This window comes from Hibiscus syriacus, unplaced genomic scaffold (assembly GCF_006381635.1).
Source record: "Hibiscus syriacus cultivar Baekdansim isolate YM2019G1 unplaced genomic scaffold, ASM638163v2 tig00110597_pilon, whole genome shotgun sequence".
Lineage (NCBI taxonomy): Eukaryota > Viridiplantae > Streptophyta > Magnoliopsida > Malvales > Malvaceae > Hibiscus > Hibiscus syriacus.
Genome location: NW_024062795.1, coordinates 2,498,851 through 2,641,473, shown reverse-complemented (window position 1 = coordinate 2,641,473; position 142,623 = coordinate 2,498,851). Strand labels below are relative to the sequence as shown.

Sequence of the window (142,623 nt, the reverse complement as noted above, 5' to 3'; positions counted from 1 at the left end):
AAGATTGCTATTTGTAGACACTCATTTTCGTTCGGAGTTTTTTTATAATGTATAGTTTTGAAAACGGTTTTCGAAAATATATATATTATATAGTTTTGAAAATTTTTGAAAACGTATATATAATATATAGTTTTTGAAAACATTTTTGAAAATATATATAATATATAGTTTTTGAAAACATTTTGAAAATATATATATAATATATAGCTTTTGAAAATATTTTTGAAAATAAATATATAATATTTTGAAAATGTTTTTAAAAACATTTTGAAAACGTTTTCAAAAATTTGTATATGAGTTTTGAAATAAGTAAATTTTTAGTATATGGTTTTTATTTATATCATATTTACTTATTTATTTCATTTAATTTTTATTTATTATTATTTTTTAATTTGGTCTAGGTCCAAAAACAGGATCCAACCGGGTAGTTTGACCCAGCAGACTCGATTCAGTCAAAAGGAAATTAGGGTTTTATAATGAGGAAGGGCGACGCATAGGAGAGCGCGTGGAGGTCACTCGCCAACATATTTCATAAATTGGTCAGGATTTTCGCAAGGTCGGTGTAACAATCTGCACAAACAGCACTCAGCCGAACGTCCAACGAAAGAATCGGGTGAAAACCCCACCCATCTCGAAGCAACAGCAGTCGGATTCAGGCTATAAAAGCCTCTGACCAAGCTATGGACAGGGGGAACCAAACACGAAACAACACAACAGAATCGGAGGCAACCAGAGATTAATATCGCACAGCCAACACGACAAAAACAACAAAAATCACACATCACAACATCAAGCAAACGAAGCATAAAAAAGACAACCAACGCAACAAAAAACGAAGCAAAAATAATATTCAGAATAGCAAGGAAAAACACAAAAAATATTTCGCTTTGGGACTGCACGGAGGGGAGCATGGTCGTGGAACGCCAAAGGTCGCCGGAAATCGTAGAGGCTCATCGGAAAAAGGTAAAACCCGATTTGTTTTGCTTAGATCTACACCGTTTAGGAGCGATTTTGTGTGATCGGAGTTCGACTTCGGCTTCGAGGTGTTAAAGGGAACATTTTGGGAGATTTTGTTTTTTTTCGACGATCGAAGCGGTGGTCGGCCCTTGGCCGGATGGGGAGAGTTGAGAGATTTTTTGAATGTTTGAGAATTTTTTCAAAATGAATGGGTAAAAATAATATTTTTTTGGTTTTTTTGGCAATTTATAGATGAGGGACCTTTTTGCAAATAGAAGATAGTTAAATTATTTCCTCAGTCCCTCAAGTTTAATGTGTAATTCATTTTGGTCACCTATTTCAGTTTTACCTCTAAATTTTCAATTATTTCAATTTGATCCTTCGTTATATTTGTTATATTTTACGATTTAATCCCCTAACTTTTAGTTTTCTTTGGAAGATCACTTTCTAATATTAATTCAAGCCATAAAGATATAATAAATTCAATTCGGTCCTTTTTTTATTTGTTTTATAGCAGTTTTTTAAAACATTTTTCTTCCTTTTAATATTTTTTCTCTTTTTTTCTCTCTTTTAAAATTTGACATTTTTTTAGTTTATTCGTTTTTTTGTTTTAATATTTTCTTAATTTAATTTTATCTTATTTTATTGTTTTTCACTTTTAATATTGGTGTGTTTTTTCATTTATTTTAACCTTTTTTATTTTACCATTTAATATTTATTTTGACTTTTTAGGGACAACTTTAACCAATCAAAGGTGAGTAATTTGAATCGAAATTTTAAAATTTAATTTTTTGCAATTAAGACAACCAACAAATTAAATGGTACCAAAAGGACAGTTCAAGGGTGCTAATCCTTCCTTGACTGTAACCGACTCCCGAAACCGACATATTTTGGTAAAACGCAGATCAGGTAAGATGGTGTCCGATCAACCTAAATATTGTTTTTAAATTATCGGTGGCGGCTCTAACATTATGTAAGTCGAAGCTCAATTCTGGACCCACCCGAAAGACGGCTGCGACACTATTAAAAAGTGATTCTGGAAAAATGAAATATATATTTTAGATAATATATTATAATTTAAAAATATAATACTTGAGGATTAAAATATAATGTCATCCAAAAATAATTTTTCCCGACAAATAAATTATGAGATTATATTAAAAAATCATTTTTTTCAAATTTAAATTAATTTTTAAATGTTTAACATTGCAGGTAAAAAAAATCAAATTTTCATAGCTACAAGCATTCTCAACTGACCCGCTTGTTGAACGAGAACGTTGGTGCTACTTGCCACAGGGGGGCGTTTCACGATTCATGCATCAGTCAGTAAGCTTTGTAATTTGGTCGGTTACCAAATTTGCTTTTTTTTTTGGTAAACTAAAGTAATTAAACTCCTCTAATCATTATTCTTGATTATCTTATTACGCTCGAGCTGGATTAGTTGTTTAACCTCTATCGGAGGGTTCAGGTATACGAAACAGTCCATTAAATCAAACTTTGCGCTTTTCGCCAGGCGGTCTGCGATCAAGTTTCCTATCCCTGAAATGTGGTTGATTTCCACCGTCCAATCCATCTCCAAAAGTTCCTTGATTGCATGCATTAGAGTAAAAGATTGACTTTGAATTTCTCTAGCCTGTAATATCTGGAGTACTTCTAAGTTCTGTTTGATATGTGATTTTTCTTTCACCTAAACGCCATGTTTGTTGTGATCCTATAAGGACCCCCATAATTCAGCTTCCACAATAGTGCATATACCTATATATTTTGAAAAACCTACTATCCAATCACCTGAGCTTCCTCGGAGTACTCCTCCACATGACGTCAATCCTTCATTCAAGGTTCTTGCACCATCGGTATTCAACTTGACCCACCCTGACGGTGGTGGCGTCCATTTTACTTGCTCTCCGTTCACGTTCTTCTTCCCACGTATACCACTCCAGATTATCTTATTTGCTTTTTGAAACAGAACGTATTTGTTTTTTTTTTCAGTTACGGAATCGCTATCAGCCACCTACTTACACTTTACTACCAACAAATTTCCATCAGTTAATATAAAATATTGACCAAATTAGTATAATGTAAAAATTAAAACCACATTTAAACCCCATGAATACATCTGTAATATGCCCTCTTCTCGAAATTGAATTGGAAATTTAAGCCTCGAAGATTTTCAACTGTAACCAGGTCCACAAGCTGCTTCCGAAAAGCAAAAACAAAACATCTCCACTTTCTCCTTTCCATTTCGATTTTCCACTTGCATATTTGTTCAGTCAATTTTATAAACCAAAAACAGGAGAAAACACACACGCTTCTCTTTTATATATTATGTAACATATATCCACCGCTGTCTTTATATCTCTGTCTCAGGAGTTACCTTTCCCAGATTCTCTGTTTTTTCTACTTTTTTACCCCGTTTGATTTTTCAAAATGGGCTGTCAAAATCTCTTTGCCACCACTGCTTCACATTATACATTGTTTCCCATTGCCGGCGACCAGAAATCGGCGCCGTTGCTATTCGCCACATGCAAAGTGCAGGCGACAGGGACCAAGCATAACCCTCTGCTCTTCAGCTCCTTCCCTGCTTCTTCACCTTCGTTCTAATAACACAATGACAATAAAAATACACCGTTTTAACTCCCTTTTTTTCCACTATTAATTTATCAACAACTTAATAACAATAATAATAAAAAACTGGGTTTTTCTTCTTCTTTTGGTTGCTTACAGTTACAGGTGGGTGTTGCAGATAAGGAGAACAAAGGACTTGAACCTGGTCATTCAGGAACCGGATATAACCCATCGCTTCATGGAGCACGGATGCCGTATCTGTCTGCAAGATTGCCAAATTCCCATAATTGTCCCATAGCATTAATCATTTTCGGGTAAATGGTGAGTTAAATCATGATCGTAAATATCTCGAACCTTGCCAAAAGGTGAAACCAGCTGCTGCAATGCTGTGATTCTATCCCCTATCTTTTCTTTCCTCAACTGTAATCGTTAACAAAGGGAAATCATCTGTTAAAATTTATCTTTTTTAAGCTGGAAGTTTCAAAAATAGACCCATTTTGTATAAAATTACCTTTGCATGCCCAGTGGTGGGGTTCTCAGCCTTGTTCTTCTTATTGGTTCTTCGGCTTGCCGGTTGAGTTTCAACAATGACATTCCTCTTTCTCTACCATACAAAAAAAATGGACTTGAAAAAGTAATCTTTCTTTCTACGGATTTAAATAAAAAAAGGCAAAGATTAACACTTTTGAAACTCACATTCGATTTCGAGGGATCCTGGAAAGATATGTTGTTGTTACCAGAAGAAGCCGAATAAGAATCACTGCATGCAGCCGTTTTTTTAGCAGCAACAATGGCAGATTCTTCACGAAACACAATCTCACCATCAGTTTGGTGACCCCCAAAGCAAAGCATTTTGGGGGACTTGTCATGATCACGAACAGCAAACGAAGAACAACTGTAGTTAAAACCCTGGCCAAGATCAAGACCCACAACATCATCATCACCACCACCACCACCAAACAATAACTGAGAAAAACGAGTAGTTGCTGCAGTCGACTGGTCCCCCTCAAAACCCTGATCACTCTTAGCCATCATAAAAAGAAAAGAAAACCCAAAAATCAAACAACCCCACAAGCTTGAATTATGTAACTTTTATAAACTTTCGTTCTCTTTTTGTCTGGCTGTGCGTGTGTTCGTTGTAGTTGGAAAGCAACTAGCAGCAGCCGTACCAATTGGGAAAAAATGGGTGGTTTAAGGTGGGGAGGTTTCCCAAGGTTGGCTTTGGTTTTCGACTAGTGACAGTCAAACCCGTATAGCCCGAGAAAACCGTGGTTTATTTATCCAAAGCGTTGGTTTACAAATTTTGATTTGGCTGATACCCTTGTGTATGACTGGTTTTCTATTCGGCATTGAAACTCAAAAAAATAGAAAGACCTGATCAGCGTTCAGTCACCAGCACCGACTAACTGAGATGACTTAACGTACAAAAACTTTTAAGAAAAATACCTAACTAGTGCGTAAATGAACAAATATTTATATAAGACTATTCGTGAATCATTTATAACCTTTTATTTGGGCGTTTTTCTCGAAATATCTATCCTATAATATTTTTTATCATGTACCATTTAGACTATTTTTTTTATCTAACACCTTATGCAGTAAAGTACGCCCCTGCAGTATATTTTACGTTGATCTAGCGTCACGTGGGTATAGTACGGGATAGATGCCGCGTTTTAACTTTAATGCTGACAGGCGTCAGAAATGAGCGCCCCTGCGGCGCACCTTATGTTTAATTACCGCCTACCTCGGCTATTCACACCCCACTCCCTCCCTATAAATACCCCAATTCTCAATCATTTTCATCACACCAAATCCTCTTAACTTCTCTCAAATACTCTTATATTATATTTTAACTGTTTAAGGTATATTTTATTATATTTAATATTTTGTTTTTAATTTATTTAAGTATTTAAATTTTTTAATATTTTATTTAATTAATTTTTTTGCATATATAAAATGGAAGGATGTCTACTTCGCTTGGATGGAAATCATATATCGCGTCATTTTGCTGATACGATAACATTTTAACGTTTTAATATAATTTAAATTATTAGCAATAATTTATTTATTTATTTAATGCATGATTATTAGTTTAAAAAATAATTTTTGTAATTATTTAATTTTAGGAGAGGAACCGTGTATTAGATCATTTTATTATGAACCTTAAGTTAGTGATACATAGTTGTGTCTTGTCGTATTTAATAAAGGTTGGATTCGCTCACATAGGTAGGTATGAGGGTCACTGTAAGATAGAACCAGACCTTATTTCTGCCTTAGTGGAGCGATGGAGGTCGGAGACCCACACATTCCATCTTCCGTGAGGAGAGTGCACGATTACACTCGAGGATGTTTCTATGCACCTGGGGCTTCCGGAGGATATAGATGTGATATCGGGGATGGTGCACAGTTCATGGACTACTTTGTGCCGGGACTATCTAGGACGTGTCTCGGAAAGTTTTAACGGTGGTCGGATACCGTTAAATTGGTTAGATGCTAATTTTCGGGAGTTGAGCGATGACGCCTCTGATGATGAAGTTAAAATGTATGCACGGGCATGCATATTGCAGCTGATAAGAGGGTTGTTGATGTCAGACAAATCGCGCAACCAAGTTCACTGTTTGTGGTTGCGATATCTTGGCGACTTTCGTTTGGCCGGATCACTCAGTTGGGGCTCGGTAGTTTTGGCATTCCCGTACAGGGAGATGTGTCGAGCCACTGACTACAAGAAAAATGCTATCGGCGGATGTCTCCTGCTGCTGCAATGTTGGACATGGTATCGATTACCCCTTTTATGGCTCGTTGTCAAGAACTCATTCGTATTTCCGCTACTATTGAGGTAATTATAATACTGATTTCGTATATTAATAATTTTATACAGTGTATAATAAATTTTATTTTCCTTGAATAGATGGTCTACTGATAGGAAAAATCATCAGGAGCTACCTGATGATTTAGAAAAAATTATGGTATTAATCGACCAAAAGGTTGGCACACAGGTATGCATTTTAATGTTTAAAAATCGATTTTAGATTATAATTGTATAATTAGATTATTATTTTTATAAAAATTATATATATTTGTTTTAGTTTGAATGGGTGTCATATTCTAATGATGATGTGAGGATGGTGATCCCACCTGAGTTGAGGGGCTCATGAGATGTTTGGATGTCAATAGTCCCTTTGATCTGTTATGCGATCGTCGAGTGGTACTCCACTGATCGTGTGGTCCGGCAATTTGGTTGTTTTCAACCAATTTCGAAAGCACCTCGCAATATAGACGAGTTGTGTAACACCCCAACCCGTACCCGACCTGGATACAAGTCCGAGATGTCACATTGACATTTTCAAAACCTTTATTATTGTAAAATAACTGAGCATTTGAATATATATTAAGAAAATACACTCATGTATTATTCAATTATGCTTGGTAGAAAGTTTTGAGATAAAAACGTGTTTATGAACGGTGAAATACGATATAATCAGTAGTACAGTAACCTGCTACAGTGATTTTCCGTAAATTGTACATAACACTCGTAAACATTTAACAGTTTATTTCTTTGCATTTGTACTTGTATGTATATATGTTTAAAAGATTACAAAACTCGATCAGAGCATAATACTTAATTTACCTACTTTACTTACATGCCAACCTATTTATCATAATTATACATACTGTGTAATTTACTTCTGATCTGGTCTTTGGGCAGAGATATGTGGTTACTTTGAACTTAGCTTTGATCCTTCTACTTCTCAGTACTTACGTGTAAATCACTTACACGCTAAGTCATAGACTTAGTGAAGCAAAAACATAATAACAATAATGCATTTCTCATAAATATAAACATTCAATCTATGAATTCAATCGAGTCGCATATAATTCAGTATACATGATAACCTGAGATAATATAAATACTTTTAGTACCTTTTTATCGTATAAATACATATACTACTTCACAACAAATCATACATAGTAGCAAATCAATTTATTTATTTACTCTCTGTAAAGACCATGTATTAGCCCATGTATACTTTCGAGAACTCAAGGTATGTGAGTACATTGAGGTTGTGCACCACTATGCTGTCACAACAGCTCGATCAATGTCCCGAAGGACCAGTCTATAGATTCCGAAGAACCTAGGTAATCAGTCCATATGTTCCGAAGAACATAGGTAAACAGTCCATATGTCCCGAAGAACATAGGTAAACAGTCCATATGTCCCGAAGAACATAGGTAAACAGTCCATATGTCCCGAAGAACATAGGTAAACAGTCCATATGTCCCGAAGAACATAGGTAACCCTCGACCCTTGGCATGCCAACTATACCCCTAGCTCTCATATCACATAACATGGGCATTATCATTTATGACCGTTCACATTACTTATTCATATTCTTACTCTTATAAACACATACCGTTTCTTTTCAGTCACGTATCACATATACGTGTAATCCTTGATCTCATAATCACATGTTCCTTCTCTTCTATCACATACCAAATGTATGTGTAAACACATATCCAATATCATATGTTGCATTTTCATGTAAGCATGTAAATCATGTAACATATAAACATACATCCATTTCTATGTACTAATGCATACAGAGTAATCACATAACATTATATAAGTTACTTCTTACCATAGTAACTCTATCATTGACTCATCGCAAGCCAATGCTTGATCAATCACATAAGTACAATTTAAATTGCACTCACCTTAGCCTTGCTTTGATTCGATTATTCCGGAACTTGTTTAGGCTCAATATCTACATAAATATATCATTTCAAAACAACTATCAGAAGCCTAAACTTTAAACTTGATGTTAATAACTTAAACCGGTTTAATAAATTGAATTCTGAATTTTCATTTAGGGGGGAATCGATACCCCCCCCCAGGGGAATCGATACCCCCTGAACAAACTGGAATTTTTCGTTCAAGAGGGGGAATCGATTCCCACTCATAGGGTATCGGTTCCCTCTGCCCAGAAATTATATTCTAAGCCCGAAAATCATCAATTTTCAACTCAAACCTTCCTATTTCACTTCCTTTAATACTCCTAACTTTAATACACATGCTTAAACTTATTTCTATTCCATAATCACTTCTTTAACTTTAAATCTAGTCATTCCTATGTAATTACAAAAATTATACTAATTTTGCAACATGTTCAAATTCCTATTCTAACACTTCCTATCCCTTAATTAACTTGATTACAAGTCAAATTCAACTTTCAATTCTCAATATACACTTTATTTCAATATTTCATTCCAAAACTCCTAATCTTTAAATCCTCATAAACTCTTCATTTTGTTGTTTTAAAGCAAATTAATCCTTCCTTAATCTTACTTAGCATCTAATAATCAAAACTAAACTTAAATTTCAGCACATAATCAACTCAAGAGACAACTTACCTTTTGCTTGGCTTCACACGTGAAGAGAAAATGAAGAAGGAAAAGAGAGAAGAGATTTTTCTGGAAAACCTCCATCCTTATCCATATATATATCATTTAATTATATTTTCAAGTCTAATGACCAATTTGCCCTATAACTCTTTAGATAATTACTAGAAACTTTTAGGAAATATTTCTGAACAAATCATTAAACTATTAAACTATTACACTTTAATCACCATATTCTAAAATTTTATAATTTTGGTCACTAACCCGTATTTTGGGATGTTACAAGTTGCATAGCACAGATAGACGCGGCAAGACTGATATAGATTGGTTGGTGAGGCATCATGAGTGGGTCGTGCTGTAGGAGGATCGACATCGGCGCCTTCCCCGTAGAGATCCCATTTTTACTGACCTTTTAATGTTTGCTGAGGGTTATTATGAGTGGTTCAACAGTAACGGGGAATTGCTTCTGCTTTACGAGGATGCACGAGGGCAGACCTTTCAGCGACGTCGAAAGAGACGTTCACCGTCTACAGTACTATCGTCCCCGCCACATCAGTCACCGTCTACAGCGACGTCGAAAGAGACGTTCACCGACACAACACTATCGTCGAAAGAGACCTTTCAGCGACTCGTGAACGAAGAGCATGTACTTTTGGTTTATCCTCAGCTGCACCAACAGGACCTTCGCAACAGCCACCGTCTACAGCGACTTACATACCGCAACCATATATGATGTCTCCACCGCCGTTCCCTTACCCGCTGCTACTGTCACATGATTTTATGACCCCGTCACCGCCACCGTTACAGAGTTTTATGATCCCTCCTGGAGGATATTATGGGCCTATATTTGTAGATTCAACTTTGGGGTTCATATGCCCACATTTTGGCAGGTTCAACCTCATCACCCATGGTCGCAGCACAGACACCTCATGTACTGTTTTCACACTCATCGATGTCTGAGTTTTATGAGTTTTCCCAGTTTTCGCAGGCCAATGGGATAGTAAGTCATACACCTCTAGGGTCCTTATTCTATGGAGGTGTTTCATCGTCATCAACTCCTCATCAAACTAATGTAACTGCTCAGGACGACGACAACGAGGAGTCACAACCACTGATACGAAGAAATCCTCATCGAGACCGACAGCCACCGCCCTGCGGAACACATTCGCGTCACAAGCATCGATATATATATATTTTTTATTATATTTGTTTTTAGTTGTTTATTGGACTTTTTTATTGTAATTGTTTTTTATTTATCATTTAATACTTACTTTATTTCAATAATTTTGTTGGATTTATTTTAATTTATCTTGTTAAATTTGTTGGACTTTTTGTTAATATATTTTGGTTAATTTTGTTTATTATCATTTAATATCAGTTATTGTAATTTGTTTATCATTTACCATTTAATACTTATTGTAAGTTTGTTGTATTTAAAATTATATTCAAATACCAAATTGTTATTGTTTTGATAAAATTTAATAATTTTGTTCGATAACTTTCTTCAGTTTGTCACTTATTGTAAGATCGAATGACATTAACTTGAAGTAACTGCAAATTAAAGTACATGAATTCTTATTTGATAAACAACTGCATCAGTTCCTCATCAATTGTTACTTGATGACAGCAGAAGTGGACATGTTTTCCTAGTGTATCATGGGTTTCTACAATGCCCACATCTTCTGTCTTGTCTAGATCTTTCTCGAATATCCACATCACAATGAATTCGATTGGATTTTGGACGATCACGCTCCCTCAATAAAGTTGGATTTGATACAATCGGAAGCCAATCCTGAACCTCATCAGGGTCTTTATCATTACTTATAGGGGGAACTCAAATTCGTATACCTTAAAAACTTCAGATAGTAGGTATACGGGATCCACAAAACAGTTATAGTCTTAACGTGTATGCGAGCAAGCTTCTATCACATGAGATCATGGATACTTCAGAGCTTGAAAAAACCCGCAGTTGCACGTTCTGTCCCGTAGATTTACTCTTAACGACACAACTTCAATCCCTTGAAGAGGTCGCGGTAACTCTGTGACATGAAATGTAACATCCCCCATACCGGGTTAGTGATTAAATTATGAAATTTTAAATTTTAGTGATCAAAGTTAATAAATTGAAAGTTGAAGGAATTGATTGAAATATTTGGTGTATGATCAATTAGCAAAGCATGGGGAACTAAAGGGGCAAATAAGTCTTTTGACAAAGAAATAATTAAATGTTTCTTAAGGATATTTAATAAACCACGTGGAAAGCTAATGAGGAAAACAAGGTTCTGGATATTAAGTGCTACGTAAGCAAAAATTAACGGGAGGTAACGACTTTACTGAAAATGAACTAAAAGTTCAATGATTTTATTGCAAGTTTCAAAAGTTGAGTGACAAAAATGCAAGTGCCCCAAAATTTTAAGGACTATTTACATACTTTACCCTAAATATAAATATATTAAAACTATTAGAAGATATTGTGAAAATTAGAGTAGATTCACATCAATTAATATTTTTAAAAAGATATTAAAGTGTACAACCTAATCACTAAAAAAATAAAATAAGAACATATAAAAAATATTGAAAATCTTAACTAAATAATTCAAAAAAAGTTAATAGATATAATAAATATTATCCTTAGCAAATAAGGATAACTCGACAAACACAATGAACATAAATATATATATATATATATATATATATAACAAAGACGATATATTGATAATATGTTTTTATCACAATTTAAATGTAATTTTCTTTAGTAATTTGTTGAATAAATATAGAGTGATTTTATAGTTGTGTTTATTCATAATTTTTTTTAATATATTAATAACACACATACACCCTACAGATCTAATGTCTCGAACTTACTAAAAAATAACATTTTTTACCAATGAATTCCACCCAATAAATTCAATTTACCTTAAATAATTTTACTGTTAAAAGTTATGAATTTGAATATATTTTATCAAATAAATTTTGAGTTCCTTTCGGGCAGCCCTAGAAGATATTTAACAATGAGCCACTGAACCGGGTCAAAGGAACAATGGCCTTGAAACAGTTTGAAGGCCCATAAAAGTCCAATTGATCTCTCACTAACGATTCGTTGGGTAAATAGCTTGGCGCCGAATTGAATGATCACTCTCTCGCTTCGTCATGTCTACCGCCAGTCCCCATCACTCCGCTCCTCTCCTCTCTGGCGCCAGTCCCGACGCTTCTCCTTTGATCCTTCCAGGTCATTACTTTAAGCACCTCTTTGGATCCTTATTGGATAAAGAAAAAAGAATGCAAATTGCTAGTTTTTCAGTCAAACAACTGATTGCTTTTATTATTATTATTATTTGATTTAGTAAAGACGCGGGATCAATTCAACGTCCAAGACCTGTAAAATAAATGTTTTAGTAAAGATTTAGATTCATGTTATTTTATATTACTTAACTGTTTTTTCCAAGTCGGGGAAGGTAACCATTTCTAAAAAGTTCCGAAGATGATAATTCTTTCATATATATTCGAATATCTATTATTAATAAATTAAATAATTTTTATTGAAAATATGTAATCATGTATGAGCTTGATTCGAGCTTTCTCACAGTACCTTTTGCTCCATTTCTCTGGATTCTTAGCAGCCTCTTTGTGCGTCTTGCTATTTCTCCTGGGTTACATAGGAAACCAAAGTTCTTCTGAAGTGAAAATGTGTTATTCACAACTCTTGAGACTTGAATAACTTCAAATTTACATGGTTGATATTTGATTTATATTTTGTGTGTGATAAATTTGCCTAAGCAGAAATGCATTAGGTGAACTTGTTAGTTCATTAAACCAGTTAGCGAGAAGGAATTGATATTTGGATTCACAGGGATCGGAAAAGTTGCGTGATGAATGTTAATACATCATATAACTATAACTGGAATCAATCATCACACGTTCAATCATACCTAAATCGAAATATATTCGATCTAAAACAAAATAAATTTGAATAAGAGACTCCAACTTAAGACTTTAAGGATCATAACACATCAACCATAATAACTTCACCACAACTTGATTGGCAACGGATAACTTCCTTTTAAACGGCTAAAAGAGAGGTAATGATACTGCGATTTAGGTTGTCTTTATTATTCTTTTATGTTTTATTGTGAAAGTGCATTGTAGTGGTTTGTTACATATTGCCATTGGCATTTGTTTCCACTCTCGTAGTGGTTAGCCACAGATATTATTATATACCCAAAGTGCATTGAAATATTACATGCACATTATTTCACTATGATCCAAACAGAAATGTTATCATAAAAAAATACATGAATAAATTATCATTCTGTCACTTTGCTTGCAGTCATATTTCTCAAACTTGAGTTTCTGAGGTTTTGTGCTCTGTTGTTCTCGGTAAAGATTTCTTTCCTCGACCGGCAAAGCTTTGCACGTGAGTAGGAATCAATTTAGATTATGATTTGTCGATTGAATAAATTTATTAGACAACAAGAAAAGTTGATACCATTAAAATCCAAAGTGATTGAAAACCTTCTGTGGATAAAATGATTAGCTCCAATATTTGCATGGTGTTGATGTTTTACCAGATCTTTTCTTTTCATAGTTCTATACTTCTATATGGTATGATTATTATTATTTTTAGTAGTGTGTGATGATTATAAGGTAGTATATGTTAATCTTTTTTAACCATTGATAAACATACCCTGCAGACGTAAATGTTCGAACTCAGGACCTTTAGGAGAACAATACTCTCTTTAACCACTGAGGTCGCTCAATGGTTCTATATATGGTATGATTTTGAATATATCTGATTTGCATGACAGATTTCACTGTGAATCCATGAATTAGTGCGCACATTTTTTTGGAGTATATTGTGCCCATTGGGTTCTTGACTATTGACATTTTGATCAGCATAATTGAGCACATGGGGTGCCTCTAATGAACAAAAGCAGTCACTGGCCATCAGTTCATGCAGCATCGACCCACTTGGCCGACATGTAATAGCGGAACAACTGAAGCTCCAACTTTTTAGATTTGGGGGATTGGATTGTCCCCAACATTTGGTATGACCTTATTTCCTCTAACTTGTGCCTCCTCCATTACTGATTTGTCAGTCAATAGCATTTAACTGTGCTTTTACTTAAACAAAATAAACCCAAAAATTTAAAACCTAAATTAATTCAATTTACATTAAATTGATTTGAAACCAACTAGAGACTTATATTAAGATAATCCCCTTCCATTTGCCTTTGTTTTCTCCCCCTAACAATACCTGTCTCCATTCCAATCCTTTATCACACACAAGTAATGCCTACTAATCCACAATGTGCATCCCACTGCTGCAAGTCTCTTTTAAATTTTTCCTTCCAAAATTGTAGCTAAAGAATTCTTTCTTATCTATAGACATGGCAAGCCAATGGAAATCGATAGCCCCAAATACACTTACTATGCGAGTAGGAATTGTTCTTTGGATCCTTTTTCATTACAACTTGCAAATAACCATTTCCCCCCCTTGTTAAATAAATTATACCAAACCAAACTTGGGGAAGAAGTTTAAGCAGCTATATTACATGTGTCCCGCACCTGGGCCATAATGACGTGAATGGTTAAAATATGTTTCAAGCCTCTACTTTTTGTACATTTAAAATTTAGTTTATCTATTTTTAATTTTAGGATTTTAATTCTCTATATTGTTGTGAAGTTAGTATTTTTTTTATTTCAAAATTTCACATCTTTGTCTACGAAAAACTATTATATTTTAGGTCCAAATCTTGGTTCTAGTTAAGCACTTTTTTAAATCTTTTGCTAAACGCCGAGTGCAAGATGCAAAAATGGTTGTCCATTTCTGCTTGAAAGAGCTTTTATTATGTCCAAACTGAAAAAGGAATGCGAGGACCTAATAATCTAGGTAACCACATCTACATCTAACAATTTTAGACAAAATAACATCATAGCATACCATAGGGGAAAAAAAAGGCATACCAACACAACATAGATATATGAATTTCCCATTATCTACATAATATATTTTATTAAAATATCAAAATTTCATGCTATATATAAAGTATCAATTCTATCCTTAATCTTTAGTTTTAAATTTCTATACCTTTTAAAATTTTAAAATATCAACATTAACTCAAATATAAACAGTTAGATTTTATAACTAATTAAAAGATATAAACTAAATCCACATTTAATACATAATATAAGAACCAATTGTAAAATTTAACTTAGTAGATTTAATAGGTACGATTTCGGTTAAAATTAAGATTTTAAAATTGAAAAGGGATAAAGATTGAAATGATTAAATTATAATATAATAACTAAACAAATAACTTAAGCATCATATATAAAAGGTTAAGAGGTATTTAGCCTTTGAACTAGTACTAGATAATCAATTTAATCCTTCAATAAAAATACATCAATCATACCTTTAGGTGGTGTTTGGTTCAAGGAATGTGGAATTCCCCATCCCACATTCTCATGTTTGGTTGGCCGAGAATCTCATTCACGGTAATGTTTTATTACCAATAGTAGATTTTTTTGGATATATTACCGGGAATATCATTATCTCTCTTCCCTTAGGTATTATAACATTACCGGCGTTTTGGACTAAAATGCCCTTAAATTTTTATTTTGTTTCAAAAATATCCTTCTTCTATCATTGAATAATAAAAATTCTACGAAGGTTAAATTACAAATTTATCCTTAAATTATTTTAGATTTACAAAAAAATTATATAATTAAAATTTTATATGAAGTTCAAGGATTAAAAAAATTACCCTTTCATTAAACATTTTTTATATTTTTAATTTTTAAAAAAAAATTATATAAATATTATGAATTTAATTTTTTTAAAGAAAATATATAAATATTTTACAATTTGTAATATTATACAAATATATAATAAGGACAATTTGGTCAAATATACATTTCAATAATCTTTTATTCCTTTAACCAAACACGGTAATCTTACATTCCTGCTAAACCAACCAAACACAAAATACAACATTCCCAGTAATCATATTCCCTGGTAATCTTTTATTCCAACTGGTAATCTTTTATTCCAACTGGTAATCTTTTATTCCCACTGGTAATCTTACATTCCGTGAACCAAACGCACCCTTAAGATTATGAATTGTATCAATTGAGCCCTTTTGCTTACAAAAATGATCATTGATCGTTATTGTACCGATGCAATAGTCCACCGTGCTAAAATGAAAGTCTATTATGGTGAAGTGGCAGTCTACTGTGCTAATGTGATAGAGGAACTTAATTATTTTTTGACAGTTCTAAGATTTAATTGTTTTTTTAGAAAGTTCAATAGTTTATTTAGTCTTTAAATAAAAAAATAAAAATTATGAAATTTAACCAACTAGTTTGTCTAGCGGGATGAGGTGTTAGATCCTTTAAACAAGGTCAAAAGTTTAAATCTTGGTGTTGTTAATGAAGAAAAATAGGTTGGGATACAATTCTTGATCCAAATTAATCGGTCAATGAATTAAATATTAGTGGTTATACAAAAAAATATGAATTTTTTTTAAAAGAATTAAAAGATTTAAAAATATTAAAATATTAAAAAAATACTTTAAGTTATAGAAAAAAAGACATATTCAGAAAATTAGAAAAAAAAAATCAAATGTCTTCATTGAACAAATCTTCGATCATTTCTCGACAAAATTTTCCATCTTTTCACAAATAAATTTTAGTTGGATTTTGCATTGTGTTAGAACAATAATGGCCTACGTGATCCTCTCCTCTTATTTAAAACTAATGGAGCTTTGTCTATACTAAATTGATGCTATTAATATTGTTTTGGACTTTAATTTTTATTTTTTTAGAAGCAATGAATATAAGAAGATGACACCCTTTGGAATTTCTGCATGACTATTTAGTTTATTATGATTTATTTTTTATTTTTTATGTGAATATATTAATAAGAATATGAATTTTATTATAACAAATTCGAATAGCGTTAACTCGTTATACCGGTTATATCTGAAAAATTAAAATTTGAAATTCAAAATAAGACTTACGAATAGCTCTTTGGTGCAAACTCTATCTCATGAATTTTAAATTATGGAAAATAACCTCAAAAGCTAACTTATTTTATGCTAAATTTGATTCCACTGAAAATATATTTAAAGAAAAACAACAGGCTCAAAGTGACAAAAGATATTTGAATTTTTTGTCGATAAGAGTGTTATATTTTTAATTTTATTTTTATTAATTTATAATTTTATAGATTATTGACGTCTTTTGAATTTTATTTTATTTTATTTTATTTAAGTTTTTGAATTTTTTATAGGAGTTTTATTTTTTACTATTTAATTCTTAAATGTTTTTAATTATTTCTTAACATTTAAACTTTTTATTCAAAGAGTAAAGTCTTTAATTTTTTAAAATCAATTAAACTTTTGAACTGTTAGAAATCAATTAAGTTCATAGACCTCGTCATTATTCACATGTGAGCTATTATCTTAGTACAATGAACCAATCGTAAATGATTATGTTAGTACAATAATAGTCGATGACAGTTTTTATTGATCAAAGGACTGAATTAATACAATTCCCTAGTTTAATGGTCTAATTAGATGCAATTTTTGTTTGATACGAGTTTAATGATAAAATTACCATTAAATCTAATATAAAATAATAATAAAATTTAACGTATCAAAATTTATATAAATATTAAACAATTTAAATATGTTATAACACAATAAAATATACAAACAAAATCTCCAAATCCAAAGAAGTTAATGTGTGCATTACTATCTTCTTCTTTTGGGTAGGATGAGAAACATAGGTACATAATTATTATTTCATTCAATAGAGTAAATTAGGCATATGCCTTGGTGGAACACTTGCATCCCCCAAAAAAGTTAAAAACATGAAAATTTAAGTGGATAAGGATAACGGGTTGATATATGAATATGTGCACATTGTTTGAATCCTCCGGCAATGGAGTAGATAAGTTTCTTAAAGTGGTGTTAGGTTTGATTTCAGAATAACTACAAGATCTGAAAAAGGTTTAATACATAAATTGGCTTCTACATTATACCTAAATTTTTGTTTTAGTTCTTAAGGATTCTTCTTTTTTTTAATCAGAAGTGAACTTTTAATTTTTTTCCGTTATTAATTTTGATTATTTTAACTGGCGCCGGTAAAAAATATTTTGGTTATTTCAATGGTCAAATGAATAATATCACAATCAATTTAGAAATAAACTAAATAGTTTACATGTTATTTTTTTTAATATTTGGGACAAATATAAAGTAATGTTTGTTCAAAACTCTCAATCATTGATAATGTATTCGTGTACTCTTGTCAGTGCTTTAACCCGTGCCTTTTAGAAAGAATAACGAGTCATTTAACCTGAGGTTAATTAATCCCATACTGTTGTTGATTTTTTGCAGGTTGCTAAGTTTGTTGTGCAGACTCGTCTAAAGGGCAGGAGCATAAATAGAGTTGATAGGGTAAATGCTAGGCTATGTAGCAATTGGGGTATTTTATAGTTGTGTGTGGTTTGTAGTGAGAGTGTTAAAATTAATCTATTACCGTTAATCGTAACTATTAATCGATGTAATTGTTATATTTTATAAGTTAATTAATTGAACTGTTAAAGTTTAATGGTCGTTAATCATCGGTTAACAGTTAATAAATTATAATTAATTAATTATATTTTTTAGAAAATATAATTAGAAATAAAATCAAAATGATCACTTTTATCTCATATAGGAGCACATTAAATCAAGCATATATGAAAAAAATATATATGATTTTAAATAATAAAATATAAATATACAAGTAAGATTTTAAATTGTAAAAAAAATGTATACATCTCATAATATATATATATTTCTATAAAATACATTTACAAATAAATAAGATTTTTACAAATATATATGTTTCTATCATCGTAAATTTTATGAAATTTTAAAAATTTTAAGTTGTGTTATGTTTGAAGAATATTGTAATAGTTTAACCACTGGTTATCCTATAACCGAATGCTAACTGTTAACCGTTTTTTATTGATTAGGTTATGGTTAACAAAATTTAATAACTGTTATAACGGTTACTGATCGTTTAGACTTAATGATACGATTAACCGACCATCAACACCTCTAGTTTATAGTTTTTTTTGGTTTGTTGTTGCTTGTTCTATGTAGCAGACGACTGTTTTCTTTGGGTAATACATGAAATTTATTTTTTTTTAAAATACAATAAAGTTGTTGATCTGAATGAGAGTCAAATTTGGAAATAAAATTTTGATATTTTAAGAACCTCATTTTAATGTGAAAATCGAATAAAAAAAAGTCAAAGCATGATGGTTGATGTATTCTAAAACTCATTAGAATATGAGCTTTTAATGCATATATGTATTTTATATTTCCTTAGTTGGAATTAGGGTTGAAGGTAGGATATTATATTAAGAGGTAAACTTTTTAAAATTTAAGGAGGAGACAAATTTATAAAATTGTAAGAATGAAAAAAATAAATTATCAACTGAAAATACAAAAAAAATATTTAAAAAATATTTTAATTTAACATTTTAGGAAGCGACCAACCATCTTCCTTTGATCTATCAATATGAATTTTTTCTTTAGTACCGAAACATAGTGGTATTAATGTGTTTTAATAGAATGTTTGGAGTTTATTATTATTATAATTTAAATATATATCTATACTATATAAACATAAATATAGTTATATCAGAATATAGATCTCAAAATTATTATAATTAATAATTTATCTAAATGATCATATTTTATTTAGGAATTTCATGTCATCGGCGGAGACAGCGGAACTACTAGCCCAAGAGGATGGAGCTGCAGGCGAAAGGGTTCATGCGGACCTATGTTGAGATTATAGGTTTGATCATAATTCTTCTTTACATTAAAAAAAATTTACACGATTTTATGCAAGCCAATATTAACCAAAAAATTTTAAAATACATTGAAATTTTGATCGAAACAATACTTAAATTATTTAGTATCGGTTTAAGACCGATATGATTGATAATTTTACGGTACTAACTATTATGATTTTTTAAAGTAATTATTAATCAATTAATCTAGATCAAATTTTGTATATGTCTATTATAAAGACTATCCTTTCAAACCAGTTTATTACATTCGTAAACATCAAGATTCAGACTTTTGATTGTACTTAAGAAATTTAATATCTCATTCCACTAGAATTTGTAAAAACAAAAGATAGAATTTAATTCATCTAATTTCAAATAAGTATAAATTTAAATTTGATCATATTCGACTTGTTCCATTTATATATATAGTACTTATAAATTAAATTGTCTGCCGTGAAACTTTTTCCGGCAAACCCAAGACGGTCATAGAAATGTCCAAGTGGGTCTTGATTGTACTTGTCCCTGTTGTACATATAAAATTGCCCACCCCACTACTACCTGCTGTAAATGAAAAGCCAACAAGTCCCAACATGAAGACACCCTCTCAGATTTTCTTGTCCAACAATAACAGCATACTAAATTGGCCCTAAAGATACCGTTCTATCTTATTATCTCCATTATTGCCCATTCTCTGGGCCCCCACGCCAACCAATAAACGTCTAAAGCCTAACCAAATCCAAACTAAACCTACAATCACTTCTATTCCATAAACATACATATCTTTCATTTTAACATTCAACAAATCAATCACTTCCAACAGAATACTACAATCTTTTCTTAGTAGCTGCCCCCCCCCCTCCTTTTCATATGTCTTTGGCTTGACATGAAAAGCATTAAAAACACCAATTATGGTGAGGAAATATCATTCAACTACTACTTGCAATTTTTTTAAGAAGAGAAAGCAAACTCTGTAAATCAGCTTGTCAAAGCTTATGATTATGGGTTAGTATTTGATATGATGACAATCTCATTAAAAAAAACTTGAAAATATGCATAGAATTAAACTTTTTAATAGTTAAATAAAGGCATAATGATAAAAAAAATCAACGTTCGATTAAATAATCACTTTGATCCTTATTTTTTTTAGAAGCATTTCATTTTGGGACAATAAGGTCTCTTAGTGGATGAAAATTGTAAATCAATAAGGATTAAAGTGACAATTTAATCAAATTTTATGGGCCTTTTTGCCCTAAAATAAAACATTGGAGCTAAAATGTTCAGAAAAATATGGACTAAAATGATTATTTAATTAAAAATCAGGGATATTTTTTGACATTATGCCCTAAATAAATGCATTTATGTTTAACGCACTAACATAGTATAAATAAGTGAAGTATGTGATAACAAATGAAATTAAACCTTAAAAGATTTAGTTTATCAAATTTGTTTTAAAGGGTTTTTAAAGAAATGTAAGCGTGTGGCTTACTGTAAATTTATAAATCTATATAGTTCCATTATATCTTATACAAACCATAATTGATATTTTTAACATCTAGAATCATATTTTTTTATTAGAATCGCATTTGCATAATTCACAATATGTGTATAGAGTATGCACTAACCTGGCTTCTGGGAAGCAGTACGTTGAAAGATTATATGATGAATTTGACCATGAATGCTAGCACTTGTTGGATATGCCAAACCCTGACTTTCTTACCTGACTCCAGGAATCCAGTAAGTGCATTCTCATTGCAGAAAGATGACAGTAGCGAATCCTATAACTTTGATCAATGGCAACGATGAAGACGACGAGCATTGTCCCCCTGGAAAAGCACCAAGAATTGCAGGCAATGTGGGGTCTTTGTCATTAATTGAAATGGGAAAATAAAATCCTCAAATTATGGTCCTTCCACTATGCTCAAATTGGGGATAACCCATGTATGTGATCCTCCACTTTTATAATGTTATTTGTTAGTTCAAATAGTTGACTCCTAAAACAAAAATAAATAAATAAATAAAAACATAGACACTGAATGTAAGTAAATTTGAGCATATTAAAGGGACCAAGACTATAATTGACCATATAAAGTGAAAAAGCCAACCATCAAATAGCAAACCTCATTCTCTCCTATCTCCATTTAATATATTTCACCTCCCAGTTTAAACTAACTCTTGAAAACTATATCAAGTTTTGTAAATCCCTTTGTATTCTTGAACTTCAGAGAAAAAAATGGTTTTCCAAAGAGAAGCAGCAGCTGAAACCGAAAGTAGATCAACAACACAACAAGGCGAGCTAAGGGTTAATGAAGATAGCAATAATGAAGCAATTGAAGAAGAGAATCCAGGAGAGTGGTTGAACCTAACACTCGGTGGGAACTTAATACCAGCACCTGGAGACTCTGAGTCTGCCTTGGACCCGCCGTTAAGACGAGTTCCTTCCAAGGTTTTCTCTTGCAACTTTTGCAAGAGGAAGTTTTACAGTTCACAAGCTTTGGGTGGCCACCAAAACGCCCACAAGCGGGAGCGAGGTGCAGCCAGAAGATATCATTCCCAGAGAATGATGGCGATGATGAGCTTGCCGACGAGCAGTCAAATGGTTCGATCACTTGACGTTCAACCGCATTCGCTTGTGCACAAATCAACCAGAGATGCAGCTACTGCAAGTGTAGCGAGATTTATTGATACTTACTCAGTGCAGTTCACAGTTGATGATGGAACGGACTTCATGTGGCCAGGCAGTTTCCGTTTGGATCCTCGACCACCCGAACCGCTGTCAGAACCATCCAAGCTTGACTTGAATCTTCGGCTCTAATCCATCTATCTACTCTTGTCCAAGTTTAAAAATCTCTTAAAACTTCAGATGATTGTTAGGCAAAACTTTTGAGACTAATTGTATTTTACTGTAAGTATATGTATATATTCCAATTTGAAAACTAACAAACTGATTGGAATCAACGTAATTCGATCAAATCACCTTAGGCTCTTTTTGGATCACACTTTCCCGCGGTGAGATGGAATCTTAGGAGCCTTTTGCTCTTCATCTCACCACAGCCTCATTAGTGAAGTTGTTTGGCACTCTCCCATCATGGAGTAAACTTGCCTCGCTACAATTTTTAACCAGAGTTGAAGGCCTCCAGTGAACACATACTGCATACCCAGAGAATTGGTAATTTCTATTTCACTCTCTTCTACGTTTAAGAAAATATATATTATTTAGTAATATAAATAGACTTTTAATTATTATTCAATATAAAATAATTTTAATATATTTTATTAATCAACGTGAATATCATTTAAATAATTAATTATTCAAGTTTAATCACCTATGAATTTGTATCTACAATACTTATGCTTTATCTAAAAAATTAAAAAGTTGAATTTTTAGAGAAACAGTTTCTGTCTAAATAATTATGATTACGATTTATCTAAAAATTTATAGATTATACTTCTGAGAAAAGAAAAAGATAACCAAAAGCCAATCCAGTTAACCCTTCTCATCCTGAGTCTGTTAAATAAAATAACCAACTGAAGTACTGAACTACATCGATTTGGCTATTTCAGTTTTCATACTATGAAAAACTGCTTATGAAACAGAGCAAGCGATGTCAGAGTCATAATTCCTATGCTGCAGCATTGAAGTACCATCCACATCTAAATTTGTCATCGAAAGCGTGCTGAGGAAACAGTACCACTACAGTAAAACATAAATCAATCTCATTTTCCCAAAATCCATCTGTTTCTTCCATTATATCATATCCTCCTTATCCATAATTTATAAGCCAAAATTAATAAATATATAAAAAATACGACAAAAAAAAATTGGGTGTACTAACATTGACCCTATTTGATTGTAAGTCGCCAAAAAGGACAAGACATGATAAAGAACGTTGACAGTAAGTTAGCCAAAGAAACCACAGTTCCTAATCATCAGCAGAAATAATTATTTCACCTATCAGTCTCTTATATCTTATTGGTAATTTTCCTCTTATACTACACATCTGGCAGCATTTGATTTGAGATCTTTGCATGAGTTCCAGGTCTATCAGAGTCCAAGTATAAATTTCGAAGAGTTTGCTGAATACAATTTTTTTGCAGAGGCAGTGGAAGATTTCCTCATCACTTAAAAGGAGCTCGGCAGTATAGCTCTTACACCAACAAAATGAATATTAAGGTGATCGTCATCCAATGTGGGCTAGTTTATATCTATTCCACCTAAGTTTAGCAACAAACCAAAGCTCTTCCCTGAATTCCTATTCTAGTTCATTATATTTACTCTAAAACCACTACTTTGTTCTACTTTAAACATACCCCATTGCTTATCGACCAACTTTTTCGCTTTTAGCATTCCCCAGTTAGTATATACAAAGCCAATTTATCCATGAAGTAAAGAAATGACCATCCAGCTCAGTTGGTAGAGCACAAGGTTCTAAACCTTGAGGTCGTGGGATCAAGTCCCACGGAGGGCATTTCATAATTTGGAGGTCTCCTACGGAAGCTGCTCTCAACCTGGTGTTGGGGGCAGTCTACTATCTTACCTCCCCCTTACCCCATACATATGGGAAAAAAGGGACAGCCATTTTTTTAAATTCCAATGGTACAAGTTGAGGTATGTTTAGCATCGCACCTGAAGTGATGAGCTACTGAACTAATGTTCCAATCTGATCACCATTTCTGAAAGCTCCTTTGTGTAATTTCTATTCTGTCTTTGCATTTATCATGGTTAATGTTGGGAAAGATGAAACTGCGGCACCTTAAATCAACATTAGACATAGAATTCTTACATTTGTTTATATCCAAAGTCGCATAAAAAATTAGCTAAAGGTACATGAAATGCTTGTAACATTGATTTTTTGCTTAAAGAATCAACCAGCAATGACCAAATCATACAAATAAATTGAATTTGTTGAGCAAGGCAATTTACAGTCTACAAGTTACTGGATAATATATGCCTTTGGATCCGATGCATGATGACGGGAAGCCTCTGGCTGATGATCTTGGATCACAATATGAAGAAGAATCAGTAGGATAACCTTTCTGCACCATAGCTAGAATAGCATCAAGAAGCAAAACATCAATGTCACATTATCAAACAAGAAAACCTACTTTTGTTCATTATGCTTCTAAATAAGGTTCCATGTGCCGAATTCAGAGGAATTCCTTTAAAGAAAAATGGCAAGCTGAAATCATGTATCTAATAACTTATCAATTCCATGAGTTGTAGCTATCAAGGCTATACTGAAATTTGAAAAACAAGACATGATTTTTTTTAAAATGCATTCACACTGCTTCTCCTGGATTTCAAGTTCAACAGAATATAACATAGTGTTCTGCATTGAAATAAAGTTCAACTTGAGCTTAATTTTTTTGGCGTACCTTTTTATCCCCAATCACACCAAAAAAAGGGAAGAGCTACTTGAAATAGTACATTTTAAAGTTTTCTAACCTCCCATGGCATAAAGCCCATTAAACGAATTCTCATTTGGCAAGGGTCTCAAGAAATGAAGAAAAACTACTTAAAGTTGCAGCAACAAGGAAATAAGTTTATAACTTGAAACTTAGAAGGAAATTAACAACTATCACGGATAACGATCCCAAGTAAATATATTGAAATAAAAATATGTGAATAAGGCATAGGCACAAGCAAAGAACCAGACAGAAAGCAATCGTATACTTACAGAAGACAAAAACTTGAAATGTGTCTTCATTCCAACATCTTTCTCGAAGACTGACAGGATTTGCACTCTCATCAGAAACACAAAGCATGCGCGGGCCCCTTAATCTCATTAGCACTCCATCAACCCAAAACTATTAGAAAAACTAAGTGGCTGAAAGGGAAATCAATTCAGGAAAACAGAAAGTGCAGCGGCTTATGTATTAAGAGTTTATCAAGCAGCCAGATGAACCAAAGTTTAGTATTTCTTCCAGGATAAGGAAGAAAAAAAATAGAAGAGATGGTTAAGAATGTCAACCACATAGATTTTCTTAATCAAAAGCATTTTGATCATCACCCACTTACCCAAAATCATAAGAGAAGAACCAAGAACTTGGAATGACTCTGTAGATGAAAGAAATAATGAAATCAGTTGTCTTCCATTCTAATATTTTTAAGATTACAAGCCAATGTGAAAAACAAAACTTGTCTAAGTTCAACATTTAACACTTTAACAGTAAGAAGTGAGTTAGTGACACCCCATTATCAGACAATTCATCTTCATATAAAACTACCTGCATAGCAAACATCGATACTTTCTCTAACGGCAAACTTAAGAGTTGAGAATGTTGATTGTGGAGAAAAGAAAAACAAATACAATGTGTCACCTTCCATGCCATGTTTATAGTTTAAGACGCTGATCTCATCATAGAAAAGAATAGGTTCTTTTCGTATGAGCACAGTGACATCAAGCCGTTCTTCGCGATTCTCCAAATGGAGGCTAAATTACATAACTGACACCGTTTGCTTTAAATTTTCCCTTTCTGACACCGTTTTATCAATATTTCCAGAAGTAGCACCATTTCTGCTGAGTTGGCAAAGGCGCGTCCCCGGGGACACGCTTTACCCGTGTTTTCGCTGAGTTGGATGCCACGTGTGGAAGGCGCGTCCCCGGGGACGCGCCTTTGCCAACTCAACAGACACGTATTTTGTTTTATAATAAATAGTTTATTTTTATTATTATTATAAATTAATAATATATTATGTAAAATGTTTCGATTATAATGTAAGAATTATCAAATGTATTTTGTTAATATGTGTTAAAGGTGGAGTGAATTATCTACATTAATATGATATAACAATATATGAAAACCAGTTTTGACTTTATTGTAGTTATAGGAAAAATGTATGAAATTATAATATTACACATATGGTTATATTATTATTTTTGATTTTGATTATCGATCTATTAATTTTATCAGTTAATTATTTAAATGTTATCAATCTAGTCATCTCATATCAATACTATAATTTATATTTTAAATTTAAATTTGAATAATATTATTTTTATTTTTATTTTAAATTTCGAATAATATAATTTGTATTTTAAAAACATTTATCAAACATTTAATGTTAAATGTGAATAAAAAATAACATTAAAAAATATGTATGTAACAACCATGAAACATTTAAATAACATAACCAAATTACATAAAATTCTGAAATATAATTATTTAAATAACATTAAATATAACTGGATCACCGATGTCGTCTTCTCGAATGAGTTCCACATGGCGGTGGTTGTCTATTTCGTGGAGGATTTCTTCGTGGAACTTGTTCTTCAGTCTCCTCATCTTCACTATCATCATCAGCAGCATTTTCTTCATTTGGTGTAGATGACGCTGAAGGGGCTGAAGGGCCTGTATAAAATAACGACCCTGGAGGAGTGCTAGTAACAATCCCACCGCTCCCCGGGAACTGTGAGAACTGTGGAAACATTGGCATCGATGTATGTGATCCAGATGGAGATTGAGGTGTCTGCGGAGAAGCACCACCAGCCAAATAAGATGCATATGAACCATATGCTGGATCATTAAACATATTCGTATATGCACCTCCATATGGTATAAAACCCTGCGGGCTAGGCATGTAACCTGGCGGGCTAGGCATGTAACCTGGCGGGCTAGGAATGTAACCCTGCGGGCTCGAAATATAACCCTGCGGAGATGGCATATAAACTGGTGGGCTTGGCATATGAAGTGGAGGGCTGGGCATGTACCCCTGCGGCATCGACGAATAAGGATGTTGTGGTGGGACTGATGCAGAACCGGTAGCGCCTTCTCTCCGTCCACGCGTCGGGGGACGATGATATTGAGACGGTTGACGTCTTTCTTGGCGCCTAGGAATGTTAACCCCTCGTGCTTCTGCCGAAAGTAGAAACGACTTCCCATTTTCATTAAACCAGTCCATATAGTTATCCGTAACCATATGACCAGTTTCAGCGTAATATTGTCGAGGGGCCAACAATGTATATCGGTTCTCCCAAAGCGCAATCCAATCTCTGTGTCTCACCACCCAGTTAACATCTTTCTTTCCTCGTCTATCTATGTTATGCACGTCGTCTAAATTCCTAGGAGCTCCAGGAATATATTGCGTACAACCATACTGACGGAGCACGCGATCAACTGGATGCCACTCAATAATAGCATAACATATAAGAGGTATAACCGATATCCATACCTCTAATGACCCACTAAGGTGGGGTGGGATGCAAGCTTTCACTTCATCGCTCGCATAAGGTATCCACTGAAACTGAAATATAAATATACAATTCAAATAAATAAAATATTCTAATTATATCTATATCTAACATTTTAAATTAAAATATTAATAATTAAACAAATTTAAAAACATACCTCAGACCCAGCTTTCGTATCAATAAGTAAACGAATTTCCTCTAACCCAGTAGTTATACTTTTATGGTCCTTTCTTTTCATCGACCACCTATGAAATATAATATAAACTAAATATCACCCTATTTAATTGAAAATATTTAAATCAAAATTTAGTTCGAAAATTACCTCAACAATAAGGGGAATACGTATGGTTCATTCACGATCGGGCATAAGAAAGGCATGCTGAACCACGCCCATGATTGTAGAAGCAGAAGACATCCACCGATAGCAGTTTTCTTATAATTGGTCGCCCGACACATTTCTCTAAAGAGAAATGCCAAAACTGCAGCACCCCAACTATATCTTCCAGCTTCATCAAAATCGATCAGATGCCGCAACCACATACAATGCACCTGGTTGCGAGATTTGTCGGGTATCAATATTCCTCCAATTATTCGTAGAATATATGCCCGAGCACATGCCTTTGCTTGATCCTCTGAAGCATTTTCATTTAAAACCTCAAAATTAGCTTTCAACCAAAATAAAGCTATTCTACCTCCATTAAACTCTGGCGGAGCAGCTCCAAGATAATCAATGCACATTGATTGCCAATCACCACCATCCGCCATACCACACATCATATTTCCGTCGACGGGAAGCCCCAGATGCATAGAGACATCCTCCAATGTAATTGTCGCCTCTCCACATGGAAGGTGAAAAGTGTGTGTCTCGGGCCTCCACCTCTCAATCAGTGCAGAAATTAGGACAGGTTCGAGTTTGCAACCGCCTATAATTGTTGCAATATACCCGAACCCAGCAGAAGCCAAATATGGCAAAATACGTTCCGGTGTCGGTATACGTGGATTTTTAATAAAAGTCTCTAAAATACGATCAGCATCCTAAATAATATACATTATAAAAAATAAAAAATAATATAAATTCATAATAACTTTAAAATAAAAATAAATTTAAATATTAACATTAATTATAAAAAATATTACCATATCGCTAAAATGTCTAGAGATATGATCAATATCCAATCGCAACAGCATTTCGTTTTCCATTATAACTGTAGACAAAACAATATAATTAGCAAAAAAAAAATTAATAATTCTAAATAAATAATAATTATATAAATATTATTTTAATAAAAAAAATAATATTTACATAAATATATTAATATAAAAAATAATAACTATTTAAAAAAATACTAACATAAAAATAAATTTCTTACCACTAATAACAAATTTAAAACTCAAATAGTTGGAGAATTTGAGTTATATAAGAGAGGAGAATATGATTTTGGTGTGAAGAATGAGGGAGGGTTGAGGGGGTTTATATAGGGGAGGAGGAGGGGTAGTTAGAAAAAACGGATGGGGGCATTTATGACATTTAATGGAAGGCGCGTCCCCGGGGATGCGCTTTCCACACGTGTCTGCTGATATGGCAAAGGCGCGTCCCCGGGGACGCACCTTCCACACGTGGCATCCAACTCAGCGAAAACACGGGTAAAGCGCATCCCCGGGGACGCGCCTTTGCCAACTCAACAGAAAGGGTGCTACTTCTAGAAATATTGGTCAAACGGTGTCAGAAATGTAAAATTAAAAAAAAAACGGTGTGAGTTATGTAATTTAGCCCCAAATGGAGGCCTGAGCTCCTATCTGAAATTTCCTCGCTCCCATGTTGGTCCCAGTTAACATTAAGAACAAAACCATCATCGATCATAATTCTAAAACTCTTAGGAAACAAAGATGGACCTTACCAAAATTTCCTAAGTTCTCAATTAAAAAAAAAAAAAAGATGCTAATGCATGACAAGGAACAAAAGCCTAATTCATGTCTCAAAAAAGCTTTTTAAGAGTTACATTTAAAAACAAAACAAGAACAACCCTCCTACGAATCAAGCACGACGATTGATTTCCACAAGGAGTAGTAAACGTGTAGTCATAGTCAAATGACCATCTGGAACGGTTTACTTAAACATCCAAACAATCAATTTCGCTTCACTTTTAGCTTAATTAAAAGAAGAAGAAAAAAGCATATGAATGATTGTAAAATTGAATGTAAATTACTTAAAAAACTTAAAGAACAAAAGAAATCAACGAACTTTTACCTTCAGCTTCCATTGAGCAGCAGCGGGAACTTCAACAGGAGGCAAACCTTCGTGTTTCCAATCGACCAAAGAACCAAATGCATTAAAATGCATTTTGGTGCCGCTTTGGATGTGTTAAAACCAAACAACTTTAAGTGAGAAGGTTGGAGCTTTCTGCTTCCGTTGCAGGAGAGCCAATGAGTTGAGAATCGAGTTTTACGAGACTCGATTCCCCCCCCCCCCCGATAACCAAACCTCGTCGCATTTCGCATATCTTTCAAAAACTCGGCTCCCGCCGATTTTAGGTCTTTCTCTTCTTCTTCCAGTTCCATAGTACACCGATTTTACAAACTTAACGCGCCTTTTCTCCATTCGGCGTAGAAAAACAAGTACAACGTACTCTTCGGATTATTCTCCGCGATGATACGCAAACAGAGTCGGATCCGTTCGGGTACCGAAACCCAATATAAATTTGTAAAGCCCAGTTGGTCCCGTCACCAAAGCCCATAGGCAAATCTTAAAGAAAAAGGAAATCAAATTCGTCATTGGAATATTAAGATTCTACATATACGTCGTGAACGGAACAAAGATGCGGACTACCTAGCTGCCATGAGTCGAGGTGCTCCTATTGGCTTTGTCAATTTTTCAGAACCTCATATGGAAATGGCTACTATATTGCAGGAAGATTGCTCTATTACAAGCTAGGCTCTAGTTTAATCTATTTTACCAAAAAAAAAGTTGAATAATGTTTTTAGTTCCTCTATTATACTGAAATTTATAATTTATTTATTGTATTTATAATTTTCGTTATTTTTATAATTTTATTAATTAATTCAAATAATTAATATCATTTATTATTTTAATTAAAAATACTGATGTGGATTTTTTTTATCTTAAAGATTTTAAAATACAAATTGTTAATATAAGTCTAAAAACGACAAAATTTCGTTGCAACAAAATTTTTTGTTAAGAGTGTAATTTTTAGGTTGAAAATAATAACATTTTGGGTTGAAATCTAAAATGTTATATTTTTCATAACATTTTCGATAATAAACCCTAAGAAGAGTCGTTTCAAATATTTTCGAGACATAGAGCGAAAACTAAAAAATATACCCTTATAAAATGAAAGTATATTTCATTATTTTGAAGAATTAATTTAATATTACACAAATAAACTATAGAAAAATGATTAAATTTTGACAAAAACACATTATTTTTATTATTTTATTAAAAAATACTTTAAATACAACGGAGAGAGAATAAATATAAAAAATGAATGTGGGTATGATATATAGCTTGATTTCGAATAATAAATAAATAAAAAGAATAAGATTTGAAAAGAGAGAAAAATGTTAAATTTAATTCAAAATTGAATGAATTAATAAAAAAGATTGAAAAAGAGATTAAAAACTAAAAAAATATGAAATTATAAAAAATTGAGAGCTTGAATTAAAAATGTAAAAGATTGAGAATCCTAATTAAAAAAAAAAAGAACCATGAGCAGTTGTTCAGGATGCCCCTAAGAGCAGGCCTGACCCTAAACCCTCCTAATATAATTTTTTTTTTTTTGCAACTAAAGATATTTTAAAATTATATAAATTTATAATCAAGTATGATAACATTTTAGGTTAAAAATCATCTTGTTAGCCTGCAGCACAGTCATTATCCGTAACAAATGACGTTGGTCGTGAGATTGAAGCTTTGACATCACGTTAAAGCCGCAAAGAGTAAGCATCCGGAGGCTGCCGCCATTGCTTCGGAGGCTGCCGCCATTGCTCCGTCTGTTACATTTTACGTGCATGCCAAATCATCGGTGAAATAAAAAGGCATATTTAGACTTTTGACTTTCAAAAATATGTAAACCGCCCGTCACTTTCCTCCTCTTCCTTTCCCCCACGTTTGCATCACTTCCTATTCACTACTATTGTTTTCTTTTGGTTAATTTATAGTAACTCCCCATATTATGTAATTTTATGGATTTAATCCTTATATTTAAATTTATTAAGATTTCAACCTTTATAGTTTTCAAGTTTAATTTCAATTTCAGAATGAAGTTTCTAGTTATGAAGTTTCAGATTTAATTAGTTAGGTTGTACTTTGCTTAAAATAACTCCATAAAGTAATTAACCGATAGCAAGTAATAACAACTTGGTGCATTTGTAACTGTTGGCAATAGTTGAGTTTGATTCATTAATTACAAACAATACAATTCATATGATCATAATTAAAATTAATCAGTATGATGTAAATATAGAATAACAATCGAATTATATGTATAATTATAATTAGAGTGAATCAATATAATACATAACATTATAACTACAATTAAAATTAATTGTCCTAATTTATAGATAAATGAGCTAGTTATTGTAATATATTTAAATTTAAATCGAATAATTATGAATAAGACCAACGTGAATGAAAATAATTTAAGATAAAAATAGGGATGAAAATAAATAAAAAATTAAGTGCCAAACAAACTGCATATAATACAAATATTATAATCATAAAATGAGATCAGGATTTGATGAATGATAGTATCATGTGCATGTGCATGTGTATATATCTATTAAGAAAAACATTGAAAGTCGGTTGGAATTTTGGTTTTGTTTGGTTTCTACGATTATAATGCGGCCCTTTTGACTGCAAAATCAAGTATCGACCGACCTCCTGAATTTTTTAAAATTCAACATGATTAAGAGCTATATCTTTATATATTTTAAAACTGATTTTTTAAATTATTTCAATATAAAAGAAATTTAAAATTTATGAAATTTAAAATTTCATTAAAAATATTAATGAGATTTTAGTTTGATGAAAATTTGACTTTTTTATTTAGATTTTGTTCAAATTTTAAAGTTTATATAAACTTTTTAAGATATATTATAATTATTAGTATTTTTTTAATATAAATATCATGTAAACTAAGTTTTATACAGTATTATCGATTTGAATTTTAAACTTTAAATCTTAATAATCTTAAAATCATAAATTATAATATTAAAACCATAAACCCCAAATAAGACACAACATTAAAATAGATGGACTTGTATAAACCGTAAATTAAAATTATACAATTCGTATATCGGATCATTTCTCTTATAATTATTACTTTAATTGTTTGAATAATTATTAAGATGTATATTATTTATATTACACTTGTAACTTTAATTTTTGCCTTAATGTAAAAATAAGTGTACAAATTTAACTTTTAGTATCTAAAAAAATTTCGTTAAAAATAAGTACCTAACGTTTACAACGTTACACTTTTAGATGTATATTATTTATTAACTGACACGTGTCATTACTATATCTTTTAAATTTTTTAAAAAATAAAAGAAATATTTTAATGAAAAAAATCATATTTTTTCTAAAAAATTTCTTCTCCCCAACCGTCTCCCTTCGTCCTCGCCCTCCCCCAACCTCCATCTCAATTCCCTCCCCCTTCAAATTTCCGCTCCTCCCCCGATTGTTCCCCTCCCTCCCAGCATCTGGGACTATTTCTACTCATTAAATTTAAACTTAAAGATTTAGGAATTTGGAGTTATAGCAAGAACAATAATCGATTAATAGGTCAACAACGACGGGTAGGTGACCTTTCAACGACGGAGATGGTCGACAACAGCTGCAAATGATTTTGAAGTTCAGGTTTTTTTTTGTAACTCTAAATTTTTTTAAATTTTTTTTTATAATTCAGTCACTTATCAGATAACAATATTTTTTAACGACAGTTATAACTCGACACCTAAAAGTGTAACGAATAAAATATTAAATATCTATTTTTAATGAAAAATTCTTTAAACACTTAAAGTTAACTTTAAATATAATTTAAATATTTAAATACTTATTTTTACATTAAGCATCAATTGTTTTTAGATAATTTATAATTATATATGTACTCGTCAATCTGTTACCACTGCATATTGCCTACCTCGAATCTAACCTATACAATTATTAGTTAGGGTATATAAATTAATGGACGGTGAAGTTCTAAATTTATGGGTCAAAATAAAACCGTATTATAAAAATTATCAAATAAATAAAAATGAACGGCCTCAGCCTTGCCTGTCCCCGACCCGACATTCAACTATAATATAAAAATTAACCACCTTAATCTAATTCATATTGTGATCTTTAGACTTATTTGATTAATAAAGAAGGAAAAGAATCTTATAATCAAATTAATTAATTAAGATATGCTTAATTAGCATGATTAATTTGATGGTCCTCCACCGTACCAAATAAGGTTCAAGAAATAAAAGCCCGTATACAATTTCAAACCGTCCCCGTGCAAGTTGCACCTTTTGGTCAACTGATAACAAGTCATTTTCGATTAAGCTAAATTTTCCATCAAAAAACCTAACAATGAATGAATACAAAAGAGGCCAATTTTTTTTTCTCCAAATAGAAAATATTACACATGCATCTATACCTAATTAAAAGTACCATTGACTTTTTTTCCCTTATCAAATTCCATTTGCATATTGTCGATGATCTATTTTACTTGTTATTATTATTGCTAATTATCTCGTTATGGAAAAAATTAAAAATTTAACACCAACTAGGAATGGACTAAGAAGGGTGTTGCACATATTGAAAAATTTTAAATTCACATGTGATTTAAGTATTTTCTTTATATTTTCTAGAGTTAATTGTATCACATGTCCTTAAACTATAATTCTCATTCTAAATTGATATTTAAAGTTTTGAATATTCTAATTTTATCCCTAAACTGTGACTATCTTTCTAAATTAATCTTCAAATGTACATTACAATTTCATCTCCAAACTATGATCCTCATTCTAAATTGGCCCCCAAACTTTTGAACATTTCAATTTCATTTCAAATTAATGGTCTATGCTATTCACACCCCTTGTTGATACAACCGTAGGCCAAGCTATATTGTTATATGTTTGAAAAAAAAAACAAAATTTAGGTTAAACTATGGTTAAAACTAATTACACATTTGAATGAATTTGAGAATGAAATTGGGAGAATCAAAAGTTTGGAGACCAAATTATAATGAAAGTCATAGTTTGGGATGAAATTAGAATGTATAAAAGTTTGAGAACTAATTTAGAAAGAGAGCCTTAATTTATGAATAAAACTATAACATTTAAAAGTTTAAGTATCGATGGAATAAGAATTATAATTCAAAGACATTTCATGCAATTAACTTTATTTTTATTGATGGTTTAATTTTGCATTCACTAAAATTTTATATTTTTATAGTAAACAGTCTCAACTAGATTAGCTTGCTCTAAGGTAACCCTAAAATTCCTCAAAACAACAAAAATTTTATAATTTTGTACCTCTTAAATATTTTTTAAATAATCCAGGGTGATTACAAAGTAACATATATTTAGAATTTTCTTAACCTATTGATAATACACACACTCTGCAAATGACACTGCTCGAACCCATGACCTTCAAGAAGACCGACATTCTTTTTTTATCAATAAATTCACTTGGTAAATCATACATCTTTTAAACCTTTACTATAACTTCTTAAAAATTCATTCTCTTGCCCATGGCCATCATCGCCACCAACCAACCACAAGTCTTTAAAACCGGCAAGAAAAACATAGGGGTTACCGTTGGTACACGCTAGCTATCACCAATTATGGTCTTCTTTGTTTTGTGTTGCGTTTGTGTTACAAGTTTTCAATAATCAGTTACATTTAGGTGACAGATTTTGGAATTGTATTGGCAACTTTGTTCATCCTCTTCGTATTTTAATAATATATGTGTACTTGTTACGAGACATTGTTCCACAATTTCGTGTCGTATTGTTCACTAAGATTTTTTCCTTTCAAATTCGTCACGAATAAGTTATCTCGATAATAAATAATAATAATAATAATAATAACGCATTTCGCGAGGGAAATAATCAAATAATAAAGAAATGCATAGACAAGTGTCACACTGGCACTGGCCTTCTTACAAAACATCTACCATCTATTTCTTTGTCTTATTCTATTATTATTTTATTTATTTTGAACGAGAAAAATTCCTTATTTTTTGAACGGTAGACTTAAGGATAATGTTAAGCCATGTTATTATATTCAAGATTATTTTAAAATTCCTTGCTTTTGAATGGAAAAACTAAGGATAATGTAATGACAATTAAGCCATGTTATTATATTAAAGATTCTTTCTTAATTCAATTTGAATATGATATTGTGACGGTTATTAACGGTCTTCCTGACCAAAGCAGCCCTGTTTTGTTATTAGGGTAAATTACACATGATACTTAAATTTTTATTTGTATTATGTTTTGATACCTAAATTTTATTCTTTTTCAAAATCATATTTAACATTTAATTTAGGTTTTAATTTGGTATATGCCGTTAAAAATTAATAGTATCGCTGGTGTGGTATTGTTTTTATTTTATTTTTCAATAATGATGTGACATTATCTTATGGACACATCAATATCACCTTTAAGTTTTTAATGGAGGGTACCAAATTAAAATTTAACATATGTTTGAGATTTAACGATATAGTGAACTGATTGTTAAAATCGATTAATTATGTGACTTGATTATGATGTTTTGAAATATGATGATCTAACTGTAAAATTACTAACAATGGAGTGACATGTGGTATAGTTTACCATTAGCTTTATTTTGTATTGGTAATTTTTTTCTTGAATCATTAAGTATTATTTTTTGGAAACAAATCACTAATTTTATTTAAAATGAGAAATATTTTAAATTGATAAAAATTTATAATTATAATCGTAAATTAAGCACATAATTAAGACAATTTCCTATAATAATTGGAACAAAACTACCAACTTAAGATCACTTAAGGAACGTACAGAGAAAGATTAAAATCTAACCAAGAAAACTCGAACAAATATATATATATATACAAACATATCTTATCGCATCGGTAAACGAACCATAAAAAAAGATCAAGCTACTGAAAGACCACCGACAAATCGTAAAAATTTATAATTATAATTGTAAATTAACCACATAATTAGGACAATTTCCTATAATAATTGAAACAAAACTACCAACTTAAGATCACTTAAGGACCGTACAAGGAAAGTTTAAAATCTAACCAAGAAAATTCGAACAAAGATATATGTTCAAACATATCTGATCGTATCGGCAAATGAACCATAAAATGGGATCAAGCTACTAAAATACCACCGACAAATCGCAAATCATACTCGAGCGATGTGAAAAGCTATCCACGAACGCATAACAGGTATCCAAATCCAATCTGAGGATCCAAAGCAGGGAAGATAAACAATATATCAGATAAGCATCATCTTGATCAGTCGTGGCGATGTCTAATAAACCCTAAGAAAAAAGATAAATGAAAACAACAACCAAACGACCGAAAAACGTGCCATAAAGGAAAAAGAAAACATAGAAGAATAATATACATTTGGGGACCATAGGGGGCGACGATGAACTCTCTCTGGGCGCATGTTAGCTAGACTAATGGGTTTTCAGGCTAGCTTCGCCGTTGCTGATTTCTCTTCTTTATTTGTTGATTCTGAGTATCGAGAGTCGGTTGGAGTCGTTGGGTTATCAAATGGCTTCGAAATTGGATTGGAAGTAGTTATTTGGGGGAGTTGAAGAACAATCCCTAAATTTCTTTTCGCCTTAGGTCAATGAGGGGATTTCCATTGTTAAGCCTCATTCTGCTGTGGTTGACGAGGGAATTGCTGAATGGAGACATGCAATTGTCGGATAATTCATAGGGACAACTCCAAATTTTGGCTCGATGCAAAGAATTACAGAAATCATGTGGGGGGAAACCTCGTCTGTAAAGGTCAATCTCGATGGTTCAAATCTCTACATTTTCTCTTTTTCGAATAAAGATATTAGAGATTGGATACTCGAGAACGGTCAATGGCATATACAAAACAAGCCACTTGTATTGAGAAAGTGGGAGCCAAACTTACAGAGGCTTGATTTTGATTTTAAGCATATCCTGATATGGATCCAGCTGTATAATGTACCCCTGGAACTATACACTAGGCTGGGCCTTAGCTACATTGCTAGTGTTGTAGGGCACCCCTTGTATATGAATTCTATCACCGTATCTAAAGAGAGGCTGGAGTACGCTAAGGTATTTGTGGAAATTAGAGTAAGTGCTGAGATCCCTGAGCTGATCCAAGTTGTGCTGAGTAATGGAACTGTAGTAAGAGTCAAGGTTTATATTTCATGGTTGCCTAAGTCCTGCACGAGATGTAAGGTCTTTGGACATCATTTTAATGCATGTGCAGAGGTATCATCAACCGCTCCTTTGAAGAATAAAGAAACTCTGATATGGAGGAAAAAGGCTAAAAGGCTAATCCTATTGAGGTAAAGGGAAAAGAGGTTGGCTCTTATATTTTTCCTAGTTTTTCCAGTTCTGATGCTAGGATTGAGTGCCCTGGTAGTACTGAGCTGCAGGTTGGTGTTACTGAAGAAATACATGTGGAGGCCCTTCAAGAGAGGAATGATTTTGCTCCTTTGGCTGTTGTAGATCATGCTAAGCTGGATCAGGCTGTTGGAGGGATCCAGAAATTTGCTACTGGGGTAGTTGTTGAGGAATTGAATGGGAATAAGGTGGCATCTAAAAATGATGATGAAGTTAGTCATGCCACTTTGGATTAGGCTGATGGTATGGGTATTGCTATTGATGATACTGCTGGGCAATTAGCTGAGAATAGCCTTGTATCTAGGGGAAATCACCACAATGCTCTTATTGATGGTGACTTTCCCTCCCTGCAAGATTCCATAGTACAAAAAAAGAGAGCTAAGGGAAGGAAAAAGAAGAATGTTGGCTCCTCTAGTAAAATGGAATTATTGGCAGGTGGTGAAGGTTGTGATGGTGTCAGGAAGCCCCGAGCAGCTGCTTTGGGGGTCAGTATGCTGCTCAATGAGATTAAAGCTAAGAAAAAAGACATGGGTGAGAAGGCTAAGGTTAGTGTGACTGGTGTTGGGGTTGGTAGTGGTGGACCACCTATTCTTCCTTGAATGATAATCTGTTTCTGGAATGTGAGGGGTATAAATAGTACCCTCAAGCAAAGTAAGGTGCTTAGAAGACTTGATAATTTAGGGGTGGACTTGGTTTACTTAATGGAGACTAGAATTTGAAGTATAAATGCTCCCAAGTTGTCTGCTGTTATTTTAGATGACTGGAATTATGAGACAAACTACCAGTTCATTGATGGCGGTAGACTTTGGATTTTTTGGAAGAAGGGTCTGTCCTTCACTGTGATTGGGGGCTGTGACCAGGCCCTGACCATCATGGATGATATTGCTGGTCACAGTGTGGTTGTTACTGCAGTATACGGAAGCAACACTAGTCAAGCAATGAGAGGCCTTTGGGATTACTTAAGGACTTTGGAGGAAGATATATGCTCTAAGTCTTGGGTGATTGGGGGTGACTTCAATGTAATTGCTAAAGGCAAAGAGAGTTCTGGTACTACTTCCTTGGATTCATTTTCTTCACCTGATATGGAGAAATTTAAAGATTTTATTTAAGATCTGGAGATGCTGGACCACCCTTTTACTGTACCACTTTTCACTTGGTCCAACAAGCAAGAGCAAACTTATTTAACTAAGAAATTAGACAGAATTCTCATCAATTCTTAATGGTTGTTTGACTTCCCAGACTCCTATACAGAATTCAAAGCTCCTGGAGTTTCAGATCACTGCCTTGGGATTCTTTGGACACAGAAAGCAGCTTAAGTTCATAAACCAAAGCCATTTAAGTTCTTTAATTGCTGGACTACAAATGATAATTTTCTGAGATGTGTAAAGGACTCTTGGCTTGTACACAACAATGGTAATGCCATGCAGGTGTTGTTTAACAAGATGAAAAGATTGAAGCCAATCTTGAAATATTTAAACAGAAATTACTTTTCTGATATTTCTGCTAGGGTTGTTGCTAAGAGGGCTGAATTAGAATCTATTCAACTCTCTAACCTAGCTGGTATTAATCAAATTGGGGTGGAGGTTGGAAAAAAGACCTAGGCATATTTAGTGGACCTTGAAATGGTAGAACTAGAATTTTACAGATAAAAAGCAAAGATACACTGATTGCAAGAAGGTGACTTAAGTACAAAATTCTTTCATCAAAAGGTTGAGTCAAAAAAGAAGAAAAACACTATAAGAGTTATTAAGAGTGAAAATGGGCAGTCCTTTGAGACATTTGATGGCATGGCTGCTGAACTGCTTGATTTCTACAGTAAGCTGATTGGTGCTGCTGACCCTAAAGTTATGAGTTATTCTTCTGAATGGCTTAAGGACCTCCTAGGCCATTCATTGTCTGCTGGTGCTGTGAGGGTCCTTGATGGAGAGATCTCAGATAGAGAAGTCAAGGAAGCCTTGTTTAGGTAAGGGAAAGATAAAAGTCCAGGGCCAGATGGTTATACCTCCTGGTTCTTCAAGGTTGCTTAGGAAATTGTGCACAAAGACTTCCTCAATGTCGTGAGGTATTTTTTCTAGTCCTCCTACCTTCTTCCTGCATTCAATACCACCACCTTAGTCTTAGTGCCTAAGTCTTTAAATGCTTGTATGGCCAAAGAATTTTGACATATTTCATGTTGTTCTGTTGTTTATAAAACTATAACTAGGATATTGGTCACTAGGCTTGCCCAATTCTTTCCCAATATAATTTCTGCTAGCCAATCTGCTTTTGTTAAGGGCAGAAGCATCACAAATAACACTTTACTGGCACATGAAATTGTTAGGGGTTACTCTAGAAAGAACCTCTCACCTAGGTGCGCAATTAAAGTGGACTTGCAGAAAGCTTTTGATTCAGTTAGCTGGGATTTTTTACTTAATATTATGGGAGCTATGGGGCTGCCTGCTAGATTTTGTAACTGGATCAAAATCGGTTTTACTACCCCCAGGTATTCAATTGCTCTAAATGGAAGCCTTGTTGGGTTTTTTTAGAGGTGCTAGGGGTGTTAGACAATGGGACCCTTTGTCTCCTTATCTGTTTGTGATAGTCATGAATGTGTTATCCAATTTGCTTGATGTTGCAGCCAAAAATGGAATTTTTCAGATTTCATCATAGATATAAGAGGATTTCTCTTAGACATCTCTGTTTTGCTGATGATTTGATGTTGTTTTGCCATGGCTCATTGGACTCGGTGCTGGGAGTGACAAGTATTTTAGATGTGTTTTATGAATTATCAGGGCTCAAACTTAATGTTATGAAGATTGAGCTTTTTACTTGCGGCGTTAATGGGGATGCCATAGCACGTATTCAAAGGATAACTGGTTTTAGGGTTGGCTAGCTCCCTGCCAGGTACTTGGGGTGCCCCTAGTGACCCGAAAACTCTCAAAGAAAGACTGTGCAACTTTTCTTGGAATGATAAAGGACAAATTGAGGCATTGGTCTAGTAGGAAGCTAAGCTTTGGTGGTAGATTGCAGCTTATAAAAGCAGCTTTGTTCAGCATTTTTAATTACTGGAGCAGACAACTTATTTTGCCTAAGGGAATCATCCAGGAAATAGAAAAGACTTGTATGAGATTCTTTTGAAAGCGAAACGATTCCTCTGCTCGAGGTGCAAGGGCTAGTTGGAACCATATATGCACTACTAAGTCTGAGGGTGGCTTGGGACTGAAAAGTCTGGTTGAGTAGAATAAAATCTGTTGTCTAATGCTGATTAAAAACATTTTAGCAGACGCTGGATCTCTGTGGATTTCCTGGATTAAGGCATACTGTCTTAAGGTTGAGGACTACTGGAACATTATTAACAAACCTCACTTTAGCTGGATACTCAGGAAACTGATTAAGATGCGCGAGGATGCAAGAGGGTTATTTATTGCTTCTGTCTATTGGTTACAAGTAAATGGGAGCTGGATTTGGGATAAGATTCGGGAAAAGAGAAACAAAGTGGTCTGGCACCGTATCATCTGGTTCCCTGCCCATATTCCCAAGTTCTCGTTGAATACGTGGATGGATATCCTTGATTGGTTGCCTACAAATGAGAGGTTGAGCAGATTTGACATGGTGACTAATGCAAATTGTGTGTTTTGTGATGCTGAGCAGGAATCCAGAACTCATATTTTCTTGGACTGCTCTTTCTCGAAGGAGGACTAGAACTCTGTTTTGTAGCTCTGTGGGCTGCAAAAGCGTTGGCTGAACTGGGATGATTTGCTCTGCTGGTTAGAAATTTAAAAGGTAGATCCCTGCTTGTTCAGATCATCAAACTTGCTTGGACTGGTTTCATTTACTACATATGGGAGGAGCGCAATCGCAGATTTTTTAGAAGTGTGATGCGTTCGACCGATTCTATTATCAATATTATTAAAAAGCTTTTTAGAATATGGATAATGTGAATAGGCAGTTGTATAATGACTGGGGCCTGATTTAACTGTTCAATTGTACTCTGTAACAGCGTGCTGCTTCTTTGGATGAATATAAAATTGATTATCCAAAAAAAATGTAGAATGCAACCAATATATAATTATTAAGTATTTAGGTTCAAGTCTCATCGTATATAATTATCATATTTGTGTTTTACTATGTATGAGCCATATTCATATTTATTCACATTTATGTTATGATATATTTTAATTTTTTGTTCACATATTTTTTATTATAATGATTAATTATAATTATAATTATAATTTTAATAATATATTTATAATAATTATAATTCCAATTGTACATTATTCTAATTATATGATTGTGTTTATCATAATTATAAATTCATTTTTATATTATTTATTGATTATGAGTATAGAGTACGAATATATCAATCCTAAAAGCCGTCTTAATTCTAAAAAATATTCAAATATTAAAATTATTTTATATTTTATAAATAAATTTAAGTGATAACTTGTTATTTGTTAAGGTATTGAACATTAGTTAATTGGCCCATATGAGGGGGAGATAGTGCAATAAGATTGGCATCTGTCTCACGTGGCGGCAGCCAATTGTTACCAAGTGCCAACCATTTTACTCGAAATCAGCCGCGTGGTTACGTGACGCGTAGCAGTAGACTTCCTTTTTCATCCTTATGCTCCGCCGATATGGCGGTCACCAAACCCCACATGCCTGCCTCATTTCCTGCCATGTCTACCTGTTGTGACCCTACCTTGTCTCCTCCGTCCACTACATTCAAATTAAAATATTTTTCTTACGTAATAAAATAAATTTCATTTCATTTATATAAAACTTATTACTGCCTTCCTCTTATAATTTTTGACTATTGATGAAGCATATAATTTTAGAAGATAAATTTAATCATATACTAAGTTATATAAAATAAACACTAAATTATCCAATCTCACAAATTTACTAGTTTTTTTTTAATTTTCTCTCATTGCTAAGTCTTTATCTCTTTTTCTTTTTGTCTTTTATGATTAACAACGGTATCAATTTTAATATTAGTTGCTGATTGTCGGTATTTTTTATTGTCATTTTGTTTTCTCTTATTTTTTATTTTCAATAAGTTTGCTTATATGATATGTTTTCCTCTGCTTGTATGACATGTTTTCTTCTGCCTTTTGGTACGTGTTTCGGTTGTTTAGTCGTTGTTTTCTTTTATCTTTTTTTAAGCGTTGATTATACATCGTTACGACTGATCAAGATGGCGTTCATCTGTTATATTTTTTTTATCTTCCTTGCTCTAGACCATTGGATTGGATTTGATACCCGTTATGCGTTCGTTGATAGCTTTTCACGTCGCTCGAGTCTAATTTACGAATTGTCGGCGATCTTATAGTAGCTTGACCCCTTTTTGTGGTTCATTGGCGACACAATAAAATTTGTTTGTATCTATCTTTGTTCGAGTTTCTTGTTTAGATTTTAATATTTCTTTGTATGGTCTTTATGTGATCTTAAGTTTTAATTTTGTTTCAATATTATATAAAATTGTCATAATTATGTGTTTAATTTATTATTATAATTGTAAATATTTATTGTAATTTAAGTTAATTCCTATTTTAAATGAAATTAGTGATTTTTTTCAACAAAAAAAAGTATCTTTAAAAATAAGATAAATAATGATAAAAGTTATAAGTGTTATTATTTATGAATTTTTGTAATATAACATTTTGAATGAATAATTTTAAAAATCAAAATAAATAATTTAATGAGACGAAGATAATATATTTTATTATAGTCAAATTAAGTTGATCAACTTTCTAAATGAAATTGAGACTAAAAGCCATACAAATTAGGGAACAACTAATCGACTATAGGGAGGGCCATGAAGGTCATAAGGGGATCAAGGTAAATTTTTAAAGGAGCCTGATCTACGGATGGATTAAGGAAACTAGTGGGAGGATCACTCTTAAAATGTTTTAATTTTTTATATAATTTAATTTTTTTTGTGTTTTTATTAATAATGTACTTTTGTCCTTAAATTTTTATAATTTTATTTCTTTAAAATTATTAATTTGTTTATCTTAATTTAAAATTATGTATCTGTTCCTAGTTTCAACGGAACATAAAATTCAACTATTCTACCAAGCTTTGTCATTTGATCAGCTGTCATGTTAATCTCTCTTGAAATAAACTTCGATCGCAAATACTTACAATTGCTCTAATTAATGCAAGGGACTTGACAGGGACAACATCAGAACATGATATTAGAGAGCAAGGGTTAAATTAATTAATCTTAAAATAAAATGGTAAGGATTACATTGATTAATTTACAAGGGTCTAAAGAATTATTATACCTCAAGAATTTGGGCCAAAATCTTTCACAATTTATACATAGCTCCGGCGGGTTATTGAGCAGGTTCCCCGTGCCTGTATTAAACAATTCAACAATCGAAGTGAAATTAAAAACTGTAAAAAACATTAAAAAATCAATGTGAAAATTTAAATTTAAATTAATTTTTATTTTTGTATTTGTATTACTTTTTTAAAAATATTTTAAATCAATAATTTTTAGTAGAGTAAAATGACTAAAAGCAAATGAGACATTTTTCCATAAAAGAGTTTATATTTTTATACAGCTTATCCGTATAAGTGCGTGAGCCATCAGCCTCCTTACAAGCTCCCACATGGACGGGGAATATGACGTGGCACTTTCAATTCCGAAGTCGCTGCCTTCCCTATTTAAACCCCATGTAAAGCTTGATTCTTACCAAGCTCTCAACTCAGCTCACAGTCTCTCCCTCTTCCTTCAAATCACTTTTTCCTCTATAAATCCAGCGCTTTAATCCTTGTCTTCCAATTGTTCGATAAAACTCCCCTTTCGAATATGGCTGTTGATTCCGCTCATTCGTCTCCGCTTGGTCCGCCGGCAGGCGAGAAAGACGCAAAGGCTTTGCAGTTCATCGAGGAAATGACTCGAAACGCGGAATCCGTTCAAGAAAGAGTCCTTGCGGAAATCTTGACTCGAAACTCACAGACCGAGTATCTAACCAGGTTCAAACTCAATGATGCAACGGACCGTGAAACTTTCAAGTCCAAAGTTCCAGTCATTACTTACGAAGACCTTCAGCCTGTAATCCAGCGTATAGCTAATGGTGACCGCTCTCCGATTTTATCTGCCCACCCCATCTCTGAATTTCTCACCAGGTTCGTATAAAAATAAAGAAGTCAAAATTTTGGATTTGGCCCCTCTACCATGTTTAACTTTAATTTAGTATAATTTAGCACTTTTGTTTATCTTGATTGAACTTTTTCATCAAATCATATTTCTTCATTGGAATTAAAAAACAATTTCAAACTATTTTTTAGAAAAAAATCTCATTACTAATTTAATGTTGTAGAAAAAAATAGTACTATATTACATCAAAATAGTATAAAAAAAATAAAGTATATCAAATTAAATAATACTCCCTAAACTCCAAATTTGAATATAGTATAAAAGTCAACGATTAAAGAAGAGCCGGTGATGTTTGAGTTTCCTGGAAAAATAATTGATGCTGATGTTTGAGTTTCCTGGAAAATTGTGCAGCTCCGGGACATCAGCCGGTGAAAGGAAACTTATGCCAACGATTAAAGAAGAGCTAGATCGCCGTCAGTTGCTCTACAGCTTGCTCATGCCAGTGATGAATATGTAAGTATTTTGAAAAAATGTTAAATTTTAATTTTGGTCCCTCTATCATACTAAAATTCGAGAAATCTTTATACTTCGAAGTGGTATAATCTAGTTATTTACTGGTCAGTTTAAATTGTTAATATGGTTAATTATTTTAAGCTCTTCACTTTCAGGAACATAGTTAATTTAAGTATATGGAGTAATCTCAAATTTGAGTATAGTGTAGGGAGCAAATCAATAATTTGATAAAAAGATTGATGACCTATAAACATTGGAATTGGCCTGTGTTCATTGATTAATGAAACTCGGTTTCCATGAAACAGTTATGTGCCGGGCTTGGACAAAGGCAAGGGACTCTATTTCTTGTTTGTGAAATCAGAAACAAGGACCTCAGGTGGTCTCTTGGCTCGCCCTGTCCTCACCAGCTACTACAAGAGCGATCATTTCAAGACTCGGCCGTTCGATCCTTACAACGTTTACACCAGCCCCAACGAAGCCATCCTCTGCCCGGACTCGTTCCAGAGCATGTACACCCAGATGCTCTGTGGTCTACTCGAGCGCCATCAAGTTCTCCGTCTCGGTGCGGTGTTTGCTTCCGGACTCCTCCGTGCGATTAGGTTCCTTCAACTCAACTGGCGACAACTCGCACAGGATATCGAAACTGGTTCCTTGAATCCGAACATCACCGACTCTTCATTAAGTGGATGCATTGCTAAGATCCTTAAACCCAACCCCGAACTCGCTGAGTTCGTTCGACATGAATGTTTGAAGGATAGCTGGGAGGGGATTGTTACAAGAATTTGGCCCAACACGAAATATCTTGATGTTATTGTGACTGGTGCTATGGCGCAGTATATTCCAACCCTTGATTATTACAGTGGTGGGTTACCTTTAGCTTGCACCATGTATGCTTCATCGGAATGTTACTTTGGTTTGAACCTTAACCCGATGTGTAAACCATCGGAAGTTTCATACACCATAATGCCAAACATGGCGTACTTCGAGTTCTTACCCCATGAGCCTGACTCAGCCGGTGTCAGTCTCACTCGTGACTCACCTCCTAAACTTGTTGATCTTGTGGGTGTTGAAATCGGGAAAGAATACGAGCTCGTGATCACGACCTATGCAGGGTTATGCAGGTACCGGGTGGGAGATATTCTCCGCGTCACCGGGTTCCACAACTCCGCCCCGCAGTTCCATTTCGTGAGGAGAAAAAATGTGTTGCTCAGCATTGACGCAGACAAAACCGACGAGGCCGAGTTACAAACGGCGGTCGAAAATGCCTCTCGACTCCTCCGTGAGTTCAACACCAGCGTTGTCGAATACACGAGTTATGCCTACACGAAAACGATCCCCGGTCACTATGTGGTGTACTGGGAGTTGTTGGTGAAAGACTCGGCTAACACGCCCAATAACGAGGTCCTGCAACAATGTTGTTTAGCAATGGAGGTGTCACTCAACTCGGTGTACCGACAATGCCGTGTCGCGGATAACTCAATCGGCCCACTTGAAATCCGTATGGTGAAAAATGGCACATTTGAAGAGTTAATGGATTATGCAATATCAAGAGGGGCATCCATTAATCAGTACAAGGTTCCAAGGTGTGTTAGTTTCACTCCAATCATGGAGTTGCTCGATTCTAGGGTGATATCGGCGCATTTCAGCCCAGCTTTGCCGCATTGGACCCCAGAAAGGAGAAGATGATCTCTTATATTTGTAGATTCTCTTTGGTTCCATTTTTTTAAAAGATTTAATGATTAAATCTAAAATTTAAGCATATTAAAAGGATTAGATCATAATTTGAGCTAATTATATCTAGCATGAAAGTGGCTGGAGAAAAGTGAATACTGATGTGATGCAGACATTTCCAATGTTCAATCTAAGTATTGATCCCCAGATAAATAAAAAGCGTGGTTTAGCAGTTAAAACATCAGATCCCAAAAGGGAAAAAAAGGTCATAACAAATTGATCAATCCATCTAATATTCAGCTTGGCAAAGAATTTTGAGGGTCTACTGCTTCAAATCTGATTGACAGTTTCGATGCTTGTTGTTTCCACTGTTCAGGGAGCTGCTTTAGGGACGCATTAACTGAGCTTGCTGGGTATGTAGCTTTCAATCCATGGCAGACCACAAATTGTATGTTCCAACACCTAAGCATTGCTAGCAATTGGGACCAACCTCGCTCCTTTTGGTAGCCTATCTTGAAATAGGCCAACCAAGCTTCACGCAGAGTAGACTATTTGATTAGCTGTCCAAACCCGAAGATATTTAAGATGGTTTAAACAAAACCATTAATTCATAAGATTATATTTGATTAAGAAAAAGTTAACTCCTTTTACCACATGGGTCAAGTTTAAATGGGCAATAGTAATTGTAGATAATTTATTCGACATAAAATCATAACTGATAATTAGATCGTTGTTGGTATTAAAATTTTTTTTTCTCCATAAGGAGGTAGAAGAGAGATGAATGAAAAGACATTTCAAATCTTCTCTTGATCTTGGACAATAGGTTTTATAATAACTATTAGTACTAATGTTAGGGTAAAGTCATTATAGTAAATGACTATGATCATTAATTCTGATAGATCACACAAATACATCGAAATTAATGTAAAAAAATAAGGTCTTTCTAAAAATGATAATAAATGTTTTTAAATTATCAGAAAAACCTGAGGTGCGAAAGAGATGACATTTATGTGAAAATGTTCTTCCTTAATTTTCTGTACGAAGTACAATATATTAATACTTTGATTTTAATTATTTCAAAATACTCCAATATAGATATAGATTAAATTTTAATACTATTGACATACTTATAAGGGTAAACTACACACTTAATACTTAAATTATTAGTTTTGTTCTGTTTTGGTACTCTATTTTTAGTTTTTCTTTTATTTTCAAAATTATATTTACCATTTAGTTTAAGTTTCATTCTGATATCCCATAGTTAAAATTTTAACAGTGATGTTGACGTGTTACCATAAAATAATGTCACCTTGTCATTGAAAATAAAAAAATGTCACATTAATAGTTATGCTAATTTTTAACTACAGATTATTAAATTGAAATCTAAACTAAACGTTAGGTGTAGTTTTAAAAAGATACTAAACTTGTAATTTTCCCTAATTATAATTGTAATGTTTAAAAAGATGTGAGATTCAAATCCATATTATTTTTAGATTTAAAAATTTGAAAGAAATTTGAATATTGTATTATATAAGTGGACCAAACAAATTCGAATTATTTATTTCAAAGAATTTGAATAGATTTTCATATTTTGGTTTTGGCTAGAACCACGAGTATGATATTAACGTCATCAAAAACTAAACCAAAAAAAATGTTATTTATTTGAATAAAATATATTTGATTTCTATACTATTTATAATATTTTTGACTGAATTTATATAAGAATAGTTAGCATAAGCTCAATCAGAGATTAATTGAAGTAAATAAATAATTTTATTTTTATAAAATACTAGAGAACATCATTTTCTATTAGTTTTAAGCAGTTTTTCCAATAGTCACTTCATTAACTTGAATAATTTCTTCTTATATCATTTTCTATTTTCATCCACAGACCTAATATTATAATTCTCTTAATTTTTTTAGAAATAAATAAAAAAGATAAATTAAATATGTAGTAAATCATTATATGACAACGAATTTACTATTTTCTCTAAAAAATATATAAAAAAGTCGACAATTTGAAAGGAAACAAAATATCTTTTATTACATTAAAAAAAAACAAGAGAAATAAGCCACGTCATCGGTGCAACGGTAGCTATGTTGACACCGTGTTCCATTGCCTCAAACGTTACCTTCCAATTTTCCATCCCCTACATAACTGGTGGCTACCGTCGCTGCTCGAGGGAAAAAGGAAAGAAGAAAAGAAATCCTAATTGGCGGAGAAAGAAAGAAGGAGAGGAAGAGCCGCGGTGGCGGAACTTAATCTACATGGCCGCCCCTCTTTCCTCTTATTCCCTTCCCCCTTTCTTCTCTTCCAAAACACGTTCAATCCCAAAGCTCAATCTCCTCTTTCCTCCTCCTCTTTCCATATCTCCTTCTCGCTCGCTCTCCATCATCAACCCTAAAAAATACAGCAGAACCCATCTCATCGCCTTCTCTTCCTCTAATCCCGACGCCTCTGCTTTCCATGATGGGTTCGATCACAATCCGGCCCCATCTGAGGTAAGCTTTTCCGGAAATAAGTTTCAGTTTTGGTAAGTTACCCTTTTTATGGATTGCTGATTTTGGGTTGGGTTTGGTCATTTTAGGTTTATAATTTAGAAATTCACTGAAATTTTAGCAATTTTTTTCTTTCAGAAATCCGTCCTTGCCAATCTCATACATGAGATAGAACCATTGGACGTTAGCCTTATCCAAAAAGATGTCTCCCCTACAACTTTGGATGCCATGAAAAGGACTATTTCTGGCATGTTGGGTTTACTCCCTTCTGATAGGTTTCAAGTCTTTATCGAGGCATTATGGGAACCTCTCTCCAAATTGTTGGTTTCTTCTATGATGACTGGGTATATTCATTTTCTACGTGATGTGCTCCATTATATTGAATGCTTCTATGCTCCAGTATAACTGTCTACTTATTGTGATGGTTTCAATGCTTGTTTGCTATATTACTACGATCCAGGTGTAAGTTGTGGGGTGAGGGTATGTGTTGGAAATTGATATATTCAACTTCTTAATAAGTTTTTCACTGTATTTGGAGGGTCCATGGGATCACATACCGTGTACTTTAAGAAAAGCTAAGAACCGGAACAACATAGCTTGGTAAACATGCCTTTGCAGCTCTGCTTATTCTCTGCATCATGTCCTCATTCAACCCTCTGTTAGGCAGTAAAAAAGGTTGATATCATGTTAATGTTTGTTCTGGTGAAAAGCCAAATCATGAACTCATATACATCATGCCAAACGTGGCTCATTGTATATGTGTTTGCCACCACTAGGACTTAAAACCTGAATCTTGATGGTGTCTTATCTCCTCCATGCATATATTTCTCATTTACGTATATGTTTTCTTAATATGGTACGATCACTTTAGCATTTATCTTTAATAGTTGTACCATGAGACATTCAGAGTACCATTTATCTTCAATAGTGTCTGTCAGATATTGGGACTATCATGAATAATAGCACTTCTTGAACTGCAGTTATACATTGAGGAATGCTGAATATAGGCTTTGCCTTGAGCGGAACCTTGGTTGTGAAGGAGATTTGGAAAATCAAACTTCAGAAAAATCGACTTTCGATTTACAAGACATGTTGCTAGACAGTACAAAAATAAATGAACTTTTTGAGAAAAATGGTTTGTCATCTGAATCTGAAGAAACCAGTAAAGAGCAATTAGAAGATATAGACTTTCAAGGCCTGGGTGAAATGCCCTTGGAAGCTCGTAAATACATTCTTCATTTGAAGTCTCGTCTAACTGCAGTGAAAAAGGTATGCTACATCATATTGAGGAGGCTTTCATGGTTTGTTTTTCCCTTTACACTATGAACTGTTTACTTGATGCATGGCCCAGATAAAGTTAACTTTATTCAACGTGCCATTATCTCCTATTGAATGTGCTCTGAACAAATGAGAACCCCTATATGACCCTTTTTATTTCCTCTTTTGGCTGATATGAGATCCATATTTCTGAAACTTGGTAGACTTTTTCCCCTGATTACCTTTGTTTTCATTTGGGATAGGATATTAGGCCAACTTATTATGTCGTGCATTCCAAATTGTTGGTAATAGCCTTGTGAAAGAATTTAGATACGCTGGAAAACATATAGTTGTACTTATATGTCAGACATGCTGACCTTATTATTAACTGAATAGATCAGTAAATGGAAAAATACGAGAGAACATAAAACTAAATTTAAGATGCTACATGTGTCTTTCTTCATAATTTTATATTTGGAGAGTTTACCCCCATGGAAGTATTGGTGAGTTGTGAATTTCTGGCTTTTCAAAATCTACATTGCATGAGATGTATGTTCCATGGTTTATCCAGTTCAGATGTTAACAATACCTTCATACATTCATAATATATAAGAAAATTGAGCCTTCTCAAATTGCTGAATATCTCATTTTCTTTTCCATCTATCTCTGTACATACCGTTTATTTTTGCTTTACAATTTCTTCAAATCCTTACCTTCAAATTGGTGGGATACATGCTCATATTTCTGATTATTGCTCTATTGAAGGAACTCCATGAAGTAAAGAGGAAGAATGCTGCTCTGCAGATGCAACAGTTTGTTGGCGAAGAAAAGAATGATTTACTTGACTACTTGAGATCACTAGAACCAGAAAAGGTTTCCCATGGTCTCAAAATCTTCTAAAGCAAATTGATTTGCTAATTTCTCATAAACATGATGCTATGAAAGTAATATCTCCAAATGAAAATACAATTTTTTTTTACTTTTATATCCATTAATTTGAAGGGAAGATTGAACTACTTAAAAAGAGCTTTTGAGATGAGGATTAGCTTTTGGCTTGAAGGGATACCTCTGCTTATTGCAAATTGCTAGATGCAACAATTTTACTCTGATATTTATGTACCTCGAGTGCTTAATCTGTCATACAAAACTGTTCCTAGCAGTGAATTTCTGTAAAATTTTATGTTGTCATGGCTAATAAAATTCAAACATAATTTCAGGTAGCTGAGCTTTCTGAACCAACGTCTCCTGAAGTGAAAGACACAATCCACTCTGTGGTCCACGGTCTCCTTGCCACTCTTTCTCCAAGGATGCATTCCAAGATTCCTCCTTCGTCAGAGAACACTGCAACTGGAACTGTAAATATTGGGAGTGAAGATTGTGCCGAACTTGTTGAGAATACTTCACTTCAGTTCCAGCCCTTCATTTCATTAACGCGGGACTATCTTGCTCGTCTACTCTTCTGGTTAGTCCAGCTCTACTGATGCTTTCCGTCTATCTCTTCTGTCTCTCGTTTCTTCTAACACACTTTCGACCTAACAAGTTTATGTATAAACTTTTAGTTTGAAAGGAAAATCTAGTTCTTTCAAAAGTTTAACAGGAAATGTGCATTCCTCTGCACTAATTGATCATTATAGCGGAATCCTGTTTACACTTCAACTTAATGTGTTTGATCAGTATACTTTGGGAGAATGAAAGATCATCTCGAGATGTGAAAGGTTTTCTTCATGTTTGAACCTTGAATAAGCTTCAGTCACTCTTAACATTCAACAAAATTTTGTCTGAACCCATTTTATTATTATTATTATTCAGATATGGTAATATAGCTAGCTCTGATATTCTCATATCTTTCCTGAAGGTGTATGCTTTTGGGACACTACCTTAGAGGCCTCGAGTATCGGTTAGAGCTAATGGAACTTTTAATGTTGACAAGCAGTCCCGACAATAACGGCTGTGGTGATGAGCAGGTTGTTTAGAGTTGCTGTGATTCCAGTGCTTCCATCTGCATATATAAAGTTGTTGGTATTGCTTATTAATATCATTAGTTGCATTAATAAAGGTTGCTTGAACCATGTTGAAGGAGATCGTCTCTGTAATGTTGATTTTATTATAATAATATTGATGATCTTAACAAGTCATTGGTAAGTTTGGTTAACAAACTATTGTTTCAGTGGTTGAAGTTAGGTTTAAAAATTTGACACCAAATTCAAAGTTTAAATTTTGGATTAACTCAAGATTTGAATCCCTTGAAAACATTAGAGATTCATATCTCTTGTCTCTTTGGCAACAAGCATAATTTGATTTCAGCCGTAACTGGGCTTGTCAATTACAGTTTGGGCTCAGCCAGGATCATGGGTCTTTTTCTTTTACCCAATTTAAATGTTTTCCAAGACCATAATAATGGAGATTCTTTTTCTTTTATGATTCAATTAACGTATAAACCAACCTATCGAGTGTTTCTGTATGGTAAAAGGTATTCTTTTTGGATAATTTTGTATTTGAATAGTTATATCTATAGTAGAGATAGACTCACTCATAGTTATATCTACAGTAGGGATAGACTCACGTTATAGGTGAGAGGGGCGATGACTCTCTAAATTTTGATGGTCTAATTATATTTTAAGTCACTGATAGTTTTGAAATCATTGCAATTAGGTCATATCTTTCTCAAAAAAAATTTTGGTATAATTATCTTTTAGGACAATGTCAGTTTTAAAATTAATGGAATTAAGCCTCGACCCTAAATTTTCTAGTTTAATTACTTTGTAAGACCTTTGAATTTTAAAATTTGTGAAATTAAACCTTTAATATCTTAATTTTTTGATTTAATTACTTTTTGGGATCTTGTTTGTTTTAAAGTTAAATAATTTTCTCTCCTCATAATTCAATCCTAGTTCCGTCCTTGGTCTACAAGATATATGTGTGTTGTTGATAGATTAAGAAAATTTTAAACATATAATATTTTGTAATTATCTTATACTATGAGAATAAAAACAAAACAAAGAAAATGTAAGTAGAGGGTTTTTGTTGTTTGTATGTGGTTAGACAATAGCATGGGGATTGCCAGAGTGTGGTTGAATAATAAATTAGCAAGTGGGGTTTAAAGCATGAGATTGATATTTATGGGGTACTTGATTTGACGAAAGACCCTCTCTTAGTCAATGCTTACGAGCTAAGGAATATACTCCGTGCTACCCAAATGAGGTCTAATGTGCTTTGTTAGAGTGATCTTTCATAATTCATGGATTGATGATAGTGAAAAACTATCACTAAACTTACGCTTATCTTTGCTCCATTTAATTTGTCAAGTTTTAATAGTTTTTTAATAATATAAAAATAATTATAAGATATTATATATTTAAAATTTCATAATTTATTGATAACAAATACATACTCTACAAATATAACTGATTGAATCTAAAATCTCAAAAAAAAAATCGTAATAATTTTTAACAGAACAATAAATGTGAATTAAACTTCGTTTTAATTTTAGTTGATTTAGATTTCTCCACCTCGTTTAAATTGTCCAGTCGTAACATAAATAATGTTGTACTGTATATATAGGAGTGGGACATGAAGAATAGAAAACAAAGGTATTAGAAAATTATTTTAAGATCCAATGTTGAATGGCTTTCAAACTTCACCATAATGGACAAGCTTCTTCGGTCCTTGTTTACCTTTACATCTTTACATATTTCACACCTTCTTTTCCTAAATTAAAGGTCTATAATAAAACTCTGCTTTCATATTTTTAATCTTTTTTTCTTTTTTAATATAATCATTTGGATCTAATTTAATAGTTAATTAATCTAGATCACAGTATATATAAATTTATTATAGAAATAATTTTTAATTCAATCTATTTTGTTTAAACTATTAAAAATAGGTATATATATCAAATATCTAAATTTATATTATATTTATTGTTAACATTTCATTTTATATTATTATATAAATTCTAAATAATCGTATATGTTAAATTTCTTAAATATCTGGTTTTCACAAATCTATCTAAAATGTAAAACACGTCATAGACAATCTTATTTGTAGTCTAGATAAAATAAATTGAAATATAAATATATATATTTATAAATATATTTATAAAAATATCAAATGCTACTCAGTGTTCTTTTCTATGCGGATCATGATGAATATAAATCGGATTAAGTTGAGTATTTATCTATCTAAATTTGATTTGAGTATTTTTTTTTGTTTTTTAATTTTATTTAAATTTAAAATCTTTTCTTCTAACTCAAAATTTACTCTGATTTTTATGTAAAACACACACCTTGTGACATATCCCAATATATATATAAATTCTATTTTATTAAGTTAAATAAAGATTTAATTAAAAAATATATAGATAGAGATATTATTAAAATTATATTACAATATATAGAGGATAACTATATTATTTTTTTTGAGTTAGAGATTTTTCATCTTAAACCCAATATTATTCTTTAAAGAAATTAACTCAATATAAGCTCAATTTTCTTGAAAATTAATCGTATAGAATAAAATCAGATCGTTCATATCCAAATCTCATGTCTATCCCGACTCATTACTCTCTGTTTTTATTTATTTATCTATCTATCAAAATGTAATGGTAAAAAAATGGAATAAGAAGTGCACGTGGTTTTGGGGAGTAAAGAAGAAGGCTGTTGCGTCGGGGATCCGTCAAAAGAAACGAGCAGAGAATCAACACTACCATCGCCTTTTGTTGGGTGTACATTTACATTTTACCATGTCTTGTGTTTTTGTTTTTTGTAATATAAAACAATTTATAAATGTTTTCTTACAAAATCTAATATTCTTTTGATAATAAGTAAATAATACGTCTTTAAAATGCTAAATTCACAAAAATAGTTACTATTATTTTTATTATCTCATCAATATCACGTCACATGAAGTAAAGTTCATTTGCTAACTCACCAGAGAACTAAACCAAAGAAAAGGAGGAAACATATGGAAGAATCTCTTTTAATTATTGAATTTTTTTGCCAGTAAATTAAGATTAAGAATGACTTTGTCTAGAAGGAACAACGATTTTGTCCACTGCTTTTGCGTAATTTTTTTTTACAAATAAAGTTGAGGAGGCAGTAGTAGTAGTTCAAATTATGCGATTCACTGGTAAAATCTATTATAGCTCATAAGAAACAATTATTATTCTGATCGAAAAGAAAAGAAAACAATTATTATAGCAATAATAATGACTGTTTAAATCTGTATTTTATCATAATGAAACCTACTACTATTTAGCTCATTCAAAAGTCGATACGTTTCCCACTGCTATCTCCATGAACGAAGCTTATCACTCTCTTTAGTCTGTTATCTTCTGTGAATTTCAGTCCAACCCTTCTTCTTTTCTCTTGTTGAAGACGAAGGGAACTTCTTTTTTTCAAGAGAAAAAACCCGGCCTTTAATGGAGAAAAAGCAAGGTTTTTTCTTGACTCTCAAAGAGGAAGTAGTTCGCGGACTTTCGCCTTCCCGCTCTCGGACCAACAGAAGTCCCGGAAGAGCGCGTTCGCCCATCGCCGTTCTATTACGGAGAAAGAAAAGCACCCCCAACAACTACGGAGGCGCGCAACCGGTCGGGGAAGCTTTAGCACCGCTCATGGAAGGTCCCGAGCCGGACGGAGGGGAAGCTGGGGTTTCGAAGCGGCTTGGGTCAGGGCTAGGACAATGGGTTATTGGACAGTTATCGAGGACTCCACCGGTTGCTTCGATGAGTTACAGAAGGTCTGATCTAAGGCTGTTGCTCGGGGTAATGGGTGCGCCTTTGGCTCCGGTTCAAGTTAGCTCCACTGACCCGCTGCCGCACTTGAGCATAAAAGACACTCCCATTGTTCGTCAATTTTTCCTTTAAGCTTACTCTATGGTTGATGGATCCATTCTCATAAATCATTGTTTTCATTCAAACTGTCTGGTTAGCAAGAAAATATAGTAGTAGAATTTTCTTGGGATCCAGATAGATGCTAATATTACTTTAAGACATAAAAGTTATAGTTGGAACTACAGAGAAGAAAAGGGTGTTTAGTGTTTACTGGCTGAGATTGTTTTCTTTGTGCAAAATTCTGAAACAAAAACTTCACATTAATAAAGTTTCTAATTTGATCATTACTAGGTTATATTCCTTGCTGCATTCTCGTGATGAAATATTGTAACTGTAACATTCCTTGCTGTTATGCGGTGTTATGTAGGAAACTTCCACTGCTCATTACATATTGCAGCAGTATACAGCTGCTTCTGGTGGGCTGAAGCTGCAAAACTCCATTCGGAACGCCTACGTGATGGGAAAGCTCAAAATGGTAGCTTGTGAATACGAAACCACAACGAAGACTGTTAAGAACCGATATGGCTCCAGAGGTGCAGAGTCCGGTGGGTTCGTGCTCTGGCAAATGAATCCGGACATGTGGTATGTTGAGCTTGCGGTTGGCGGCTGCAAGGTTCATGCTGGCTGTAATGGGAAGCTTGTATGGAGACACACACCTTGGCTTGGTGCTCGTACCGCGAACGGGCCTGTTAGACCCTTGCGCCGTGCACTTCATGTGAGGTTTCCTATTCTTATCGACTGCTGAACATTGTCTCTTGAGTCGATTTTTTTAGAATTGTTAAGTTTTCTGACATTTTATTTGTGGTTCATTAAGGGTCTTGATCCAAGAACTACAGCTAGTATGTTTTCTGATGCAAAATGCATAGGAGAGAAGACAATTAATGGTGAGGATTGCTTCATCCTCAAGCTTTGTACCGATCCGCAGACATTGAAGGCAAGGAGTGAAGGTCCTGCAGAGATCATTAGGCACGTTTTATTTGGCTACTTTAGTCAGAAGACTGGACTTCTTGTCCACATTGAGGACTCACATCTCACTCGTATCCAATCCAATGGTGGTAATACTGTTTATTGGGAAACCACAATCAATTCATATATTCATGATTACCGACCCGTCGAAGGTATCATGATAGCACATTCCGGGCGTTCTGTCATTACACTTTTCAGGTTCGGGGAAGCTGCAATGAGCCATACTAAAACAAGGATGGAAGAAACTTGGTCGATCGAGGAGGTTGCCTTCAACATACCGGGCCTTTCCATTGATTGTTTTATCCCTCCAGGTGATTTGAGGTCCGGATCTGTCAACGAAGCCTATGAACTACCTCAGGACGAGACGGCAAAGAGTGAGGTTGCCTTATCAGCACATTGTGCCAAAGTTTCCACACTCAAGAAAGCACAGGATAGTTGTGCCGACGGCATGATATGGAGGATGCAAGTCTGAAGAAAGGGTAGAATCAAATCTTAGCAATTGTTCAAATTGGTAGCTAGTTCAGTTGACTAACAGATCAAAAAGTCATTTTTTGGACTTTGGTTTGATGCCTCTATGAATCTGCAAACAGAGTATACTCATTCACAGGTTCTAATGGGGGACATGCATGAATGTTTATACTCTCGGCCCAGAACCCGACTACGGAGTTGGAGCTCGGTTTTCCAGTTAGGGATAGAGCTAATGGAGGTTGGTTTTTAGTTTACCTCGCATGATGGTAGGTGGCAAAGCTGCCCCATCAACCTTTTTCTTATAGTTAAACTAACTATAACGGTTGATGAAAATATAATGTGGCAGCGTCCTTTTTTGATGTTACAATTTCTGGATTTGTGATTCAAAGTGTGGTTGCTTGGCTTGCAAGTTTTTTTTATGAATATATATATCTCCATATTTCCTCCATTCATTTCCATATACAGAGATCTTTCTACACTATATGCAGCAATACCTAAAGTTGCACCAACAAGTGCAGATGACATTACTCGAAGAGATAGTCACGAACTCCGAACATAAACAGTAAATCGGATATGAAATGTAAAAAGTACAGACAAGTAAACATTGTTTGAAGGCTTTGACCATTGGGACCCTAAACACAATCTGCAGAGTGTGGGATTTCGAATCATTCAAAGCTAAAAAGCTTCTTGGCACGAGATGGAAGTCCTTCAATACCCCATGTGATTTTCTTTTCTTCTTCTTTTGCTCAAATGTTTTAACAGATAATTTCACTTGCTTTTGCAAACATATATGTACCATTTATTTGCTCAACTGCTTTGAAGCATTATTGACAAATCCTTTATCATTTTACCTAGATTCATTTATTAAATCTATTTTTTTTACAAATATACATTATTTTTTGTATCAATAAATATGATTAAATCTAATGTTTATGATTTTATATTAATGTTTAAATATGTATCGAATACATATATTATAGAATATTAGAAGGAAAACAAAAACCTTGAGAAATTCTAGGGGTATTTATTTTTTACACTCGTCCTTTGTTGATCTTGGTGTTTATTTTTTCCATATGAATCGAACCCATCAAATGGTTTCACTGGTTAAAAAAATATTAAAAAATATGCCGTGAAAGTTATCAATGTCAATGGAAAACTTTTGGGTAAATTATATTCAAGGTCACTTAATTATAGGATCGACAATAGACATATCACATTTTTCTTTAAGTTAAAGATAAGTCACTCAATTAAAATATCGTTACAAAAAAATTATTTCATTATCAAAATTGAAACAAATATATAATGTGGCATGTTATGATATCATTTTTAGTTCCTAAAACCCATACATCCTGTCAAATTTATCTTAATTCGGAACAATTCAATAAATTTAACTTTTCATATTTAAAAATTTCATCAATTAAAATTTTTTTTGGGTAATATTTTCAATTCAAGCGATCCCACTCGTTAAACTATTATTACACTAGGAAAATAATTTTAAAACATAAGTTGGATTTTTAAGTTGATACATAAACATAAAATAACATTTTTTATATTAAAAACTGAAAATGTATTAGAAATAGAAAGGTTTATAATCCCCCAATATATTTAAATAAGATATTAAAATATTTAAACTCCACAATACATGAATCAAATTCAATTTTTTTAAATTAAACTCGAATAATTTACTATATAAATCCTTTCATACACCTAAGAATGATAGGACTTCTGCTGGAAATGAAAGGTTGGGTCCAGATTGGTCGACCAACATAACTCACTAAATGGGCCTAGGCCTACGATTCAAGACTTTGGGTCGTCTTTCCATTTACTTTATATGAGTCTCCGTTAAAATGCAATAACTGTAACATTTATGACAATGTGGGGTCCAAAGCCCTCACCCAGAGACCGCTCGTAAAGCAAACAACACAAAAGAAGAAGAAAAATCTCAAGTATTTAAATTTGATTTTAAAATTCAATATAAGGTAAACTAATATACCACTGAAGTTTAGGCGGTGTATCATTTATAATACTAAACTTTCAATTTCTTTAATTATAATACTAACTTTGTTTTTGACTTCAATTATGTCATTGGATCGTTAAAATTCAAATAGTGTGATATCATGGACAAAACGATATCGTTTTGGTATGATTATTGACGCATAAAATGATATTGTCCTAGACATTGAACTATAAGCATGTATCGATTTTGCCACTAATTTGTTAAACAAAAATACTTTTTGGCAATGCACTTTTCTAATCGTCGTTGGCAGCCAATCGTCGCCCATCACTATTTATCTCCTATGATTAGCTTTCTACGAAACTCACTCAAAATCAATGAAATTAAAAACCTACCATTTTTAAGGGTTTGAGGACTTTCTTAGATTTAAGAAGTTTTGGTAGTTTGTTCGAACATCCAAATGGCGGGAAGCATAATTTTTTATAAGTCAAACAATATATCTCAAAATTAATCTCATTGGACGACCACTAGGAGAGATCGGAGTATTAGTACATAGATTCTTTAAATGGATTTTCATAGATTTTGAGTGGGTTTCATGAAAAACTAATTTTAGGGGAAAAAAGAAGAGTGAAATGTGAATATTTTGATATTGGTCTTACTACGAAAGACAACCGGTGATGGTTTGCGACTGGCTGCCAACGAAGACCATAAAATTTTAATGCCTAAAATTGATTTGTTTAAGTTCAATGGTAAAATAGATACAATCCTAAAGTTTAGTGCTATCGATTTGGGCATCAATTAAAACGATACGATTTTGCCCACATCATCACTATGACAGAAGATTTATCAACGTCATTGTGCTATTAAATTTTAACAGCTTGATGACATAATTGAAGTCAAAAGGAAAGTTTAAAGCTACGATTGGAGAAAATGAAAGTTCAGTGTATAAACGATACATTGTTTAAGTTTTGGTGGCATAAGGTGTAGTTTATCATATAATTCATTTTTTATTTGTGGTTTTGGGTTTGAGTATATAATTAAATGAAAGTAGTAAAAATGATGAGAGGAGGAGGTAGCTACCAACATACAAAAGGAACAATGAAAGTCCTCATAAAAAAATATCCCCAAAAATACAACCCCATCGTCAAATACGCGTAGTAAAAGGCCTCTTCAAAGAGACTTCACCCAATAATATCATGGAAATGTAAATAAACCACTGAAACTGAAAACCAAATACATGCGAATTGGTAAGAGCCCTTTCGTTTAAAGCATCAGACTCAGAACAGCCCATCCAGCCACCACCCAGCCTCCTACTGTCCACATTTTCTCTACGCCACTCTGCATTTCAATGTTAAAACACAAATAATATTTAATAATGTATAACCCCATAAATTAACAAAGTGTCAAGTACTATTAGAGAATGTATATATATATACCACATCAGTTCCAGATGGGCCTGGTGAAGAAGCGCCCAGGCTAGGAGCAGGGGCCTCGGTTGATGGAGATGGTGGGCTCGAGCCCAAGGGTGATAGCGCTGGAGACTTCGCTTTCTGTTTGCTAGGTGCCGGAGCCGGAACCGTGGCTGGTGGAGAAGCCAAAGGAGCAGGTGGTGTGGTTGCAGGAGGAGGAGTTGCCGGTGGAGGGGTAGCGGGAGGCGGAGAGGCGGGTGGTGGAGTGGCGGGAGGAGAAGAAGCAGGTGGTGGGGTTGCGGGAGGTGGAGAAGCCGGGGGAGGAGTGGCGGGAGGTGGGGTGGCAGGAGGAGGAGAGCTAACGGGTGGGGGAGTTGCTGGAGGAGGAGAGCTAGGCGGAGGAGTTGAAACCGGGGGTGGAGAGGCTGTCACTGGAGGTGGTGATGAAGTGGGAGGAGGAGTGGATGCCGGAGGCGGAGTAGCAGTCGGCGAAGGAGGTGGCTGAGTGGTAGGAGGAGGTGTTGAAGCTGGTGGGGTGGGAGGCGCCGGCGTGGATGTGGGAGGATTACTTGGAGTAGGAGGAGCTTGGCCTAAAACGCCAGCTACAGCAATGCAAAACAAAGCTGATAGAAACAAAAAATTATGATTAAGCATCATGTTGGAACAATGGCGATCTTTAATCCTGCGCACTCTCTCTGCCTTAAACTACGCCCAACACTTTTAGAACTGAGGGATAGAGAAAGCGACAGACAGACAGACAGGGGAACGAAGAGCAGGTATGAGGAATGAATAGAAGGTGGTATATATTTATACACCTTATATGGAATTGATCTTTATCATCCTCCAAATTTTAACCAACAAATAATACATACACACATATATATATATATATATATATATATATATTCATTGCAACTTCACGTACGGTCTAATGAAAAACGTAACCTATTTTTCAAATTTATATAATTAATTAAGTACAGAAAAAAATATTATCCATAATATTTCTTTTCAATAATTTATACGTAGAGATTGAGAAAGGAGAATTTTACTTTTAATAAATATTGAATACGCAACTTTAATAAGAGAGAAAATATCAACCGAAATTTTTTAATCATTAACTCTAAAAATTGTTAAATTATTCATAATATTTCTAATCATTTATATTTTGTAAAATTATGTTTAAGAATTTATAAACATAAAATTTTGAATATGAATCCTCAACGAAGTCTTTAAATAAAGATAAAAACTAAAATAAAATTAGGATAAAATATTACTCAATCTCAATTAAGGAGGAACATTTGACCCGATAACGAGCTTTAACTCGATCTAATTTGATTGATTTTTATTTAGAAAATTGGGTTTAACTCAGGTTTTTTGAAGGGTGGTATCGAGCTGCATTTGGATTTAAAGTGAAAAAATTTGACCCAGTATAATAATATTTTATATATTTAAAAATAATTATATTATTATTATTATTATTTTTTTTAATTAGATTTTTATTTTACCTAGTACAAGAATATATATTTGTTTGTATCATGTCTGATCAAATACATGTTTTCGCGTAAAAAAAATTAATCAAGTTTCAAGTCAGATGAAATCCTCTTAAAACTAGGTCAAATTGAGACAGTTAAAAGAGTTTACTTTTAGACACAAATTCAAATGGAAAAAAAATTAAACCTAACTAAACTCATAATCATCTCAAATGTCAATCCAATTTATGATATAATTAAGCTAAATTTTTTTTATCGAGTTGGATTGGCTACGAAATTTTGAGAAGAGGCATGTGAAGGATGAATTAAGGAAGGGTGGTTTTGGGGGGGGGGGGGGGGCTCCATTGAAATAGCTGGAAAATTTAAATTATCAAAACAAATGTAATTTGTACGCCAAGTTACATTGGGAGATTTGTACCGCCACAATTAGTTGGGTCATGGCCCCCGCTGTCACGCCATCATACGTGCTTTTACATGTTCTTCTCTTCCTCAACATCATCATTATTACTTACTCTTTCATATCCTCATCCTGGTCCTTTAATTATGATTAAATCTGAGATTTAACATTTATACTTCAATTTACCGTAATTTAATCCTTTTACATTCACAAGATCATTAGTTAGTTTTAAAAAATAGAGTTAACTATATCATATGTCATCGAACTATAATTAAATTTTTCATGTTAATTATTGGTTATTAATATCAAAATTAATATTTTTTAATAATATGGGTAATTATAAAATATTATATGTTCAGAATCTTTCTTAATCATTGACAACGTGCACGCACTCTATATATATAATTGTTTAAACTCAAGACTTTTAATGAAAATAATATTATCTTTAATTATAGAAAGATTACTTAATAGATTTGTTTCTGAAATCGATACTATGAAGCACTTAAAAGTGTCACAAATTCAATATCTACCGGAAATTCTGTAACACCCCCAACCCGTATCCGACCAAGATACGAGTCCGAAATGTCACATTGACTTTTCAAACACTTTTATAACATTTAAATTATTCAAAACATTTACAAAATTATTCAGAGCTTATACAATATATTCTTTTGATTACATGCCAACTAGAACTTTATATACAAAAATACATATTATTCACCTCTCTTCTGATCTGACATTCGATAAGGAGAACTGACATGTCTTGTTCCTCTTTACTTTTCTTTTCGCTTTCCAAACCTACGTGTGAAACAATCACACGCTAAGTCGAACTTAGTGAGGCATATAAAACATATATATTTCATATAACATAAAGCATACATAAACATATACCATCATTATCATAATCTATCATTATCATTAAGAAACACATAACATCATATGGTTCATGTAACACATTTCAAACCACTTACCTTTGAACCATTATAAACCCATCGTATATATCACATTCAGTATGCTTGTTTAATCACTTTATTAGCCCATGTACACTAGTGAGAACTTAAGGTATGTGAGTACATTGAGGTTGTGCACACATATGCTGTCACCACAGCTCGATCAATGTCCCAAATGACCAGTCCATAGATTCCGAAGAACCTAGGTAATCAGTCCATATGTCCCGAAGAACATAGGTAAACAGTCCATATGTCCCGAAGAACATAGGTAAACAGTCCATATGTCCCGAAGAACATATGTAAACCCTCGACCCTTGGCATGCCAACTATACCCTAGCTCTCATATCACATAACATGGGCATTATCATTTAACAATTCACATTACTTGTCATTTCTCTTCTGTCACATACCACATGTATGTGAACCATGTATTCCATATCATATCACATGTTCATATAAGCTCATAGCTTCTTTCACATATATGTAATCACTTAGTCTATTTTCATGTAATTCTTTTCACTTCTCATATGATTTTATATTCATATCTCACATAGCTCATATCACCTTGCATTGTTCATAAACATAGATGTCATATCTTGTTCGTATATATTTTCTATATAACTCATATATCTCATAGTTCTTTCACATAGCTCACTATCATATTTTCATATCATATATTTTATAATAGATTATTATATCATCATTTGTTTCCTTTCTACCTATTCATAATCGCATAACATATACAAAGCATATCATTATCTTTAGTCATGCATATATACAATCAATGTATACAGATAATCACATATAATTATAAAACAAACATAATCATGTCCATGACTTCATGCATATTACTCTAGGAAATAGACTCATCGCAAGTCTTATTTCCATTAAACACTACATATCACTAGTATGCACTCACCTTGGCCTCACTAGTCAATTCCAATCTCTTATCTTTCCCTTGATCGATCTTACTTGCCAAATGTTCTGGAATTGCTTTACGCGCAGAATCTACATAAATGTACATTTTGAGGCAATCATTAGATACCTACACCTTGTAATTGGATACTAGCAACTTAAACGAACTTATTAAACCAATATTCACATTTTTCCTTTAGGGGGAATCGATTCCCTCCTGTGGGGGAATCGGTTCCCCTATGAGATTCTGGAATTTCTGGTTCGCTTGAGGGGTATCGATTCCCCATTGAATGGGTACCGATTCCCCTTGCCCAGAAATCATATTTTCAGCACGAAATTTACTTCTTTTCATCTTAAACACTTCATATTTCAACCTCTCCTATAACTCAAAAACACATACTTAAGCCCATTTGTACTCATTTAATCCATCTTAATTCTCAAAATCCTCTCCTCTTAATGAAATTCAAGAATTATACTCAATTTTCAACATGTTCTAAATTCATTTTTAACACTCCAAATCTCTTAATTCAACTATTGACAAGTCAAATTCAACTTAAAATTCAACTTATCAACTTTATTTCAAGATTTCATTCAAAAACTCAAAATCATTAATCTCTCCTATACCTTTCATCTTGTTGTTTTATAACCAATTAAGCTTTCCTTAAGCTTAATTACTATCCAATGAACAACACCCAACCTTTAGTTGAACAAATAATCAACTAATGAAGAAACTTACCTTTGCCCTTGAGCTCTTACGGGAGGAGAAAGAAGAAAGGAAGAAGAGATGAAATGTTTTCATCTTCCACGTTTCAATCTCCTATTAAAGGAGATAAAATATCTTTATTTTCAAATGATCATTTTGCCCTTTACTACTTTGGATAATTACTAAAAACTTCCAAGGATTATCTCCACATAAATCATTGAACTTTTCAACTTTTCCACTTTAATCACCAAATTCTGAAATTTTACAATTTAGTCACTAACCTATAATTTGAGATGTTACAAATTCAATCAAGTAAGGAGAAAGACAAGCCAATTGTCGACTATGAAACTGCATCATTATCTCGACTTCCAACTATCATTGGTGACTCGTAATCTTTCATGCAAATGTTTATCTTAGTTTCACGTGTCACTTTATCATTGGTGCCTTATTCCTCCAAAGTGCTGTTCTTAGCCTTTGCTTATAGATCAATTCATTTTTTTAAATAACATTCTCTATATATACCGGTTAATGGTATCAAATGTCTTCAATCACTGTTCGACTGGCAATTTCGTTTAAATAATGGAGTAAGAAAAAAAAATCATACAAGATAAAATATAAATTATTTTCTTAAATAAAGTCTTTATTACAATATTCAACGAAAATCATTAAATTACACTACAATTTATTCATAAAATCATGTTCATTTGTGTCGTTTGTATGGAAAAGTCTCCGTGTAGTCTTGGATTATACAGTGATTTCTATTGAATACCGTAACAAAAACCCTATTCAAAAAATAATTTATGTTACACCTTACATAAGTCATTTTTTCTCACTCTATCATTTAAGTAATTTTACTCAGTTCGACTTGAATGTAAATGTTAGTTTTATAAAATATATTTAAAATATATGTATTTACGATAGGGATAGATTCAATATGATTTATCTTTTTTATTTTGATCAAAATTAAAATATTATATTTGAGTTGATTGTCTGATTAGACTTGAATATTAACATCGAAATTAATAATTAAACCGATAGAAGAATTTAATCAATACAATATTGATACTTTAAAGAAGGTTCAACTAGAATGTTTTGAGGTTTGAAGATCAACTTAAAATTAAGTTTGTAATCTGAAGTCATCTAATGGAATTAAACCTAAACCTAATTATGTTGTATACTTGTATTTGATGCTGTATATTTTAAAATATATATATATATAAGAACCAAAAATTCCAGCTTTTGGTTGGTTTGCAATTTTAACCAACCAACGGTTCATATCAATGAGCCGGTCCCATTCGGTTATTTTTCTTAATGATTGCCTTAATAATGCTCCCTTTTCCTTTTACTTTGGATACTCTCTATCTTTGCTTTGCTTTACTTTAGTTTAGTAGAGAAATAATTATGAAACATTGAATGAGTTCTCTAATATTCTCTGTGTTTGCTTTAGTTTACTCTAATTGGCTCTTTGTTTCTTTAATTTGTACCACCTAACATTTTGAATAACGTCCTTTCTTTGCGGTGATCATACAATTCGTTAACAATAACTTACATATATTCAAGGGGCACGTTGTATGTGACATTACTACAATGAGACGTTTCCCATGTCACCAAGTTTTACTACTACTTAAAAATAATAAAATATATTTTAAAATAAATTAACTGAACTCGTAAATTATATTCAAAGTAAATATTAAAATATTTTAATTCAACTAATTACCAGTTGATCTAACGAGATGCAACATTGTATCATTTAAATAAAGATAAAGAGTTTGAATTCTAACATTATGAATGAAAAAGATTAATTTAAAGAGTTGTTATTATAATAATTTTTTGTAAGATCAAATCTAATATAATCAACCAATGAATAAAACATCAATAATACATAAAAAATACCCATACTCAATTCATCTTAAATTATTATAGTTCAATTTTGGTTTAGCCGACGATGACACTAATCTTTGTTCTTGTGGCAAGTTCCTTATTGTTTTAGTATGTTTTTCGTACATCTTTACAAGCGTTTTGGTGCTCGCACAAAGAACCTCACTATATTTGTTTTCTAATTGATTTGGTGGTGGTTACATATAGTCAGATTCTCTCTCTGTTAATAGGTTGTTTGTCGATATATTCAAAATTGTGTAGCAAAACAGCCTGTCATATGGTTTGGTTCACTCACTACTCATTTATAACTTCATAAAGCGTCTCGTTCGACAGAGACAATGAGTTTTTATGAATGACATTGATAATTTTTTTTATGTTAGACGTCATCTCAAGGGAAATTTTTATTTTTATTCTTATTCGTATCTTTAAATTTAATATTTTTATTTTTATATAATTTTTTTGGTAACTATTATCTTTATTTTTCTCTATATTTAGATATCTTATAAATTAGATATATTCTATTGTTTTATTATCAAAATTCAATTCTCATTATTAAGAAAAATAAATTATTCAGCTTAACAACAGAGGCGGTGGGAAGGAGCCAAAGGGTATCGCCCCCCTTAAATATAAAATTTCCAATTCAACTTTTAAAAGTAATTTAAGAGAACAAATATTTGATTTCACATGCCAAAAAGATATTAAAATAGAAACATATAGAAATTGTTGTAGCTATTAAAGTTTATATTTTTTAATCAATTTAACGCTTATTCTTTTTGAATGATTAAATATCAAATTAAATTAATATATATATATATATATATATTGAGGGTTAAATATTTTATTATATTAAATAATTATTAAAAAATCAACTCAAAGTGGTCCTTAAGTAGCTTAGAGTAGAAGGGATTAAGTAGAGGGTCCCATAGGTTTAAACCATCATTTTCTCCAAATGTTAAGTGATGTTAACTGCTTAGCTTCCTCCATTCATTTTCCTTATTTTCCCCCCCATATTTATGAAGTAAATAAATTCAGTCATTAATCATTTAATTGATTAATTTCATGCCATAATTTTGGTTCAATTGCATAAGCATGTGGGTTCATCATTACTCCCTCTCAAATACACTCTTCGAGGGTTCGGTTAGTGTTAAACACGAAGGTTAGTTTGATATTTGAAAAGATATAGTTCAAAATATCATGTATAAGAAATGAATTTAGAAAAATAATTAAATTAATACATTTTTAAAATTATTTTGTGTATTGATTACTTTTTAATGCATTTTCAATAACCCTCACGGTGCCGTTTTACGTGTAGTGTATCTATCGGCTCAACCCGACCCTGCCAACCGCTCCAGGCCAGATCCAGATCCGCTCCAGCGACAACAAAAAAGGAAGCAGCCATTCAAGCCAGTCGACCCAGATGCAGGGTCCAGCAAGCAATGTGGTATGCAGGCCAGGTTTCCACTCAGTCCGCTTGGCTGCTGGGACTGATCCGCCCCACAAATCTGACACGTGCTATTTTGCCATCTTTAGGATAACTATAGATTTGATCCTTCTAATTTACTTATATTTCAATTCCGTCCGTTTCAACATGATTTCTTTACTCAGCATATATGTATTATCATGTTATATATTCACTAAATTATTACTATTAATTTTTTTGGTAAACTAAAAGAAAGCAAGCAAATTAACTTAATTACGGTCTCAACACTGCCAACCCTGATGTCGTGGCTTAGCAATTAATTTAGTACTTCCAATTATTCCTCCATGATAATTATAGTTTCGTCTTAAATTTATATCATATTAGTGAACTTATTTATATATCTGTATACTTCACAGGAGATATGTCTTATTTATTTAACCCAAACTTTTTGTATCATATTTTTACAATCTTGGATTAACATTTGTGCTGGATGTTCTTTTACTAATTCACCATTTAATACATTGATTACCCATTTTACATTCAATTCCACGATTAGATTCGTGCCGTTGTGTCCAAGATCATTTTTGTTTCGGTGGTTAACTTATGGGCGTAGTAAAGAATTTGACTCCATCTTTGTTTATTTATTTTGATAAATTTGAAGTAAATACGTGCTAGTATTTGTTTAAAAATTCTTAATATCGATAATGTACGTTCATACGTTGATACCCCTATATATGTAGTATTCAAATTGAGGACCTTAAAAAATAGAAATAAATATCTTAATCACTGAGGCCGTTTGATTCGTGTCAATCTTTATTTAATTTCGTTGAAGACTATATCATTTCTACTTCTCCATAGACCCCATAGAACTATAGCGAAGAGTGTTCCCATTGAAGTGATGAGCTCCAACTACGTGATGAGCTTTTCAAAAATTCATTACATTTTTGAACTATCACAAAATGACTTCAATAACTATTTTATCGATATATATATATATATATATATATATATATATATATATATATATATATATATATATATATATATATATTATTATTTTTTAAAAACTGTAATATTTAATCATATTAAAATATTCATGCATATATTTTCGTTGAAAGCGCTCAAGAACTCATAACGTTGATAACTTTTTATGGGTTGTTGGTTGATGATTTTCTATTTGAATGAACTAATTATATTATAAGGAACGATTAATCTAAACTAGTACAAAATTGAATTGAATTTTATATACTTTTATAAAAATTTCTAAGACTAAAATTTTAACAATTTAACTTGGGATGAAAACGAGTCAGGTTGTGTCGGGTTTTTGGTCAACCCGATCCGACTTGAAAAATATATACTCTCCACCCGAATCTGACCCAACCTGAAAAATACTTAAACTCCACTTGATTCGATTCGACTCGAAAATCACATTTTCTCTACCCGAACCCGATCCAACACGAAATTTTAGAATATAAATTCAACCTGACCTGACCCGACCTAGTATAAAATAAAGACCTAATTAAAAAAGTTATAGAGAGATCAGGTATCATAATAATTGTTCATAAAAAATTATACTATTATCCTTGGGTCGGGTCGGTCAAATATTTTTCACCCTCCACCCGAACCCAACCCGACCTCACCCTATATAAAATCCAACTCAAATCCGATACGATTTTTTTTTTTTAAATACCCCAGCCCTCTCGAATCAAAATCTATCAGTTTCGGATTAAATTCTCATTCTCTAAATTTAACTACTAAATAATGTATTCATTGATATATTTAACGTTTAAAACTTGATATGTATAATCTACTTAAATACAACATGAATTACAATTAAATTGTTACGACATTAATCGTATTAAAAATATATATAGATATACAAAACTCATTTAATTTTACATTAGTACAAGCGTATTTGTTTCCTAATGAAAATAAGATGATCTAATCATGTCAAAATTATAGTACAGGGAATAAATCCCAAATTCGAGTAAAGGGACCAAACCCATAATTTGACCTATATGAATTATGGTTATAAAGAAATTTATTTTCTTTTAATTCCCATTTTGAAGGATGTAGATATGGCGGATTGAAGAAACTGGGAAGTTATTGCATATAAACTATGAACATAGGATTAAACAATACAAAAATGTTTGCCTTTCATTTTTCTGGGATTCATTGACATTTGATAGAAGAGGCGAAAAGACAAGAATAAACAGATCAAAGATAAATCAATCTATTCATTGTCATAATTTCACCTTCAAAAACTCCAGATTTTGTCCAAAACCCCAACTCTATGATTTGGTGTTTTCTATACATAAAATTAAGCTTACTTGGAACAGTCATTGTATTGTGTTTCAGGTAATTGTTTGAAGCAGATCCTCGTACCCTTCATCCCCATTGAAGGAATAGATGTCAACAGGTGCCGTTGTGCAACCCGTCGCATTCTGCTTCATTCTATTATTGCGAGACCCTCGGTGTTTGTCGAGATAAATTACGACCACTGTGATATCGTCGTGAAAGTGACGCCTTATACCCTTTTCGATTTTCTTGATGTCACCGTATCTCATCTCCCTTTTCTTTGCAACTTCTTGGAGTGCAGCTCTTACCAATCTCTTAGCAATACCCTGCAAGGTTCGAGCAATAGAATGTCAAATACCGACATGCTATTGAGACGTTGCATTTCCATATTCCACAGGTTTCTTAAGGCCTGTAGATAATGAAGACTGGTTTATAAGATAAAACGAAAAAAAAAACATGAATACTCACGGCTCTCGGGTTTTTGAAAACGATGTTTACGGCAGCTTCATCACTCAACTGCTCCCATAGGCCATCTGATGCAAAGATCAGGAACTGATCCTGCGGCTTAAGTTTTCTAATAAGGATTGAGGGTTCTGCTGTAATAACCGGCCTTTTAATCGGAATGGGGTTTCCGAACCGCTGAAAGATCGGATCTCTATAAAACTCTGGTTTCTTCAGGTAAACATCACCAATAGATCTTGACACCTGAAACAATAAAACAGAACTGCTTAGACCAGCACGATGCTTAGGAGAAAAAACTCTGTATTTACGTAAGCTTAGCATTATGCTTCAGGGATCTGCATTTTGTTCATCTCATGCATAGAAGGGATACTATATGACAAATAGCTGCATGAGACGGTACAGAAAGTCGGAAGCATAACCGGTTTTCGGAATAAATTTCATAGCAATGCACAATGCATACGTGCCTAAATATATCTATGCACCAAGCGAAAAATGAAAATGCTTGCAAGTAATACCTACAAAGAAATATGTAAATGGTTTTGCTTTGGGGCAGATACAGATCGAACTCATGGTGAAGCACCGAAAAGAAAAAAACAGAAAAATCGGCGTTGAGTTCATCAACGACGACTAGAATCAATACATTGACTATTCCTGAAACTGATTGCTTTTAAACTAAACTCCTACAAATCAACTTGTCAGCAGAATTGTACCTGGATTATGCCCTTAATCCTCCAAACTCCGCGGGTATACACCACTATATGAGAATCATCTGGATGAAGCTCCTCGACTTCCTTCCGGACTTCCTCAACTCCGACATTATGATCTGTTGACAGCCTCTCTGCCACTACCTTGTTTCCTTTCTCCTCTGAAACTCTCCTGCCAAGAACGGCTCTTGAGTCACCAAGATTTGCCACGTATAACACATCGTTTGAAATTGCACCAACTAAACAGCATGATCCAACTGAAGCAATTTGAGGCCTCAAAGAAAATGACCGCTTCACCAAATGCAAAAACTCTTCTTCAGTGGCATTGAATGCCCTCTTTATCACATCTGCAGATAATTCCCCTTGTTCTGTAGCAAATTCTACAATGAAGAAAAGAAAAGAAAATTAAGGGTCTCCATCAATCATTTCAAAATACAAATCCATAATTATCAATGAAAAGGAACAAATCCCATGAAAAGAATGAGCTGAAAGGGGCCAATTAAACTTTAGAAAAATAGTTCATATTCATTGTATACACAAGTGCAATTATCAAACTACTAAAACAAAAGTGACAATAGACACTTGTAAATTGAATCTAAATATCCATATACTGAAAAATATACTCTGAATTAGACATAAAAGTTTCCCTGCAATGGACATAAAGATATACATACATACATATATATTCATGCCATAGATAAACACATAAGAGCCCCATATCCAATGATCTAAAAAGCACCATGAAACTTCAAATTTGTCCTTAACAAGGAAATATATGCTATATATTCTATATCAACCCCCACCCCCAAAAAAAGAGAGGAAGAATTAGACTTGCAAACAGATACAAATTTAGACAAATAGCTCATATTCATTGTATACACAACCAAAAGTTAAAATTTTCAAACAAATAAAACAAGAATAGACATAACTGTAACTTTGAACTTTCTGATTATTCCATTGACAGCTCATGGTTATTCGTGTCATATCCATCCGTACACACATGTTATATGTTCATTCATGCTGTATCTATATATTCTACATTAAACCATAAAAAAAGAAAAATTCAATGAATAAACTGAAGTAGAAATAAAGAGAATTACTGTGGAGAAACGGGAAGAGGTGCTTGTTGACAAATCGGGAAGCTTCGGGTCCTCCATGACCATCATAGACACCGACGTAGGTAGCGAAAGGAGAGGTAAAGACTTGGCTTTGATCTTCAAGGTGGTTGTTGGCTTGCACGACGGCGATGGAGAAATCACCGGAGGCGTGGGGTTTAAGGTCAGTGTGCCACATGAGAGAATCACTGCCGGCCCTCATGCCGAGGCAACGTTCGAGCGGCCGTGAAAGCGACCGTAAAATCATCATCGTAATAATAACAATAAGAATAATCCCTTTGGGAAGGGGATTAACTAAACCTCTCGAATACTTTCGAAAGGGTTTTTCTTTTCTCTTTCTGGGTTGTTTTCGATGAGAGGAAAGGGGAGAAATTTAAGAGAGAGAGAGAGAGAGAAGGAGAGTGGAGACTGGGGTAAAGTGAAGGAAACTAAAAGATGCCGCGTGAGGTGGAAGATGCTGACCAAGGACCCTAATACTTGCTGTTATTACTTTCCACTCTACGCGTTAACCATTACTTTGTTTTTCCCTTTTTTGACTTTTTTCCTTTTAAATAAAATATTATATTAAAATTTTCTATTATTATGACGATTGACAACTCCCAATTGTTACAGAAAACTAAATATTAAATCTCTTAAAACATACAAGTTCATAAGATCGATCATGTAACGAAATCTTATAATATTTTATTTTAATTAATAAATTAGATATAAATAATTATATAAAAATAATATTTTAATATTAAAAAAACTTTATATATACATATTATACATGTATGCACGTAAAACTGCATGAGTCATTTTTTATACTAAAATGTGTTCACAAATAGATTTGGTATTCCATTGTTAGGTATATGTGAAATTCTAAATTTTAAATATGTAAAAATAACTTTAAAAATATGCTTAATACAACATTTTAATGAATGCTTTGTACATGGAAATTACGTACATATATATGAACTATTGTTCACAAATCAAACTTGTGTGTGAGAATAAATGCTTTGCACATTTAATATTTTGATTTTTCTTTGATTTTTTTTTTCTGTCTATAGAATCAGAGTAAATATGAAAATAAATGGAAATGTTACATTTCAATTTAATATTTACATGTATATTGAGAGTAATAAAGATAACTTTTTTTAGTAATTAAGTATGTAATTATAGCATTTACATATATAATTCACAAATATGTGTAAATCTTATATGTAATTAACACTTTAATTAGGTAAGTGTACGGAACAAATCCACAGATATATTTTATGTATATAATTATTGATTAATTGAGTATATTTTATGTATATTCAATTAATTGATTGATTAATCTATATATCTAATATTATAAAATTATTACGAGGGATCCAAAGTGCTATTCAAGATTCTTTGTGCGAAATATCTGAAAGAAAGGCATAGATACCAAACTTATGTAGACAAATGTAATCATTTATGTTTTCAAAACAAAAATTCAAGCGATTGACAGGCTCTCAAAACTATGTTTCTATCAAGGAGTTTTATAGTATACTTCTTCTACAGTAGGGACAGTCCCCACACATCCGGACCCAAGGATCCAAGCAAGCAAAATGAAACCTGTGCCCACACGGCAACCGTGTCAGCACATCTTCTTCTCCAAAGCTATCGAGACATATACTGCAATCCCTCGATTCCCTTGACGTCTTTCTCTCAACGTCCACCTCTTGGCTGCTGAAAACTTCCAACGGCAAACGGTTCACGGCCTCCTGAGTAAGTCCTGGAGGCTTCTTGCTTGTTTCATGTAACAATTGAAACCTTTCTGTTTCAGAGGTTAATGGGGAACCCCTAGGTGCCAACCCTGTAGAGATTTCGGTTACGCTCCTCAAATCATCATCTGATACATGCTCCCTGCGGTATGCATTACGTGGAGTTCTACTGCTTTGCCTGAAGAAAATAATAGGAAGAAACCGAAACCAAAATGAATAAAACAAACAAACCATGATGTATGAAATGTTTAAACCGCAATTTGTGCTTTAGAAGTCTATTGCTTAATGCGAGATCTAACATAAATGTGTCCACCATTGAATGCCACACGCAACATAAATACAATACAGGTTCAGGTGGTCCACATGCTTCTCTCAACCAGTTAGGAAACGAGTAATACTAATTTGCTAAGTAAATGAAGTGGGAGCAGATGTGGTGCGGATTGTCATAGCGATAGTGATGTTAGTAGTAGGAACCACTAATATGACAGCATAGAAAGCACCAGCAGTGGGACTGGACGGTAGTGGTAATTAGTGATGCAAAAACAATCACCAACTGGATAGAAAGCACCAAAAACAGCAGCGAGCCTTCAAATTATGGTACCACTGGTAGCTGGGGAGTAACAAAAAAAATCTGCTTTTTACGTATTCGCAGAAGTGGGACGCAAAGTGATGAATGACAAGCATAAAAGCAAAACGTTTTTAAGGAAAAAAGAAAAAGACTGCAGAAACATGACGATTTAGTTAGGCAACTCTATAGAAGTATCTAGGACAACAAAGGCAAAGACAACAGTAGAAGTTAAATTCATTAGTGACAACCCACCCAACTGAATTGCTGAAAAAATAGTGCATAGTAAGTTTTGGACTGAGCAAAAGTGTAGGCCTTAACCGGCTATAACCCAGAGTCATCTTCCTAACAGCTCTATCATATGATACGGTATCTCCTTTCTTATTACGAAACCAAGCCAGACTCTTAATACCCCTAATACAAGACCCCATATTTATTTTTCGGATTCACTAATTACAGTGGAGCACAATCAACAGCAAGACACTGAATCTTCCTACAGATTATGACACAGATTGCTCATACAATAGTTGCTTCTTTTGATTATTTTACACCCTCAACGGATCCACAAAATCAAAGTACAAAAGCAAAAATATCATCTGAAACCAGGTAACTTTTACATGTTTCCACAAGAGTCATCCATACAATCATCAAACTTGATAAATAATAAATGTGACGTTTTAAATGAAATTTCCATCAGACCATGAATAGCTGGGATAAATGTTTGATCCAACTAGAGTAGCAAAAACAAATTGAGTTCCAAAGGTAAGTTCACCATCATGAATAAAAGTGGCTTCCACACGATATCAAAGATCACGCAGAATATAAGTATCCAATATAAATTAGGGCATGATTCAATAGCTATTATGGTTTACTTGTCCTTGCACTTTGAAAAGAAATAATAACATGCGTAATCCAAGGAAGATAAATGTGAAAACTATGAGTTTCAAACTTGCAGAGAGCTCTAAGAACCAACCTGTTTCCAGAAACAGACATGCCTCTCAGTCGCTCAAGAAGCCTCGCTCTTGCAAGTAGCACAGCTCCAGGAAGCCTTTCATCTGAACTCAAACTTCGCCCGCTTACATTGCTTACACCATCCACATTTAAACCATTGTTCAATATAAGCTCGCTGGTACCTTCATCAAACCTTGCTCTTGCAAGCCTCTCATTTGATCTCAAACTTTGCCTTCTTGAACTGTTTACAATGTCTGCAGTTAACCCATTGCTCGATACAAGCTCACTGATACCTTCATCAACCCGCACTGATGGACGCTCCTGAAAAAAGCCATATTCAATACAGAATTAGTCAGACAATCAAAATATCCAAAAACGATAAATAAGGAAATGGTACAATCTCAATGCATCCAAATATAAGTGATTCAGGCGAGGAAAAATAAATTATAAAAAGCAGGTAAAAATATCAAACTACCTATTCGGTTCTTGTATAGGTCGGTGGCTATATTTTATTGCAAGTGAACTAAGGGTTTAGTTAAATTATGAAGAAAGTTTTATATTTATACAACTTTCCACTGATAAATTTAGCTTAGGAGTAGGACTATTGAATTTCATAGCAAAGTTCATCATTGAAGCATAAACCATACAATTAGTTAAATACAATACTTAATTTAAAAAATAAAATTGCAATTTATTTCACCTTCCGAGAATAATACCCACACTAACATATTTTCTTTTAATTTCTCTCTCTCAGCAACCTAACAATAAATAAATAATCTGAAAAAAAAGGTAATGGGAAATTGAAAAATTGAGTCGTACGGTGAGGGAGGAAGCACGCGAGCTGAAGTGGCGCACGTGGGAAGACCGGCGGAGAGAATCGACACCGTCCAAATCATGCCTGTTATGGTGATGACTGAGGTGATTCCGTTCAATCGAGGACCCAATCCCTGAATCCGGATCGGGTCGACCCACTCTCGACCTTCGAGTGTAGAACAACTCCGAAGCGCTAGTCATCCAACTAAAACCCCCAATGCTTTTACTTATCCCCAAAAGAAATTAAAACCCAAATTATTTTGAACTGATTTACGGATTAAAAATTCCTCTTTTTTAATCCAAAGAACTTAAAGATACCTTCCAAAATTCCAATTATATATTTGGAGTAAGAAAAAAGAAAATGAAGAGAAGCTACTGAATTCCTCGGAGAAACGCGGGGGAAATTTGCAGCAAATAAAAATCAGTAGCCTTAGCTTCAAAGAAACATATATTATTTTAAATCAAATTCAAAGAAACAGACTAAAATAGGATCAATTTCGATGTTAAATTTGGCTTTATGCCTTCGGTAAAGTAAACCACCTTATAAAAAGGTTTAATTCAGGAGACACTCCCGTATTATATCCATATTTTAAATTAGTCCTTAACTTTATAAGGTTTTTATTGCATTTATCAAGTATCAATGGTCAATGAGGTTTTTGTTGTTGTTTAATTATTAATTAAATTGTTAAATGTTATGTTATGTGTTTAAAGCATATAATTTTAAACACATCGCATTTAAAAAATAAATTTAAAATTTAAATGATATTTTTAACTTGTTATATTTAAGTTGTCCATAAAATATATATCTAAATTTAATTCATGCATCTTAAATATTTTTGTATTAAATTTAATATTTAATTCATCAATTAAATTAATAAAAAAACTTGATTTATATAAATATACCCTAATTTTCTCTTTTCTTAAATTTTTTTATTAATAAAATTAATAAATTTAACTACCTTTTATTGATAATGATCGAAGAAATGATTGCTAATTCTTTTTGTCTTTCTCTAGTTCTTCCTCTACCTTCTCCTTTTATCTCTCTTCTCTTTCACATTTCTATAAGATTTGTTTTGTATGCATATTTTATTTATATAAAAATGCTTTCAATTGATATAAGGTAACATATTTCTCTTTGATGATCTAAATTCAAATCACATTATCTGTAATATATATATATATATATATATATATATATATATGAATATGAAAAATACATATACTACAATAGAATAACAACATAAAAAGTTAAAAATTGATCTGGACTCTCACACAGCCATGTAAATTTTTTCTCATAAAAATGATTGATTTTTTTATTATATGAAATTTAGTTTTATTTTCATAGGATTTTTCTTAAGGTTGAATTTGTGATTGTCTCAATAGTTTGTAGTTGTTTGATTATCTCATTATCTATATCTACTTCAAACTTTTGGATTGCTTCTCTTATCTCAATATATGCACACAATCCCTTCAAATGTATTGTGTTTGAACTCTAATCAATTCAGTTGCCAATATATTTTATATTGTCATGTTCTATAATTATATTAGTGTTTTAATTGTGTTTATCATTTGACGTCGATAATAATATTTGTTTATATCTTTATTTTTTCAAAAGTATTTAGTTGTCTTTTGTAATCATTTCTTCGTATGGTATCATTTAATATAACATATGGGTTCTAATAAAAAAAACTTAATTGACACAATATTGATATATTAAAATTTTAATTAAAATAAAATTTGAACACCAATTTCAAATATAAATTATAGTTTGGGATATCTACTCAATTAACCCTTGTGAAGGGAAAACAACAACGGTATAATAGTTTATGCGCTAGTAAGGGAAGTGGCATTTACAGAAGCCACGTGCTAAGTGTCACATCGGTCGTTGGACTGCAATGAACGGTTAGGTATGATATGCAATTGGATACAGACGGCGATGACCAACGGTATGATCATCGGAAAAGAGAATCAGCGCCGCCTGTTAATATAACGATATTTTTTTCACTCGCTATATGTCGTTGTTGGCGGTTAACTATTGGAAAATATAATGCATAATGATATAATTCTCCTTAATGTTTGTATGAATGGTTATTTTATTTTTAATGGTTTAATTTTTTTGTCAAAACATGGATGAAAATTATTATAATTTTTAGGTATAAAACGAGGCAGGTTTGAATTTTTGTAAGAGGCATGATGATTTGTATAATAAATTTATAATCCAGACGTTAATTAAATTTTGTTTAAAATATAACGTAATTTTAAATACCGTATAACACAATAAGATAACATGAACATGAATTTATAGGGTATCATTACACACCAGCAGAGATAATTTCAGCCGCTAAGGCCAAAATATTTATTTTTTCTTTTTGGTTACAAAGCCAAAATATTTCATTCATAAGATCTTTATTGATTAACTATTTTAGTGACTAATTTTGTTTGATCGTCACATGTTTGCATGGAAACAGTGATTGTCGTGAAATGGTGATTCACCGGGCTCCGGTTTATCGACACCTTCCATGTCCCTAACCCAAAAACTCTGGTTGGAAGAAGCCGCCATGGCCGGAACATCGTTCATCACCCATTCATGGCCTTTAGGGAAGTATATTCCAGTCTTTGGGTGTGGAACCCAGGTGGAGGAACCTTTTATATCGTTGTTATTGTTGCAGTTGTTAATGATCTCCCGATCTGCCCCTGCAATTTTGCTCAAGGGTCGCTCAACTCGCTTAGATTCCCTGCACCCAAATTTCATTCGTTACTATTAGTATGAACCAGTCGATAAGTTGGTAAGAGATGACTATTAGTTTTAGATGTTTTGGGTTCGAGAACGACGTGGTGTTTGAGTGTTTATTATCAAATGATTAAGAATCTATATATACTATATTGTAATCACACCACACTAATAAAAAACAATAATAATTAGAGTAAACTACCTATTTGGTCACCCACTTATTTACGTATTTTTGTTTTAATCACTTAACTATTTTTTTTTAAATCATGCATCACGTTACATTTCATTTTTTATCACTCGCCATTCAATTTAATCGTTCACTTAACAGAAATGATGATGTGATATGATAAAATAACAATTTTAATCATCAAAATTTATACATTCCATCAAATTAGTCATAATTGAAGGAATCCAATAAATTCTCAGTATTTTAAAATCATATCAATTTGGTTCTCCTTTTAATTTGAAATAGTTTAATAATTTAATAATTTTTGAAGATGTGTGCCTACTTTTAAAATTGTCAAAGCTTGGGCTTATGGTGTGAATGTCCCTTTTACTTTTTATTTCAAAAAAGTTGATCATCTCTAATGATAAATCTTACCGTCGATTTAGAACATTCTCGAATCGTGGCCTAAGCGTAACCATCGTTCCTTCGTCGTTCAGCTTCCGTCGCATGAACCCTCCATCGTTTCGTTAAGCTTCTCCCTCTCTAACCTTTTCAACTTAAACCCCAACCAAAACCCAACGACAACCTTCACCAGATCGACTTCACCTTACTAACACTCCAGACCGTACCCTGAATATATTTGAGCCACGCCCTTACGCCCCTCTACGATGCCAATTCTATTGCGCCCCTCTTGCCTATCTCTGAACAACTTAAACCCCGATTACCCCTCACCATATGTCACTCCCCATATGAGTGTGCACATACCTCCTCTGACCGAACCCAAGCAAGCCCCTATATTATGTAGCCACCAATAAGAACCCTAAAATCCATTTAAACCGCTATATTAAAATCTTAAACCCTCGAACCTAAAAATCCATTGAAACCTCAGACTATTATTGAGAATTAAAATTGAAAACCCAAAAAATAGTGGTAATAAGATAGAATGTGTAAGTTCTTTGGACTAAAACCTTTATTATATCATGCCACATCATCATTTTCATCAACTCAACGGTCAAACGTAACAACAAAAGACCAAAATAGAAACGAAATGTAATATTAAGTATGATTTAAAAAAAAAAGAAAAATTAGGTGACTAAAACAAAAATGTAAGAATAGTCGATCAACTAAATAGATATATAGTTTACCCTAATAATTATTATAGCAGACCATAAACCAATATATAATTCAGTACAAACGTACCTTAGCATTAAAATCTTGCTTTTGGTGAAAGCAACTCTTCCCATGCAATGCAGTTCTTATGATCAGAAATTTCTTATAAAACCCTAAAAATACCGAAAACAAGGTCTTATAAGTGTCTATGAACGGAATAACGAAAGGAGATCGATTTATATAATGCTTTGAAAATGCGGCTTTTGTACTAAAAATTTATCCCTTCCCTGTGAATAAAGATTTTGGAGAATAAGTTCGATTGGTGAAGGTTTTACAGAAGAAGAACATTATACTTTAACTTTAAGAAAAGAATATAGATTATCAGGTGTTATTCCATGGTGGGGGGTCAATTCAACGATCTGTGGTTATAAATAATGCTGGTTTATTCATCTCAAGGGCTTTGGAATATTGAGAAACTATTAAGAATAGAACGACAAGTAACAGGGGGAGTTATAATCAAATATTGAAAGAGATAAAAAATATATTAAATATTTAAATTAAAAAATCGAGAGAGATAAAAGTATTATTAAACTATTACTTAAACTAACGAAGAGCTAAAATATTATTCTATAAAAAAATTTGGGGTTAGAGTTCTCCCCACCCAACACAGGCTTGTTTGCAAGTGGTGTGATACTCGTATAATTCTAAATATAACTCTTTAAGTGGTCTCAATGATTAAAAATAATTTTATTATCCTTTAATGACATATGAGTTTGAGCACCGCAGGGGTGTATGTAGGCCTAGGCTTACCTAGGTCATGCCCCACCCCATGTTCCAAAGAGTAAAATATTTATTTAGTCACTTACGTATTATTTAGTTTTTATTTTGGTCTCTAATTATTATTTATTTTAAATCATACACACTTAATGTTAAGTTTTTATTTTTTTTGGTCAGTCGTCTTTAAAGAATTAGTGGTGTTGTTGATGTGTCATCATAAGATAATGTCACATCAAGATTGAAAAATAATAATAAAATGTCATGTTAACATCATTGTTAATTTTTTAACAATATGTGATTAAAATAAAGCCAAAACGTAAGGTTATGTATGATTTTAAAAAAAATAATAGTTGAGTGACAATAACATAAGTTGAGTAATAGGTGGGTGACCAAATAGTTAGCTTACCCTAAATTTAAAATATGTATGAATTTTGTTAAGAAAATTATATTGGTCTAATTAATTCTAGATTTAATTCACACACGTATATATATAACTGTCATTATATTTTTAAATTTAAAATATATATGAATTATTTTAGATAAAATTTGTATTATGTTTATATTGGCTAGTCTACAGAATTTTTCTGGATTCGCCACTTAACAATATTCAAGATTATATAAATTTAGATCTAAGTTTTAAAAAAAACTCTAAATAGTACATGCTTTTAACTCTTTCAAGTTATGGAAGTGTATTATTAAGAATATATTCAATGAAAATAACTTATTTCTTACACATGTATGGTTTTCGTTCTTGTATTATATTCAATATTTTATTTAAATACTTTAATTTAATATATCTTGATCCCCTTATTATTGTCAGAGTTATGTTACGATCCATTAATATTATTAAAAAGATTATTTTAGCATGTTTATAAGGCTGTGAATGAGATGAATTTGTACGGATTTATTTATTTTAACTTAATATGTAATTAATATATAAACATTTCACGAATAATTTATTGAACGTTTTATTTATTATAACTTTGTGTGTTTATGTAGAATTAAAAGCACACAAAACCCAATATCTATGAATTCATTTAAAAGGTAAAACTATCGCAATCACAACAATAGGTTTTCGTTATTAAAACAATAACAACGACAACTAATTAAATCTCACGATTTAAATGTTTAGATGTAATTATGATATATTTTGAAAATATCATAATTCGTGAGTTAAAAGTAATTAGAGTCCTCAAATTATACTTTTTAACTTTTTTTATGGATATATTTTCGTAAGAACAAACTCTTATTACTCTTAAGGATTAACCTAAAAGAAGTAACATCGAGAGAGAAACTAACCTCAAGTCAACAAACTTACCTCGTTTGCCCAAACTTAGATCTCTGGAATAAGAATGAAAATACAGCAATGAAACTCATTATGTATTACAATAATTATCTCAACGTGACAAATAATAAAGGTAGTATAATCTGATAGAGCAAAACTATCATCGAAAATCAATGAGTTGTTGAACAAACTTATAAATGAACGAGCTTACAAATAAGTTTATTCATGAACATAAACGATACGAACATAACTTTATTTAAACTCGTTTATTTAATAAATGAATATAACATTATACTGTTTTTATTATTTTCCTGGTATAACAACAATTTAATAGTCTTGTTGCTTTATAGAAGAATTCAGTTATCCAACTGCTACTTTAATTAGATGGGCTCACTTGATTTGACAGTATCGCAAAATATATTAAATTGATGGAAATTTTAAATATAAAAGATTAAATTTATTGAATTATTTTGAATTAGAAAACGAATGATAGAATGTATAACTTTTAGGGACTGGAAATATTATACCAACCACATTAGACGTCTTTCATTTTTCAAGAAGGAATGACCTGTTTGTGATAATGTCTGAATTGAGCGATATGTTTGTAATTTTTAGGGAAAATGACCCATTTATTACAAAATACATAATAGAGTAACCTGGGTAGTTCTGCGGTGCGGCGCCTAAAAAACGGCTAATATACGGCGTGACCGGTTAAACAAGTGACCGGTTAAAATTTAAACGGTTATGTTATATTATTTAACCGAAAATATTATAAAGTACAATAACATACTAGGTAGCGCTTATATAATGTAATAGGTAGCGCTTATATTTACCTATTTTATAAGTAAACCGGTATATTTATACCGATAGCATTGCAAATTTACCTATTACATTATAATATGTTGAAAGTGTCCATACTTTTTATAAAAATGATCGATACTTTGTTTAAAGTTATGTAATTTATGTTTCAATTTTTTTTAATAGTGTTTCATGTTTTTCACCTATAATATTAATTTAATAATTTCATTTACACAAAAAATTATTTGATTGTTTTGATATTTTATAAAATAATATTTAGAATTTAAATTTAACAATATTAACCAAAGATAATAATAAATATGTAATATATATGTTTATTGTTTTTAATTTAATAATAATATATACCGTAACGTAAAAAATAAATCATTAGACGCCTATAATTACTAAATTAATATCTTAAAACTCACTCAAAAGATAACCTTAAATTAATGTTTTCCACAGTGAAAAAAGTATGGACACTTTTATAAAAAAGATAGATACTTTACAATATAAACACTACCTATTACATTATATAAACGCTACGTATTACATTATATAAGCGCTACCTATTACATCATATTTTTACCTATTATATTGAAAGTGTCCATACTTTTTATAAAAAAGATCGATACTTCTTTTAAAGTTATGTAATTTATGTTTCAATTTTTTTAATAGTGTTTCATGTTTTCCACCTACAATATTAATTTAATAATTTCATTTACACAAAAAATTATTTAATTGTTTTGATATTTTATAAAATAATATTTATAATTTAAATTTAACAATATTAACCAAAGATAATAATAAATATGTAATATATATGTTTATTGTTTTTAATTTAATAATAATATATATCGTAACGTAAAAAATTGTCAGAACGTTAAGTATTGTCAACTACAGCATTCAATCTATGACTTTTAACAATTTTACCACAAACGGTTTTTTCTTTCCACTTACAAAATCACCAGTTGCCCCTGTAGAACCGATCGATTCCATCCACATCATCACATACATGCCGCAATCATGTCTGTTACAAAATTTGAAAACCACACATGTCAATTATGATGAATACTGCATAAATTAAGACTTCTATTTGTGATAACATCTCATACCCATTCAATTGCTTATTCTTCTTATGCTCCACAAATTTGAAATTTTTCAAGGGATATTTTCCTAGAGATCCACAGGATTCAACCCAAATGCGTTTCTTATTATAATAATATAATATTTTAATCTGCATTAAAATAGAAGAAGTTATGATCCAAAAAAATTATGTATTATAATTTACATAATGTCCTTTCATACATACATACATACATACCAATCTCTTAGCATCCTTCACTCTCTGTTTAGCTGCTTCAGTTGTAAACATACTATCATATATTGTTGCAACACGATCTACCATATCCAACACCAACAGATACCAATGTGAATTATGGTAGTTTATTGTGACCATGATCTGCAACAAATTTCACACCCAATTTGACAAAATTCAACATTCTATATCCGAAAACATCATTTGCAATTGGTATGGTGTCTTACCTTCTCACAGTCGGTGAATTTCACATAGTTATTCAGTATGGGACCCCAGAAGGTAGCAATACCCTCAACACTTTCTTTGTTGTTGGCATCTAACGCCTGCTGCTGCAATTACGCAACAAACATTATTAATTTACCGTCTATAACACTACTTATCTCTATTTATTAATTTAACTCACCGCTAAGTGGTATGGAAGGTAGCCAATTCTCCGGAGTGATTTCTGAGAATCGTAGCATACTGTCCAGGCGAGCAAATCAATAACCTAACAAAATTAATTACACAATCAGAACATATTCAATAAGTTTTAACAATTTCTACTTTCTACTTACCACACCGCCAACCCATTCCGTAGGCTTCAACGTTGCAACGTCGTATACACTAGCGAATTGATTTCCCATTGAGATTACAGAATATATGTATGAATCATTAGGATTAATATGTTGTCATGAAATATTTAAATATAACTCACAAAGTAATATATTTCACTTACTCCGATTCTAACTCACTATTCCATAAATAATCACAAATTGCAGCTTCGATGTCATCAATTCCGCTTGGAATATCCGCTTTTTCAACCTACAATTTTGCATACAAATTTTTGTCACAACAACATAATAAAAATCAAATTAAGTTTTCTTTTATTCAACTTACCTTCTGCTTATTCTTCTGGGGTGCAGGACATTCCGAATCCAAATCTGCTGCTATAACACTCTCCGGTGTATAAATGACATCGACTTCATTCCTCCTCATTTCTTCCATCTCTTCTTCTTCCTCCTCCCTCTTTTCTTCTTCATATTTTTTCAGTTCATCGTATTTTTTTCTACATAGCTCTTCATCTCTTTTATTTCACCCTTCAATTGATCTCCTTCATCAAAGTATTTATCAACCACCCCCTTCACCCCCGTAAGTTCACTCCTCAATTCCACAATCTTCTTCACCAATCCCTCAAATTTTTCACCCGTCACCATCTTAATATCACCCCTTAACACCCCAACTTCTTTCACCACTTCACCCCTCAACACCTCTACTTCTTTCACCACTCCATCTATTTTTCCTTCCACTACCCCCTTATGCCTCTCAAGTGTATCTTCGACTCTCTCAAGTTTCTCTTCGACTCTATCAAGTTTCTCTTCGACTCTTGATTGTCTTTGCATGATTTCAAATTGGATTTTTTTGATATCAGCCAATTCAGACATCAAAATGTCGAAGTTACTCTGTTTTCCCTCACCGTCGTCCTACTCACCGTCATCCCCCAATACAACCATCCCTCCTTTCTTCTCCTCTGCCTCCACTGCCTCCTCTACATCCTTGCCAATAACCTTCAAAATTAAATTACAATATTAAGACATTGATTATATTCTTAATATTATTTAATTACATTTATTACCCTTTCTTGCTTCTTCGCTCTATCCAACTTCAACTTCACCATCACTCTAACCACCTCTTCCTTCCCCCATGCACGGATGCGTGCCACTCTGGTTCTTTCATAAGCCGGCACTGCCTCACAGCCCGACCAAAAATCGAACAGTGCAACCTGCATTTATAATAAAATTTATATTTTTATATAAAAACACAAAAAAGTTCTTCAACTCATTTACCTCTAAGATTGCTATGCACCCTTTGAGGTATCTCTGGCTGCCCTTTTTAAAGGTGATTATTGATTCAATCAATCTCGAATGGATATATTCAGCCCCATTGAATTCACCCTTCAAGCCTTCATCACAAATGAGCTTCATATGTTCTTTGTTCGTTGACGTATTACCCGTTGGACAAAGAAAGATACCAACAAGGTATAATAGAACTCTGGCCTTCAGCTCATCCCTAACGTAAGATCCACTTTTTATTTCCTCTTCAATTTCAGCATATGTCACCTTATGCTTCAAAGCATATTTGGAGGCAAGTGCTTTCCAGTCCTTATTCTTACAGACTTCTACAACACTTTTGCCTTCATTTTCTACCCCCAATACGGCTGCAGCACATGGGATCCCGAGAGGAAATGAAAAATCACCATATTTAGCAATACATTGTCTGACATCAAATTGCGCCATCAAGGATCGACACAATTCCCTCCGAATAGGTCGATCCCTTACTCTTACCAACGATCCAAAACCTATTTTTCCCAGCACATTCAACTGACCCTTCTCCTTAAGGTGTTTAATTAATAAATTCACCCTTTAATGCTGCATCTTGTCGACACTTCCTACATTTTTTAACAATATATAATGTTATAGTTCTTATATATTTTGTATCAACGTATTTACAAGTTTAATGAATACCTTATTTTCATGTGCTTTCCTCCGTTCTTTGTATTCTTTACTATCATTCCTTGACTGTGTGATGTAAGGTTCCTTTTCAGCATCTCTCATTGAATTCCATTTGGACCTCACATCTTTTGTCACCTAATATAAAACATAAACGTTTCTTAATCAATACATTAACACTAAATACTACTCAATGTCAATTTCATTTTACATACCGAACCGCTATGTGTGTCATCTTCCTTCATCCTTTTGCATTCGACCATACTGTCAACATTTAAAATTTGTAATCAATTTAAAGTTTATCAATACTTTAATCCAATTACCATTTCAACAATAATAACAAAAAGACATTGATACTTACTAGAAGTACATATATCCACCCTTTGGTTGCTTTCGAGTCTCGGCCTCAATTTCAAAGTCATCTGCTCCACCAACAATTTTCCAACCCATTGACTCCATTTTTCCTTTATATATTAGTTTACGCAAATCAAATTATTTTGTTACATACACTTTATTCAATATACAAATATAGATAACTACTCTTGTGGTAAAACGGTTTTCTTCAAAAGAATTTGAATGGCCATACCAAAATGTGTCGACACATTTATACAACCTATAATATCATTTTCTACCTATAATATTTAATAAAAGTATCGACATTTATATTTTTCCTTTAATATCATTTTCTACCTGCAATCGGTTCCAAATGCTCTTTACTCCAAAAATACCAAACAACACATAAAAACCCTATCGCGATTACTGTAATAATAAAAAATTAGGGTTTCGACAACATACTTTTCGATTCGACTGCAGCAACAAACAAACAAACTTCGCTTTAGAAACGCCTTTTGAAATGCAGCAACAATTACGCTTCGATTTCAAAAACTCGTCCGTTCTATCTATTTTCAGAGGATATTTAGCTTATATTTTCATCGGATATGTTATTTATATTTAATCGATACAAATACAAAAGTGTCGATACTTTTATGTCAGGTGTCGATACTTTCGAAAGGATAATTACCTATTTCTTTGAAAGTGTCGATAATTTATTACACGTACTTACGAAAGTATCGACACTTTCAATATATCCGGTATCATTTTACCGGTTTTACCATTTTGATACCGGATTTATCATATTTTTACATGTTATATCGTTGTGGATCGATATATTTTTTTAAAGTATCGACACATTATAGGCGCTAAAACTGTTTCTCTTTTAAATTCACAAAGTGTCGATCATTGTATAAAGTATCGACACTTTTAATATATCCGGTAACGTTTTACCGGTTTTATCATTTTGATACCGATTTTATCATATTTTTACATGGTATATCGTTTTGGATCGATACATTTTTTAAAAGTATCGACACTTTATAGGATTTAAAACTGCTTCTCTTTTAAATTCACGAAGTGTCGATCATTATATTAAAGTACCGACACTTTAAATGTATCCGGTAGAGCTTTACCGGTTTTATCATTTCTATACCGGTTTTGTCATAGTTTTACCTGTTATATCGTTTTGGATCGACACATTTTTAATTTGGATCGACACGAACCGGTAGCATAATTTTTTAATATTTCTTCATGACTTAGACCTACTTTTATAAGTATGGACACTTTTATAAAAATGATATATACTTTTTTATGTAATTTATGTTTCAATTTTTTTAATAGTGTTTCATGTTTTCCACCTATAATATTAATTTAATAATTTCATTTACACAAAAAAATTATTTGTTGTTTTGATATTTTATAAAATATTATTTAAAATTTAAATTTAACAATATTAACCAAAGATAATAATAAATATATTTTCACAGTGAAATAAGTATGGACACTTTTATAAAAAGGATAGATACTTTACAATATAACAGGTAAAAATACGACAAAATCAGATTCATTATGACAAAACCGGTAAAATTTATTTGATATGTTAAAAGTATGGACACTTTTATAAAAAGGATAGATACTTACCGATAACTAAAGTTTACCGGTTACCAAATTTTTTAATAGTTTTTCATATTTTCTACCTAAAACATTATTAGTTGTCAACATAATAGGTACCGCTAAACCGAATTTATTAAATATATTTTAATATATCTGATAATACCGTATATTAATCATATATTAATCCGCCCTTCCTGAGACAATCCTGTAACAACTTGGAGTCTATTTTACCCTATTGTTTTTCATTTGTGGATCGACTCCTTCAAGGTTCTAAGTCTAAGATGGCATTGGCGCATTTGTCCATTCTTCTTAAGCAGGACTAGTAAACGTGCATAGTATTGAGAAGAAAATAAAGAAAAAGTCGATCATAATCGGGTAAAAGGAAATAAAGAAAAACCCAGCATCTTTGAGACACGAATTTTTTGAATTTTGAAGAAAAAAACCGAAAAAAAAAAGATCCATTGATGAAAGGGAAATGGAAGAGTTCAAACAGAAAGCTAGGGCTGCCAATTGCCCATCTCTTGTGCTTACTTGCATTCCTCTTCGGCTTGTTTGTTCCCATTTTTTTCTTTCAGGTAAGTTGTAAAATGCATTCACTTGAAGAGTTTAGAATTTGGGTTTTGCGTTTAATTAGTGGGTTTTTTTTTTTACTGTATGCTCCGATGATTAGACCCAAGCCGAGAATGCTCGAGGTGGTGCGTCAGAAGGAGTATCGTGATACGATGCCAAATGGAGTAACTGGGGAAAGCTCGATTGAATCTATTCCCTTTCAGGTAATTTTCTCATCTTTTGTTTGTAGCGTTTTTTCCCCGGTTCTATGGATTGAATTTTGAATGATGGGCTCGGATTATTATACGAGTCTAGTGATTGTCAGTCTGTCAGAGTGGTGCCAAAGTTCTGGGTAAATCGAAAATGATGATTTCACTATGTAGTTTGGAGAATCCATGATTGATCGAGAGTTAACATTTTATCCACTTAGTACCAACAACTAGTTGGTCTAGTGGGAAGTAGCACCGGATCCCTTAAACAAGATCAAGGCATTGTTAAAACTACCTGCTTCTTGTTGAATGCAGGTTTTAAGTTGGAAACCACGAGCTTACTATTTTCCCAACTTTGCAACTGTGGAACAATGTGAACGAGTGATTGAAATGGCAAAGGTGCAACTTAGACCATCTGGTTTGGCTTTGCGCAAGGGAGAAACCGAAGAAAGCACAAAAGGAACTAGAACAAGGTGCCCCTTTTATGCAATCATTTCTGTTTTTATTATAATTTTTTTTTTGAGTTTAGTGTTAAGTTATAAGTCAATGCTTCTATTAAGTATTAACTGATTCAAATTTACATTAAGACCAGATATAGCTTTTGTGTCTGAATTGTTTGAATCAGTGAATGCTGGTAGCTTGCTTTCTTGATGATGCTTGTGTTGTCAATTTATACTTTCCTTGGAAACAGTTCAGGAACTTTTCTCAGTGCATCAGATGATGAAACTGGGACCCTGGACTTAATTGAGAAAAAAATCGCAAAGGTTACAAGCATCCCGCAAAACCATGGAGAGGTACATTTTCTTTTCTTCTAAAACTATTGCTATTATTTTTATCTCATATTGTTAGTTGTGTTAGTATCTACAACATTATTTGAGAATGTTTAAGCAAATATGGACATGGTGGACACTCTTCGGTAGGTTGCTTTTTCCAGTTTCATTTATTTTTCCCATTTCATTTGGCTGCAAAATTAAGGGAATTATAAACTTAAGGCAACTGTATGAAATGGACCATGGAGTATTGTGAATGAACCTTTGAAGAAAAATTCAATTCAATTTAACTTTCAATGACAGTTTAATGTTAAGGCTTTTAAATTTGCAACCTTATTGTTTGTCTTTGAAATTTCAGATATGTACTTCCTTAAATGTATTCTGGCATCTTTGGCAAGAGTTACTGTGTCATGCTGCAAACATTCAAGTTGTTTGAAATTACATACTTGTAGTCTATGGCAGCCATGTTAATCAAACTGTCCATAGAATGATTCTTGGAAGCATTTATTATAGTGAAGGGTGTTTAAGAGGTCTGTCCCTAGAATGGGTGGATTGGAAAACACTCTTTTATGATCATATCACCCCCAGGGATATAGGTAAATACATTGTCCGCATTTTAAAAAAAGAACTTTATTGGTCTTATTGATTTAAATGTGTCTGGATGTTAGAAATTATGTTATTGATATGGCTATATATATGCTTTCCTGATTTGAACTGATTTCACAAACTTGTGAATCTTATAGTGTCTAATGATAAACCATTACTCTGCTAATATTTTCTTGGTACATTTCCAGTTTGCGTTGAAAATTTGAAATGGAAAATCTTTCCTGTTGTTTGTTTTTGAACTGCTCTAGATTGACATTCTTTTATTGCAGGCATTTAATATTTTGAGGTATGAGATTGGGCAGAAGTATGATATGATTCGTTCAATCCATCTGAATATGGCCCGCAGTCAAGCCAAAGGGTATGGTCTTATACGCGAACCTCATCATTACATGCCTGTTTAATCTTAGTTTCCGGATATTTTATGTGCAATTTGTGGCAGACTGAAATGATTATTGTTCTCTCTGCCTGCAAGTATGGTTGGATGTAGAATCCAGTTAGTTTTGTTTTCATATGACTTTTAAGTTCTATGTTTCTTTATAACAGGTGAATGATAAAATCTTTTTCTTATAGAATAATTAGTTTTGCCGGGGTCTATGTAGTTATCATTTTTAGTTCTTCATTCAGTGGCACGGTTGAGAAATTCTTATTTATATGTTATTCTTTTCATGCACAATTGCAGCTGGTTCATTCTGGATTCTTCTAGTCTGGTTTTAGTTTTCTGATAACATATGTTGTTTCCGTAATTGTGTCTTCTATAATTTTTACCAAACCATCGTGCAAATGCTGATGCAAAAGAACTAATTCATTGTCTGTAGTTGACATTGAACTTTCTCTTGCAGGTTGCATCGTTCTTGTTGTATTTATCTGATGTAGAAGAAGGTGGAGAAACAATGTTCCCTTTTGAGGTAGATTCGGAAACACTAACTTGTTCTATCTCTCCCTGGTTTCTTCAATAGTAAATATCTTTGCCAGGTTTCGATACTTACCCCATTATTTTGGTTGCAGAATGACAGGAGAATCAAAGGTTACGACTACAGACAATGTTTCGGCCTAAAAACAAAGCCACGTAGAGGGGATGGGCTTCTATTCTATTCGCTCTTTGTGAACGGCACGATAGATCCGGTAATGTTCGTGTTAGATGGTTTCTTTGATGAGAACTTGTCGTTCTTAAAGGATTAGAGACAGAGACCAAAATGACTAATCGATGTAGTTGTAAAAAATGAGTTTTATTTTGTTAATTTTTATTTCTTATTTGACCTTATTAGATGGTTTCTTTGATGAGAACTTGTCGTTCTTAAAATATTTGGATTCGAAAAGTTGTATTCATAAAATGTATATACATTATTAATGGTTAAAAAAAATTGCGAATAGATATTGTTTTGGAATTGTCCCATACCATTTAAAAAGAAATAACTTCTTGTATGATTTATTGAGTAAAGTACATCGAATGTCCTTAAGCTATGATAAAATTATCATAAAATTTGATAAATTTAATTATCATTTCTTAGTAGTTCAATAGATTTAATAGTTATTTTATTATAATTCATAAATATAACAATTGTTTTATAATTTTTGAAAGTTCAATAGCTAATATAATTATTTGATTATAGCTTGGGGTCCTCTGGTGGTATTTACCCTAATTATTCGCATCCACTTCTTCGAGCTCCATTTTCTTTCATTGTCATCATTCACCAAATTTTCCACCAATTTCCCATTGCCTTCTGAAAAAGAGCTCATCTCTTTTCCAAGTTCTTCAAACCCTCAGAATCCCATTCGATCAGAAACCTTTTTTTTTCACCAATCTTTATCAATCCGCCATGGGGGGAGGAAATGCCCAAAAATCCAAGATGGCTCGTGAGAAGAACTTGGAAAAGCAAAAGGCCGCCGCCAAAGGTTTTACAATCTTTCTGCTTTTCCATCTCTTATTTATATCGTTTTCGTTGTTCCTTTTAAACAAAAGAATTGTATTCTGCTTAGATCTATTATTCATCATAACCTTTTCTTTGTTTTACTTTTGTTTTGATAGGAAGCCAACTTGACTCTAACAAGAAGGCCATGACCATCCAGGTAGTCTCTTTGCAGACTCTGGTTTCTTTTTTATTTGTTAGGGTTTTAGCACTACTTTTTTGCTTGATCTGTTATTTTCCCCAATAATTTATTTATTTATTGTTTCCTTATGCATATAGACCAATATTCAGAAATTGGGTTGAATTTCTTCTCGCTGTGTTGACAGGTTTCCTTACTAAATTTTGTTGAACCTTGCATTTTTTCCCGGGTTAATATCCATTTCCTTGTTGGTTTTTGTATCTGTAGTTGAAACTGGTTTTTGCTTTACAGATTCTTAGATTAAACTGTCAAGCTGCTGGAATCTATTGCATGGTGGATGCTTTCTTGAAATTATACTTGTGACTCTGATTGGGGCTGTGAATCTGTTATCACCTCTTAATGCTTCACTGTTGTTAAATTTTGCTCCATTTTCTTCTTTTCAGAAACTCTGAGGTATCATCATTTGAGTTTAGCTTATCTTGCATGAGCTATTGCAAATTGTCAGTTTTTATGATGAGAATCTGTATTATTGTGTTATGTTCCTGAAAAAGATTGCTAGAAAAGATTCGATGCCTAAAACTGTGTATAATTTCTGAATATTTGTATCTCAATATGGTCTGATATTGCTCGGTTTATGTGGTTCATGGTGATAAAAGAGGCTTGCAGCGTGATGGAATCACATTGCTAAATTCTAGCATCATTTCGTTTAAGCTTTGGACCTGCTCAATAACCATTTCTTAACTGTGATGACAGTTCCTTGAATAGATCGTGACGATTGCATAATTCTGCAAATCAAGTTCTTTAGTCCACAGCTGAACTTCTAGTTTTATTTCTGGTTTGGCCGTAGTTTTTCTTTTGTTGATCATTGTTTGCATGAAAGTGAAGCCAATTTGTAGCTTTCAAATAATCTTTCTTATTTTTGATTTTTCATTCGGTCACCATATCTTTAGTTTGATATTATTAAGTTGAGTTGGACACGTCTTATTTAGTTCATTGACAGAACTGTTACTTGTTTGTTGTTGTTGTTGTTGTTGTTCCCGTCATTGCTGGCCTTCCCTTCGGTTACTCTGTGATATCATATATGGTTGGTGGTGATGGCTGAATACAGTGCAAGGTTTGCATGCAAACATTCATCTGTACTACATCAGAAGTGAAGTGCCGGGAGCACGCTGAGGCAAAGCATCCTAAAGCTGATCTATACACATGTTTTCCTCATCTTAAAAAATAGCACAGCGAACTCAATAACGAACCGGGAAGTTGAGACAGCTTGTAGCATGCATCTATCTTGTACCTTGGTTATGATGTATGATTTAACTACTTAAAATCAAGCGAGTAAGCTCGCACGATGATTTTAATGTTGTGATTGCCGTGCCGTGTTCTATCGTGGGTGTCGATTGGATCTACTCGGGCTTGATACTTGCTTGTTGCTTGTTTGGGATTATAATTAATGTGACATTATTCATGTTTACCTTTTGCTTGCTTCTCTGTTTTCTGTTTGCTTATTTTTACTTACCCCACTGTTTCCTTGCGACTGTGGATGGACTTGCATGGAAATGCATAGATTGAATGTGATATATATGACTTGCATTGAATTCCATCTATTGGTGAATAAATGTTATTTACATCTGTATGACTTTCAAGATTTTGATTATTTATTGGGAAAAATACATTGATGATCTCTTTTATTTTGTCTATTTTATTATGGTCATCAGTTTTAAAAAAGTTGCATTCTGGTTATTTTATTGTTGGTCCGTTTTATTCAGGGGTCATGTTAAAATTTTATTCATTTTTACAAACTTACTAAAAAGAGTTAATGGTTCAATAATTAAAATATAATGAACTGATAATATAAAAGATCAAAATGTAACTGTTTTCAAAATTGGATAAGACAAATCTATCCCTTGAAATATTGAACAGTGTCATGACATTTGGATGGTATTTGACATGGAGTTTTCGCCAGTGGTTATCGTTCCGTGCTTTAGTTCTGTTCGTTGTTTGTTTGACGGTAACCCCTATATTGCAACATGTCATGTTCGTCGTGCAACTAATGGCGCAACTCACTCTTTAGTAGGTCATGTTTTTACTTCTTTAAAGTTATTTTTACCGATATTATTATCGATTAATATATGTACGATTTATTATTACAAAAAAGACAAATTGAAAACGAAAGAAACCATCAATGTAATTTATTTTTATTCATTTTGATCATAGAACACTATTTGTTTTAAAAATTTTGATCATCGATATTTAATTTATTGAAAGACTAATTTAAATTATAAACTATTAAATTGAATTTTATGTATACAATTATATCAAAATTTGACGAATTTAAATTATTTTATCATATTTAAATCGGCCGGTGGATGTGAACACTAAACCAGAAGTAGGAAATATACATACGAGACACCGAATTTGAATTTGAATTTGAATTTGAATTTGAAGTTATGGGCAACGATTTCAAGTAAACAAAGGTGGAGGGATGTAACTGCAAAGGTCAGCTCTTTGGACACAAACCAACAAGAGAACTTGGAAACTTGGAGGTTCACTGGTTACGTGTAATTAGAAAGAGACGTGTCGTTAAAAGAAAGGGGGAAGCGATCGTGTCAAAAACAATTATTTAATTAACAGCCCAAACTCACGGAGTGTGTTCGAACAAGACAACCCTTCCTCTACGCGCTGTACCTTCACTATTTCATTTCTACTCGCTGCTATATCCACCCATTTATTATATTAAAATTAAGTTTAATACCTCATATAACACCGAAAACTAATATTTTTTATTTAATATTTACATTTCATATTTTCTTAATATGATATTTATATATTTTAAGTTTAATCTGATATCTAAAATTGACAAGCACAAGCACAATATATTTTTAATGTTTATTAAAAAAACCCATTAATATCATATGTGATCCTCTGAAACAGTTTTTTATTTTTATTTTTTGGTACTCTTATTTGTGCTTCTCAACTAAAAAAATAACATGCATTAAAGAATTTAATTTGATATAATGAAAATTTTATTATTTTTAATATTAATTTATTTCACTTAAATTGATATTAATTTATAAAATAAAATAAATTAAACAAAAAAAACTATGTTAAATAATTTTTTTAAAAAAAGTATACTTATTGTACTTCAATTATTAAATTAAAAAATTTAAATTCATGGGAATAAAAAGAATGTAACTAAATTACAAATGTGAGAAGAATAATCAAACCATTTTACATAAGTGAGTACAACTGAATTTACTACTCGCGGAAATATTCTTGACAAACCACGAGATTTCCACCACCAATAGATAAACAACGCCCAAAATTAAATAAAAATTAAAAAAACCATTCTTTTTCTTTAGAAACAAATCAAAAACCACCGCAAAACCCTCTCCGAAAATCAAAGCTTTTTCAAAACCCGACGCCATTGAAATAGAAACAGCAGAAGAAGGAAACACGATGAGCGGTTCTTTGCGTAGATTCGGTAGCATCTCCCGCCTGTTACAGAAACAATCCGACTTAACCGGCCCGATCAACAGAATCCATTCGTTTCTCAGGAACCAAACGCAGGCTCAAACCAGGGAGTATTTCCGGTTCCCGAGCGTGGTAAAGAAAGTGAGAGAGTATGAGATCCCTCATTCGCTTTTGACTTCTCCGTTTTCTTCTTCTTCGTCTTCAGCGGCGTCGTTTGGGAAGGTTGGGTTTGTTGGATGGTATTTAGGAATGGTGAAATCGTGGCCCGTTTTAACTAAGAGCGTTACTTCCTCGGCTATTTATATAGCTGCTGATTTGTCTTCTCAGGTAATCCCTTTTTATTTTTTTAAACTTGTTTTTTGTTGATTAAAAGTTGAAAACTTTGTATTTACCTTCTGTTTGGTTGATGAGAAAGTGGAGGAAAAGGAAAGAAAATCTTCTGGGTTGTCTGGAAACTATACCTTTTTCTTTTCCTGACAAAGGATGCCCTTTCACACCAAAAACATGGAAGGAGGCTATGCTTGAGCTTTTGACAAGTCAAATTTGACTTGTCTTGTGCAGAAAACAAACATTTCATTTCTTGGAGGCATTTAGAACATTTAGGCTTCACAATTTATTTACTTATGCTTGAACAAATACCATGTAGTATTTCATTAAAAATGATTTAGTGGGTATTTTGTTGTTTAATTATCATTTGGAACTTTGTTTGCCGTATTAAGTATAGTTTGCCTGCATTTGGATATGAACTACGCATTTAGCATACATGCAAAATCTTGTTTGTATTTGTGTTCCCAGCAGTGTCTTTGTAGTTACTTGCATCAGGAGTCGGGATCTAAATCTTTTATTATGTTTTTAATATGGAATTCTGTGGTCAGACAATTTCAATGTCGCTGGCGGATCCTTACGATTTGGTGAGGATGTCACGCATGGCTGGATATGGATTGTTGATATTAGGGCCGTCTCTGCATTTCTGGTTCAACTTGATGTCGAAGCTCTTTCCGAAGAGGGATTTGATCACTACTTTCAAGAAAATGGCCATGGGGCAGCTCATTTTTGGACCTGTCATGACGGTTGTTTTCTTCTCGTTGAATGCTCGCCTACAAGGTATGCTCCTTACATGTCATAAGATGAACAAAGCTTTGCATTCATCAGCTACTTCTATTACGATGCCTTTCCTTGCATGTCGGAAGATGAATACAGCTTTGCGATTCTTTAGTTACTCTACTACGCTCTTATTATTCCTGTCGTGATATATATTCGCTCTGCCGATTTTTGTATTTTGAAAACAACCGAATTGCATCAATGTATGATGTTTATTACTCATGCATAACCTTTTTATAGCCATATTTACATGATCCAACTAGGACTCATATCGCGTTTCACCTTTACATATTTGAGAAATAATCGCGGTAAGTGCTTGCCTTAAGTTGTTGCGGATGGTTGTAGGTGAAAGCAGTGAAGAAATTGTTTCCAGGTTAAAGCGAGACTTGCTTCCTACAATGTTAAGTGGTGTGATGTACTGGCCGTTTTGCGACTTCATCACTTTCAGGTTCATCCCAGTTCATTTGCAGGTATGGTTGATTCTTCCTTCCTCTATCTGGCTTTAATTCATGAAATTTATTCCTGATGGCATTCATTTTGACAGCCGCTGGTGAGCAATTCATTTTCATATTTGTGGACTGTCTACATGACATACATGGCAAGTCTAGAGAAACCGGTCTCAGCTACCTGCTGATTGATTTGCTACCATCAGTTCTCTCGCGTTCAAGATCCGGCTTTCTACAACAGATTGAAGATAGGACAAAAAAATATTAACTCACCGGAATCCGGTCCTTATAGTCTTCGTGCAAAGATATGCTTAGGGGTAAAACACTAAAACTGGAAGGGATGAATCAAGTAGGGAATCATTATTTTTTGTTTTGAAATTTTGTTTCCTTCTTCTTCCACGTTACAGTTATTGTAAGTTTACATTTTTTGAGAAACTCTAGTCCTTTTATAGCAGCTTGCTGCTGCTGATCTTTGGATATAATACTTACATTTATCTAAAAAGTTTACATTTTGATGCAAAAATCTAGTAATATAAACGATAAGTGAGCATTTTGTAAGGAGATGAAGTATATAATCTTCAGTTTTAGTTGGATGATAATAGAATGATAATATCGTAATCTGCTTTAGTTTTCTTTTATATGGAGTTGCTTGAAATTCATACGTTTTGGCGTTCATGGAAGAATTGAGTTTTGTCTTCTTCAATAACTACTGAAAGTAACGGTGAATACCAAAACGGCGACCCGTGACAATGAACTTCCTGTTCTTCCCGCCATTGTGTTTCTCAGTCAAGCAAGAAGATGCCTGAAAATCCCAACCCATTTCAACCTTTGTTCCAAAAAAGTTCTAAAAAATTTCGTATTGCATCCGAATCCATCTCTCCAGTCTCATCCTAAAGGCTAATCATTCAGCAGCCACCGGAAAAACCATCTGATCTCCCCTCCAGCATCAAAACAAAACGCAGATTCCCCTGCCACCACTACCCATCTTCTCGTCAAGGTATCTTGCTCTCAAAACAAGGAAGCTTTTTTTTATCATTTCTGAGACCCGTTGTGTAGTTCTATAAGATTAACATGACTTAAAAGAAATATTTTTTAGGGTGAACTACATATTCATTCACCCTAGTTCCGTTGTTCCGTTTTGATCATCCAACTATTTTTTTAATATTATACCTAAATTTGTGTTTTAGTTCCATTTTGGTAACCCGAAGACCGTTGTTAGAAAATTAACGACTATGCTAGCATGTCACCATAACATAATGTAATGCCATCATTGAAAAAAATAAAAAAAAAAATTCACATCAATAGTTCTGTTTTTTTTAACGTTGTTAGTAAATATGTAGTTTACCCTCAACTTTAATAGAGGTGTGTTGCACGGAGTTAAAGGGTGAGGCATTGAATAAACCGATACCCCAATTAAACAAAAGCATCACTTAATGGGGTGTTTTTCCTTTCAGACCAATTATTCCATCATTTCATAATCTATATTTCTTTTAGTATTGTAAAGTGATAATAAAACAATATATGTTCATAATTTTTTTAATCATTGATAATGTATATACAGCTTAAAAATACAATTGTTCGAATTCAAGATCTCAAGAGAAAATAATATTCTCTTTAATCACTGAGATTACTCGATAGGTTCTATAACTGATATACGAGTATGACAATATAATCCTCCAAATAAATAGAAAAAAGAAATCAAATCAATACAATCAAATGGACATAATTACAACAGAAAAAACAGAAAGAGAGGGCATTGATGTAAGCCTCGCACCCCAAATGCATAAAACAGGGGGAGAAAAAAAGAAATTATATGATTGAAACATCGTTTTGTTTTTAAACACATGGATCACACAACAATTTGTATAAATATATATATTAAAAATGGGGAACTACCCATTAGAAGGAAAAGTGGAGGGACATAACAAATAAAATTGCATCTGGGTCATTTTCATATGATTAGAAGTGTCCAACGATCGCTTAGACGACCCACCACCTTTTTCTAATATCATTGTTCCCACTTTCATAGGATGATTTCAAATAAATAAGTCAACTTCATTTTGGCTTTTAAGATAACTCTATACCCTTTTCCAACTTATAATTTTTTTATTAGTATGAAGTGATCATAATATTAATTTTTATTAACTATGAACAATGTACACATCCTATAAACACAACTACTCAAATTTAAAACCTTAAAGTAGAAGAACACTTCTTTTAACCATTGAAACCACTTGATGAGTTCCCAACATATATAATTCAACAATATGTAGAAACTTTGTTCTCTAAGAACTATATATAATATCATAACGAACCATGATTTTACGTTAAGATATAAAATTTAATATTCAGTTAATGATTTATTCATTTCCAAATCGATTAATTAATCGAAAATATTAGATATTTAATATATATATTAAATGCATATTTTAAGCCCAAACACATTAAGAATTAAGACACGACTATTTTTTAATCATATTAGACTCAATAAATTAAATTGTCAAGACTTAATTAAATTTTAACTCAAATAAAAAAGTATCTATATTAAACTCAAATTAATCTAACTAAGAAATTATAATTTTTTTTGGTTAATTGGGTAAGTGATCGAATTAACCGAACTTTCTTCAGTTCAATTAATGATTTTATTAAAAAAAATGGTTTAATTAACAGTTAATTTAGTTTTAAACTGAATTTGCCGTTTAAACATCCCTAAACAAAAGGAAAACTACTTGCAAAATTATGGTTTAGTTTTAGGTAATATTTTGTGTTTAAAATTAGTGCCGAGAAATTCAATGCTATTGCAAGCTGTAGAAATGTTGGACCCTTCATACGCGTTGGAAACAAGGGAAATGGAGATTTCAAGAGGGACATTGCATCTTTATATTAAACTCTAATTAAACAAATGAGTTATTTATATTATAAGACTTTGCTTCCAATTATCACTATGCATTCTTTTTGTCTTCACTTTTCTTAATTTGGTATATTTTAATCCTTACATTATGTTGAAATTTGATAGTTAATCCCTATACTTTAACTTGGTATTATTTGGTCCTTTACCTTTATAAACTTATTAGTAGGTTTCGTTTGAAATTATCGTTACCTGTTTATTGTTCGTGGCATTGTTAGAAACACATGAAAATTCAATTAATCATATTTAATTAATAATTAGTTTATATTGTAATCAAGTGATCAGTTTTTTTTTAATCATGTCGTTACTTTAACAATAGTAGTTAAAGATATTATCAGTTTGAATTTACTAATAATGTTGTAAATATAAAGAGATAAATTATATCAAATTAAAATCAAATAATTAAATCTAAAATTTAAACATAAGAGGACTAAAACTTAGACATTCACTATACATATCTTTAAAACTTGAAGTTTGTTTGGTATAATATTTCATTTAATACCATCAATTTCTTTGTTGCTTGGAAGCTGTTTTCATGTCTCTCCTCTTCGGCTCTTCCTAGGGTACTCTCTCTATAACAACACAAATTGAAGGTAAATCCCGTAGGCCGTATGCTGTTTGTTTATTGAGAAAATTGATATTTTTTTCCCCGGAATATGGAACTAAATCTCAAATATAATATCAATAAACAATTGGTTCAGGTGTTTTCTAATCATTGATTTGATTTATGTTCAGCTTAATTAAAGTGATGTTAGATCAAAAGATTGTGCTTATGACAAAGGGTCTTAATCTTTGTTTTAAAGATTTTATTCCTAATTAATTTGCTTTATTTTTCGTTTCACATTAATTGTTGTGATATTGATATACCATCTGATGCATGCTTGTAATCGAAGTTGTAAGAGATTTGAATTTAATCGTGCATAAGTATCATATGCAAGTTGCAAATAATCGTAAAAACCTAACGTTTTAAAGTTGGAAATTTATAATTAATTAACCTAACGTTTTACGAAGAATCGTAAAAACCCAAAGCCACAAGCCCAGCTGATTCTCTATCTTTCTTTTCCTAAATCTGAGCTTACCTACTCTTCTCTCCTCTTTATCTCTGTAAACCCAGAAAGAAGGCTGTCTGGGTTTCACTGTGGTTGAAGTAAAAAATGGAAGATCCTTCCAAAACCCTGTATGGCTGCCCCTACACACTGGTTTAGATCACCTAAAATTCCTTCCCCCCCCCCAGTTTTTTAGCCATGGAAATGGAGACACTCACCACCCATTAATACACAGAAGTTTCTTTCAAAGCAATGTGGAAAAGAATTTAGATTCCTTGGCAGTCTCTGATGATGGTGGCTGCATTGTCTCGTCCACCAACTCCTTCACAGTCCGTTGAAGAACCGCGACAAGAAACAAATACCCATCAGAGAGAAAACCCAACAGCTGGAACAGCAAAAAGGCCTCCTCTCAAAGACAATGGCTCAACTGTTACGAGAAAACCCAGAGGTAGACAAGTTTCTTCGAGGTATTTGTCTCCATCTCCTTCCACTTCTTCTTATTCAGCAGCAGCCAAAACGCCGGCGAGATTTCCTTCACCGCTTATCTCTCGTTCCACTAATACGATATCGACGGGTAACAAAACAGCTACGAGATTTCATTCTCCGCTTGTTTCTCGTTCAACAAATGCTAGTTCTACTTCGACGACTTCATCTTTGCTTTCCAAACGGTCTCAATCCGTCGACCGGAGGCGTCCGGGGAGTCAATTGTCGCAAGGAAATAATGTTAATGGCACCGCGGAAATGTCAGCTGCTACCAAGATGTTGATTACTTCAACGAGAAGTTTGTCGGTTTCTTTCCAAGGTGAGGCCTATTCGCTTCCGATCAGTAAGACAAAGGCTCAAGTGGGTTCTACTTTGATAAGGAAAGAGACTCCCGAGAGACGTCGAGCAACTCCGGTGAGAGATCACGGGGAGAACTCGAAGCCGGCGGATCAGCCACTCTGGCCCGGGAGAACACGGCAAGTGATCCCGGGTTCGGGTTCAGGTTCTAATCCGTTGTATAGGAGCTTGGATTGTAGTGGTGAAAGGAAGGTTTTCGGATCTGGGACAATTTTAGCTAAGTCATTGCAACATTCGATGATGCTTGATGAGAGTAGCAGGAGGGTTTCCTTTGATGGTGGTAGTAGACTGAGTTTGGATTTGGGAAGTTCCGAGTTATTAAAAGAAGCTAATAAGCAAAACCCAGATTCCAATTCTTTAATTGAGGCTCATTGTGAACTTGCTACATCTGATACAGATAGTATATCTTCTGGGAGCACCAATTCTGGAACTGGAAGAAGTGGGAATTTGAAAGGGAAGAATGTACCCAGTAATATTGCCGTCTCTGCCAGGTTTTGGCAGGAAACTAATAGCCGGTTAAGGCGGTTGCAGGACCCAGGTTCACCGTTGTCTTCAAGCCCAGGGTCTAGAATTGGTTCTCCAGCTAAGTTTAGTCAATCAAGAAGGGTTTCTTGTGATGGTGCAGTGGCTTCTCCTATGAGAGGTAGTATAAGACCTGCTTCTCCTAGTAAGCTTTGGACATCTTTGAGTTCGTCTCCATCAAGAGGGCTAAGTCCTGGTCGGGTTAGAAATGCAGTTGGTAGTAAAGAGATGAGTGGTACTGCTGTTAATACCCCTTCGATCCTTAGCTTTTCTGTTGATTGGAGGGGAAAGAAGGGAGAGGATCGAATTGTTGATGCTCACATGTTGAGGCTTTTTTATAATGGTTATTTGCAATGGAGATTTGCAAATGCAAGGGCAGATGCTACTTTCATCACGCAGAAACTGAGTGCCGAGGTATGGTCACACTCCCTTTCCATCTCATAATCCTCCTCAATACATTCAATGTTCATGCCCACTTGATTTTTGATTAACTATTTGATGAATGCTTTAATTTTTTTCACCAATATTAGTTTGGCAACAAAAGATTGCCTATGATATCCATAAGTGGCAACTTAGTTCTTGCATTATGATATCCCTTGGAGAGATCATATAGTGTAGTCCAATATGTTATTATTTAATATATTTTGGGTGCTTTATTGCTAAATTCATGCACCGGTTGCATTTCATTTGGTTTTTCATTTATGGCTGCATGAATTACCCATAACTCCTAAGAAAGTGGTACCATTTCCAGTTGTCTTTTTTATATTTGCTATTGAGACTAGATTTAGTGACATAAGAGGGTCTTAAGGCAATATATTGTCATGCTTTTGAATAGTACAAATATTTGATGCGATCATTGATATGTGAGTTGGCTTGGCTCCATGTTGAAAATAAGAGCTAGAACTCGAGGCAGGTTTGGCATGGTACTTACCGGCTCAAGATGATGTAAAACTTTTTGAGAAATTCGTATTTATGAATGTTATTTAGCAGCCTCTTTACCCCTCCTTCATTTTCTCACTAGAATACATTATCGGTAACTATAATTGCTTAAACTTACTTGAGTAGTATTTTGAGTTCTCACCATTATAGAGAGGCCAAAGATGTAGATTATTTGAAGAAAAACAGATTATTTGGTGTTAATATGGCTGCAGAGGAGGTTGATGATTGGGCGGCGTCTATTGGTTGTGCAGTTGGGAATTTTCCTTCTGAATATCTAGTCTTGCCTCTCAGTGCAACACGAAATTCTTCCTCTCTTTGGGATCAGGTGGTTTCAAAATTTTACAAGAAGCTTGCAGGTTGGAAAACTGCCACTCTTTCATTGGCAGGGAGGTTAGTCTTGATTAAATCGGTTCTTTGCTCACTTCCAACGTACTACTTGTCTCTCTTTAAAATTCCCTCTTCGGTTAATTCCAAACTCAATTCCATTATGTCTAAATTCTTATCGGGAGGTGGAATGGTGAGAAACAAAATTCATTGGGTTAGTTGGCCAAATGTGTGCAAATCTAAGGAGGGAGGATTGGGAGTGTTGAATATTAAAAATACGAACAAAGCCCTTCTGGGGAAATGGTCTTAGAGGTTTGCTAATGAAAGGAATGTTGTTTGGAGAAGGTTGATATGTTCTAAATACAATTTAGATCCTTACACATTATTGTTTAATAGCAAGATACCATCTCAATCTTCTTGGATATGGAGTTCAGTGGTTAATACTCATTTTAAAGAAGACTCATTTGGCTCAAAATTTCGTAGTATGTGCAGAATTTAAGTTGGTAGTGGTCAATTTATTCGATTTTGGCAGGACAAATGGGCAATGGACTGCCCTCTTAAAGTCTCTTTTCCGAGGCTGTTTGCTCTCTCTTCAAATCAGAGTGGTAAATTATTCGAATTCGGCGAGTTTAGTTCTTTGGGTTGGATTTGGAATATTCAATTGAGGAAGAGCTTGGCAGATTGGGAATTTGAACAGTGGGCGGATCTGATGACTATCATTTCTAATTTTTGTTTGTCTAAAGAGGCCAGTGATGCTCTGATCTGGAAAGGGAACGGGGTTGGTGTTTATTCTGTAAATTCATGCGTGAAGATTTGTTCCTCGGGTTCCCAGGAGAATTCTTTTTGGAAGAAAGTTTTGTGGAAAGGATTGGTGCCACCAAAAATTGAATTCTTTATGTGGCAGGTGGTTCTTCAAAAACTGCCAGTGAGGACTGAACTGGTTAAAAGAGGGGTTACGGATATTGTAGATCTCTCTTGTCCTCTATGTAATTTGGTTGACGAATCCTCTTCTCACTTATTTTTCTCTTGTTCTGTCGTGTGGTCTCTTTGGAATAAATTTGTACAGTATTGGAACATTAGCTCGGTTTTTCAAGAAAATGCGTAGAACTTCCTGTTGGCTTGGGAAGAACTAAATTCCAGTTCTGCTATTTGGAACTTTATTCCCGCTGTTGTTATTTGGACTGTTTGGAAAGTTAGAAATGATATTTTCTTCGAAAGAGGGAAGTTAAACCTGACTAACTTATTTTCTTTAGCCAGAGTTAGGCTTGCATCTTGGTTCTTAGCTAAGTTTGCAGATTCTGTCATTTCTTTGGATTCTCTTATCAGTGACCCTTCCCTTGGGGATTCATGTTTCCCTCTTAACAAATCGATTGTCTCTACGATCCCTTGGTCCCCCCTCCTAAAGGCTTTGTCAAACTGAATGTGGATGCAGCTACCAGTTGTGATTGGAAGAGCAGTGGAATTGCGGGTATTCTAAGAGATGATGAAGGTCTACTTTTAGGTTCTTTTAAGAAGGCTACTGGTCCGGGTCCTCCTATTCTGATGGAGTTAAAGGCTGTTCATGAGGGATTATATTTCTTTGATTCAATGAGAATAGGTATTAAGGGTCGATTGATTATTGAATCAGATTGTAAAATGGTAGTGGAATGAGTTAAGAATGGAACTATGTGTCCTGATTTCTATGCCTCCACTGTTAGTGACATAGTGGTTAAGCTTAAAGAAGTGGAGGGAGTTATTAGATGGGTGGCTAGAACAACCAATATAGAGGCTGATGGGTTGGCAAAGTCTGGTATTGGCTAATTTTAGTGTGTTTTTAGGTGTTTTTATTATGGGTTGTTATGATTGTTTGTAAGGGTTTATCTTGATGTTGTAAATCTTATGTATCTTTTTATTAATAAAGTATAAGACACTCTTTTCCTCCTTCGTCTGATTAGGGAATTCAATCTGAGTTCCTTAATAATGAAGGGGTTTTTTAATGAGGCCTTCTCCTATAAAAAAAAATATTGGATGCTGTACAGTTATAGTCATTGGGTTGGATTCTGATAAATATTTTATTCTGTCCTTATTGTCATTGTGTCACTTCTGCTATGGTCCCTTTTTAACGCCTAAGTTAGAGGCAAAGAAAGGTTAATTATATAAAAAAGTAAAAGCCTATTGTGTGTTTGATATATGTGGTCAATATGGAGACTGGAATGAGTGTTCGTCATAAACTGTATGAATTTGATACGTGAGATCAAAGTAGATCAATTGTGGCTGATTGTGTGTTTCAATCTAGTCCCAATTCTGTACTTATGAAGAGATTTCGAGCTGCTTCCATCTCTGTCTATCTGTATTTACTGTTATAAATTTGCTTAATGGAATGTCTAATGGACGTATTGGAAAAAGGCTGAAATTGGAGATACAACTGACCAGGAATTATTTAAATATAGATCGGATTCCATTATTCTCTGTCGTCAATTTGCCATGATGCTCTTACTTATGTTCTTTGCAAGAGATAAGTGAATTATGCCGACTGTATATCAGTTAAAAGGGCCTATTCAAAGATTATATTAACAGGTAGAATTGGAATGATTTCTCTGCTTTGAATATTCTTTAGGATGTCGCACTTCTTGGGTAACAACAATCAGTGTTGAGTCAAAATTGGTCTGCAGAGTTTTCCATATAATAAACATTAATGGTTAATGACAGAAAAACAGAAGAGAAACTGAAAAGCAGAAAGAAAGAAAGAAACTGAAGTTCTTATTTTCTAATATCACGTAACAGTAGGCATATGTCCCCTATTTAATACTTAGTAATTAACTCCTAATAAAATACTCTACTGGAAGATGATACAGGAAGATAAAGTTTATCCAGAGATAAGGATATTAAGGACTCAAACTTAAAAAACTCCTAAGACAGTAGGTACTCCTAATAAAGTATTAAAGTAAACATAATTAGGACTCTAATACAATTCAACATCCCCCCTCAAGCTGGTGAATGAATATCTGTCATTCCCAGCTTGCTAAGAATATCTTGATATGTTTTCCTTGATAGTCCTTTTGTGAGTATATTAACTGGTACTTTGTTGAGACGAATGGAGTGCAAATCAATCCACTATCCAATTTCCCTTGATGAAATGCCTATCAACTTCGATATGCTTTGTTCAATCATGCTGACAGGATTATGAGCAATATTGATAGTTGATTTACTGTCACAATAGAGTTTCATGGTCCCTTCTGTCTTAATTCCTAAATCATCTAGGATTATATGCACCCAGAGTAACTCGCATACTCTCAATGTCATCGATTTGAATTCTGATTCAGCACTTGATCTTGCTACCGCATTATGCTTTTTACTTCTCCATGTTATTAGGTTTTCTCCTAGAATTGTGCAATACCCAGATGTTGACTTCCTCTCGGCTAAGGACCCTACATAATCTACATCTGTGTATGCTTGAATTTGTTTGATGTTTAAACAAAATCCCTTTTCCCAGACTGCATTTCAAGTATTGCAGTATCCTATTTACTGCTTTTAGATGTGATTCTTTGCGATTGTGCATAAACTGGCTGACATTACTCACCGCAAATGTTGTATCCTGTCTTGTGTGTGCTAGATATATCAATCTTCCAACCAGCCATTGATTACTCTGGGTTCTTCAGGAGCATTACATAGTCCATGATTGAATTCAATTGGCATTTCTTCTGGTTTTACAACCCATTTTCCTGTCTCTTTGAGCAAGTCGAGTACATACTTCTGTTGAGAAATTAAGATTCCTTGCTTTGAACGTACTATCTCAATGCCTAGGAAGTATTTCAATTTTACTAGCTCTTTGATTTCAAATTCCTTCAAAAGAAATTTCTTCAAGTTCTCCATTTCTTCAACATCATTACCAGTCACTATAATGTCATCTACATACACCAATAACGTTGTAACCTTTCCAAAGTTATTAGTGTCTTGTGAACAAAGTATGATCACCCTGTCTTTGCTTATATCCCAGTGATATCATTACCTTAGTAAATCTCTCAAACCAGGCTCGTGGTGATTGTTTGAGCTCATAAAGAGCTTTCTTTAGCTTGCACACCGTTCCTTTCTTTGACTCAAAACTAGGAGGAACCACCATGTAAATTTCCTCTTCAAGACCACCATGGACGAATGCATTTTCAACATCAAACTGCTGTAGCTTCCACTTAAAAATAGCTGCTTCTTGCCGTGTTCATTTTCATTACGGAAGCAAATGTCTCAAGGTAGTCAATTGCATCGGTTTGAGACTTTGAGTATATCCTTTGGAAACCAGCCTTGCTCTTTATCTTTCCACTGAGTCATTGGCCTTGTATTTTTATAGAAAACACCCATCTGCATCCAACTGGTTTTTTTTATTACTTGGACAATTCAACCAACTCCAATGTTTTGTTTTTATTTCAAGGATTGTCATTTCTGTTTTCATAGCATCCTCCCGCCTCTTATTTCCTAATGCCTCAGTCAGGTTTTTTGGTACAAGTATTGATGAAGATTGGTTAGGAAATTTTTATGATTTTGGGACAGGTTCTGATAGGACAAGAAGAGATATAGTGGATGTTTCGTGCAGGTCCTTTTTCATTTCCTAAGGGCAATGAGTATTGAGTAGGTCATTAGTGTTTGGGTTTTCATTTTCTGGCTCTATATTTGGTGTGGTATTGCCATTCAGTATAGAAGAGATCTCGGGTACCTGTTTAGAAACAATTTTTGTTGAGTGTGCAATAACATGAATAGGAGATTGTACTTGTACCCGTCGAGAGATTGATGCCTTTTTCTTGGAATAAACCTTTATTTAGCTCTCTTGATTTCCCTCATCTTCCATCATTTCAACAGGCTTAGCTGACTTGTTTAGTGTAGTAGGCTTAGGTTCTGGAATTGGTGATTTGCAAAGAATTGATGTCGACTGTAAAGTGGTAGACTTAGAAAGATTAGGATCAAGAAGAAAATACTGTCAGTGTTATCTTCACTCAAAAGTCTCCCCTGAAGATTAGTAGGCTGAAAAGAGAATCATTTTCAACAAAAGTGACATCAATTGAGACGAATTTTTTGAGAAGGTGGGTGATAGCATTTATAACCTTTTTTGTGTAGAGGAATATCCAACAAAGATGCATTTAATGGCACGCGGATTTGATTTTCCTCTAAGGTGAGAATGAATAGGAACAAAGGCAATACACCAAAAAATACGAGGAATAAGGTTATTAGAGGCCAAGAAGTTGGGAAAAAAACCTTAGGAGAACGTCAATCGGACTTTGCATTTCAAGAACATGTGTGGGTAGTCTATTGATTAGATGGGTAGCAGTTAAGACAATCACCCCCAGTATTGTTTAGGGACATGCTTATGAAACAATAGAGCTCTAACGACTTCTAGGAGATGACCATTTTTTCTCTCTGCTACACCATTTTGCTCTTGAGGTGGTAACTCATGAATAATTCATGCTTTCTGAAAAAGGAGAAAGGAATTGCTTAAAGTAATCTTTTGGACTATTTGAACGAAATCTCTTAATTTTGGTACCAAACTAAGTGTTAACAATATTATAGAAGTTAGGAAAGACTTTGCTCACATCGGATTTCTGTTTGAGGAGATAGATCCATGTGATACGAGTACAATCATCTATAAAGAAACAAACCATTGAGCACCAGAAACATTTGAAACAGTTGAAGGCCCCCAAATATCACTATATAGAAGACTAAAAGGAACTCGACTTATTTTTTATTACTAAGAGGAAATGACGCCCATTTGTGTCTGGCTAATTCACAATCAGTACCACGAAAAGAATCAAGAGCAAGACCGTTAAATAAAGAAGGAAACATGAACTGATTATCCTAAAAGACAATACCTAAATGGCGATGATGAAGCCAGATTTTATCCTTATCCTAAAGGAGCACGATTTCTGGACTTTTGCAGCTGGATCTAATGTCAGCTGGAGCTTTTGTCGAATTCTCAAGTTGAGATCTATTGCTTTCCCTATAGTCTCGGCTGCTCATCAGCCGATCAAGGAAGTCTGGGATAAGATTCGGATAAAACGCATGAAGGTTTGTTGGCACAAACTTATCTGGTATCCTTTGCATATCCCAAAACACAGTTTGATTTCATGGATGGCCTTATTGAATCGGTTACCAACCAGAGACAGGTTGCAGAAATTGGGTTTATGTTCTGATTCTACATGTGTTAACTGCTGTCAAGATCAAGAATCGCGAGATCACCTCTTCTCTCACTGTCCTTTTGCTATCGAACTTTGGAAAGCAGTTTTACAACTGAACGATATGACTATTACTCCTCTTACTTGGGAAACTATGGTATCTTGGGCTAGCACAACTTGGAGAGGGAAGTCTCTTATCTCCACCTTATTGAAGATTTCTTGGAACGCTTTTATCTACTTCATCTGGCAGGAAAGGAATCAACGTATTTTCCAGGGTCGGCAAAGATCGATCGATATTTTGCTTAATGACATTATTGAAACTGTTAGTATTAGACTTAGGGGCAAAGCTATTAATAGACTTGATAGAACTAACCAATTGCTTTGTAATGCTTGGGGTATAGTCTAACCAAGCTTTGGTTCTTTTGCATTTAGGTTGCTTTGTCTCTTTGTTGGCTGATTTGTTGTAGTATAACATTGTTATTTTGGGTAATAAATTCTGATTTATCCAAAAAAAAAAAAAATAATCATAGTTGGGACTTTAATGCAATTTGACAGTAAATATTTTTTTATCAACCATTTGGTGCAATTATCAGTTTGATATAAAAATAGAAAATACTAATCGTGAGTTTAGGTTTAACATGATCTCTAATAAGTATCTCCAATGTTTCCTTCTTTTGTATCAGAAAAATCTGTGGAATGCATGGGTAACAACATCAGAACTGCGGCATTCTGTCACCCTCAAGAGAGTTAAGTTGCTATTGTTGAGGCAAAAGTTGAAATTGACTTCCATCCTGAAAAGACAAGTAAGTTTCAAACTTCTAGTTTCTAACAGGAGTAAACTAAACCCATGTATACTTCTTCATAGACACAACTGTTTCATCTGATTATGGTTTTACCTTTGTATTTGTCATATCATGCATGTAATTCATGTTTGTATCCATGAATTTACCAAAGTAGGACTTGACCTTATAATAAGTTTCCTGCAATGGTCAAAGTGGGCTGCCTGGCCTTTAATATTTTGTAGGAGCAGTTGCAATTCAATTACATCATGAAACGAGTAGGTACTCAGTATTTGTAAACATGGAAAAAAAGAAGAAGAAAATCTGATATATTATTCTTGTTTTCCATAGAGAATGGGTCTGTGTCAGATATATATTCGAATCTCATGCACCTTCTAGAGTTGGAGGAAGTCAGAAAGCAAAAAAAGAAAATAAGAAACCTAGTCAAGAAGAGAAATCTTGTTACTGTAATATTTGATTCCCAAAATGAAAACAGCTGCTGCTGGTTCGATAATTTGACTCCTCAGATCATCTGTTGCCCATCCTAACTTCATGCTAGTTAGAACAGGCCTTATCATTTCCATTCTCCATTACAAGATGCTGGCTTTCATAGCATGGATTCTCTTCGTGACATACATTTTTATAATCGGTGAATGTAGATAGCTCATTTAGAAGTGTGGGACCTTCTTGAAAGAGATCACTCTAGCTCTTTGCTAGGAGCAACTGAAGCTTTAAAGGCTAGTACTCTTCGACTTCCAATTGTTGGAAAAGCCACAGTAAGTTTCTTCCCCATTTTTCTTCTACTTTTCAATACGCAATGTGTTAATGATTCAGTTCATGACTATCAGTGTGGTTTAAAATTTTGATCTTGTTCCTCTTTGTCTTTCTGTTTTCTCTTATAATAGGTTGATATCCAAAATCTGAAGGATGCTGTCAGTTCAGCAGTTGAGATGATGCAGGCAATGGCATCTTCGATAAGCTCACTATCATCCAAGGTAAAATTCATTAATTCAATTTTCTGGACATTAGCCTTCCAAAATAAACACCATTTAAGTTATTTTGTGGTATTTGTTCATAATCATTGGGTTCTTTACATGCCAGTTGTAACTTGTAAAGATGTGGTCAGAGCTCTATAGCTAGCTCTTAATTAGCATTAGATATAAAAAGCTGATTATGGCTGCGGAAAATGGAAAGCACTCAACCATAAATAATAGCCGTGAAACTAGATAGACGGTGGAACTGACGAACTGTGGAAGTATTTATGTTACCATCCGTAGTGGGCCTTAAAAGAAGAGATGCGATATTCCAATTCAGTTGCTTTCTTTTATGGGAAAGGGAACTGCTTACTGAAAGATAATGCTGAAAAGAAGGGAAAGTTAATAGAAAAATCCTTTGCGACTGATTGGATTCTTTGCCTTGCTTTTCTTATCTAAAAATCAGATCAGACGTTTTTGTCAACAGGAACTACTATTATTCATTATCAAGAGATACTTGGTAATCTCCATTAAGAAACAGATTCCTTGTGTTCTGAACTTGCACTTTTTTTTTTTTGATAAGAAGGTAGGCCTCTTTAAAAACCCCCTCCATGATTAATGGAGCACAAAGTGCTCCTTAATCTTTGTGCTCTATAATCAGCGGAAGGAGGAAAAGAGTGCCTTAATTCATTAAAAACCGAAAGATACATAATGTATAAAAACAAAACACACCCTTTACAATAATCAACCCAAATCCTAACTAAAGCCTGAACATACACTTTGAAAAGGGCAAATCTACCTTATTATCTTAATATCATTTGTCCCTTGCAGGTGGAGGAAATGAATTCTCTGGTAGCGGAACTTGTGAGCTTGGCTGCAAAGGAAAAGGTTTTGCTTGAACGATGTAAAGAGTTTTTGTCCGCAATAGCAGCCATTCAGGTCAAATATGGTGTTTTGTTTTATATTCCGATCTTTTTTCTGCTTTCATTGCTTTATGCGGCTCATTCTGAATATTTTCAACAGGTGCAGGACTGTAGCTTAAGGTCACATATAATACAAGTAAATCACGTACCCGTGACCAGCAACCTGACCACGCATATGTAGAACTAATCTTATTTGACAACTCACCCTAAACGCTAACATTACACCCGAGCTCATGTTTCTTACAATGGGCGGAGGCAGCACCTGACAAAATCACAGAAGACTGAGTATATCTTAGGTTTGTCTTCTCATTTTAGCTGTTTTAGAACCAGTTGTCTTTTTTCAAGATCACGTGGCTTTTCCCTTCAACTGATTTCTGTATACAAGAACTCCTGATTTCTTTTTGGCTTTGTTCTTCTTTCATTAGGTAAAAGAAAGTATTGTATATATAAATATGTAAGTTCATCCGATGATCGATCATCATGTATTTCTCAACCTACATTGATTGATTATCTTAGCATGATCTTGTTGATGCTTGTTAAATCATACACCATCTTTTCCCATTTCTCCTTATTCATTGAACTGCATCCACATTGATATTGTGTTGATAGTGTAATATAGAACCGAGTGCAGGAAAACGAACCAAGTTTCCTTCTCGAACTGAGTAAGCCTTGTTGATCAAACAACTACGTCCCGGAATTTCATTTTGGTCGTTTGGGGTGAGATGATCAATGTTTGAAACGTAAGGAGCATTCAAGCGTCATCTTGAGTAAACAACAAGAGGGATCCACCATTTTCCTTTTGATTTTGTCAAGAATGCCAATCGGTGCAGGGCCATTCGCCATTTAATTTTTCGTTAAGAAAGCGAAAAGGTGTTCGGATCCATGACCATTGCTTTTAACTTTCTTCTTTGGCTTGGCAAAATAAGATACCAAAGACACCTAGGAAAGTACAAAGTAAAGGTCATTGCTTTTAATTTGACATAGTTTAACCCCTTTAATTTATAATGCCATTGGTTAATCCAAATAGATAACAATGTTTATTATTCTGATTAAAGTACAGACGAAAAGTTCTCTTAGAAACATTCCTTTCATAAACTTAGATTTGGCATTACTTTTGAAAATGTTGGTTTATTCACTTGTTTGACATTGCTTTTAGAGAAAAAGTGGTCAAAAAGTGTCCCCCCCCCTCGCTGAAGCATTGAGATATTGAATGTTATGAACCATTATACTTGGTCCAAAATAATTCATACAGAGTTGGATTGAAAGGGGCGGATGGGGATAGTTGTCCTATTGAAATTTTAAAATTATCATATATTTTAGATTTTTTTCTATGTAATTTCTATTAAAAATATGTTTTCGACACTTGAAATTTTATAAGTTTGTTCATTCCTAAAATTTTAGAAATTCGTCCCTTAACATAAAAATTTACGTTCGTCTCTAGATACATGTGTGACATTGTAACTACTCTTAGCTAAGATTAATCTCTCTCATCTATTTATCCATTGATCATCTCAGATTATTTTTTATTTTTTATTTGTAATCTAAGGAGAGTCTTATATGATTGGAACGCATCGCATCATCTATAGTTTAACTCGGAAGAAGTCACATGCTCGACATTTATTCTCAAGCATCCAACAAGGTCCACATCCTCATGGCATGGTGGAACCTAATACGGTGTCCACAAATAAATATTGCTTCTCATGTGCCAGAAGCCGAAGACATTGCTTGATAGTATACTACTACTTGGTAGGATCACTGGTAGGTCAATACTCGATCGCCCCACTCTAGGTTAATCCCACGCATGGCATGGACACTCAGGCATCATGCTCATGCCTCAAGGCATATTCTAGTGCACTGTTCCAGCTTCGACTCACCTGCTCAATAGGGTATCCAAGACTATAGTAGTTCATGCGTCTATTAGTTGTCGATGCCCTACATTAATACCATCTCATGATTACGACAGCATTATTTTGAAAGATCCACAACTCGACCACACGAATGATATGGTGTCCTTTAACCGAGTCATCCTTGATTTTCATCTTGAGGAGACATCGTACCATCTACTCAGTGGGATATTGTGTCATCCTTTGCTCCACAATAAGATAGTCATGTCGGCATCAAGGCATAACGATGTCAAGCCATGACACGAAGCCTTTAATTATCAACTTATTAATATGTAGCAAATGTTGTACTTTCCCAGTTAAAATATAAGCAACATGCATGAATGACTGCCTGCTCTTTTATGTGTATTCAAGATGCATCCCACAACTTCATTATACAGTAACCATTTGTTCCTTACAGCACCGTAAAGTTTCAGCAAAGTTTGGTTCATGACTATACATGCTTTCATTTTTGCTAAATTAACATGAAACTAGTTCTTGAATTTAGTAACAGCCCAGAAAAACCCACCAAAAAGCCAGCTACTATGATTTCCTTACATTTCTACTTTAAGAAACTGAATGCCTTCTATTTCTTGATGTTGTTGATTTCGCTTCTTCAAGATTGGCCGAGCCGAGACTCTCCGATGAATCCGAACCACTGTTTTCACCTTTGCTTGACCATATCTTTGAAAATATCCTCTTGGACTTAAGTAAAACCTTCATTCTACTAATGACAGCTTTGTCGACGCTATTTCTGCTATCTCCCCCATTTCTTTCACCCCTTCCTATCCCGCTGCCCATCCTCAAGGCAGCTATTTCCCCTTTCAGGGCCTTGAGTTCCTCGGCTGTGGCCACTGCATCCCAATCTTCCTCCGGGTTGGTTGCTGCTGACCTTGAGCTCCCATGAGATCCGATATTTAGATCCTTCAGGCCTCTAGGTAAGTCGGGAGTGCTGCTTCCTGATGAAGCAGTAGCTCTCACCTGCTCAAAGAACAGAACCTGCACAACTACACGCATCGGGAGCCTCTCGTTTTGCACGGCGTGCATACATGCATCAACTGACAGTTTCTTGCAGTCCATTAGCTTGCATATTCTTCTCCTCTCACTCTTGCTGATCCCTGGGTGTTCCTACATTTAAGCCAAGTAGAGTTAAAACGTTTATTCAAGTATAATGTAATTACAATTTGATGAACATCTAAAGAATAGACTTCATCAATATTCTCACCTTGAGATACATGTCAATGGCTCGGTAAATCCCATCGTGAGCAGGCCGAGAGATGCAAGACACCATTTCAGCAAGGTCTACAAACTTTGACAAGGGTAACTTGGGATCCTTTGCGATTTCAGTAAGGTATGCATCTATCAATTTTGCCACTATCAACGTGGAAGCATCGGTTAAAATTCCAGGTCTTCGTATTTCCTGGACCTCATTTTCTTCCGAGAGTTCAGCATTCTGATCTTGCATCAGAAACTCTCTCACTATTTTCTGTACCGTAACAACATCATACATTACATCTTCCTCTTCACCTGCTCGTATCAAAAGATCATTTACAGAAGCCTCCTCCAATTGCTGTCCTATTTGCCTCAGTAGCTGTTCCTGAGCCATTTCTCCCGAGTCAGCAACAATGGCTGCTTTCAATAACTTCAGCAAGAAACTGCAAGATACACTTCCTTTCTCTGCAGGCAACAACCAAACAATTGTATCAACTGTTGATCTATACTTAAAGACGTCCCCTGAATGGATCCCGCCCTTACTGAAACCGGGCAACCTTCTGTAAGAATACGCTTTCAAAGCTTCTCCGATCACTTCGTGAGACAGTATTCCTTTTAGTTTAATATTCATTATGACACGCTTATACAGATCTATTTCAAGTTCACACAAATCCTCGACCCACCAGTCCTTTGGCACAGGTCGGCTTCTGAAACCATTAGAGTTCGGATCGTTCCCATTTTCCTCAGGGAGCTTCCTCCGGTTATAAGTGTAGGACCAATCGACCTTGGAAACATCAATGCAAGCCTTAGTAGCTATAGCATCAATGCAAAGGCTGACCACCTTCAAGTCCTCGGATAATGGTAACATAGATTTTGTGGCCTGAAGAACAATGATAGAATCCTTCCAGCTGTGGAAGATGCTGGAGTTGAGGAAGACATCGATCTTATAAATTAGGTTCCCTTTTTCAATGGTCTCATGCATTCCTAAGTACTCAGCTGCACATCGAGAAGCGACAACATTGTAAGGATTAAGGATGACAGTCATGCCGTAACAAAATTTGGCACATATCTCGAAGGCAGCTGGACCTCCGGGAATGTAAAAAATCCGAACAACATTGTTTTCCTCATTACCACTTGCAACCAACTTTTGCAAGCATGCACTTTTTGACAGAAGAGGAAACTGCATATATATTCATAAAGGTATAAGTTTGGATTTCATGTAAGGAATATTGTAATGCATTCTAGCAAGGACATTATGCTCAACGATGATGCTTGACCATAAATGGAAATTTACGTAAACAGGAAGAAAATGCATACCTTGTGCAGGTGAAACATAACATCCCCTACAATGACAGTTACGTCGGTTGCCAGCTCGCTTGCCACGTACCTGGCGTGGAGATTAAGTTTTAAAACATCGGAACTTAAATAAATGTTCACAGGCCAGACAGACAAAAAATGAACTCCACTATACTTGGATTTTCTCATTTATAATACCCAAAAATCATTTAAATTCGCCCAACACAGTGACCTACACCAGAAATCAAACACCAGTCTGTGGTATATCTATCTAATTTACATTCGCATTAAGCTGCAAAACGAATACATGTGATGTCCGTAGTGCTCTGATGTATAGGCTACAAAGTGACGATTTACGAGATGAATTTAACACATCGAAGATATTTATAAGCCTAGAGCTGTAGAACATGAAACAAATACTTTATGGAAGTAGTATACAATAATAAAATTGACATCAATACATTATCACATCTGAATAGTACATGGAGAAATAGAATTCAGATTTAATCATGGCAAGATTAGTGTCCTAAGAAGGGGCAGTCCCATCAAATTTTAACCGGATATTGTTATGATTAATTTATTTTTGAACCTCATCCAGCATTTCTGAGTATGCTATCGCTTTAACAAATTCAGGGTAGAACACATTACTGTATCCGACTAGAAAGAATATGATTATAATGAACCGAAAGTGGAAGATTCTTTGTATCTTCATAAGCAGAAGTTAAACTACCTATTATTGGATCTCAAGGATCATGAATTTGGATTCATAACGCACAATCAGAGTTAGTATGACCCGAATATGCTGAAGGCCATAAAGTATAACATAAACAGGAACCATAGAGGATTTAATTGAAAATGGAAGATCAAAGGTCAAAACCAAAGAAGAATAGCCAGATTTCCAAGGATATCCACCACTTCGGATAGAAAACACTTGAATGATGAGATGATATGATAGGGGATTTGCATTTTTTTTCTAATAGCGCCCCAAACCGAAACAAAAATTCTAAGCAGGAAAGTATGGCGGCGCTAAGAGGAGCATAACAAACCAATGGCCTACAAAAGCCGCGAATCACACATCAAACACTCTACAGCATCTAGAAAAGGACAAAAATTTCACTATAGTCCCAAGAAGACTCCTAATTTAAGCATAGACCAAAGAGGCAAAGTTACCTCAATTGTCGGATTTCCGAGTATGCAGTTGAAAAGAACAACAATAATTGACTAAGGCAAGGGATTATCACTTAATGGTCTTATGCAAGAGTCAATGGATTGAACAACATAGTGGACATAATTTTTAGTTTTAGTTTTTTTTTTTCATTTTCAATTATTAAGGGAGAAAAAACACAAATGATAAATTGCAAATAAGGGTCCAAGAGATCTTACCTCACATTGTTCCCATCGCTCTGAAAGGTATCTGGCTTCGATCCAAGCTTCATAAACTTCATATTGACAAACAAAAGAACCCTTCCCCTCTCTTAAACCTCAAAAACAATATTCCTAGCTACTCGATCGGATTGCAAGTAAATCAAATACCACACACTCAGCTACTCACATAACCAATGAAACATAACACCGACTCAAGGAAAAACTTGCCAGAAGCAGTAACCAATACCCCAACTGTGGGGACCAAGCTTTCCGAATTCAATCAGCTTTCGGTGACTCTACAGACTAAAGGCAGATCCAGAGAAAGGGAAGGATATATGCTACGAAAGAGAAAGACCAATCTTGACAGCGATCTGAATAAGAGAGAGAAATAGAAAACTGGAGAAATGGTGGTGGGATTTTGAGTAATAATTTAAAAAAAAGGTTCTCTTGAAAGGCAAGAGAGCCAAGGAAGATTTGTTTCTTTTGTTGACGGCAAAGCCCACCGAGTCCGGGAGCACTCGGTCAGCTCAGGAGACATAAACAACAGACTCTTTACACTAAAATAATTCCCAAAACTACAGACTATCACAAGCACCAATCTGCTTCACCTCCACTCCCCCCTATTTCTTTATTTCTCACTGGTTCCTCTGTTCCTCTGTTTCCCCCTTTTCTAAAATGATATATAAGAGATTCATATCACCAGGCCCCTTAAAGCTTCACGTTCCAAAATTGACGTATACTAATATCCTGCAATGGAAAACAGCATCTTGGTATCAGTTGAAGAAACCACCAAAACGGTAGACAACAAGCATCTACCTTTATTATTATTATTATAATTCTTTCAGAGTATGGGAATCAATGAAAAAGGATAACAAAAATTATAAAAAGGTGTTATAGTAATGAACCATCAAATATCAACTACCAACAACAACAATAAATATCAATTCACAAATTGGAACTGAAATCTGAGGAATCTACCAGAACATATCACGGAAATCTAATTAAATAACCAAAATTCCAACACTCGGTATCAGATTATTTATTTTTTCTGTTAGAAAAAAAATCTGAAACACCCCACCACCGCCACAGGAATGGGAAATTACCAAGGAATTTACACAACCATTGCAAGGAACTTGTGTCAAATACAGGAAGTAATGAAATTTACACACGAAACCCATAAACTGTAGAAGGAACAACATTCAAACAAGATTCAGTTTTGAAGAAAAAAGCCAAAGAAGTTGGCAGATTTACACACGAACCGAAAAAAACTTTAACTTCAGGTATTTTCTCTTTATCAATATGGGTGAAGAAAGTAGCTTAGTTTCACTGGGTTTTTGGGAGAAAGAGCAAGCATTAACACACTCAACATGTAAGCTCAGTAAAGCACGCCAAAAGGCTGACACTCGGCTTTCTTGTTGCCTTGCCAGGCTTCCATTCAAATCAGATCATGATTTTTCCGAGCAAAATCAACAAAGAAGGCAGCATGGCTCAATATAAAATTGGACTTAGAACATTTTCATATTACCCAGTTGAACACTTCCCTACAAAAGTAAAAGCTTTGGAGAGGTATCTGTGTGAAAATCCCACACATGTTGCTGACTGTATCACACTGCATATAATAAATATAAACCCTAGAGCTAGATCGTCTCGTATATTAAAAATATTTGGGTTTAAGACTTTCTTAACAAGCACTTGATTCCTTGTCTTCTTTTTAATTTAACCAATCTTCATAGGCATAATTTTTACCAAAAGTCATTTATGTGGTTGGGTAGGATTCCGATGAGAAGATCTGCCTAATTTTTAACATCAAAGGGTTAATTCAACCTGACATCTTCAAACTATCGTTCGAATTTTAAATTAGTCCTTAAATTATGAAATTGTTTGATTGAAGTTAGTATTATATCAATTAGATCACTCCATTGATCTAAAGAAATCTTGGCATTAAATTTCATATTGGATCTAACATGATGCATATTTAGAACAAATGTATGGTTATTGTATGAAGAGTTTGGATATGACACGATTTAAAAATATGCATATTTTTTCACATGTCTTATATATGATAGTAATTTGATTCGAATTTGATAAATTTGTATTCAATTCAATAGGCTTAATTTTAAAAAAAATCAATTTGGGACAAATAGGTTTTTATAAAGGATGAAATCGATTCGGTTCAAATTTAAGGTGAAAAATCTTTTAGCATAGTATATAAATATATATATATATATATTCAATTAGGTCTCGAAGTTACCAAATAAAAGAATTTTATATATATTTGTATCAAGTGGAATTAGATCATATGCAGATTTTTATCACTAAATTCGGGTAGGATTTCGGATTGGATGAGATCTCATTGAATTCTGGTCAGATTCGAGTGAAAGGGATATGCTTATCGGGTCGGGTTAAATCAACTAAAATTTTTATTCAATCTAACCTCTTACCATCCCTGATCTCAAATCCAAATCGTCTAGGTAATGAATACAATTTTTGTTAAAAAAATAACCTTTATATTTTAAATATATTTCACGTTAAAATTGAAGTAATATTTTTCATTTAAATTGATAAAAAATTTATAAAAAATTTAATTCTTTGAACATGAATTACCTAGAAGGGAATAAAATTGTGTAGCAAATGAGCATATGTAGAAAAATAGGTCCCAAATCTCTCTAACTTTGACCACCACATGCTTTTACAAATTTGATTGATTTGTTTGCCCACATTGGCCAAACCCCACAAAAATTTGACCCAAATCTATTTATCTTTTGGTTATGATTATTGGATTAGTGAAAATAGATTGATGAAATTATTTTTTTCAATGAATATCTTTTTATTCATAGTTTGCCCACATTTAGTTTCTTTTTTTCCATGTCATATTATCCACCTACACAATGCAAAACTCTTTTAGTTTTATACAGATTTAGAATCGTTATATGAGTGAAAATATATGACTGAAATTAACTCTTTTTTTTTTCATTTAATATATTCTCGTTTCCTATTATTAATCTGAGCTGTCTATTTTCACTCATCCAACGGTTCCTAAATCTATGTAAAACTAAAAGAGTTTTACATTGTGTAATAGGATCATATATATATATATATATATATATATAACTCGTTTGTCAAAATTTGAACATAAAATAAAGATAAAATCCCAAAAGGTTTGTCATTGGAGCAAGAGGATGAATGCGAGCCTATTATGTGTTAAAAATCTTACATAAAAGGATCTTATGGGGGACAAAGGGAAATACAAAACATATACATTATGATCTAAAGCTACGACTAATACAACTCATTAATTAGTGTACTATACGTTAAGGGAAAATAATATTAGTAAAAGGGATTACTTGGTCCACGACTAACGCAAATGCACATCACATGCATGCCTTAAAACTTTACAATCCAATTTGCTTAATCATGCCAACCATTTCTGGTTTTTTGTTTCCATGCATCATGCCATACGGCACATGCATAGATCCATCCATCATTGACTTGTTTATATATATATATTTTAAAAAATATACTATGTTTGTTTGATTAACTATTGGGTACGATGTCAAAAAAAGGTATTGTATTGTAACTAGTTTAGTCACATTTAAACTATCTTTTCGTTTTCTCTTTTTGTTGCTTTTTCATGGTTCCGTGTGGAATTGGAAATTGGATGATAATGTCACGGGTTATTGTACATTACACTTATGTGTCTAAAGATATGTTCGATATGTTAGAGATCAGATGATAAAATCACATATTATTTCTATTTTTTATTTATATATTTACTTTAAAATATGTTTGATAGAGTATGCAATAATAGATGTTATTCGTTATGCGTTTTATATTTGTACAAATGGATAGTCGCACTTATAATTATCGCAATTGCTGTTCGATCTATCTATTTCGTTTGTTGGGAAGCTAAACTGTATATCAAACAATTGATTATTATTATTTATTTAATATTTTATTAATTTTTTTTAAAATACATGTTTAATAGAATATGTATGCTAAAATTAAAATAAATTCATGGTTTGAATCCTAACGTTTGCGAATAAAGCAAACTGGGTTGAAAGGGTCGTCATTACTTCTGCAGTACCCGATCTGGACTAGTTGGTCAATAGATCGAATATCAGTGATTAATTAAAAAAAAAGTGAAAAACTCGTTCAATCTTTTTGTATATGTGATATTTATTTATCAGACTAATAATGTTGTTTTTAATTCAATATAAAAAATTAAGAAATTATTATATATCTCATTTGTTTGTTTTTTAAAGAATACCAAACAAAAATAAATAATAATTCTTTAATCCTGCTTGTGAAATTAACAAGTTCAATTATTTAATATATTAAATAATAATTCATAATAAGATGATGACAAACATTTTTAAAGTATTTATGAAATAATATTTTTTTATTAAGATATAAACCCAACACAATATAAACAAGCATGGAATTTAAGATCCTATGTCTGCGTTTAAGTATTTGTAATACTTAGGAGGTGTTTGGTTCAAGGATTGTCCCATATTTTCATGTTTGGTTGGTCGGGAATCTCATTCCAGGTAATATTTTATTACCAATAGTAGATTTTTTGGGATATATTACCGGGAATGTCATTACCTCCATTCTCTTAGGTATTGTAACATTATCTGCGTTTGGACTAAAATGCTTAAATTTTTATTTTTTTTCAAAAATATCCTTCTTCTTCTGTCATTGAATAATAAAAATTCTATGAAGGTTAAATTACAAATTTATCCTTAAATTATTTTAGATTTACAAAAAAAGTCTATAATTAAAATTTTATATGAAGTTCAAGGGTTAAAAAAATTTACCCTTTCATTAAACCTTTTTTATATTTTTAATTTTGTAAAAAAAATTATATAAATATTATGAATTTAATTTTTTTAAAGAAAATATATAAATATTTTACAATTTGTAATATTATACAAATATATAATAAGGACAATTTGGTTAAATATGCATTCCAATAATATTTTATTCCTTTAACCAAACACGGTAATCTTACATTCCTGATAAACCAACCAAACACAAAATACAATATTCTCAGTAATCCTATTCCCTAGTAATCTTTTATTCTCACTGGTAATCTTATATTCCGTGAACCAAACGCACCCTTATAGTATTCGACATTATTATGAAAGACTCATAATTAGTTGTTAGCATGTTGACATGATGACCCCATGCATGCCCTTTTAATAATATTCTTTGACTAATTCGAATATTTAATTCTTGTGTTATCCATACATTGTATATTTTATTTTATTTTTTATACTTTTGAATTTTAAATTAATCAAATTAAATTTTTTTCTAATTTGGTTTTTATATAATGTGTAATAATAATTATGAAACTTTGGTAATATAGAACAATTAAATTTAACAATTTTAGCAATTACGATAAAATATTGTATTGAATAATATTCTGTTGTAATTTGTAATAGAGTGTAGTAATTACTATAAAGATTAATCAAAATAATCATTATTTTTGTTTGAATTTTATATAATGTGTTGTAGTATTAGTATACGTTATTTTTTGATAATATGAAACAATAAATTTAATATGGTATAGTAATTAAAATAAAATATTAAAATGAATAATATTTTTTTCATAATTTGTAATAGATTGAAATAATAACTATACAGAGTAGTCAAATTAAATATATTAATGTAGGCAATTTACTACATATTACCTCATTTTAAAGGTTTTCATCAGAAATTAAGCATCGACAATGAAATGTCATATATACACACACTTTTACAAGTCAAATTATAACACCATCATGTCTCACTTATTTTATTTAAATATCAATTAAAAAATTTATGACATTTTTAACCCTTTATAGATTTAAAAAATAATAATTATTTGAATTACATAAAGAAAGAATGAAAGCCTAAAGTAGGCGTCCATCTGCTGGTTCGTTGCCGTAGTAGCTTTAACAAATCTGGCGGTCGAGTTCACATTAAATTAGTCATTTTACGTGTTTTGTGGAGGGATATAAGTGAAACTTAAACAAAGCCAGGATTAAGTGAATTAAGAATGTGTGGATTCATTGAAGAAATAGTCTCCATTGCCGTACCATGTTCAAGGAAAGCTATAACGTTTTACTAGTCGTTTCTACTATAATAGTTCATATCCATATTTCTCATACATCCCCAGATCTCTGTATTCAGAACCCAACAAACACCTTTACTTTTTGTAAATCCCACAGTACTCCACCACAATCTGTCAAACCTCACACATGCTTCTTCGTCCACTTAGAATTGAGTTTGTACTAGCCAACCAGTGGTGATCTCCAATCTAACTAACTATAAAAGATATCTTTTATAATTAAAATCACACGAACAAAATTACTTTAATAATTACAAAATTTTTATTATTTCTTGAAATTTTAAGTTTAAGCATAATATATGTAAAAATACGAGCGTTTAATATCAAAAAATCATTGTATGAAATCCAAATCAGAGGGTTCTGTGAAGGGACCCAAGTTTCGGCACATGATTTTGCCAATCGATGATCCAATATAAATTTTTGTACTTCTAACGTGAACTTTATTAATGGTGGTCCAATCCTACTGCCTATTTCTACTACTAGTAGACATCGTCTGCGCTCTGCCTAACCCTTTTGAATCTCATTTCTGAATTTTCCGATCATACTTTTATTAATAATTTCATTAAAAACATTTTTACAAAATTTTTAAATTATCCAGATTTTCTTTTATTTTTAAATGTAAAAATATTAAATATCTAAATATATTTATTTATTTTAATTATATATATATAATTAATAATTTTATTAATTTAATTAAACTCAATCGATAAATTATTTAAATTTTATCATTAGTTTTTTCAAATAATAATATAACCAATCATTATAGAAAAGATTTATACTATTAAAGTTTGACTCGAATTCAAAGTGATACAATTTAATTAAGAAAGTAATAAGCCTAGTTTGGTTAAAAGTATAGAACTTTATTAAAATATATTTTTACTTTATTTAATTTCCTTTGTAATTAAACATCTATCCTTATAAATAGATACTAACGGGAATGTTCGAAAATACTTGACCTGGTTGACCCAGCCCATTAACATGTTGACCCAAACCTAAAAAAATCGGGTACCCGACTCGATCTGATAGTTTTAATATATATATATATATATATATATATATATATATATTAGTTTAAATTATATTTTAATTTTATGTTCATTGATATTTTTACCTTGAAACAAAATTTAAATCTTTAAATTCTTTTTAGGTTTGTATTATGTACTTTTATGTTAATTTTAAATTTTCTTTTTATTAATTTGTCAATATGAAATTCAAAAGAAAAAATCGCGATCGATATTAATATTTTAATGTTTTCTTTTGGAAATAAACTTTAATATATATATATATATATATATATTCAAATTTTATTCTTAAAACTAATTTCAAATCACTAATTTTTTTGTATAAATTGTATGTATTATGAACTTTTAAATTTTTTGTATTTTCTATGTGATATTTTAAAAAAATAAATTAAAAAAATAAAAATATATTTATCGGGTACCCGTGACTCGAAAATTCGGGTACCAGGACTTAACAGGCCAGGTTACGATCCAACAAATATGCTATCCAGAGAATCGAGTACCCAAAAATGCTATTATATTTTCTTCCTTCATATTAGTGTAATTATTCTCCACTGTCCATAGTTTTCCTTTTTTGATCATGTTTATTTGTTTGCCGATAATTGTTTATTTTTTTGACAAAAGAAATGAGTCTTATTAAAAACTCCTCTAAACCTAACAGGGGAAAAGAGTACCCAAACATATATTACATGAAACCAATGTTATTCGATACAACCGTAACAATAATCTCGAGACAAACCGAGTCAAAATATAACGAATAATTAGATCGTAACGCCCAAGAAGCCAATTCATGGGCCACAGTAACACTTTACCTATTTCATAAGTTGTTTTATTAGTATATAATTTTTGAAGTTGCAACAATTCACACTAAGGATAAGTTTTTATAATCATTAATTGTACGAGTTAGTATTAAATCAAGCTAGCGACCTCAGTGATAAAAGAGAGTATTATTCTTTTTAGAGATTTTGAGTTCGAGTAGCTGCATCTGTAAGGTGTGTACATGGACAAATACAAAATTTTATGTTAGGAGGCGAATTTATAAAATTTTAGGATATGACAAACTTAGAAAAATTTAGGGGGACAAAACAACTTATCAATAAAAAATACAAAGAAAAAAAATCTAAAATCTATAAAAAAAAAATTAAAATTTTTAAGGGCGGTCGCTCCCAGCCGCCTTCCTTAGATTCATCAAGTGTGTACCTTGTCCATTACTAAAAAAATTCTATACAAATACTGCTTTATAATTATAATTAACTATTAAAAAAGAACTAGAACAAAAGTTATAATTAGAATCAATTAGTATAAATATTAAATTGTATAATTAATTCAACAATTAATTAGAACCATAATTAAAAATTGATACATGATTTATCAGTATCTATTTTTTGATTGGCGTTTTATATATGATGCAGTAGAAATAAATACATTCATTTGAAGAACTATAATGTGTTATTTAAAGATCCATCAATTCTTGTAGTAATGTTTTCAAATAGGATATATATATATATATATATTCGTATAGCTAATTTACAAGTTATTAATAAAAAATATAATAATAATTTTTTAAATATTTTTAAAAATAATACATTAGTTAATGAAATGTGTGTTTTAATACGATCCAGTAAAAACATATAAACTTATATCGTGAGGGTGCATTAATGATAATATTTTATACTAATTTTAGTTTATAAACTTGATGGATGCCCTCTTTTTACTTTTAGATTTTGGGCCTTTATGATTCCTTATGGGTTTTGATTCAGTGACAGAATGGGCCACATTCCAACACCACCCTAATCTGAATTTCTTTGGTTGGTTGAAAATACCGATGCCCACATTTTTAACAAAAGCAGGCTTAATGAAAAGAACGAGGGCCATAGTGTTTAACGTTTTTTTTTGTTATATTGGTGTCCATGTCTTAACGATATTTATATTTTTTTTGAAAATTTTATTGCGTAAAGAAAAACTTAAATATTATTAATTTAAAAAAATCATATTTTTTTCTCAAATGATAAAAAAGTCGAAAATTTAGAATCCTTCCTTCTAATCCAGTTATTACTCGTTGCCGACCATCATCGGTCATTTTTTCGGTCGTCAAATGACCACACATCCATTGACGGTCATTGTTGATAATTTTTCATTCCATAAATCCCTAAACTTAAATCCTTAACCCTAATACCCAAATCCCTAACATTGTTCTCAAATTTATCATTAAAATACGATTGATTGATATTTGCCTAGGGCAATTTCGTTTATTTTTATCTATTTGTTCCCCCCCCCCCGTTTCATTTATAATTTTGCAGATGAAATTACCACTTAAATTACTGGTGTGAAGAAATAACTTGTCATCCAAATATTATATGCTTCCCATGCTTTGTTCTCTCATTTGCAGATGGAAGAAGTGAAACCATCGGCTGTTATACCATCAAAGAATAAATATGTACAATGGGATTGTCCCCGACTATGAGGTTCACAAGATTAAATTGTTTAAGAAATTAAAAAATTATCAAAATTGAAGCAAGATTCCTTGAAGAAATAATACGAATTGAAGTCATGTGATTAGCGGTGAACAGGTGCATTTAGGATGTTTTTGAGTTTTTGGAAAAAATTGAAGATAGTTTAAAAAAAAGATTATTTTCAGTTATTTTTTAAAATAATTTTTAATATATATATATATATATATATATATATTTGACACATGTCATTTAACTATGACCATCGATGGATTGAGTGATAGGGATAATCGTCCTATAAAAATTTAAAATTATCATATATTTTAAATTTTTTAATATTTTTTCTATTAAAAATCAATTTTCGTCCCCTGAAAGTTTATAAATGTATCCCTTCCTAAAATAAGAAATGAAAATTGTGTGTAAGTCAATATGATGGGTACATTTTCTGAAAATTTTAACACGATAAAAATGATTAATTAAAAAAATAAATTAGTAAAAACCTGTTGGTCAACAGTCAACACACACAAACGTAAATAGTCGGATATAGTAGTGACGAAAAGAAGATGCTAAAACTTGTCCAAAACCGACCTAAACAACTTACAGATGCCACTTGCAAATAAATTAGGGCAATTTGCAAAATGCAGCATTTCAGATCAAAACAACAACAAGCATCCGACGCACCTGCTTCCTTCAACTTCATAGCTACCATGCCAAACTACAAACACTATGGGGCTGCTAATTCTTTAATAATTCTTTTTTTTTTTTGGCAATAAACAGATGTTAGATATGGGGAGATACACGCTGAGACCACATACAGTTTATAAGAAAACCAAAGTTATACTTACATAATTATAATTGGATCAGATTAATTATAGATCGAATTAGTTTAAATCACTTCATATTAAATTAAAAATAATGCCAGTAATTTGATTGGTATGTATGAATTGAAGTATTGATGTAATTTATATATATTATAGTCTTAGATTTATATATTTTTTTATATATTTTTTTGGTGGTTGGAAGTTACAATAATATATAAAGACTTGTATAGACTTTGGTTGCAGTCTGCAATTACAATAATATATACGAATTTACTATAGCTGTCATGCCACCCATATAATTATTGATAACTGGGTGAGGATAAAATATTATAAGACTCTTAAATAAAATTTAATTTACGAATAATATTATAGTGATAAGATATATCGTATTTTTATAAATGAAATTCTGATACGATCAAACAAACATTTTACACATGATAAACTCTCTGGGTCTTACTTTCCTCCCGCAAGCAAAGAACATTGAAACTATCTTATATTTTTTTATACGTTGTTTACCATTTTGAAACCATAACTGAGTTAAATCTCGGACTCGATAAATTCGAGATCGATGGAAATATACTCAGCAGTGGATAGCGTAGGAGTACTTAACAGGACGTATGAACAAAGCATTTGGGTAAACTCACATCTAGTATCCCAGCTATAATTTTTGTTTTGTTTTGGTTACTTAACTATTTTTTTCCAAAATCATACTTAATGTTGTATTTTGATTTCATTTTGAGCATTCACCGTTGAAAAATTAACATAATTATTAAAATGATTTTTTTTCAACTTGATGTGGTATTACCTTATGGTAATATGTCACCATCAATACATCACATTATTTTTTTAACAACGAGTAGTCAAAATAAAATTAAAATCAAATGTTAAATACGATCTTCAGAAAAAATAGTTTGATAATCAAAACAGAACAAAATAAATAATGAGTTACTAGAGATATAACTTTTTCCTAAATTATTTTACGTGGAGAAGGACAAACAAACCCTCTAAAGTAGGGGTGTGCAAAATTATCCGACCCGTCGACCCGGACCTAAAAAACCGGGTAATTCTCTAAAAAAAATTACCCGACCGGGTCGAGCCCGGGTCACAAAATCTAGTTTTTCCAGATACCCGGTTACCCGATTAGTTTTTTTTTATATATATATATATATAATTATATAAAATATAATGAATTATTTATATTATGGATTATTAGATTGTGTATTTCGAACTTTTAAATTTTATGTTCGAATATTAGAGTATGTAATTCGAAGTTTCGAACATTAAATTTATGAAAATATTTTTTAAAATTAATAATTTAAAAATAAAAATAAAAAACCAGGTATCGAGTACACGCAAATCCGGATACCCGCATTTGCACACCCCTACTCCAAAGTAACGTAGCTTGAATGTTTGCGTTGGCCATTTTAGGAAAATTCCTTAAGTTGTAATCTTTTTTACGGCAGCGTTTTGTGGAGGAAAAAAAGGTAAGAAAATGAAGAGGAAAGTAACAAGGAAAAGATGGATGACACACAATGTGACTTTTTCTTTTAAAGTGTTACAAACCAATGAAATAACCCATATTTTGCTTTCTCTCCTATTTGAAATAACTTACAAGTAATTTCCTCTGTATAATAAGGAGGTTGTACTTATCTGAATTTTCAAAGCTAATCCTAGAGTTGATCAATTTGAATAGAGGGGTATATAGGTTGTCACGAATATCTCCCCAGGCACGCAACAGGTAGTGCCCAAAATAAGGCTATTAATATTTAATATTATTATTATTACGAGGATGATGGGCATCATCATGGTCCGTTGATCGTGCCAACATGTGCATTAAAACCATTAAACCACACGGGGGAGATGGGGTCGAATCATGATAGGCTCAACCCTGAACCACATCTTCCTTAACAGCAACCGGTTTTCCTTCCCAAAAACACCACCGCCGTGGCTGCCTGCTGTCTCTTCGCTGTGTTCACACGGCTAAGTTATCTAAAACATTCATTCGTATCTAAATTCATAAATGCATGTTTCGGAAATTATTTTATACATATATAAAGAATGAACCAATGAATTGGCAGCGTCTGACTACAAAGATCATAGTTCATCAACGATGAACAAATTCACTGTACATAACAAATTCATCCAAAATACAAATCCCAGAAAACAATTAAATTAAGATAAATCAATTTGATTTTTTTCGGCAATGGAGAAACGTGGTTTCTTTGTCGGCAATGGACTTTCAACCTCTTCTTCTCCGTATATTTGACCGAATCTTCCTTCTTTGTTTTCCCCGCAGAACTCCGGTAAAGCGGGTAAGTTTAGGTCGAAGTCAAAGTCGGGGACACGATGGCTTTGGCTCAACACGCCGCCGTCTGATGACGTCACCCCACTGACGCTAACGCTACCGGTCTTGTTATTGTTGGTGGTGCCACCTTCGTAGTGGCAGCGTTTGTGGCCTCCCAAGGCTTGGCCTGTAGGGAAACTCTTGTGGCAGATGGAGCACTCATGAGACCTACCGCTACCGTTAGTCCCGCTGGTGGTGGTTGTTGTTGATGGATTATCAACGTTAGTGGTAGCAGCCGCATCGGTGGAGGGTTTGCGGTGACTGGCTTTATGCCCACCCAGAGCTTGATGAGAATTGAAAGCCTTGTCGCAAACGCTGCACTTGTACGACAACTTCAAAGTCGGCGGCGGCGGAGGCGGTGATGATGAAGACGTAGGCTGAAGAGGATCATGATCAGCGGCAGAGCGGCCGCGAGCGAGCATGATGAGACAGAGAGCGAGATACTCTTCTTCGGCGGTGGGTTGGATTTCAGCATCAACGTCGGCAGGAGAGTCGCTGCGTTGGCGTTTGGAACGTTTTCCTTTCTTCCAGGTGTCGATGTCGATGTCGTCGTATTTGTTGATGAAAGGGGCAGCCATGGTAGGAGTATTCAGAGCTTCGAGAGCCATGTATGCTAGTTCTTCAAAAGAGGATGGTTTGTAATTGTGGGAGAGTTGAGTGAAAATGGTGGGGAGGTATGTATATATAGAGAGGTGGTAGCTAACAACTGAAGTGGCCTTTAGATTCTTCCACACCTTTTTTATGACTGCTTCCAAGTCAATTCAATGCTACTATTTAACCATTTAGAAGAGGTAAACCAAGCCGCTTGAGCTTTTTGCTGTTGATGCGTGCGCACCACGACTCCTTTGATCAAAATTGATCTCAACCAATTTTGACATTCAATTAAAATTCAATTTCTTATAAACTTATTAAATGTATTCAATAGTAAATGAATGTGTCTAATATTTATATTCACTATTTTTAAAACATCAAAATATCTATTATATTATAATTATTTCAGATTATTTGAATAAAAATTTAAACAATTCTTTTTTAAAATGTCACATAAAGTATTGATTATTTTTTTGAAATACTTTTTTATTTCTAAAATTTATTCTTAATTTTTTATAATTGTTAATATTTAATTTATTAATATACTAATTTAAATTAAATACTATTAAAAGAAGATAGATTATCAATTCAGTTGTATTTCTCCATAATATCATAATTTAAATTTATATAAATAATTTAACATTTTATATCATTAAATATTTAGTGACTTTTCACCATTTATGTCAAAATTATAAGATCAAAATGTGTAACTATTGATTTTGTGGTTACAGTTAAATTAATTCTACATTATTTTTTATACTTTTCATACATAATAGAAAGAAAGAAATTCCAAAAAATGGGATACTCTTTGCAACTGTAAAATTGTATGCATTGTCAGTGAAGAAAATCGCTTTTGCCGCCGCATCTTTTCTTTCTTTCAATATTAAAGAAACATATAAAATAAAAACAAAAAATAGTTTCCAGTTCCACTTTATTTCTCAATGATTCTCCATCTTGAAGGGCTACTGCAATTACTGACCAAATAAAAAAGTTGTTAAAAAAGCAAACAATATAAAGAAAAACTAGTTCAGGTGACGTGTTGAAATGTAATTGGTTGGGGGAAACATCAGTATCTTTTTCGTCATGAAAATGGGGAAGTCTTACGTATTAGATTAAAAAAATTGTTACCGAAAAATATTTTTTTTAATATTTTTTATAAAAATTATTTAAAATATTATTATTAGTCATTTTATCGGATTTGTTAACATATCAAATAAAATAATAACCTAAAATATTATTTTTTATCAAAAATATTAATATTAGACACTTTACTATAAATGTTAAAAATATTAATATTTTAAATAAAAATAATAATATTTTAAATAATTTTTTATTAAAAATATTTAAAAAATAATAATATTTCTAGTACTACATTTTCTTAATTGCATATTAAAACTGCCTACGGCATAACTTCACATGAAAATGTGCTAGATTTAGGTAGTTCATCGCTGGTTGGCCTCTAGAAAGAAAGAAAGACAGCTAATTCCCGAGAAACATCCATTATTGGCCACGTGTGGAATTGAAACAATCTCATTACCACTATTACCCCCTTTTGAATTTTCAATTTCTTCAAAAATAACCAAGAAATTTCTAATCTCTATAACAAACTTTATATGTGTTGATTCGAAAAGTGAGATTGTGTAAAGCCTTTAAACTATTTATATGATAATTTATATATTGTCTCTTAATAGTTAATACTAGTATTAAATCCAAGATAATAATGGTTATATGCATATAGGTAAGATAAATTAACATGAGTGTTAATTAATATATTTCATTCTAATAGATTATATATTAAGAGACTGTAATTTTCTAAAATATATAAAAATCTTAAAACTTCTAAAACTTACGAAACTTTTAATAGACAGAAGAGTAAAGATATAAACATAATTTGCAAAAAATTCAAGAAGATATAACACGAGTATAAAAATGGTGATATGTTTTTATATAAAAATATTTATTTTCTGTTAAGATACGAATGATTTTGGCGTCTTAAATAATTCAAAAATGGAGGGTTTGTTTTGTTATAGATGAAAGTATTGAGGGTATTTATGTAAAACAACAACGGAGTGGAGTAGAAGAGAGTGGGGGGAAACAGTAGTTTAACAGAACGCGAAACCGACAATCAATACGGCACGCAACGCGCTTAAACGTGGCACTCTTTCGGGTATCCCTTTTGAACAACTTTCACGTGTTGAATACTACGTATCATCACATCACTTAACCGACTGCTAATCAATCCTTCGTTGCGAATAAAAGATTCCAACATCGTAGCCGTCCATTTATTTGGAGTCTCCGCCATGGGGTCAGGTGGGTTTCATATACAAACTCGTGGCATCTCCGTCCACCCGACACTCAACTAATAGAAGGTGGATGATTCTAGTGGCTGTCTAAGTGCGTTGGTAATGGTTTTAGGTTAACATACGAGTTTGGCCTGAATTTGGACACGTGGCCCTGATGATACTTATGAAAAAAACTTAATTGCACAATTTTTACTATAATAAAATGCCTACCATGATGCTTTTTGGACCGATCAAAGTATTTAAGTTTCAAACGTTAGGATGTGCTGTTGGAAAAGTCTTATCATAATTTGGTCTTTATCAAAGCTCAGAAATGTTAATGTTTACCAATAAGATTAGTTACGAAAACAGATCATGTAATAAAATAAGATATTTCCTTAATGCTAATGTAACTGATAAATATCTATAATATAAGATATTTCCACGTAGACATGTCGTAGTTCCAATGGGATTTACGGCCAAATGGATGAGCATAAAACAACAGGCAAAAAGAAAAATAAATTACGGCCAACACGTAAATCAAACCGTTGATACTTCTTAGTCTTGAGTTACGCCAGCTGTGGCGTCAAACTATCGTTATTAGGCATTGCCATTTTGGACCACAAAACCCTAAATTTACGAGTTGGTCCAACATCATCGGATACTGTCATTTAAATGGTGATTTTGAAGTTGTCTCGATAATCTATATAATTTTAAAAGTAATATTGACCATGTTACACCCCGTCAAAGTTACCCGCACATCACCGCACCTTACACTTATGGAGGAACCTTAAAATGCATCGAACTCTTCGGTATCGAGGAAACTTCGGGAGAAACACAGTGAATATCTTTAGAAGAATTAGGTCCGTAAATGAACTGAACGTTCAGCGAACCGTTCATGAACTGTGCGGCGGGAAGTTCGTTTATTTATTAAATGAACGAATATGAACAAGATTTTGTTTTCGTTTAATTAAATGAACGAACATGAACAAAGAGTTCGTTCGTTCATTTACGTTCGTTAACGTTCGATTATATGTTCGTTCCAGAGGACAAGTTGAATATGTTACGAAGATTATTGAAGTTGTTTGGATTTCAAGAAGATTATTTTGTTGAACAAATTAACTTTAAGACTTTATTATGTTCATATAGCTTATTTATGATTTATATATGTTTTTGTCGTATTCGAACAAATTAACTCTAAAGTTGCAGGTTATATTAATGAATTTTAAGTTGTTATTCTTGTTGTTTACTTTTTTTTACATTTGTTTGTTGTGTTCGAATAAGTTTTTTTTTGTGTTGTTCGTTTATTGTGTTTGTTCGTTCGTGTTCATTTATGTTCGTTTATTTATTAAATGAACGAACATGAACATACATTTGTTCGTGTGTGTTCGGTTCGTTTACAGGCCTAAGAAGAATGACTTCGAATGCCTAATATCATTTAGGAAGTCAAGATTAATTAGTCGATATAACTTCCAACATATCCATGTGATCTATCAAAGTTATATTTACTGCATTTGACCGTATTCACTTGTTAACCTACGATAGTTATTAACGAGTCCCTATATAACATCTTGAGTAAGATAGAAAGAAGAGATACGGTCTCAATAAAACTATCTCACTTTAATTTTTCTTTGCTCTACTTCCTCATAGAGACAAAGTACTCTGACATTATCACAATGATCGATTTATTACTAGTTACGACTTTCTACCCAAATAAAAACAATAACTGTCAAAATTCATTTAATTCCATTAACAATTTATTTTTATTATATAAAAATAATTTAAATTGAATCGAACTAATCTAAAATATTGAACTATACAAATTATCCGAGTCATGAATAGATATACTCAAAGTGAAAGCATGGGGAATGTGTTACAAGTAAAAAGTGATGAGATCATCCCTCACATAATCACTAGCAATGAATAAATATGGTTGCATGTGAAAGCTTACAAGAAAAGGGTTCGCTAAATGTGATGGGTCAAACTGGAAATGTGAAATTTGGTTTTGGGGGGGAGGTCTTTTCGTGGCAATTAGATGGAAGCATAGGACCCGAAGACTTGACCGACAACTAGTTTGTTTAATCGGTTTTTAAACGGACCGTTTTTGCTATTAATTTGACTAATCCCATTGCATACATATTATATGTACATGAATTTGTTTGAATGAGGAACACTGAGTCGTTGAAGTCTACTCAGACCACACGAAGGAATTTTCATCTCAAGACAATCGCGGCTGCTATACAATGGACAAGTTAATGGTATTTCAAGCAATTCGGTGATCACCGGTAAAATATGTTTTACATAAATTGCATATGGACTGCATCTTAAATCTTCTACTGATCAAAATTCAATTTAATTAATTCGAATTACAATCTGATCTATTCTAATTTAATCATAAAAATCAACTTAGATTTATTTAATTTAATAAAATTTTCCCTTTTCCTTTTTTTTTGGGTGCCAAGCACACTCGAAATCTGTTTTCTTCCCGAACTTCTAACTTCATACCCTAACTTCAAACCATTCGCTGAAGCCTTACAAGTATTTAACATATTTCATGTCTCAAATTACCATAAATGTAAAGATCCTTGCTCAGCTATGCTGGTGGGTTAAGGTACACTTTTGGTTTCGGCTCGACTTCGATTTCATTTATACTTCTTACGAAGATGGTATCTGGTTCATGTCTGCACACAAGAAGAAGATCAGTCAAAACTATGTTTTAACATTCTTGTTGCATTTCAGTTTCCTCTTTAGCCTTAATACAATTCAACTTCCTTTTTAGTAGACATACAATTCACCGGAGCGTTTGTGATGTTCGTCAAAATGGTGAAATTATGCCATTGGTCTTTAAGCTCTATAGACTTCATAGTTTGAACTCCAAAGTTCACTTTGTATTCAATTTAATTCTTATCTTCATCAATATTTATAATATTTAAAAATAAAAGGAAAAGGAGAACCGAATAAATGAACTTATAAAAGTTTTGTTTTATTTTATTTATAAACGTAGAGTTAACTAGAGTAAACATTGCAACTTCCTTGGCAAAGTACTTGTCATCGAACTTCTCTACGTTAACTCTAGATATATCAAGCTTGGTAGAAGTTGCAATAACATAGCATTGGTTCACCCGTCTTAGAGGAACACCATCGATCTTGAATGGTCCTACAATGAAACATTATCCAAATATAATCAAAAGCATGAGAGATTCAAATAAAAAGAACTTCTAGTTTACTAGAAATAACAAACGTGTATCAATAAACAAGCCTCCGTATAAGATCCACAAGAGGCACACATGGACAATATCTACAATTGGCACCCGAGTAAATCTTGATCATGATTTCATGATCGCAGGGCTTAAACACATGCATGTTGAATGGTTAAATGGATTGTATCATAACAGGATTCAACATATAAGCAGATGTGGAACAAAAGCAAACGCACAACATTTTGCTTGAGAAAAACACAGAAATATCAGTTCAAACAGCCACAATCCATGCTGAAATAATCAATTAATTTTCATAATTTATTACTTTAGAATGATTTGCAACTGTCTTAGATCGAAGTGCTCCAATTTTCAGTTAAAATTGAACTAACCAACCAAATTTAATTCATCTAGGTTAATCAAAAATTCAGTCAAGTCAACCATTACCATTTTATTTAAGTTAAATTAGCCGATCTTCAGTTTGGTTACGAAAAGATTTATCGATAGAACACTACCAGAAATTTAGAATTGCAGTGGCAATTACTAGTTTCATTTCTTGAAGATAGTTTCCAAAAATGCGTTCAACTACAAAACAAAACATAGGCAAAATGCAATAATCAGAAACAGTAAACAACATATCAGAGCATACAACTCACTGTCAACCAAGCTAAATGCAACAATCAGAAACAATAAACCATCCTCATCTAGACTTGAAAGGATCTTCACATTGAATCAAAGTGCATCAATCAGAAACAGCAAACCATCCTCACCTAGACTTGCAGGGAACTTCACATTGAATCAAATTTTCTATCCAATAAAGTATCAAATGCAAAAACATGTCCCTTTTGCATGTCTTCATTGTGCCATAAGGATTTAAACAACTCATGCTCACATGGTACACAAACCATCTAATAAATATTTTTAACAAGGCATTCTCACCAAAGAAACCCACAAGTGAATTTTGTTGGTCAATTACCTAGCTCACTAAAGCAAATACAAAGAACCTCAAATTTCTCATATACATAACCGAAGGTAAAAGCATCAATCCATACATATTGGGCATTAGAGCTCGACCCTGGGAGTGTTCCTCTCTCAAACCACATTATTGATTTAGATTTTAGAAGCATGGGCCACCACAATGTTTTTTTATCAACATTCCAGGGGAAAGCTTTCTGCTTTGAAGCAGAGCAATTAACTATAAAACTTAAGATTTTCCCTTTTGATCCAGATTAAGGAAACTTTTATTTCATCCTCATAGTACATGTTACATGATTGGTTTAGTTAGTTGCTATCGTGTAACAAGGACAGTCCTATGATGCACAGTGAGATGACCTGCCTTTCAAACCATATAAATTGTTTGATTCTAGTTAACTTACAAGTTTCAACAAGATGGAATTCACACTTATCCTCAAATCTTTTTCAGCCAAAAAATATTATTTTATGTTGAATTCCTTAACATGAAATTAATCATAATTTGATGACCTTGACGCTTAGTGAATTTCTTTTCTCAAACTAATCAAATTCAAATTATCTAAAAAGGGGAAGTTTTATTCAGTTGTATTGCATAAAGCTTATCAAGCATCAACTATGCCAAACTTTAAATTTTTGGAGATATTATTCACTATTTGATGAACTAAAGGAATTTCACCAAAGATTGTTGGAGGAACTTTTACTTCATTAATGGAGCAAAGTAATAACATAAATGTCATGCTTAAATATAACAAATTCCACAAATTAACTCAAAGAGGAATACATGCTTAAGTATTATATGAAGCAAACTATCAGACTTTAATACTTTGAAGAAGGAAAATACTGTCCCAAACCTCAAACTTTGAGAAGCAGCATTTTGTTAGAAAAAGCAATGACAATCCAATCCGGTTGAGCAGCAGACCACTGCAACTGATTGATTTCTGAGCCAACATAGTACACACACAAAGGGTATTCTACTTTTCATCAATTACTTGCATCTTACCTTGTTGAATTCTCTTGCTTTTGAGAGTATTCAGCTTCTCCGGTGACTTAGGGCAAGGAATATTTTCCTTTATAATTGATAAATTAAATAAAAAATTAAAACAATTTCAAAGCAGTAAAGAAACAGATACTCTTTGACAAATTATAAATAATACATTGTTGCAACCAAATCCGTTCATCAAGTTCTGATTATCAGGACTGATATAATCAGTAGTGTTGCATACATCATAAAAAAACGAATAACCTAAATAAGAAATTCAGAATAAT

The 142,623-nt window shown here is 33.0% G+C and overlaps 14 protein-coding genes and 1 pseudogene across 19 annotated transcripts; 8 read left to right on the top strand and 7 right to left on the bottom strand.

Moving 5' to 3' along the window:
- Window positions 1–3,308: 3,308 nt before the first annotated feature.
- Window positions 3,309–4,554, bottom strand: LOC120133859 (transcription factor bHLH113-like). The gene is made up of 5 exons (XM_039150358.1): window positions 4,219–4,554; window positions 4,034–4,126; window positions 3,877–3,942; window positions 3,686–3,784; window positions 3,309–3,554 (listed from the first exon to the last, which is right to left on the bottom strand). Exons 1-5 carry the CDS (start codon window positions 4,552–4,554, stop codon window positions 3,423–3,425), a joined length of 726 nt encoding a protein of 241 aa, XP_039006289.1. The 3' UTR covers window positions 3,309–3,422.
- A 17,361-nt stretch (window positions 4,555–21,915) lies between these two features.
- On the top strand, window positions 21,916–22,652 carry LOC120133953 (zinc finger protein 7-like). Its single transcript, XM_039150437.1, has one exon. The coding sequence runs from the start codon at window positions 21,999–22,001 to the stop codon at window positions 22,578–22,580; it is 582 nt and encodes a 193-aa protein (XP_039006368.1). The 5' UTR covers window positions 21,916–21,998; the 3' UTR covers window positions 22,581–22,652.
- Window positions 22,653–45,246: 22,594 nt separating this feature from the next.
- Window positions 45,247–47,946, top strand: LOC120134678 (probable indole-3-acetic acid-amido synthetase GH3.1). The gene is made up of 3 exons (XM_039151120.1): window positions 45,247–45,691; window positions 46,074–46,175; window positions 46,481–47,946. Exons 1-3 carry the CDS (start codon window positions 45,372–45,374, stop codon window positions 47,859–47,861), a joined length of 1,803 nt encoding a protein of 600 aa, XP_039007051.1. The 5' UTR covers window positions 45,247–45,371; the 3' UTR covers window positions 47,862–47,946.
- A 1,982-nt stretch (window positions 47,947–49,928) lies between these two features.
- Window positions 49,929–53,688, top strand: LOC120134680. The gene is made up of 6 exons (XM_039151122.1): window positions 49,929–50,348; window positions 50,484–50,689; window positions 51,326–51,614; window positions 52,368–52,475; window positions 52,820–53,064; window positions 53,458–53,688. The coding sequence occupies exons 1-6, from the start codon at window positions 49,944–49,946 to the stop codon at window positions 53,573–53,575; spliced, it is 1,371 nt and encodes a 456-aa protein (XP_039007053.1). The 5' UTR covers window positions 49,929–49,943; the 3' UTR covers window positions 53,576–53,688.
- A 3,250-nt stretch (window positions 53,689–56,938) lies between these two features.
- Window positions 56,939–59,229, top strand: LOC120134679. Of its 2 annotated transcripts, XR_005517181.1 has the most exons (4): window positions 57,022–57,444; window positions 57,800–58,147; window positions 58,247–59,005; window positions 59,050–59,229. XR_005517181.1 is itself a non-coding variant. In XM_039151121.1 (3 exons), exons 1-3 carry the CDS (start codon window positions 57,022–57,024, stop codon window positions 58,868–58,870), a joined length of 1,395 nt encoding a protein of 464 aa, XP_039007052.1. In that variant the 5' UTR covers window positions 56,939–57,021; the 3' UTR covers window positions 58,871–59,229. The 2 variants fall into 2 exon arrangements, 1 of the variants encoding a protein (XP_039007052.1); XM_039151121.1 differs by having other exon boundaries at window positions 56,939–57,444; window positions 58,247–59,229.
- Window positions 59,230–61,947: 2,718 nt separating this feature from the next.
- LOC120134681 (classical arabinogalactan protein 9-like) lies at window positions 61,948–62,993 on the bottom strand. The gene is made up of 2 exons (XM_039151124.1): window positions 62,257–62,993; window positions 61,948–62,158 (listed from the first exon to the last, which is right to left on the bottom strand). The coding sequence occupies exons 1-2, from the start codon at window positions 62,884–62,886 to the stop codon at window positions 62,084–62,086; spliced, it is 705 nt and encodes a 234-aa protein (XP_039007055.1). The 5' UTR covers window positions 62,887–62,993; the 3' UTR covers window positions 61,948–62,083.
- Window positions 62,994–72,085: 9,092 nt separating this feature from the next.
- LOC120134426 (probable protein phosphatase 2C 63) lies at window positions 72,086–74,911 on the bottom strand. Its single transcript, XM_039150861.1, has 4 exons — window positions 74,547–74,911; window positions 73,453–73,826; window positions 72,749–72,985; window positions 72,086–72,606 (listed from the first exon to the last, which is right to left on the bottom strand). Exons 1-4 carry the CDS (start codon window positions 74,809–74,811, stop codon window positions 72,337–72,339), a joined length of 1,146 nt encoding a protein of 381 aa, XP_039006792.1. The 5' UTR covers window positions 74,812–74,911; the 3' UTR covers window positions 72,086–72,336.
- Window positions 73,744–96,729, top strand: LOC120134431 (uncharacterized protein At2g23090-like). 2 transcript variants are annotated; one of them, XM_039150867.1, is made up of 4 exons: window positions 73,744–73,764; window positions 95,120–95,262; window positions 95,396–95,436; window positions 96,524–96,729. In XM_039150867.1, the coding sequence occupies exons 2-4, from the start codon at window positions 95,187–95,189 to the stop codon at window positions 96,641–96,643; spliced, it is 237 nt and encodes a 78-aa protein (XP_039006798.1). In that variant the 5' UTR covers window positions 73,744–73,764; window positions 95,120–95,186; the 3' UTR covers window positions 96,644–96,729. The 2 variants fall into 2 exon arrangements, with proteins under 2 accessions (XP_039006798.1, XP_039006797.1); XM_039150866.1 differs by lacking the exon at window positions 73,744–73,764 and having other exon boundaries at window positions 95,052–95,262.
- LOC120134428 (probable E3 ubiquitin-protein ligase RHY1A) lies at window positions 76,065–78,929 on the bottom strand. The gene is made up of 3 exons (XM_039150862.1): window positions 78,627–78,929; window positions 77,830–78,128; window positions 76,065–76,469 (listed from the first exon to the last, which is right to left on the bottom strand). The coding sequence occupies exons 1-3, from the start codon at window positions 78,819–78,821 to the stop codon at window positions 76,067–76,069; spliced, it is 897 nt and encodes a 298-aa protein (XP_039006793.1). The 5' UTR covers window positions 78,822–78,929; the 3' UTR covers window positions 76,065–76,066.
- Window positions 80,930–82,847, bottom strand: LOC120134430. Of its 2 annotated transcripts, XM_039150864.1 has the most exons (3): window positions 82,718–82,847; window positions 81,953–82,309; window positions 80,930–81,355 (listed from the first exon to the last, which is right to left on the bottom strand). In XM_039150864.1, exons 2-3 carry the CDS (start codon window positions 82,024–82,026, stop codon window positions 81,067–81,069), a joined length of 363 nt encoding a protein of 120 aa, XP_039006795.1. In that variant the 5' UTR covers window positions 82,027–82,309; window positions 82,718–82,847; the 3' UTR covers window positions 80,930–81,066. The 2 variants fall into 2 exon arrangements, with proteins under 2 accessions (XP_039006795.1, XP_039006796.1); XM_039150865.1 differs by lacking the exon at window positions 81,953–82,309.
- Window positions 91,517–94,561, top strand: LOC120134427 (annotated as a pseudogene).
- A 2,079-nt stretch (window positions 96,730–98,808) lies between the features above and the next one.
- LOC120134429 (PXMP2/4 family protein 4-like) lies at window positions 98,809–100,822 on the top strand. The gene is made up of 4 exons (XM_039150863.1): window positions 98,809–99,210; window positions 99,759–99,987; window positions 100,330–100,454; window positions 100,529–100,822. Exons 1-4 carry the CDS (start codon window positions 98,869–98,871, stop codon window positions 100,616–100,618), a joined length of 786 nt encoding a protein of 261 aa, XP_039006794.1. The 5' UTR covers window positions 98,809–98,868; the 3' UTR covers window positions 100,619–100,822.
- Window positions 100,823–103,919: 3,097 nt separating this feature from the next.
- On the top strand, window positions 103,920–116,217 carry LOC120134424 (QWRF motif-containing protein 2-like). The gene is made up of 7 exons (XM_039150860.1): window positions 103,920–103,931; window positions 104,623–106,160; window positions 113,827–113,946; window positions 114,582–114,698; window positions 114,828–114,917; window positions 115,728–115,835; window positions 115,920–116,217. The coding sequence occupies exons 2-7, from the start codon at window positions 104,673–104,675 to the stop codon at window positions 115,998–116,000; spliced, it is 2,004 nt and encodes a 667-aa protein (XP_039006791.1). The 5' UTR covers window positions 103,920–103,931; window positions 104,623–104,672; the 3' UTR covers window positions 116,001–116,217.
- A 1,985-nt stretch (window positions 116,218–118,202) lies between these two features.
- On the bottom strand, window positions 118,203–121,717 carry LOC120133941 (BTB/POZ domain-containing protein NPY2-like). The gene is made up of 4 exons (XM_039150430.1): window positions 121,591–121,717; window positions 120,229–120,298; window positions 118,925–120,091; window positions 118,203–118,827 (listed from the first exon to the last, which is right to left on the bottom strand). The coding sequence occupies exons 1-4, from the start codon at window positions 121,650–121,652 to the stop codon at window positions 118,267–118,269; spliced, it is 1,860 nt and encodes a 619-aa protein (XP_039006361.1). The 5' UTR covers window positions 121,653–121,717; the 3' UTR covers window positions 118,203–118,266.
- Window positions 121,718–134,139: 12,422 nt separating this feature from the next.
- LOC120133980 (zinc finger protein ZAT10-like) lies at window positions 134,140–134,977 on the bottom strand. 3 transcript variants are annotated; one of them, XM_039150463.1, is made up of 2 exons: window positions 134,487–134,975; window positions 134,140–134,381 (listed from the first exon to the last, which is right to left on the bottom strand). In XM_039150463.1, the coding sequence occupies exons 1-2, from the start codon at window positions 134,924–134,926 to the stop codon at window positions 134,147–134,149; spliced, it is 675 nt and encodes a 224-aa protein (XP_039006394.1). In that variant the 5' UTR covers window positions 134,927–134,975; the 3' UTR covers window positions 134,140–134,146. The 3 variants fall into 3 exon arrangements, with proteins under 3 accessions (XP_039006394.1, XP_039006395.1, XP_039006393.1); XM_039150464.1 differs by having other exon boundaries at window positions 134,140–134,375; XM_039150462.1 differs by having other exon boundaries at window positions 134,140–134,977.
- Between the last annotated feature and the right edge of the window lie 7,646 nt (window positions 134,978–142,623).

What these genes read in the sequence shown, in the direction of transcription:
- LOC120133859 (XM_039150358.1), bottom strand. Translation starts at nt 4,554, where the DNA reads ATGGCTAAGAGTGATCAGGGTTTTGAGGGGGACCAGTCGACTGCAGCA. An exon ending in AGGATCCCTCGAAATCGAAT is followed by an intron (nt 4,127 to 4,218) that starts GTGAGTTTCAAA and finishes TTTGTATGGTAG; the next exon opens with AGAAAGAGGAATGTCATTGT. An exon ending in TGGTTTCACCTTTTGGCAAG is followed by an intron (nt 3,785 to 3,876) that starts GTTCGAGATATT and finishes GCAATCTTGCAG; the next exon opens with ACAGATACGGCATCCGTGCT.
- LOC120133953 (XM_039150437.1), top strand. Translation starts at nt 21,999, where the DNA reads ATGGTTTTCCAAAGAGAAGCAGCAGCTGAAACCGAAAGTAGATCAACA.
- LOC120134678 (XM_039151120.1), top strand. Translation starts at nt 45,372, where the DNA reads ATGGCTGTTGATTCCGCTCATTCGTCTCCGCTTGGTCCGCCGGCAGGC. An exon ending in ATCTCTGAATTTCTCACCAG is followed by an intron (nt 45,692 to 46,073) that starts GTTCGTATAAAA and finishes AAAATTGTGCAG; the next exon opens with CTCCGGGACATCAGCCGGTG. An exon ending in CTCATGCCAGTGATGAATAT is followed by an intron (nt 46,176 to 46,480) that starts GTAAGTATTTTG and finishes TCCATGAAACAG; the next exon opens with TTATGTGCCGGGCTTGGACA.
- LOC120134680 (XM_039151122.1), top strand. Translation starts at nt 49,944, where the DNA reads ATGTTGACACCGTGTTCCATTGCCTCAAACGTTACCTTCCAATTTTCC. An exon ending in ACAATCCGGCCCCATCTGAG is followed by an intron (nt 50,349 to 50,483) that starts GTAAGCTTTTCC and finishes TTTTTCTTTCAG; the next exon opens with AAATCCGTCCTTGCCAATCT. An exon ending in GTCTAACTGCAGTGAAAAAG is followed by an intron (nt 51,615 to 52,367) that starts GTATGCTACATC and finishes GCTCTATTGAAG; the next exon opens with GAACTCCATGAAGTAAAGAG.
- LOC120134679 (XM_039151121.1), top strand. Translation starts at nt 57,022, where the DNA reads ATGGAGAAAAAGCAAGGTTTTTTCTTGACTCTCAAAGAGGAAGTAGTT. An exon ending in GCATAAAAGACACTCCCATT is followed by an intron (nt 57,445 to 57,799) that starts GTTCGTCAATTT and finishes GGTGTTATGTAG; the next exon opens with GAAACTTCCACTGCTCATTA. An exon ending in CCTTGCGCCGTGCACTTCAT is followed by an intron (nt 58,148 to 58,246) that starts GTGAGGTTTCCT and finishes TGGTTCATTAAG; the next exon opens with GGTCTTGATCCAAGAACTAC.
- LOC120134681 (XM_039151124.1), bottom strand. Translation starts at nt 62,886, where the DNA reads ATGATGCTTAATCATAATTTTTTGTTTCTATCAGCTTTGTTTTGCATT. An exon ending in GCCCATCTGGAACTGATGTG is followed by an intron (nt 62,159 to 62,256) that starts GTATATATATAT and finishes ATTGAAATGCAG; the next exon opens with AGTGGCGTAGAGAAAATGTG.
- LOC120134426 (XM_039150861.1), bottom strand. Translation starts at nt 74,811, where the DNA reads ATGATGATTTTACGGTCGCTTTCACGGCCGCTCGAACGTTGCCTCGGC. An exon ending in CCTCTTCCCGTTTCTCCACA is followed by an intron (nt 73,827 to 74,546) that starts GTAATTCTCTTT and finishes TCTTCATTGTAG; the next exon opens with AATTTGCTACAGAACAAGGG. An exon ending in TTTTCAAAAACCCGAGAGCC is followed by an intron (nt 72,607 to 72,748) that starts GTGAGTATTCAT and finishes CGAACCTTGCAG; the next exon opens with GGTATTGCTAAGAGATTGGT.
- LOC120134428 (XM_039150862.1), bottom strand. Translation starts at nt 78,821, where the DNA reads ATGACTAGCGCTTCGGAGTTGTTCTACACTCGAAGGTCGAGAGTGGGT. An exon ending in CGCGTGCTTCCTCCCTCACC is followed by an intron (nt 78,129 to 78,626) that starts GTACGACTCAAT and finishes GGCTTTTTTCAG; the next exon opens with GAGCGTCCATCAGTGCGGGT. An exon ending in ATGTCTGTTTCTGGAAACAG is followed by an intron (nt 76,470 to 77,829) that starts GTTGGTTCTTAG and finishes TATTTTCTTCAG; the next exon opens with GCAAAGCAGTAGAACTCCAC.
- LOC120134430 (XM_039150864.1), bottom strand. Translation starts at nt 82,026, where the DNA reads ATGCGACGGAAGCTGAACGACGAAGGAACGATGGTTACGCTTAGGCCA. An exon ending in GAGAATGTTCTAAATCGACG is followed by an intron (nt 81,356 to 81,952) that starts GTAAGATTTATC and finishes ATTTGGGTGCAG; the next exon opens with GGAATCTAAGCGAGTTGAGC.
- LOC120134431 (XM_039150867.1), top strand. Translation starts at nt 95,187, where the DNA reads ATGGGGGGAGGAAATGCCCAAAAATCCAAGATGGCTCGTGAGAAGAAC. An exon ending in GCAAAAGGCCGCCGCCAAAG is followed by an intron (nt 95,263 to 95,395) that starts GTTTTACAATCT and finishes TTGTTTTGATAG; the next exon opens with GAAGCCAACTTGACTCTAAC. An exon ending in AGAAGGCCATGACCATCCAG is followed by an intron (nt 95,437 to 96,523) that starts GTAGTCTCTTTG and finishes GGCTGAATACAG; the next exon opens with TGCAAGGTTTGCATGCAAAC.
- LOC120134429 (XM_039150863.1), top strand. Translation starts at nt 98,869, where the DNA reads ATGAGCGGTTCTTTGCGTAGATTCGGTAGCATCTCCCGCCTGTTACAG. An exon ending in CTGCTGATTTGTCTTCTCAG is followed by an intron (nt 99,211 to 99,758) that starts GTAATCCCTTTT and finishes TTCTGTGGTCAG; the next exon opens with ACAATTTCAATGTCGCTGGC. An exon ending in GTTGAATGCTCGCCTACAAG is followed by an intron (nt 99,988 to 100,329) that starts GTATGCTCCTTA and finishes GGATGGTTGTAG; the next exon opens with GTGAAAGCAGTGAAGAAATT.
- LOC120134424 (XM_039150860.1), top strand. Translation starts at nt 104,673, where the DNA reads ATGATGGTGGCTGCATTGTCTCGTCCACCAACTCCTTCACAGTCCGTT. An exon ending in CTTCCATCCTGAAAAGACAA is followed by an intron (nt 113,947 to 114,581) that starts GTAAGTTTCAAA and finishes CGGTGAATGTAG; the next exon opens with ATAGCTCATTTAGAAGTGTG. An exon ending in TAAGCTCACTATCATCCAAG is followed by an intron (nt 114,918 to 115,727) that starts GTAAAATTCATT and finishes TGTCCCTTGCAG; the next exon opens with GTGGAGGAAATGAATTCTCT.
- LOC120133941 (XM_039150430.1), bottom strand. Translation starts at nt 121,652, where the DNA reads ATGAAGTTTATGAAGCTTGGATCGAAGCCAGATACCTTTCAGAGCGAT. An exon ending in TTATGTTTCACCTGCACAAG is followed by an intron (nt 120,092 to 120,228) that starts GTATGCATTTTC and finishes ATATATATGCAG; the next exon opens with TTTCCTCTTCTGTCAAAAAG. An exon ending in CCATTGACATGTATCTCAAG is followed by an intron (nt 118,828 to 118,924) that starts GTGAGAATATTG and finishes GCTTAAATGTAG; the next exon opens with GAACACCCAGGGATCAGCAA.
- LOC120133980 (XM_039150462.1), bottom strand. Translation starts at nt 134,926, where the DNA reads ATGGCTCTCGAAGCTCTGAATACTCCTACCATGGCTGCCCCTTTCATC.